Source organism: Simochromis diagramma, unplaced genomic scaffold (genome assembly GCF_900408965.1).
Source record: "Simochromis diagramma unplaced genomic scaffold, fSimDia1.1 OVJJ01000705.1, whole genome shotgun sequence".
NCBI lineage: Eukaryota > Metazoa > Chordata > Actinopteri > Cichliformes > Cichlidae > Simochromis > Simochromis diagramma.
Window position 1 is genome coordinate 3409640 of NW_024387448.1, and position 127312 is coordinate 3536951.

A 127312-nucleotide genomic window follows, 5' to 3' on the forward strand; every position below is an offset into this window, starting at 1 on the left:
ATTATATTCACCTGACAGACACTAACTGGGACTGATGGCCCGCCAGCATTTCCAACCTCCATGTAATTTGATGTTGTGTAAATCTTTGTCTCGCTGTAGGTGGGGTGCTGGCAGAGATGTCTCAAGGAAGATTAGCGGCGAGGCTGGCAGTCCCCCCGGGAGCATCACAACTGATTAAACCTACAGCTCTTATCTATCCAAGAGAACAGATCCACGATAGGCTGCTGCCCACTGGTTACTATCACCGCTCAAATGTCTAGATTAACCCACAAGAGCATCTGCAGCCTATTAGTGGGATTAAACCCATGAAGACAAGCGGCCATCCTGCTGTGAATTGGCTGAGGGCAATTAGTTCAAACCTTATTCCTAATGACTGATACTTTAATGAGCGGTGGTGACGAAAATTCTCAGATCCTTCACTTTTATGTATCCATCTAAAAAAATACTCCAAAATAGTCCCTAATAATTCTCATTTTTTAAAGCTGCTCAGGACCCTTAAACAAGTCGATGAAGCTGTGTTGTTGGAGAATTCAGTTTTACAACTCAAATCTTGCTTTATTTGACTTTTGTAGTTTTACAGTAAGATCTTTATCTACAAAATAACTGTAGTGGCCAGACGTAATAAACCCCCCAACACAATCCTTTAAAATGTATTTCAGTAAAAGAACAAAGCAAAAATAACCACAGATACACACATCTTAAAAATTGACTTAGTGGTGGTCCTCATATAAATATACTTTCCCTCATTGATGAGCAGCTAGTTTTAACTTACCCTTTTTATGCCCGTTATATACCGCTATTTATCATTGAAATGCAACCCTTCATCACTGTTAGGAGAGGGTACAAAGTCAGTGAAGAGGTGAAAAAGTGAAGAGGACTCCTTGTAGTACAATGAAATAAAATGCATGCAGCAGTGTTGTGCTTTATGTATTTTGTATTATATTTACTAAGACTTACTGTTGACAATTTATTGCAATTTTGATTATAAAATATTTGATCCATTGTCAACAAAAGCGTTACTTGATGTTGTTTGGGTAGAATTATATTGATTTTTACTGGAGGGTTTCATCACTCAAGACTTCAAAACTCTCCTACGGTCTCCATGGTTGTTCGTGTTAGCCTTACTGTTGTTTCGCTGAATTCAGGGAATAAGCGTGCCTTTTTATTTCCTGGGGTAAATGCTTTTATTCATCCATGAAAGATCACCTAGACAATAACATTCCACTTCTGCATAACTTTTGTCAGAGTCTCACAGAAGTCTTTTTTTTTTTTTTTTTTACAGGAAAAGAGTTCTTCCTTCCCGCATTCCCCAGATGCTACTCATAGGCAAGTGACTGATTGCCTGGGTTTTCCCTTTTTCCCTGTTATTAAAAACTGAACAATTTAAGAAGCCCCAACTCCTCTCAAAGGTCTTTGTTGTATATGAATGAACAATTATAATTAACAATTATATTCTCTTGCTTAGAAATCTTTTTTTTTTCTTTAATTTTCCTCTTTTGTTTCTTTAAATTTTTTGAATAATTATTAATACTGAAGCCAGTGCTTGAGTATATCTATCTGCACTTGAAAGCCAAGCGCAGAGCTTGTTTTCTCTTCGCTAACATAGATACAGGCACCCTGCCCTATGTCGATGCCATCTACCATCCTCTTATCTCTTCATCCGTTTCCCGTTTCTGACGCTTTTCTACAGTCTTAAACAGGAAGTTGTATAACCTTCTGGCCTAGTAAATTCTCTGTAGGCGTTAAAAACAGTGCATAGGCCATTGTTGTTTCTAGCTTAAACCCCACCCCCCAAAACAACCCTCAAAAAAAAAAAAAAAGCAGTGTTGTCAATCCATTTCTAGTCTGTTGCAGTTCTAAGTTTATTTTTAACCCCAGAAAACAAATGAACTCTTTGAAGCAATACAAAGGAGCACAAGTGCCATAGTTTTAAAGAAACATATTTATTGAAATTGTATAAAAATAGCTTCTAAAATAATTTACAATTCTAATTTGAAAAGATGGAAAAACAAAACAAATATCCAAGCTGCGATCATGCAGCCAGAAAAGTCTTCTCAGTCTCGCACTCACACTCACAACATTCACTCAAACAGCGCAACGAAAACCAGTTACCATCAGTAGACATTGGATGTTTACATACATTAGGATGGAAGTGCTTTTGGGACTATTTACATGTTATTTACAACACATACAAACATACACATCTGCTCTTTTCAAAATTTTTCAAGCCATAAATATGGTCACATCTCTGCTATTCTTTAAATAATGTGGGCCCTTCAGTGATGGTGGAATGAAATATATATATATATATTTGTATATATACACACACACGCGCACACATCAACAGCCGAAATTCTCTCATAAATAAATAAATAAGATCTGTGACCAAAAAAAACCAAAACCTCATTGAGCGTGAAAAAGAAGACAGCAATAATAAATATTGTTCTTATTTACAATTCTCATCCCCAGCGATTCTTTTAAGACCTGCGTGAGGCACTGTTTATAAGAAAAAAAAAAAAATTGAAGAGCAGAGGATGTTATATCTCGGTATGGTTTTGCATTGTGGTGTGCATTCAGGTGGGTTTGAATGAGCGGTTGCCTAAGCCTTGTGTTTGTATACAACACAAGAAGGAGGAGGAAGCAAAGGTTGTAGAATAGAGGTGGATGCTGTAGTAAAGAGTGAGGTAAGTCCAGTTTTTTTTATGATTTGTTTGCACAGGTTGCTGCCAGAGCTATGAGGTTGTCTGGTTGCTAATGACATTGGAGTAGTAGAAATAGTGATAGTAGTGGTTATAAATGGCATAGGCTTTACTGATCTAGGCCCACGAGAGGAAAAACAGTGACAGCAATAAACGCTATAAAGCCTTGTAGAGCGTAAGGAGCAAAAAGGCCATTGATGAAAAGCCTTTTTGCTTCACAAATTCAAGTATTTTCAGGCGCCTACCCCCCCAACAATCTCACAGAAGGCACTTTTCTTTGAGAAAACAAAAAAAACAAAAGTCAAGCTTCTCTTCACCAGCGTCTTTGCTTTTCCCTCTTTGCTGTGATCTCGAGGGAGAGAACGGTGCAACGAGAGCTTATGTAACTCTGTCCTCTTGCCATTCAGCACAACAGCCACACAGGTGTGTGTTTGCTCAAAGCAGGTGTGTCCAGAGCACGCCCTCCTGCAGACTCACGGACGTCCGGTGCCTAGATCAGCGTCCAGCGAGGATGATGTCATGACACTAATGGCTGGGAAACTCAAGTAGTTGGGGTCGTGACAGTGAAGAGGGTCTGACCCGCCAGGCCGAAACTGCCAGATGTGTGCAGTTGCATACACTTTGCTCTGGGGTGTGGGTGGCCAACGTTCCTCTCCACTCTGCTTCAAGTCTTTTGTATCAGTGCAGTCCAGTTCGGACCAGAACAGCCCAATTGTAACAGTCCGCGCCCGTATCATCGAGCCACGGCCACGGGGGTGGGTGTGAAAGCTGAGGGCTCGTGGCCGATGCTGTGCAGTCTGATTTCTGTGGTCTGGCTCTCTGTCTGCACCGAGGACGGTACTACAGAGGAGGACATGCTCTGCATCCACGAGTGGTTGAAGATGTCCTCGAAGGACGGGCGGTCGGCTGGCCGCAGAGACAGACACCATTTGATTAGCTGCTGGCATTCTGGTGAAAAGGAAGCAACATGCAATTAGTCCTGGTCAACACATGAGTAAAGTAGATGATGTGCAACGTGTGACTGAAAGGCTGGTATATGAGCTGCAACATGGGTTTACCTGATGAGATTCTTCTCCGGAAGAAGACCTGCCCCCTCATGATCTCCTCATCATGTTCAAATGGGATGTCCCCGCACACCATGTCATACAGCAGAATACCCAGGGACCAAACTGTGGCAGAGCGCCCGTGGTAGCGATGGTACTTGATCCACTCTGGAGGACTGTACACTCTTGTGCCTGTGAGACAAAAATAAAATAACAGAAACAAATTAGCTTAAAAGGTGTACTCTTTCTAAAAGAAAATTTGAAAATCTCAGAAAACCATGTGACTTATCATAACACAGTAATAGTGAAAATGAAAATATTTCTGGGGAGAGTTGAATGATAAACAAGGACTGGGGATTTGTCAGCTGAGCCTGTTTCTCAGGCTGTTATCTGGGCTCAGGTGCCAGGCAGCGTGACAGGCAGTTTTTGCGTGCGGTAACAGAGTGCACTGGAGGGAGGGGGAGCAGACATGTGACTTTGTTTACAAACTTTGAGTTGTAAAAATACCACTTCCCTCCAGTGGGGGGCAACAAAACTAAGGCAAAACCTTCCAGCATGTACTAAAAGGCGGCTGTGTGGAGTATGATTACACAAGCTGGGAATTTCTGCTGTGGTCTAAACGGGCAAAAACCTTATAACCCTAATGATGTCGATAAAAAGTATATTTAAACAAGTTAGGTGAAAAACAAAAACAATATACAGCGCACCATATACTGAGCGCAGTGAACTCACCATCAAAGTCCGTGTAAATGGTGTCCTTCAGCAGGGCTCCGGAGCCGAAATCGATGAGCTTCATCTCCCCGGTGCGGAGGTCGATGAGAATGTTCTCGTCTTTGATGTCCCGGTGCACTACGCCGCAGTTCTGGCAGTGCCGCACGGCCTCCAGCACCTGGCGGAAAAAGCTCCGCGCCAGGTCCTCCGGTAAGGCACCTTTCTCGGTGATGAAGTCGAACAAGTCCTTGACGTTCTCGGGTCTCTCCATTACGATGATGAAGCTGTCCGGCCGCTCGAACCAGTCCAGCATCTTGATAACGCCGCGGAAGCCCGTCCCGACTTTTTTCAGCAGGACGATCTCCATTGGGACCCGAGAGCCGTTAGGCTTTAGAGACAAATGACAAATACAGCATTCAATACACACGTACACGCCCTAAACCAACCCGCATGTTTGGGTATTGATAAGTAATATGTTTTTCATCTTAATTAAAAAGGCGCTAATAATAAAACTGCTTCTTACCAGCTCTCCCCACTCCGAGATTCTGTCCTTGGCTACATGTTTGACAGCGACCTGCCATGGCAAAGGAGAGACCGCGTCACACAACGTGTACAACAACCGCACATGTAATAACCATGACAAATAAATGAGCACATAAAAAACGTATTCTAATATTAAAACATGGCGTACTAACCGGAGCTCCGTCGGCTATCTTCGTTCCGGAGTAGACGGTTCCGAAGCCGCCGCTGCCCAGCACGGCGCCGACCTGATAAAGCTTCTCGAAAGGCTCCCTCTCTTTCACTGCAACACAGTATAAACATAGCCGGTAAATACCGGAGAGCAAACCCGCTTATCCGCGCTGGAAACAGCACAGTATAACGGCGCTAATATAAGAATATAAAATATTGCAACATGGCTAACATTACTGTTAATAAATGGCCGTCCTCGGCAGTTATTAAGTTAAACTAGCTGCTAGCGTGTGTAGACTGAGCCACTGCTGCAGCGCCGTCCTCCATGACAACACAGCGGGGGGAGAAAAAGGGCGTCTAACCTTGATGAACCTGGAGCTGGATTTTCGCCGGCATGTCTACAGTGGAGATGTGCGCCAGAGAATTGAGCTTGGACAGCAGCATTCCTTTAATATCCACCGCAGGTCAACGACGTGTGCCCTCCGTCTTCGTTTTTGTTTTGTTGAAAGGAGTAGTTTTATTCCGACAGTGCGTCTCTCCCGTGCTGAGCTCCGAGTCCACGTTGCAGGAACAAAAATGCGGTAGGGATCCTTTCATCCGAATAGCAGACAAAAAAAACAGTCCCTGTGGTCCAGGAAAATATAGCCAAAAACGTAGTCCCGGCAAAAGGATGAAAACCTAACGCGAGCTACGGCAGTTCCCCTGCAATGTTTTGTAAACAGTTGAGTAAAAATGCGCGATACAAAGAGATAAGGCAGGGTTCAACCTAGTGCCTCAGTCTGACACCGGCTCCTGAAAATATCTGATCGGGGGGGGGGGAGGACCCTTATATGACTATAGTAAGGAGGCGGGTACCAAATGCTGACGTCTACATTGGTCCCGCCCTCTTCCGCTCCTCTACACCAATAAAAAGCAAATACCACATGTCAATCACAGACTGAAAATAAAGCTAACCGGCCTGCCAGACACAGACGTGGCGGGAATCAAAACGCGCCAAAAAGGGAGAGACTAAAGTAATAATTATGAATTCATGTTGGAGGGAAATGCAAATCCAAGGCCAAGTGCTTGTCTCCTCCCTTCTCGGGAAACCAAACCGGGTGGGGTGAAGGGGATATAACTAGACCATTAGGAATAAGACTGAAGATAAAAGGGCGGCACTGGTGAAGCTGCATATAACATTTTGTCTACTCTCTGGCATAGCTTGATATCACCTGCAGAGCGTTTTCCTTTTTTTTTTCACTGTTTGCAGGGCACTTGCTAAGCCTGCATTTAACAAAATAAACACCCTGTTGCTGCACTGAAGCATCCAAATTGCTTCATAAAGATATTTGTGCTTATAACACACACATTTGTATGCACTCAAAGTATAGATATGACCTGAGAGCAGTTCATCAATTTGCACTTCAGTTATGCTCACCCCCTGCCAATCACCTGATTAATTTCACATTCAACACAAAGCTTTATGGCATGAAGTGAAGCCCAGGACTGCGCTTTCAGTTGACAATGCCTCTCAACTGGCTGCTGCATCAAAGAGGCGCTAGTGAGAATAGCTGCATTCCACTCATTCTTTCAAATTGGGTGGCCGTGTCTGCAGCCGTTCACAGGATGTGGGAAACTAGAGATAAATAGGCTTCCATTTACCCCCCTCCCCAGGCCCCCTCCTCTTTTTGCCCTCTCTGCTCCTCCTCTCTCCGCCTTCTTTTTCCCGCGCATGTTATTGTCTGAATGGCATGCTCCCTTTCCCCCACCCATGCTTAAGTTGCATTTTGTTTTCCTTTGAAATTTCACAGCAGATCTTAAACGGTCATGCTACTGATTTATTGCGTTTCACATGTATGTCGTGAGATGACGCATCCCAAAAGAATAAAACAGTAAGTGGTGTGTGGGTGGATGAGAAACACTGCTTTGTAGATACACTACAGTTTAAAAAAAGGTGACAGATAAAGTGCAGATGATTTACTATTTTGCAGCTTTGTTTTGTATTTAGTGGCAGAGATTCGTTTTTTGTAGTTTTTTTTTAATGCACGGGCTAGCATGCACAAAAATGTGTGCTTAATGCACCATGAAGGTCATTGAGTGCATGTAAGGGAAAAAAAGACTCAGTGGGCTACTCTCTTAAGGTATTTTCAGGTCAGTCTGGCTTAGTGGAATGACAATGAGAGAAAGCGGGGCTGTTGATACATGCATTTGGGACACCCTGGGCAAATTCCTTCAGCCCTAAAATGTTTGAAGACAATATGCAAATCAGGTGCAGAACAATGTAACCAAATGTCAATCTCATTTAAAAGGCTTCCTTCAAGTACTGGTGTGGATGAGGGCTCTGTAACCAAACATATGTACCTTCCTTCTTTCTTTAGGATCTACACCAGCCATTCTTCCTGGGTGTAGATTCCATTTGAGGACAACAGGGAGGCAAGGGGACACACACATGAAGTAGCCCCCAGTAACTGTTGACTTCATTTCCTGCATTCTTTTGTAAATTTTAGGCGCCAGTTTGCACACATTTTTCTGCATTATTTGAAAGTAGAAATGCATCGCCAGCTCAACATCTACTGGATATATGTATGGAGTGTCTGTGAGGCCTTCTGCATTGCTTTAAAAGGATTATTCTGAACCCTTTCCACATTAACATTATCCCCACTGAGTCGAAAGATGTAAGCATTATTTGCTCTGTCCTGTTTGGTTTGCTTGGCTCCAGACGTCAGAGTCAAACTGTAATGAGTTTATAATTCTGTGTGACATCAGGCTGTGTTTGTGTCTTTTGTTTGGGGAAGTATAACCTTGTCATCTGATAACATTAATGATAAATTCATTTGCTTAATTTATAACAACCCCGCCCCCAGACTTTAATAGACTTTAATAGCGGCTATGCTTCAGCAAGATTGCTCCCCATGTTCAAAACCTTCTGCACTTTACTGAAGAGATTTTGAAACGCCTAAATTCCTAAAACAGAAGCCAGTGCAAACACTGCTATCCCATTTAGTGCCACTTGAGGCAGGCTCCAAAAAGTCATAAACATAAACTTTATTTGTATAGCACAAATTAAGAAAAAAACAAAAACAAAGCAAGAACACATCGTGAAACCTTGAGATTAGCCTTTATTAGCCTTTACCATTACCAGCTTGGTTTCAGAAAACCTCATGATAATACCATTTCATCTGTAAAAGGTCATTAACATGATGGTGGCCAAAACACTAACGTGTAAGCTTCAAACCTTTCCTCTTCTTCTTTCAGATTTCATGCAATTTCTTGCATCTTGGTTATGCTTCACTTTTCCATAACACGTACACTCCCTCCCTGCACCATTTGCCTTTTATATAAAACATTTCAATTAGCATTCATGTTGCTTTTGGTATCACTGTTTTATCAAATATTTAAACCAGCATTGTGCATGCTCATGTACAGTGTACAGTCTCATTCTGCTGCAATAAAGAAATCCAGTTGTATAGAAGTCTATTGGAAAATGGCCCTTGGCTCCCTTGATCTCTGTGTTACCCTTTTCTGAGATGGTGATAGCAACTTGCTCGAACAGTTTTTCACAATGCAATGCACCAAGTGGGTAGGCCCACCTCGTATTCATTCAGATTTCATTTACACACCTTTCAGTTCCTTTATATGTTTGCATTAATCAGACTATGACCTTTTAAGGCCTTGATTTTAATGTCACTGACCAGGCTTTGTAGCTTAAATCACATTTGCCACACTTGTATTTGAATTGAACATAGCTTCAGTGTCGAAATATATGTGAATAAGTGGATAATCTATGAAACTGTTGTTAATGCGTTTATGTTCCTGCTGTAATAATGTAAGGGTAAGTGGTGTTACAGTGGCATGGGTTCTGATGGGAGTGTGCGCTTCATGCCCAGTTAGGGGCACAGGAGAAGTGTGTGAAAATGAAACGATCCAAAGCAATGAGTGCCACAGTGAAATGCCACAAGTGAGTGCATCATCTTTCTGTAGGCTGCAGATATTCCTGCCTGCATGATCAGCAATGCTCAAATGACAGCCATCTAAGCCCATCTGTCAAAAGGACAGGTTATTAGTTTGGGACCAGCTGCTCACTCCAATATCCTGACGTATTTCCCCTAAGGGGAGGGCGGCAGGTTCTCAGTGTAAAGCAGGGCATCCCGCTCTTTATGGTCGCCAAACAGAGCCACAGTGACCCGTGTGATGGGCTGGTGGGCTCAAATTTGTAGCAGGTTTTTCATTTACATCAGTGTTATTCTGCATATTGAAACTTTAGAGGCCACAGGATAAAAAAGCCACATAGCTAAAGTTGGCTTGCATAATATGTCTATGAATTACTTCCTCTTTCTAGAGAAATGAAAACCATTTCCACTGGAAAGTTTCACAACACCAATGTTTGTGTAGAATGACTGGTCATAATCAGTATGTGCATAACCCTTTGTAAATATTTGGATAAAAGGCACTTTTATTCTGAGTTTTATGAGATCGCTAAATGCTTAACGTAGCAAAACAAAAAACAAACAAACAAAAAAAACCTGAAAAGAAAACAAAACAAGACATCATATCCAGTGAAAATCTTGATACTGTGAGCTGGCTTCTTTGGGAGGGAGGTTGCCATAAAGAAAATTATTATCTCTGTTACCTTTTGGCAAACTCCTGACTTGCTACTCCACCTTCGCGCTTCCTGTAAAAGTTATGAAATGTCCGATATGACATATTTATTAAGAACACATTGCCTTTCAAGGAGATGATTCACTTTCTCCCTCACCCACATGTGTGACCTCTTTTTCACTCCTCTCAGTCTTTCTGGATTGGGGTAAAAAGTGAAACACCACTTAAGACACGTGTCCATCCATCAATCATTAACTGCTGGCCGGGCCGCCTTCTTTAGCTGAACCACAGTTCCCACCTGCTGTAAGTAGCAGGAAAATGATTACAGAAGGTCACGAGATAAAGGTCCACTAGTGGTTCCAATGAGTTAAACACTAGATTGAACTCTCCAATGTTGTTATATTCACATAAAATCCTGTGACACAAGCATGTATAATTATAAGATATACTGATTTGTATTTTATGCCTTTGCTGTCTGTGTGGAATCGAAACGGGTAATTATTGTAAATAGCTGGTTTAAGTAAAAGCATGCAGGCTTTTCCTTATGATATGCATAGTGATGACTGTGTTAATGGACATTCTCTGTAATTTTCCCCCATAATGGGTTTGATACTTCACTCACAGCCTTATCATTCATGACAGCACCTTCAGAGCTCACAATAAATGCAGAGCCCCCCAATGCAGGGATAATTGCTGTTTATATATTGTAATTGCTTTAAGCTGTGTGAGCCTATAGTGAACTCAAATAACCTCTCAGCTGTAATGATGCTAATGGAGAAAAATATAGCTTTCCTAATATCTAGCCTTTTACATATAGACATGCTTTGCTTTCATTTTCTGAGCAGAAAAAAATAATTTGTCATAATGAAGATTCCATGTGCATGAAAAAGCGTGTAACAAATGTAACAATTAACTCATGATCATCAGCTAAAATCCCCCCAAAGGATCTCAAAAAGGCATCTGTATGCTCATCACTGATAGCCGATTATCATGGGTAGGTGTGTGCTCTGTGACAGTGATTGACAAAGATGACCACGTAATTAGAGGAGGGTCGTAATACTGTCTTGCAGCTCAGCAGGAGCTTTGCTGCTCTCAGACAAACAAAGCCTGCCTGTGTCATTTATGTTGACAATGAAGCCGAATGACAATGAAGCCTGCAGGGTCCTTGTGTTCTGTTATTTATATGGGATAGTCAGGAATGAATGCTTAGTGCTGAAAGTTTGGTTCCCCTTGCTTTCCCATTTGAGCAGTCACTGATTTCAGTGCTTCATAATGTCTGGGGTGAAAGTTACAATGCCTGGCCATTGCCCTGTGCTACGACACAGGACCTGGAAGTTGCTAACCCAACCACCAAAGGTGGTGCACACTTAAACACACACAAATAAATACAACCACTGAAACATTATCTGCCATGCTTCCAAATTACCAGCAAAGTCTTTTTAGGTTCCCCCCTAAATAAGGAAAGCATGGGCATGTGTGAATGATTGTGTGTGTTTAAGGAATGAGATGGGGAGGGCAAGTTATATTTAGAGATGACTTAAAGGCAGAAAGACTAGCCTCCGGTGTGGCCTGACCTCTCCTCAGGTAGCCTCTTATCCACTGCTCTCCTCAGGTTATAAGAGGACTTGGCTAGTGGGGCTCATGGGAAAAGGCTCCAATACACATCAAAAGAAGGCCTATGTGGGAAAGCACTACAGAGTCCCATAGGTCACCACAGGTCAACTTTCATGTCAGCACAGGCCTGATTTCAGGTCAGAGGTTATTAGCATACCTGTCCTGGGCCACTCAGACTGTTCTTTAAGGAAATTATCCCCACTTGTCCCAATTAGGGGTTCTGCTACTGAAGGGTTGTTTATGATCTTTGTTGTGTTGGTTAAAGAGGAGTTGGTATAATCAGTGTGTAAAACAGGCAGGCTGCTTTTCACATTGCGAGCGGTTACAATAATAGAACTATTGTGAGGTTTAGCCTTGTTACTGTGGGCTTTCAGATCATAGGAAATAACACATGCAACTTCATCCCAGCAATTACTGCTGATAATGACATTACTGATAGAAAGGATTATATGATATCATATGACATGGCCTTACTAAAGTCCTGAAAAAATGTTCAGTAATTAGAAATAAAAATGCAGACACGTGGAGTTGTGATAGTGTAAGAAAATGGTTAAACTGGTTTTTGGTAGCTTTTATGTAAGGTGCAAACTAGAATGTTTGGCTATAACCTGCAGTAGCATTACTTTTTTTTTAACTGCTTTGGGGTTATAGGTCATGGTAAGTTATGTTATTCTTTGCTATGAGGCCAAACCAGTACTAACCAGAACCTGCTCTAAACCAGATGTAATTGTGTACAGTTGGAAACTTTACTATGAGCAAAAACATGAACCTAATATGGAACTGCAGTGGCCAGTCAGGCCCTATGTTAAAGGGCCCATCTTTAAAACATCAAAAGCCCGTTTACAGCCTGATGCACTCTGAATATTGGAGTTTGGCATGTGGCCACTATAATTTAGAGGTGTCACAGGAGCTGTAGCTGATCTACTAAGCCACACATCTGCTCCAGCTGTATAGAAAACATGGACGTAGCTTCTGGCTTTAAAAAAGGAAGTGCTTTAAACTGGAATTCTATCTGAAGACCTGATAGCTGTTGTTGAAGAAAAAGTTCCAGTCGTATAGAAGTCTATGGGAAAAAGGCTTTCTGACGTAACCTCTGTAAACACTTTCCTGTTGAGTTCTAGGCGCTTTATGGTAAAGACCCGTACAATGCTAAGGGTCTTTACCTTTGCATTGTAAGGTAAAGACCCTACAATAATAGAGTGAAAACCCCAACAATTAGACAAATCCCTATAAGAAAGCACTTAACAACAGTGGGGAGAAAAAAACCCTTTTTAACAGGAAGACATCGACAGCAGAACAAATGTCAAACATAGATAATAATAATAACTACTGATTAAATGCAAAGTAGTGTATAAACACAGAGAGTGAAAACAGATGAGTGATGAAAAAATACCTAGTACATCACGAGAAGCCCCCAGCAGTCCAACCCTATTGCAGCTGAACTAAGGGAGGGTTCAAGGTAAGCTTTACTACTTATTACTAGGCTTCATGAAAAGAAAGCCTTTTCATAGCCTTTTCATAGCCTTTTCATAGCCTCATTCATAGCCTTTTCCTTTTTTGTTTTCTTTAGGTCACGAGCAGTTGTCCAAGCATTTCACTACATATCGTACTGTGTATGACTGTGTATGTGACAAATAAAATTTGAATTTGAATTTGAATTTGAAAATTAAGGCTTATCTTAATAGTAGAGTGACTGTCCAGTTCCTCAATCCAAACTGGGAGATACTGGGAGATACACAGAAGAGTGCCCTGTAAGCTGAAGGCTCTGCCTCCCATTTTACTTTTATCTTTGGTACCACAGGTAAGCCTGCAGTATGGGAGCAAAATGCTCTATTGGGGTGATATAGTACTATAAGGTCTTAAAGATAAGCTGGGATCTGATTATTTGAGGCTATCTATGAGAGGAGAAAGATTACAAATTTGATATTGTATTTAACAGGGAGACAATGAAGAGAAGATAATATGGGGGGAATTTGCTTTCTCTGTTGGGGCCCTGTTGGTTGTTTCTGTTTGACATTAAGGACTTCTTGAAATTGCACTGCTATGCTAAAATAGCAATAACCAGCCCTCCCCCAAGATGCCTGGGTGAAGGTCTGCTGAAAACACCACTCTCAGCAATGGCCTTCCACTGGTTCTGTAATGGCTTTGAGGGTCACAGTGAGGAAATGGTGAACTGAGGGGGGCTGTGAAGCTGTGTGCTTCTGCAAGGAATGTGCTGAACCAGGAAGAAGTCTGCTAGTGTCACCTTCCCACAGAGGTTAGGGGGATCAAGGGGGTAGGGACTTGAAGGAGAGAAGAGCTGTTGTTTAGCGGGGGCAGTACGCATTCATCCACGTGGGAAACACACAGTAGTAACATATTAGACTGCTATCACACAAACAGCTCAGTGACACCGCAACCAGTCACGGCCAAAGAATTTTGGCGGCAGGGTTCTTTCAAAAAATTCCCACAGGGATGGAACAAGGAGTTTCTCCTTTGCCCTTTCTTTACGTTTGGCAATCAGCTGGTCTGTTTTCATTTCGAGAAATTAGAGACAGGTTACACTGATGCTACCTATAAATAGCCCTGTCCCAAACAACTAAGATTCCCCGACTGAGTTATGGAACGTTGAAAAAGTCCCCACAATAGTTACAGCTAATGCTGACTTATCTTTTTTTTAGCATTTATTTTCACTGATCTGTTTGGTTTCTGTATCTTGTTTCGGTGCCCTGTCGAACTTTCTCCATTTCTTTTTCACTCCCCCATCCCCTAGAGTGTCTACAGTTGATTTGCATTGTGGCTCGGAGAGTGGGGTAAGCAGCTATTGTTGTTGTGATGGTAGAGGGGTTTTCCCACCAGCTTTTCCCTCTCCTCCAACTGAATCAAAACACCTCTGTGTTGCTGCCGGTGATGTCATGGCCCAGAAACTGCTCAAAGTCCTGCTTCCCTGGGAAACCCCATATCAGGAAGTCCAGACGATTTTTTTCCCCCTCGCTCTTTGATTGTTATAGCAGAGCAGCTTGGAAGAGACTGTGAGGTTTCTGATTAGGTTCCCATCCGCTGCTGGCTGAAGAGGCCACTGTGAACCCACTGAACTCAAATGCCAAAGCGGCTTGGCTACTCATCTGCCTGTCCCCCCCCCCAATTTGCATTAAAGCAATAAAAAAAAGGATATAACACGGCTCTAAAAAAGACAGCTCTTGCCAGTATTTGTGATTTATTATTTGTGTTGCTGTTTTGTGCATTCATGCATACAGGCTTAGGCCACAAGCAGCCATGAAATACAGCTGTCGATGAGTCATCAAGTAAAAATATCCAACAGGAAAACAAGAGGGGACTATGAAACCCAAAACAAAAGGGTGCATTCAGCAGGTCTAACTGATTGGTGTTTTTGAACTAGGAAGAGCATGTTTATTGGAGGAGACTTGTTTACTGATGGTAAAGAGATATAGTTTTTACATAATCCAGATTCTAGTATAACACATTTCTGCAGGCTGTCTTTGTACAAAGCTAGAGTTTGGGCTTTGTACTACAGGGTAACTTCGGGGTTAGCCCAGTTTCACTATAGTTTCCAGTGTCACGAAAATTATTTTGTTTTTACTGTTGTCTGTTTTATACATCAACAATTTGTTCTGGAGCAGGTGATGTTTGAGATAACAAAGCAACACCATTCATAGAAGAGCTGGAGACTTTGGTGCACAGAAGAGGGCCTGTGTTTTAAAAGGTCAAAAGTTCTATTTCTCTCTGACAAGAATCAATAAAATATTTAGTTTCTTAGGCAGAATATTATTCTCCCCCATTTATGCATCAGCAATGTTATCAATTTCTTTGTTATCCATTGCTTTATATGGAGTTATAGACTGTCAAGTGTCAGTTTCTCACAATACTGTTATGGACAGTTGGGGAGCCACCTGTGAGTCAGTGTTTTCCATGGCAGTTGCTGCAACTGTTAACTACTGTGGTTTACTGTTGCAACTGGAGAACTTTGTAGGCCTTTGCCACCCATGAATAGTAACTCTTCTAACCCTGGAAACCCGCTGTGCTGTTGTCATTTTAATAACATGGTTTTTGTTGCTAACACCTATTAGCAACAAAAACATTACCAAACAAATCCCCAAAGCATCATCTTTCTTTTCATTTATTATTTTCAGGGGGAAAATGCTAACTAGCCTAGCTTGCTACTATTAGCGGTGACATCTACAAGGCCTAACTGTATGGCTCCACTTTTCTAACCCCTGCTGTGTCATTGTCAGCTGCTTTTGTGTATCTCACATTATTGCATATTCTTCCTAATGCAGGGAATGTCACTTGTTAGGGTAGTTGTTATGGTGCTATAATACCATAATTGCAGAAGTTGATAGTGCCTGTGGCAGCAACATCTCCGTCACTACCAATGTTCCCTCTAATTTTTCATGTGTCTGAGCGATCCCTTGGACCACTGTGAGCAACAGCAGATGTGTGCACTGTGGTCACGCCAGCATCGAATCCATCCATAAGTTACATGGTTAATTACCTCAACAAGATGGCGCGGCCACGTCCAGACGCCTTCCTGACCGCTCCGCTCCGACTATCCACTTTTCTTGTTTTTTACCTATTTTTTGCTCTGGTTTACATCCCAAAATCCTCTAGTCTTATAGTATACGACAGCGGATCACTTGTGAACATCGGTGCCAAGGTTGCACATCTAATCTTGGACACTTTTAAACCTGACCCTTCCTGGCCGCCAGAGATTCTACGTGGCGCGGAGAACAACAAAGGACGGGCCGCTCATCCGAGGCACAGAACAAAGAAGCGCCGGGGAAAACGCGCTGGTATTAGGAACAGACTGAGACAGCAGGCGCATTGCGCACCACTGCCCAGTATCCTACTGGCCAATGTACAATCCATGGAGAACAAGCTCGATGACCTAAGAGCAAGGGTCACCTTCCACCGTGACATAAGGGACTGCAACATTCTGTGCTTCACGGAGACATGGCTGACCCCCACCGTGCCGGACCAGGCCGTAACTCCGTCGGATTCATTCTTTGTGCTCCACGCGGACAGAACGGCAGAGTCAAACAAAACCAAAGGTGGGGGAGTGTGTTTCATGATAAACAGAAAGTGGTGTGATGCCAGGAGCATTTCTACTCTCTCCAGCGGCTGCTCGCCACATCTGGAGTTCCTGAGCATTAAGTGCCGCCCTTTCTATCTGCCCCGTGAGTTCACCTCAGTCATCGCCACGGCGGTCTACATCCCACCCCAAGCGGACACAGGTATGGCTTTGTCCGAATTACATGATGTGCTGAGCTCGCTTCAAAACAAGGACCCGGGCGCAGCCCTCATTGTAGCAGGAGACTTTAACAAAGCGAACCTCAGACAAGTCATGCCAAACTTTTACCAGCATGTCTCGTGTCCAACGAGAGGGGATCGGATTTTGGATCACTGCTACACGCCATACAAGCAGGGCTACAAAGCTGTCTCACACCCGGCTTTTGGGAAGTCTGACCACAACGCCATCTTCCTCATTCCCCAGTATAAACAAAGCATACGGAGGGAAGACGTGACCAAGAGGGAGGTAAAACGGTGGACTGCCCAATCAGAAGCTACGCTACAGGACGCACTCAACGACGTAGACTGGGACATGTTCAGAGCATGCGCAGTCGACATCAACGAGTTTACGGAAGTAGCAGTATGCTTCGTCAATATGCTAGCAGAGGAGATTATCCCCACTGCGAGAGTCACCACATTCCCAAACCAGAAACCGTGGATGGACAGATCGATCCGCACTGCAGTAAACGCCAGGACCGCCTCCTACAACGCGGGTCTCGCCACTGGCGATATGAGCGCCTACAAAGCGGCCTCATACGGCGTGCGGCGCGCGGTGAGAGATGCCAAACGCAGGTACCGGGAACGTGTGGAGTCCTGCTTCCACCAGGGCGACACACGGAGTATGTGGCACGGACTACGCACCATTACGGACTACAAAGCCAGGGACACTGCGCCGATCAACGCCGACTCTGCATTCACCAACGAGCTGAATCAGTTCTACGCCCGTTTCGAGGTTAGCCAGGCGGCTAATGCTATCTACCGCCTGACTACCGAGGACAGTGACGTCATCAGCGAGAGCCCGGTGACCAGCATCGCGGAGCATGACGTCCGAGCGGCACTGAGGAGAGTGAACACAAGGAAAGCGACGGGGCCAGACGGCATCACCGGCCGTCTGCTGCGCTGCTGTGCTGACCAGCTAGCAGGTGTGTTCACTTACATCTTCAACGAGTCCCTGGTGAAGTCTGTGGTCCCCACATGCTTCAAAAGATCCACCATCATCCCTGTGCCCAAGAACAGCAAACCCTCATCCCTGAACGATTACCGGCCAGTTGCACTGACCTCGGTAGTAATGAAGGTGTTTGAGAGGCTGCTGAAGAACATCATCTCCTCCTCCATCCCAGACACCACAGATCCGCTGCAGTTCGCCTACAGATCCAACAGATCCACAGAGGATGCCATCGCCCACGTCCTACACACCACTCTCAGCCACGTGGACAAGAAACAGGGTAACTATGTGAGAATGCTGTTTGTTGATTACAGTTCAGCGTTTAACACAATAGTGCCCTGCAGACTGTTCACAAAGCTGAGGGATCTGGGACTTAACAGCCGTCTGTGTGAGTGGGTGTTGGACTTCCTCACTGGCAGAACTCAGGTGGTGAGGGTGGGCAGGTGCTTCTCCAACAGCATCACCATCAACACAGGAGCACCTCAGGGATGTGTCCTCTCGCCACTGCTCTACTCCCTCTACACTTCAGACTGTGTGGCCACCCATGGCTCCAACACCATTGTGAAGTTTGCTGACGACACAGTGGTGTTGGGTGCCATCTCCAACAACGATGAGGCGGCCTACATGGATGAAGTGAAGAATCTGGCATCGTGGTGCCAGGACAACCACCTCCAGCTGAACGTCAGCAAGACCAAGGAGCTGGTGGTGGACTTCAGAAGGGGTCAGCACAGAGACTACAAGCCCATCATCATCAATGGAGCTCCAGTGGAGAGGGTGCAGTCCTTCAAGTATCTTGGTTTCCACATCTCCTCAGACCTGACATGGGCTGCCCACATTCAGGTCCAGACCAAAAAGGCTAGGCAGCGCCTGTATCACCTACGACAACTGAGGAAGTTCAGGGTCTCTCCAAAGATCCTCAGGATTTTCTATACAGGCGCTGTGGAGAGCATCCTCACACAGAACATGACATCGTGGTTTGGGAACAGCTGTGTGAAGGACCAAAAAGCTCTCCAGAGAGTGATCCGTACAGCAGAACGCTGCTGCAGGATTGCTCTCCCCCCGCTTCAGGACACCTACACCAGGAGATGCCGGACTAGAGCAGCGCAGATACTGAAGGACCCGTCCCATCCTGGCAACAAACTGTTCCAACTTCTGCAATCTGGTAGAAGGTTCCGCATCTTCCGGGCAAGGACAGAGAGACTCAAGAGGAGCTTCTATCCCCAAGCCATCCGTGCCCTAAACACACACCCGCCCTCTCACATCATCTATAATTGACTGAGACAGGACTCTCTTCCAGACACTCTAAACCAAGGCACAATGTACATTTCAATTCCTTTAATTTTAAATATGTTTATATTGTCTATCCTGTAAAATAGTCAGATGTCTATTCATATTAATGTACAGAATTCACCTGCTTGCTGCTACTACTGCACATTCACCCAGTGTATATACTAAATGTCTGTATATATATATATATATATATATATATATATAATGTTCTTCCTCTACACCCCCCCCCCCCAATTTTTGCACATGTCGAGGAGCGTGTCAGGCTACATTTCACTGTGTGTTATACTTGTATAACCATGCATGTGACAAATAAAGAACCTTGAACCTTAAAATAATCAAATTACAGAATTTACATTTATGTTAGACTACTTTTAATTAAGTGCTTTAGCCCACTTACAATGAAAAGTCTTGTTCATGACCTGTGTAAAAATGTTAGCACTATTGGAAGTAAAAATAACTTGAACTCCAATTTTGAAAACACAACTTTCTTTTACATATTATAAAGCTCTGACTTGTACTATGAGTCTGTGGTCTGGGAGAGAGTCCTGTAACTCTCTGTCTGCAAAATACAGTATATAATGACCAATGCTAGGCAATTAATTTTATAGTTACTTCTTCAAAAAAGTTACTGAGAACAAAGGTTTTTGCAGCTGTTTACCTAAAATGCAGCCAAGGTGTTTTCTAAACAAACATTTCACAATATTTACAGAACAATCAGCTGTTCTGCATCAAATTTGATGCCACACAAATCATTTGTGCCACTCCAAAAAACCATTTCTGTCCACTATGAGATAAAGGAGAACAACAGCCTGATACCTGCAGGCCTGACAACAGCAGATGTATCACTCCTGTAACACCTGTAACATTCAGAAGTCGCCTCATTGTTCTGACACACACAACAAAACTATTGACTACACTACACACTAACGACACAAGATTTGCGCTGAATGTCGCAAATCTCTCACATCTCAAAACACCGCCGTCACTTCTAAAACTTCCCCCTTCCTAAACAAAACTAAATGCCATGTTGCCATATCATTTTTTGATTGGTCGACATGGTACATTTTTCGACCAATAGGAAAGGCTGGGTTTTTTTTGGTTTTGGCTTTTCTCACAGGCGGAGAGTGCTTTTGAGCGTTTTCCTTATAAAACACAGTTTTTTTATATAAGATATAAACTATGATAGTATTCAGGAAGAAAACCAAAGATTGTATATAATTTTATCATAACTCCGGTTTTACGTAGCCTATCAACACAATTTAAAAACTGGTATAAAGTCCACACTTTTTCCGTTAGTCGTTCCGTCTGTCCTGCTCACATCTCCAATGGTTGTATACGTTGTCATTAACGTCACGTGGCTTCACTCCACATCAGCCACGCCACTTTGCTAGCTAAAACACCGGTGTCGGCACATGAGGACGCTGTCATAGCCTGTCAACGACGTTGATTAGCTGCGTATATACGAATGTCAATCGCATTATTGGCTGGACTATGGGATAAGGTGGCATCGTTCTAATCCCACACAGGAGCAGCCAGTCACTTACTGACTAACACTGCAAAACAGAATTATTAAAGTTTTAATTCTAATTTCAATTCAGGTTAGATTTTTGTGTGTGCGCAACGCAGATTTTTTGTGCGCAGAGACCGTGCCAGCAGTGCGCAATTGCGCACGTGCGCAGCTTAGAGGGAACATTGTTCACTACCACAACTAAGGAGGTGGAAATTTGAATAAATATTTACCAAATACTTTATTGATCTTGATGAGCAGCACCATGTGGTTTGACATGCCATACCACATAAATATACTTCTGAAAATATATTTATCATATGAGTAAATCTCAGTTTTCTGTGTGACATGTGACTGCTTATTTAATATTCAGCAGCCCTCTCGCCGAGCTGCAACCCATGTTTGCATTTAACAAAGTAAATCATGACTCTGTGGTCACATTCACATTGAAACAGTAAGGTTTGTGTCACTAGTGCTTCCTATTTTACCCCCTAATGAACTGATTTACCTTTAAATGGCTGGGGGACACAAAGCATAATTCTGCTGGCTCTGGCCTACTTTCCCTTCTGGTCCTCCCCACGTGTACGTCCTGCACATATATGCAAATATCTCTATATATGTGTGTGTGTGCGGGGTGTGGGTGGATGGTAGCGTTGAAGGAGGAAGCATGAGGAGTCATCTGGCCATGCGGTCCCCAGAGGGAAGGGAGGGAATGCAGAGAAAAAAATATCTTTGCTCCCAACCTTCTTCTCTTCCCCTCTATCTCCAGTGATTACATCTTGTCTCTGTGCCATCACAGGATGACACATACTCTGCCTTTTTCAGATCTGATACTGTTTCCCAGGGATAAACTGTAATGAAAACACCACCCACTTCATAAAATTGTAAATAAACATTCAGTGCTAATTAGTTCCGGGGTATGAAGAACATGTCCTGTCTTTTTCTTTTTGCTCTCGTAAGCACCAAAAGATCTGATATTCTGTATACACACTGTTCAGGGACTGACGATTTTGCGCCTGATGTAATTACACGAGGCAGCGCTTTTTGCGTTTGTGTTTTTCTTTGTCTTCTCTCACGTGGCCTTTGCTCTCGGCTCTCAGCCACTGACCACCCTCTTTAAGGCTGCGGTTGAGGGTCACTCTGGAAGTTAATGACAGAGGAAGCACATGGTGACACGCAAATTGCTGGTCCAGCTCAATGAGTGTATGGCAGCTGGCTGGCCGGATGAATGATAGCAGCTGCTGTCACTTTAAAAAAAAAAGTTTTTGCCTTGGTAGAAAAAAATGTCATCTGGCATTTTTAATCTGTAATCTTGTAAAAGGTGCTGCCACCATGAAAACATTGTAAAAGTAGTATGATAATTATAGTGGTGCTTTATTAGGAACTGTTTTAGTTCCAACTACACTGTGAGAAGTTTAAAGGTGATCTGTTGTCACGTTCCCAGGGTTTCTCTTTGTTGTTATTAGGTTTTGTTTTCTGTTTGGTTTTACTGCTGCTGCAGTGCTCTTAGTTTGTGATTATTTTTCATATGAAGCTTTTGATTCCTGTTTGGTTTTCATGGTCATTCTGGTATTTTGGAGCATTATTTCATGTTGCAGTTATTTGAGGTCTGGTCACACAGTGTTTATTCCTGCAGTGTTTTCCCACCTGATCCTTCCCCTGTCTTGTATTTGGTGTCTTGTTTTGCTCTGAAAGCTGTGTTTGTGTTGTGTCCCATTCTGGTTTTACTTTCTGTTCTTCCCTTCTTCACCTTGATAGTCTACCCCACCCAAACTGTCTTCACCTGTTGATTATTTTTACCTGTGTTCTGCTGCTTTGAGTAATTAGAGTACATACACACATATACACACATACACACACATAATAGCCTCATCAGCTACCTATTTGATCCACGTTGACATGATAGCATCTCACATTTGCTGCAAATGTATTAGTGGCACATTCATGACGTGACTTGTTCCAGCACATTCCAAAGTTGCTTTATTGGATTGAGATCTGGTGACTGCACAGGCAATTTGAGTACATTGAACACACTGTCATGCTTAAGAAACTACACTGAGATCATCTGAGCTTTGTGATCTGATATGTTGTTGGTGTTCCTCTCTCTTACGATATTTACACTGTGTCATAAAGGGACATGGTCACTAAAAGTACACAGATGGACTGTGGTGTTTAAGCATTGTTCAGTTGGTCCTAAGGGAACTGAAGTGTGCCAAGAAAATGTTTCCGACACCATCACACTACCACCAGCAATCTGAAGCATTGACGTAAGGCAGCAAGGATCCATGCTTTCATAGTGTTTACACCAAATTCTGACATTACTCTCTGAAATTTGCAGCAAAAATTGAGACTTATCAGACCAGGCAACATTTTTACAGTTTTCTAGTGTCCAATTTTGGTGAGCCAGTCCAACTTGTAGCCTCGGTTTCCTGTTCTTAGAGGTATTTTCTTTTGCTGCTGTTGTTAGCTTATCCTTTCTATCAGCTTGAAGCAGTTGGACAACTTTCCTCTGACCTCTAGTATGAATGAGGTATTTGAATGAGGAGAACTAGTGCTCACTGGATAGTTTCTCCTTTTGGGTCATATTTTGTAAATCTTGGAGTTGGTAGTGTGCTAAATTTCCAGTAAATCGGCAGTTTGATATTCAAAGTCACTTAATTTTCCTTTTCCAATTTACCGTTTTCCCTATTCTGATGGTTAGTTTTGAACTTCAGCAGGTTGACTCGACCATTGTCGACATGCCACGATGCCTTGAGGTGCTGTCATGTGACTCATATTTGTACTATCAATGAGTTGAATAGATGCACTCGATGAAGTGGCTGGTGAGTGTGTGTATATGGTCGTCTCAGTATTTCAAGAAGCTTTTATACTCATTTGCAGCTCCACTGTTTTATTTTTGTGCTCTAGAGTTAGCGTCACAGTTCAAATTAATGCTTTTTTAAAATCTTACCTCGGTCTTTGGTACTGTCTATTAGTTCATCCACCGCATTAGAAAAGCTGTTTTAGGTCTCTTGCAGCGCCTTTTAATCTGCTTTTCTTCAGATTTGTTACCCTTTGCATACAAAAAGGTTTCAGCAGCTGTGTGCCTGTGAGGACCATATTAGGGATATCCTCTCTCTTTGACATCACAAAGACCCAACAGTAGGAAATACAGACAGAAAACCTGGTTGAACTGGCAGGAAAACAAAGAGGCATTTTAATGACCAAGTTAGATGAACAATAACATTTAAAAACAAAATCCAAGATACAATATTTGACAGTGGAAAGGAAGAGAAATATTGAACATACAGTTTACAAAGACCTGGACAAAAGTGGTCTGTAATGGAGTGTTTAGAGGAAGTTGGGGCTTCCTAAGAATCTAGCTTACCAGCAGTTCCTCAGTTTATCCAATGACCTCATTATATAAATACTCTGGCAATGTTAGATGTCCAATATATGAGAGAATATAAGCAAAAGTGCAACAGGTCCACTTCAGTTTCTCATATTTTACAAACTCGTCATATGTTCTGTATTTAAAGTAATAAAAACAAGATGATTGACTATAGCGTTCCATCATGAACCTGTTATATTTAAGACATAATTTCAATTCCATGACCATATCAGCAGTCTGTTGTTATGTACAGTGTAAAACAGTCTATATTTTATGAGGAACGTGCACTTTGTTTTACGTCAGAGCAGCTGTTTGCTTTGGTCTTCTCCCACAGATGACCGCCTGCTATACTCACAGTGCTTCAGAATGTGGACAGGTCAAACAAAAGCTACGCAAAACCTCTGAGCCCAGGTTTTAACAACACACACGGATGTGTAACTTTCCTTTAATGTTCCTCACACACCATTGTGGATGCTTGTTTACAGGGAAGCCTACTATAAACAGCAGCCATTAATGTGAGGAAAACGTGGGAGAGGCACTGCCTGGAGTCCCAACCTTTGTTTACATTCTCCAGCCCTGACGTCAGCGGCGAGCTCAGGGCTTGGTGGATCAACAGTGGCCATACGGGAGGGTCCTGTTTACTTACCTGGGAAAATTACTGTAGCACTCTGCTACATCTTTAGCAAACAGGAGATGGGGAGGATGGAAACACAGAAGCAGGGAGAAGCGTAGAATGAGCCGATAACAAAAACACTGTGTGGAAAAAGACAGGGGTTTGAAGCCAAAGGTAAAGCTGCACGGCCTTGTTAAGCAAATACAGGCTGCCGCAGCAGGAGTCGTCACTCCAGGTAACCTGAGCCACGGGCAGACGTCAGGCATCGCACAAGAGATTTCCATTTTGAAACTCTGAGCTTAGCCCAGTTAATAACCCCTTCCTCCCCTTGGAGCTCACTGCTCGCCTGTGTATATCTCCGTTGATGCACGCAAACTGATTTCTCGACATTCACTCGCACCTTTCTCACCTTTTTCTCGGTTAATTCATTCGGATTCAAGTCAGGGAGGAGCAGTTGACACTTGCAACTTTCCCACTTTAGCTCCACCTATCCTGCAGCCCTGCAGCAGCAGCTCCATCAGTATTCATAACAAATGTGACATTTATGATTTGACTCTGAGGTATTGCCCTGGGGGCACTGTGGAAAGGCAGCTCCTGTGCTCGGTTCTCATGACAGTGGATTCCTCTTACGCAATATATGCTGACAGCTACATGCCTTTCAGTAATATTCTGGTTTAACTTTTACAGCAGGTGAGCTGTCAAGGAATGAATGCACACAGGCCGCGCCCAAGTGCTCCGCTTCTCTCTGCAAGCAATCAAAATTCATACATTTCACTTTGTGCTATTAGTCATGAATTGTCATGGTAATACTTTCCAAAGGAATCCTGTTCACGCAGGTGAGGAAAGCAGTTCTGACTTGAACTTTTGTAACACCAGTAATCTCCTGGTTGGACCTGCTCTTACAGTTTCGGGCCTCGAGGGTGATCGCCTGTCGGCTTTTGTAACTCTAGTGGGGTGAAGCAGATGACCACGATTTGACAGCTGCTGCACCAGCAATACACATAGGATCAAGACAGTTTTATGATACAAATAAAGCAATGAAGCTTGTGGTGCATTGTCAGGAATATTTCAGCTGAGACCACTATTGTTGAAAAGGGATTGCTATTTCCATCTGTGCTCATTTATATTTGGTAGCGAGTCCATGTTTTGGGATATGCATGTTTAGGAAGCATAGGTAGTGACAGCAGAGCATGGAAAAGAGTGATCAGTAACAGATATAACATTAATTAAGCCCCCGAAGTCTAAGTCATCATTAGTGACCCTAGTTCCAAACACTAAACCTGTAAGTACTTAAAAAACAAGATGTGTGTCAGAGTCATTATTTTCTTTGTCCTCTGATCTTTTCTGTTGAGATTAGTGTTGGGGCCCGTACCAATTATGATCGAGACCTTGTTGGTCTAAAGTTAGGAGCTGGGGCAATGGTGGGTTACGAATCATCTTGCCAAGATGTAGCAAGTGTGGTCAGGCTGAACCAGCTTAAAAAGTATGCCCTATATGAGATTTGCCAACTTTCTACTAAACATGAGCGCTCAATGCATTTTATACAACAAGCCTCATCCAACCATTCACACACGTTCATATAAGCACATTTTTCTACGTGTAAGTGCTTTTTGTCTTACAGTCACACACATATGAACAAATCAGGAGCAACTCTGGATTCAATGTTTTACCAAAGGACACTTGGGACACCCAAGGAATCATCATCAATAATTCTTCACAGCACAAAGAAGACTTGCTATACTCTCCACTTTATGTGAAGGTAGAAGAAATTTAGTTGAATAAAAGTTTAAAGAAAAAAGATTGGCCTATTGCTGCGACACGTTCTCACTCCTAAAGCGTAACATTTTACGCTCGGTGACAAATCGTCGGTATATTATACTTTCAGCCACCCAACACGTCCCTATATTATGAGTTCGGAAAAATGAGGAAACCTAAAAACCGATTGGAATGAATCTACACATGTACGTTTATTTTACTTAAATCGCTTAGGAAAACACTAACACGATTAAGGTGGTGGTTAATGTTAGCGATAAGGTTCGGGTTAGGCTGGAATAAACAGGTGGAATGTGTGTTGCCGTGGGAGCTTCATTCTATTCGATTTCATCCAAAATCCAGTGTCTAGCCTAGGAACGCGGAAGGTCACCTTTTGCATTCCCATGGAACGGCTCGGGACGTGACAAATCGTCCTCGGGACGAAATTGGCGGGTTATTATGCGTCGGGAGCGAGAGCCACTCACAAAAAAATGTTCCTTACTGAAAAAGTAATGCAGAAAAAGTGATTAGTTACAGTCTTACTTCTTGCACTGCCACATGCACTCATCGCACCTGCTGGTGTAATTTTTATATTTTTGTACTAAACCCTGAGCTGACTCTATAAACAGTCAACTTAGGAGACTATATAAGATACGTAATGACTCATCATCTGTAAGTAAAGTCAGAAATGGAAAAATGTTAACCACTAAAACAAAAATGTATTCCTTCTTAAACAGAGAGAACTAGATGTTCTCCATAAAGCACAAAGTCTTCATAGAAAGCTCACATTTTGTGGAACAGTGTGTCCATTTCCCAGTGTTAGAGCAATGAAACAGACATCTGTTGGTAAGACAGGCTGGAAGGTGGAAGAACATGATCCATATCGGCAAGCAGAGCACTCTGCACATGCATTTTAGGAGTGTTGCATTTAATGGATAAGATTACTTAATGAGCCAAAAATGAGCTGATGTGAAACATGGCTGGCCTGGGTAAAACATTTAGCACTGTTTCTGAGTGGCGAGCGGGAATGAAAGGAGAAGCTGAGTATGCTACTACAGAGCTACGGTTAAATTCTTACAAACGTGGGTATAAACATCAGCTGAGAGGGTGATCCCTATATAGTACAGGCTTTGCAAGGTCAACATTGTGCACATAAGGAGACAAATGCATGTATTTTGAAATTCAGTTGCGTAAAAGTCAAATGTCAGATTTTATGTAATACTCACAGAAGCAGAACTGCACACAGAGACACCCATTAAGGATGTGAGGGTAAATTATTCATGTTTCCTTCTGTGTTTGGTGATCTGGCCACTCTTAGCTAATATTTGATATATATGTGACACTTCAATGAACACTACCCCTTACTGTCTTTCCTGGATTATTAATTGTAGAGTATTTTTTAGGAGAATACCTTAAAAGGAACCTATTGTGTTTATCTACATATTGTCATTCTTGTCATACTTTCCTACGGATTCACATTTCAAAATAATCCTTATTTATTTTATACTGAGCTTGCAGCTCATCAGCTCATCCACTGCTTTTAATCTGACTGGATGCTGCAGGTAAACAGAAGATTCGGACAGAAGGTGGGTGGGGCTTCTGCGCTCACAGCCATAGTAGTATATGCGAGATACTTTCTTGGCACACTTTGGGCTCCTAAAAGTAGGTCTAATCAAGTGCTAGCTGACGAATGTAGGGCTGAACGGTCATTTAATGCAATTTAAGGCAGGCTTTGCCCCTTATGAAAGCTTTGTTTGAGAAGCTAACAAGATTGGAGGAATGACTTTGTAGAAAGACAGACAAACTGTGTCTGTATGTGTCTGAATTTTTCCTGCTCAGGCTTTCATCTGTTCCATTATCAATAAATGGTAAACAGTGATCCGAGTGGTTCAGATCACAGATGGAGAAAAAAGTTGATTTATATGTTCATTTTTTAAAAAATGAACTGGGATCTTCTGCCATCTTGTCTGACAGTATGGACAATGCTCAGATAAACTTTAAGAGCAAAAGGCTCTTAAGAAAGTGAGAGGAGAAAATGCTCTGGAAAACACATTTATGAAGGGAAAAACCAAATCAAAATTCTGTTTGCACTTAACTACAAACAGTAACTGCACAATAATTGCTGACCTCTCATTCTGAATGAATGCATTTAAGGAAAAGCAGTTTGAGTGTGGTTTCTCAAAGGTTCTCAAAGATCCGGTATCTCAGGACTGTCTTGTTGTGTTGCATAACATAAATTGTTTGACCTGTGAGGTGCTGGTGAAAACACCTTTGGGATCTCTCATGACTCATCCATAATCTCTTTGAGTAGTCTGATATAACTTTTTACTGCTGGCTGGTTTTTGTTTTAAGGGGGAAGATCGTAGAACACAAGAAGTCCCCGTTTATTACTGACAGATACAGGAAATTCTGCTGTGTGGAAACAATTTATAGTTCAGAACTAGGTTGACAGTGGGCACATTATCGAGCAGACAGAGTGAGAGTTTGTGCTGATCCAATAAATCTGCATTATGCCAGTTACATATCTTCTCTGGAGTAGCTCAATCGGGAAATGGCTTTTGCTGTTTGCAGTGAAAGTGAGCTTAATTACAGCAACAAAGGGCACTGTTTGCTTAGCGTGGAAAACACAGAGTTGAACTGCTGTTGTGCTCATAGGGAGCCTTTGCTCCACCTGATCAAGGCCCCTGAGGCAGCAAGTGTCCTTCACTAGATACTGAATCTCGTCTATCTCCAACGGTGCTCTATAGCTCAGCCTGACCCCTGACCTCCCTGTGAAGGAGGGATGTGAAAAGAACAACTCTTCTTTTGGATCAATAGATTATGAAAAAAAAGTGGATGAGAGAGGGTGGGGGGTCTTCTTCATGGAAATGAAGCATTTCTCTGGGGAAATTCCTTTTGAATTGCTTCCTGTGGGTCAGGATTCTAAATAGGTTGTGGGTCTATTAGTGATGGATCCCCTCATGATAATATGTTTTAATGAGAATAAATCCCTGAGCAAGAGACTACATTTTAGATTTTTGATAAGCAAGAGTTTAACGGGGCATTAGGCAATGTGTGACCTGTAATGACTGCTGTGGTTGTATGTGAAACTCTGGAATTTTTGTGGTAGCAACAGCACCCGTGAGCAGATATTTTTGTCTAATAGCAACAGCAAAAAACTTGATTTGTTTGACGCACTAACGACATGGACCTAGAGACCTGGACTTATTCATCTGGCAACCACCAGCTACAAGGGAAAATCTTTTATTCTTTTCAGGCTAACATTGGGATAAGTTAGTTCCTCCTCGTGCTTGCTTTGATTGCTAGCAGATTGCAGCAATCACCTGTAGCTTGCATGAAACACAGAGTTGTGCTTTACCAATGCAGCCAACACATTTTAAAAGGCACAAGGTTTTCATGTTAGGAAACTCGACGTATTCCATGTAGTCTACTGGCAACCACGTCAACCTGCTGAGTCAAGTGAGCGCAAGGAGATTTTTTAGTACAGCATGTTATACCTCTTTATGACCAATTTCACGCAACCACTCAGCAACCTGTTGGGGAATACTTTTTGCTAGTGACCAGCAGTTGCCAGGGGGAAGCTGACTGGTCTCTAGGCCTGTGTGAATGGAGCTTTAACAATCAATTTAACAGCAACTGGTAACATCCTCTCATCAGCTGACTGGAAATGAGTTTTCTCCCTCGTGACTTGCGGTTGTCAAATGGTCACCATCCGGTCTCTAAATGTATGTGACTGCGCCTTAGCACCACAGTTGTGCAGTGGTTAGAATTGTTATCGTACAGCTAAAAAGTCCTGGGTTTGAATTCACTAACTGGCTCTCACCATTTCTGGTTTGTTTGCATGCCCTCCCTGAGACTGAGTGGCTTTTTCCCAGGTACCATCTTCCTCCCTCACTTTCAAAGATGATGATGCATTTTTCCTGTAATTTGTTTGATTTTTCTCTGGCCTGCAGGAAAAGTATTGCTAAGTTAATTTATTCTAGTGATTTTAAATTGACCATTGGTATGAATGATCATCTGTCTCTCTGTGTTAGCCCTGTGATAGCCTGGTGACCCTTTTTGGGTTGGCTTATTTTATACCCTTTGACTGCTGGTATAAACTTCAGCCCTCTGTAACCTTGACTGGGATTAAGAAAAACGGATGGATGAAAAATTTTAAATGAAATTTAAATTTGTCTTTGTCTTAATTTATTTGATGTACTTTAATTGACACGTAGCATCTGAGTCCTCTGAATTTTCCTCCCTAAATTATGGCCAGTGAGACACTTGAATGTGATAAATATAGGAATAGATGCTACAGGAATTTTTCAGCTCTTATAACTGTCTGCCCTATAACAACTTGGGTCTGTAGTTCATAGAACTCTTTTTTTTTTTTTTTTTTATCAATGACTACCATCCCTTCCCTCCATAAAAGGAACTCTGTAGATGTGAGCATATGTTGATTGACAAATGCATGAATCTGCTGGTAACCAGAATCAATAAACATTTGTAGTGTTTGAAGCAGCTAATTTCAAAGTTAGTGAAACTTTGAAATGACCAACACACTAAATATAGTATAATGTGATTATTGTCAGTAGAGCTTAAAATCACGTATGCCATGGAGGAAATCTAAATCAGTTTTAATTAGTCAGAGCAAAACATCAACTTCACTACCAGTTCCTTTGTGTTAGAACTAAGCATCCACACACCACGGGACAAAGTAGAGAAAAAAGTGAAAAACACGATAACAAGAAAATGAAAGCCCATCACAAAAAGTGATGTTGTGATGATATCATAACCAGCTGCTATCTGGTTATGATATCACTTCAGCATTGAGCCTGCAGCAGAATAATGAAAACAGAAAAGTTAGTAGTTTCCAGGGGACTTCCCCATTTGGTACTTAGCCCCAGGCACAGAAAGTGTCTGTTTTCATTAAAAACAAAAAACAAAACACACACTTATTGATGTCTTTCATTTGCTTTTCATGATGCTCCAAAAATGTTCTGAGCCAGATACCAAAAGGGGGAATATTGGCCTATTAAAAATCCTCCTATTGCAGAACAGGCTTGTGATTTACAGACTCCTCCTCTTCAGCACTTACTGCTTTTTTCCGGAGATTCATTTGTTGTTCTTCTTTCTCTCCATTTTCCCCTCTATGAGAATCGTTGTGGCAGCACATGAAGGGGCAAAATTTGCGTGGAGCCACAATGGTGTCATCAAGGGCAAGTTCACTTTGACAAACTCCTCCAGTGGGCAGACAGGCCACACACAGACAACCATGCACTCTGCAGGAGGTGGCGGTGCATGAAATGAACCGTGCAAACGCACAAAGTTGGCGTGCACATTTCACACACATGCAACGACAGTGATACCTCTCATCGGCCTGTGCAGCCACAGTAGCTGACCGCGGCTGCAGGCCCAGCAGGACTGGAATGCGACCTATTGTTGCAAGGGTCCATCGAGCAACAATAGAGGTCCAGGGACAGTTAGCACCACAATACCTCCATGCTGATCTGTGCCGAAACATCAGTGCTGCTGGCTGCTTGGACGCCCTGCTGAGTGCATTTAACTGGTTGGGAATCAGGTCGCTTGTGTTACTCATCAATTAACGATGCTTTTCCAAGAATTGCTTTAATGGCAATCACATAGCAACGGCGCTGCCGCAAGAACGCCAGGAGAGCTGAGTATGTGGATCCACGGTGGGAGCTTTGTAGCTTACTTTATTAAAAAAGCAGAAAAAATTAACTTGGCACAAAAATTTATAACACACACGAACATATACAGTAATTATGGAAGCAACGCTTTATCGCCCTAATGTGCAAAATCAATGAAACATTACATATGTGCTTCCTCTCATTTTAAATTTCAGTTTCTAATCCCGGTAATGTTCTTTCAATTCCTCAGTTTAGTGGTCAGCATGTCTCAGCCAGATTCACGCTCTTTGGATTCAACAGCCAGACTGTGGGTGTGTTAGGGACAGTCGGGTAGAATGTTTAAAGATGGCTACCCATTCACAAGTGTGAGAGACACACTGCACATTTTAGACTTCCTGTTGGGTTCTTGAACACAAAATGAAACAATGATGTTTTTCTATATAAGACAAATGCTATTTAACAGCATGGACCAAATTTCCATGATAAAGAGCAGTTTTGTAAAGTTTGTGATGTCTAGAGAAATTTATTCATTTCGGACGACACTTTTTTTGGTTGCAGTGAATAGAAAGAGTAGCTTTTGAGCCGGGGTTCATCACAAATCGAAGTCTGAAGTGCTTTAAAGCTCAGAGCTGTTCTTTGGTGCTTAAGTTAGACCGATCCAGATGAATTGACTTGCTAGCAGCGGTCAATCAGTTGGAGACAGGATAAGGCAGAAACATGAAGTTTTGGTTCGTTGTGCGTCACATTAGGGAAGAAGTTATGTAGCCACTGAGTAACAATGCGGAACAGCTGCCTTCCAGTCAACAGTATCACCATCACTAGCAGGTCACTGGCTGCCCAAAAAAGCCGAGAATGAGGAAGTGACACTATATCTCCTGGAAGGGAACTGGAAAGCAGTTGTCAATGGGGATTTCTTCCGACCTAGTTTCCATTTGTTCAACAATGAAGTGAGCTATTCTGTTGTAAGGAAGTTGGCATTATTATCATGGTCAGGTGTGATAGAGACACTAATGCTGCAGCTGAATCTGCATGAGAGAGAGAACTGATATGTGCAGGTGTTATGCAAAGCCAGGAGGACAGGACAGCTTTTCATTGTTAATTTTATTAATCGCAGCTATTGGGTGCAACCAGAAAGACTGTGGATAAATAATACAAACTTGTCACTGTGAGAACTCCTGTACAGTAACTGTTGTCTAAATATGTGGTAAGGAGAGAACGTGCTTTTATGTATGACAATAAAAATGGGTGAGGCCATAAGCTACAAAACAGGCCTCTTAAAATGCACAGCTGTTTTAAAAGCAGGAACCTGAAGCACCTGCAGTATGAGAATAGTCTTCTGGGGAAAATGGGACTGAGAGTTATGTTTTTTTGTTGTAAAATTCCTACATCTGTATAGTAAACACGTGTGTAGGAGGCAGACAGACAGACAGAGATATGGAAACAGAAAGCTTGAAAATAGAGTATGAGAAATAAAGAAAAGAGAAGTGGATCGCCCTTTTACTCACACAGCTACTGTTTACAGCACTTGATTGTCCACTTAATAAAACTAAGAGGATGTGAGTCACACAGCCACGAACATGAAAACAAAGATGGTTATGCATGCGTGTACACACACGCACGCACGCACGCACGCACCACACACACACACACACACACACACACACACGCACAATTCTTTCTGTTTATGAGTCACAGTGCAAGTGTGAAAGTAAAGCGCGGGTTAACAACAAGGCAGAGCATCTAACACGTGGTGGAGGCGGCAAAACAAAGGGTCACGTGAACAGATATTTAGCCGGGGTGTGTTTGGTTTCGTGTGTGGCTTGGGTGGGGTGTGAGAAGTGGAGAAATAGGAGCAAAAAGGTGTGGCACTTTCTTTTTTCCAACTTGGATGCACCTGGATGCTGCTTTTTTTTTTCTTCAGGTCAGTGTTGTGTACTCAACATTTAATAATAGTTCACGCTCACACATACATTTTATGCTAACGTAACAATAACTCCTGCTTCCCAAACCTCATTCTCAACTTATATGTTTTTCAGCAACTTCTTTTTTTTACAACAATCATTATGGGGCAGCATGGCGGTCCTGAGTTCACTTCTACCATCAGACCGGGGTCTTTCTGTGTGGAGTTTGCATGTTTTCCCATGTTTGTGTGGGTTCTCTCCCAGTACTCCGGTTTCCTCCCACAGTCCAAAGACATACAGTGAGTTGGGTTAGGTTAATTGGTCTCTCTAAATTGCCCATAGGTGTGAATGACTGTCTATGTGTTGTTACGATTCGATGTTGTCAGTGTTTTGTTTTAGGCGTGACTGTTATGTGTTTCCTGTTTTACTTTGAAGGTCTGTCTTATCTCAGTGTGTTCCGTTTACGCTTCCTTGTCTCGTCAGTTCTGATTTGCCCCAGCTGTGTTTCCCTCCTGTTGTCCATTCCCTGATTGCTCCCTCTATGTATTTAAGCCCTGTGTTTCAGTTTGTCATGGTTGTGATTTCCCCCTGTGTTGTAAATAGGTTGTCGTATATAGATGTAAATAGTTGTCGTATATAGATGTAAATAGTTGTCGTATATAGATGTAAATAGTTGTCGTATATAGATGTAAATAGTTGTCGTATATAGATGTAAATAGTTGTCGTATATAGATGTAAATAGTTGTCGATACTTTTGTTTTTACTCGGTAGCTGTAGGCGTGAGAAGCCATTTTTCTTTGGGAACCTTTTCTCCTGTTTTTGGCTAGGGAGGCAGGTAAGACACCTGTAATTTTTGTTTGGGGTTTTCTGTGAAGGTAAGCCAGCTGCATTTCATTTCTAGAGTTTTTGTTTGTTGTTTTGGCCATGCTCACCCTGATGCCTGCTACCTTTTGGGACTCAATAAACTGACTGGCTGTTGTGAAATCCGCGGTAGCTGTTTTTTGTTGGTTTGTCCTCCTTAACAGCAGGGAGTGGGGGGGCATTTTTCCTTATTTTTATTTTCCTTATGTCGCACGCCGGTTCCCTGGGCTGGGGTGTAACAGTGTTAAACCTGTGACAGACTGGTGACCTGTCTAGGTTGTACCTTGCCTCTCGCCAAGACAGTTGGGATAGGCTCCAGCCCCCCCGCGACCCTGAAAAAGAATAAGCGGAAAAGAATGGATGGATAATCATTATTTCAAATTTAATGATTTATGTTACGGTGACTTTTTGTTGGCCCCAGATTTAGATCTCGATTTTACAGTCACACAAAAATAAGCATGCTCCTTCATACTTCTTTGTGAAAGCATGGAAAACTAGTAGCAGGATAAATTTCACTTCCATGCGCTCAGATCATCAATCTGTTATACTATTTTCTTGCACCATAATCTTATTCTTGGACTCTACCAGAGTCTACCAAAGACAGATTTGTCCCTAACAACCTAGGGTCCATTGAACACCACTCTGATGTCTGTTGACTAGATATGATAATAATGCCAGTGACCTAATCATAAGAACGATGACTGCCACAAAGCCACAAATTCTTTCTATTACTTCTTGTGTTTCTGTTTAAGCCATATGAAAACCCCAAGTACCGAGAAAAGAGGCAATTTTTCTGACCATGCACTGTTAAGTTCCTGCTAGAAGAATGATAATGATAACATTTCAGGAAGTCACTGCACCTGGCTTCCAAATAGTTCAACCCTCATAAGATGCATTCTCTTGCTCCTAAAATAGTTCAATGCAATGCTGGAGGGGCCTCAGTTAAGTAACAAGCCAAAGTATGCTATAGCATCCTCCCCTCAAAAGGCACTCCTGAACTTGTGCAAGAAGACCAAGAAGTCCTTGTACTTGTTGGATGAGCCACATTGGGAGTTGATTTACAACAGTGCTTCCTAAGGTAAACATGCATGCAGCCAAGATAATATAAAAGCTAAATTGTCCAACTCAGATGAGAGATTGCAAAACATTATGTGCTGTTTGCTGTGGCCTAAACCACACCTTTAATGAATTTAGCAAGTTTTTCAGAAGTCTTTAAGTTAGTTTTCTGCATTTTGACTAGAGTTCCTGGGTTAATTACTGCATTCATTACTGCTAACCTTTTAATAGAAGCCTATTCATATTGTATGTGGCCAATAACCTACACAAAAGGCTGCTTAATAAGCTATCAGTGTAATACCACACCAGTATCTGGCAGCAGCAAGTGTTATGGGTGTGACTCCAGGTACAGAATTGGCAGAACATTGAGTTTTGTCTGTCACACATCTGGCACGCTGACTTTACCACAGGGTACATTTGTTAGATGAGCATACTTTGATGCACCAAGATGTGAATTATTAGCCCTTTGGGTGCACAAGTAAAATACACATTCATCTGTGCACAAAACTGAAATCTTGAGCTGGAAATAACAGAAGATTAAATACTTTAATATTAAATTAAAACAACACGCACTATTAAAGGTCATTAAAAGACAACAGGTAATTCAAGACATTTATGAAGGGCAATTTATTACAGCAATATTGGTAGCTTTATTAATGTCCTTTCAAATTGCTTTTAAATGATAACATTACAAGTAAAGTCTAATATAAAATAAAAGACTCGATGTTTATTTGTCATCAGCCAGACGGACAAGGCGACACCTGACTGGACTTTTCTAATTTAAGGTATCTTTAGAAGATATTTTTAGAACTTTATAACCTGGGCCATTATTTTATAGTTTGCACCATCTGTTCAGCACATCTGCACTCTTGAACTTGTCATCTTAGCTATATAAGCCACGATAACCACAGTTTGCAAAGCTAAATATGGAGAACAATCCTTTAGCAATGAAAGGCACTTCTCCAGAATGTTTAAAAATAATTTTTGGTGTAGTTGTTGACAGTTTCACAAAAATTCATCAGGTCACATAACCAGTAATCAATGTCATCCACCTCATCAAATTCTGGGTTGGGATTTCCTACCAGTTTGATGTGCCTGGAAAACCGAAAACAGAAGGTGCTCAGAGGGCATCCAGTGCTCAAAAGCAGCAGCAAATCTATTCTGGTTTCAGGGTATAAAATACCCGAGCACCTGGTGAAGGTCTGGTGAAGGTCTCCCCTGTCTGCTTGATATTTTTTGTTCTTTCTATGCACCCTCCAAGCAGATAACTGAAGAGCCACACATTACTGTAAATTTGCCATGTTACTAAAAAATACAATGTGATTACAGTAGTGAGTTACTTTGTAATGCTTTACTACCAAAAATGTCAGTGGGTACCAGTGAATACTTTTTAATACTTCTACCTTTGCATATTTAAAAAGTGTTTGAAGTTTAGCATATAGAGAAACCCAAATGTCTTTTAAATTCTCCAAGTATGGAGAGAAGTTCTTGATGCCTCCTTACTTTAGAGCAAAATGTTCCATCCATTGTTGATTCGTAGTTATATTGGTGGTGACTGTCAGTTAGTGAGAACACACTAGTGTTTGGTATTAACAAATGCATATCATCTTATTTGGAAATGAGCCTAAATCCATGGTAGGTCTATATTTAGTTGTTAGTTGAGCAGCGTCACTGTTGATATTATGAAACATCCAAACCTACTATGGGAAATAATGCAGAAAGAGAGGGGGTTAAGCCATAAAACAGCTTCAGTGAACATGCTGGGAGCTATTTTGGCCTTATCAATGTGACTCATTTTTATTCCCTCAACAAACCGTGTAGAATGTTTCCACAGAAACAAAGGAGTGCAGCCACTCGTTCGCTACGAGAGGTCCTGGATGGGTTTGCTTTTATTCAACTCCACAACCCCCCCCCCCCCCCCCCCCCCCCGTGCTACCCCTGCGCTTTCTCACTCTCAACTGTCATGTGGCTGCCTCTTACTTGTTCCGTAGAACTGTTCTTATCTAAACCTCACACTTCCAGAGAATCCGCACCCCTGCCTCATGTTTGTAACATGTGCGTTTGTTCCTCTGCACACATGTGTATTTGTGTGTGTGTGTGTGTGGCTACACAGGAAAGCAGGCGGGAGGTTTGTGTGCTTAATATTGCACATCCTCGTGTGTTTGTTTATAATAACACAGCATACATTGCGGTGGCCTGTGGTCAGAGCAGTTTTCCTAGAAGAGCCATGCAGCCCCTGTGGTACCCCCATGTTCACGCTGGTATTGTTTTTGTTAAAATGAAAGTGATGGATACTTTTGAGACCCCTGGTGTCATTTTTTTTGATTAAGCAATAGTAGGCTACATATGTGATGCGCAAGTGTGAAAACATCCATTTAGATGCTGTATATTACTATTCAGGCCGAAGGCTTTTTCCTCTGCTTTCGCAAATAACAAGGTTATTTTGTCTTATGACTTGTGCCTTCCATAGCGGCTTTTCTTATTATGTAAACATGAACATGCATTGTATGTAGACCTTACAGGAAGCAGGGGAAACTGATATCTATATGGAATAGAAGAAACTGTATTTCCAAGGTTGTAAATGATTGTTTTTATAAGAATATCAGCTCAACAGCAAAAAGGTCATTGAGTACACCTGGTATTATTTTTCTGTCTTTCTTTCTTTCTTTTATAGGATTTTACAATTTTTTGTCTACGCAGAAAAACAAATAACAACAACAACTAATAACAGGCTAGTTTGAGTTTTTTTGTGTACATTTTATACATGCATCCATGAGCTGCTCCTTGTTTTCCAAGCTTCATAGCATTAACTCAAACCTTGAGATTTCTATGTGATATAATATAAAAGACTAAATGGTTTGGGCGGGATTAGGAAGCTAAAGCACTTTTTCATATTTTAAGTATTGTGTACTCTTGCCTGTGAAGATGTGACAGCTCAGTTCCATTTCATATCTTCAGTTTCCAGGTTCTGGTGTTGTAGACGTTGTTGGCCCAGGTTAAGGCCTGCATTATAATAATTCAGTGTAGACATTTTGACTCTTCACAACAAACAGACATGTGATAAAAGTTTCACTGATGATATCTCAGTTCTGCAAAGTGTCTGGGTAAGCCGTACCTACCAACCAGCATGTAAAATTACAGCAAACTCGTCTTAGAGGAATGCTTTCTTGTGATGACATGCCAAATGAGAATGTAGCTGTAATTCTGTGAGTGTCACAACTTTGTTCACACATGATAAAGAGAGGGCACTCTGTCTCATGCAATGCTGGTGGGGCTACAATACATTAAAAGATGCCGAAGTCATACATCCGAAAATGAGTAATGTTACTTCTGATAGCAAAAAGCTGAAACAAACCTGGTAGATCATTATCTCGGCCAGCCCACAGACTGGGCTGGCTGTCATTTAAGCTGCTTTATGCTACAGTCTGCAGCATGATCGAAATTATTGTGACTGTGTGCAATGAACTTGCAATCTCATGGCCTTTGAAATGGTTGCTTCAAAGATGGGAACTGTGTGCACAAGTCTGAATTCGTTTCTTTTTCTTATTTACGTAGGGTTTAAAGTATGCATAGAGGTACAGATATATGCGTACAACCCCACCACTATATTTGATCAAGTGTCTCTTAGAAACTTGTACCTCGACCAGAGGATTTGTAGCCCTCACCACGCTTCTGGCATAATTCCAGCTGAATATCTGACCACTCTTCTTGTCAAAACTGGTTCATTGGTTGGTTCACTGGTTTTTAAGCAAAGCAAATTAATTATAAATAAGGTTGATGTTGCGCCTTTGGGAAGATCATTCCAGACGTTAATGTTAGCTGTTTGGAAGGTTAGCTGTTCCTTCCAAAAACTGGTTTTGGAAGGAATAATGCAGTATTCCTCCCAAAACCAGTTTTTACTGTGTTTTTATCCTGTTGGAACATCCAGTTGTACCCAAGTTTCAAAAATCTAGCTGTTGAAGGATTAGGAGATAGTTTTCCTTCATCATTATTCCACTCTATTTTGGGTATACACCAGTAGCATGAACGCAAAACAACCTAGCTACAGCCACCATTCTTGACAGTTGGTATAGTGTTCTTAGGTATGAAGGTCTCAGTGTTACTCCTCCAAGCATACCTCATGTGATGTTGGCCTGATAGCTCAACCTTTGTCTTGTCTGACCATGAAAATGTTCTCCTGGAAGGATATGGCTTGTTTATGTGGCTAGCTGTGAATTTCTATTGAACTTGAAGATGCAGATTTTGGACCAGGTTTCTTGGATACACTCCCCATCTGTAGCAACTCACTTCACTGCGGACGGTGATGCTGGTGTTCCAGCAGTTTCAGGTTAATTTCATCCAAAAATTCCATCTGGCAGTCTCAAAGTCTGGAGAGCACACAAATCTGTTTGATTCATGTAGCACTTGAAAGGTCTTTCACTTGAAATCTCAGTTACCCTTCTGTAGGTGAGTTAAAGCATTTTCATTTGTCCTCAGTGGCAAATCTTATTTTTCACTCTGGTCCAAAGTGAAGGAATAGAAAGCCATCTGTAGTATAGACACAGACACACCTACACACACACACACACAATATATAGACACACAGTGGTAGAAAAACATGTGAGGAGATTCGGTCCATCTAGCTACTCCCAACCTTTCAGCTCTGGCAAAATGCTAAAAGTGATGTCAGTGCATTCCTCGGGCTTCAGGAACATTCTCCAGGCAGCACCAGTGAGCTTAAAAGGAACTTTGTAGCATGAACTCCCTACAGTCCAACTTAACATGTTTTGGGTTAACTTCACACAATGTGAAGTTGAATGTTGTGAGGCTCTAGGCTTCATTTTAGGTCGTCAGAATTGTATCGGTGTCTAACCAGCCTTGTGACTAGGGGCAAAGTTAAACACAGGTTCCCGGCTGTCCACGTGTTCTTTGTTGGAAAAGCATGGACAGTTAGAGGTATGCTGCTACAGGTCACATTCTTTCCAGGAAAGTGTAGCATCTCCAAGGCCGTGAGGCTGTTTCATTGCCATGTCTGGTTAATGTTGCTGATCTGCTCTACCTCACCCTCACTTAGGCCTCAGCGACTCCATATGCAGCTGACTCAAACACAAACACAGAGCGAGACACACACATGTAACAACACTTGGGCAATCTTCCACCAACTCAGTGACCTCCTTTTTTACTTTACAGTTGATATTCTCTCTCACATGGACACACAGGCACACTCACTGACCCCTGGCAGCTGATTCTGTGGCCCCTTCCCAGAGTTTAGTGAGGTGATGAAAACAGCTGTGGCGCTGATCTCAGTCCAGACTCAAGCCTGACCAGAATTCCTGTGAATTACAGCTGAACAATTATGATTCAATAGAAATTCCATTATCTTAACTTACTGTCAGTGCTGATTATATTGGCTTATTCTTAAGCACACAACACAACTGCAGTATTAAGAACGAAAGCTTAAACTGAATGACTGAACTTCCCGTCAAAGGGTCTCTGCTTGTTTTTTGCTCACTATCATAGTGAGACTGAAGCTAGTGTACTGGAGTGATTCAGATATGACTTTCAGCCTGACTGAGCTCCCGTACATCTACCCTTTCCCAAACAAAAAGCTTGTCAGCAGCCGAGTCTCCCAGACAACTATAAAACAACAAATGAGTTCCTGGAAAGCTCATTGCAAATGTGTCTTGTCACACTGCGTGGCATCTGCGCTTCATCACTGCTGCTGGTTCTTTTTCCAGAGTAATCCTTCCGCTGATAGAGAAACAGTCAAACAGCAAGCAGGGAAAATCTTCTGTGATGTCCTTGAGTTTGCTCCTTAGTTGTTATATGACATAATAATTGTCCATATATAGCAAATCATCAGCCAGCTGCTGTTCCTCATTATAGTAAATGCGTTGCTAGAGCAGAACAAACAGGATGCTGCTGTGTTTAATAATGTATAGAGCAGCTGGACATTTTCTTGCTGTTGGATGTAGGAGTTGTGGTGCATTGTGATTTATTGCATTTCCCTCTGCTCTACTTCTCAGTCATCTTAAGAAATTACAGTTAAAAATAGGACAATATCAATCTCATTTGCGATACGCAGCTGGAATTAGCTGAAATAGCCCATCCTCCTTCACTTGAACTTTGCAAGAATCCTGGATGCAGGGAAACAGTAGTAAGGTTGCCACACTAAATTTTTTAACTTTGTTTTGTTTTATTTACATCATTTCTTATGACTAAATGTATTATATTCTTTTTCCATTCTGCAGTAATTTAGCACAGTACAGAACAGATGACAATAGATGACATCAATAAACCCTCAGAGGCCTGGCCTAAGCCCCTCCCTGAGGAGTTCAGGCATGCTCCTCCACATCGAAAGGAGCCAGTTGTGGTGGCTCGGGCATCTGATAAGGATGCGTCCTGGCTGAGGTGTTCCAGGCATGTCCCATCGGGAGGAGGCCCCAGGGCAGACCCAGGACACGCTGGACAGATTATATCTCTCAGCTGGCATGGAAACGCCTTGGTGTTCCCCCGGAGAAGCTGGAGGAGGTGGCCAGAGAGAGGGAGTTCTGGGCTTCTCTGCTTAGGCTGCTGCCCTGGCGACCCAGCCCCAGATAAGCGAAAGAAAATTTTGACAATGTCAAATGAGCTACCCACCATGAGGGGAAAAAACCCTGTGAGTGACTAATACTGAAAAGTGAAATATATGAGACAGCTCAGTCCTCTTTTGAGAGTGTGATTTTGGAGATAATGATCCTCCACAGAGTCGGCTAACCTCTCACTGCTCTACTTTTTCACAGCTCAGTTGTCTTACTATCAGCTGTATGGATGAATGCAGCAGCCGTTACCTGACACGAACCTTTTCTGTGGTCTGTTTCCACAAGCTGTCTAAAGCGACCGAGTGGTTTTCTAATACACTCATCTGTTCACTTGCTCTCTGCCTCTCCTCATCTCCGTCTGCTCCTGCGCTCCGTCCCTAAATGACTCTGTCTTCCTCTCTTATGTCTCCATCTGTTACCATGTCTAGTGGTGTTTACTCACCTCTTCCTCTCTCTCTTCTTTTGCCATCCCCATCTGCTTGCTTGGTCCTTTTGGTATTTGAAGCATTTCTTGCCTGAGTGTTCATCCTGTTTGCTCCATTTCATCACATGGTATTAATGCGCTCCTCTGCAGAATCGACTTTTATGTATACCTGTCACTTTTAGAATGATTTTCAGATGTCTGCAAGCCTGTGTGCTTAATATTTATGGGAGAGAAGGCCCAAGACTTGGAGATGGATTGAGGTCGGTAATGCATACAACTGGAGATATTTTATAGATGTACTGCATTACAAAACCTGCATAACTGATGAGTGCATGATATTTGCCTCCTCTTCTGAGAATCACCCAAATTAACCCCTGCGCCTGCAAAACCACACAGGAACCTATTTTTTGAACACTATTGAGCACAAACACAAGTCTGTTCAGACATAACCTTCCTGTGAAACCAAATACTTAGAAAACAGCTGGTTCATTTTTAGAGGATTCCCACAGATGAATGCTTTGGGATGAATATTTTGTCTCAGGTACACCCAGTTTGCACTACAGAGGGTAGCCATGGGGCTGCAGCACGTTGCAGGATGTCTTCTGATTAGCAAATGAGTTCTGGGCTTTGGGGCCTTGGGATTATATAAGGCTGTGTCTGATGTTTTACACAACAACTTCTTATAGAAAGCCACATAAAAATTACAAATTGCATTCGCGTAAGTCTGAACAGCTGAGGGACACCTTAAATTAAACCTCATTTAAACACTCAAAATGACTCCTGATGTGATGTAGCAGCATTGCCATGGTGCCAAATGTTCCCTCACTGGTTGCTGAAAGAGGAGAGTATAGTAGTGGGCCCAGAGCCAGCATGGCAATGGTACAGCATCAGGAACCAAGGCAACAGATTCCCTGAACAGATTTAGCTCTCCGCTCAGAGGCTTTCTAAGAGTAAGTTTGGCTCGGTTTTAAGTATTAGTTGCAAATACCTTTGATTTCTGGTTTGGGGTGAAAGCCACTCTGTTAGAGGAGCCTGGGAAAGTTTTTCATTTTAGCTTCCTAATACCTGCTCATACAAAGCTAATAACAGCAAACATGACACCTGACAATTGCAATGACATTGAAGGGATGCACATCTTTCAGCTGTCTGATAAGAAGCATCACATGTATTTAAAGTGACTGTTTTATACGACTAATTTTTATCTTGTTTGTTGCAAAGTTCATACAAATGCAAACTCGCAGTCAAATTATCAACCCAACTTCCCTCCTAAAAGGGCAAATTGTTTAGCAACATGATCACACAGCAGACAAGTTCTCCAATCTAAATGACAGAAAAGGTTGCCCAAAAGTTGTTTTCTCATCTTGCACTCATATCAAGAGGACAGCGTTGTGCATCAATTGTACTTTCTGGTGTGTCAGTACTACAGTTTAGGTTTGGTTAGGTGTAGCGCCAAATGAAAACATTAAGCTGAGGTTACATAGTTGTAGTTAAAAGAAACTAACCTTGACTTTTAGGAAGTGGGGCAGCAGAGTGGTGTCAAATGTCACAGCCACAGACTTACCGTCCTTCTGGCTTTGGAACTTCTAACTGAAGGTGTAGTCAGTGTTGCGTTACTGGTTTTATGTTTCCCCTGCTGTGGGAATGTTTTCTAGAAACTACATTTTAGTGTTTTAGTACAGAGGTGTTTCACAGCCTGTTTTAGAGTCTGTGGCATGTGGTTTGTACTGGTTCATGTTAATGCTTTATTGGTCATCAAAGTTTAAATTCATTTCCAAGTAATAACTGCTTGAGTCATAACAAAGTTTAAACAATTTAAATCTATTCAATTCAATTCAATTTTATTTATATAGCGCCAAATCACAACAAGTCGCCTCAAGGCGCTTTATATTGCACAGTAGATCCTACAATAACAGATACAGAGAAAAACCCAACAATCATATGACCCCCTATGAGCAAGCACTTTGGCGACAGTGGGAAGGAAAAGGAAAAATCTGTCATGATAGTGCAAGTTGCTAAATTAATATATGTGATATGAAAACATGAAATGTATGTACAATGTCTTTTCCCCATGACACAATGTAACCCGCTTTGAATGCCAGGACTCAGAACCCTGCAAAAGCTCCTTTGCTGTCACGAACCTTTTCATAAGTGTCGCTCTTGATCAGTGTTGGTCAAGTTACTTGAAAAAAGTAATCAGTAACTAATTACCGATTACTTCCCCCAAAAAGTAATCCCGTTACTTTACTGATTACTTATTTTCAAAAGTAATTAATTACTTAGTTACTTAGTTACTTTTTAAAAACACGATTTACAACCTGAATAGGTGATAAAGTGATAGATCTTTCAGATCAATTCTACTTTTTCTACATAATCCATCATACAAAATGTAATCAAATGGAAAAGTCCCTTTTTAAAACTTTTTTTATTAGTTTTAATCTTTTAAATTTATGCATCAAGCAAAAATGTAATTATATGCAACATTCTCTGACTGGAAGAAATTTGTTTAATATTTAAACCTATTTTCTGCACATTCCAGCACATAATTTTTTTTTTTTTTTTGTGTGTTTACACTCAATCTTTCAAATAGATGCAAGTAAAACACAGCAGAAAATAAATAAAATAAAAGACTAGCGGTCCTTTTGCTCTATTTTCACCTGTAAAGCAGGAGTAGAGTAGGCGGAGGTTTACCCTGGTGCAGGTGTGCCGCAGCGGTCAGTGGAAGGATACGGCAGTTTCTCTGTGAATTTCCCATTATGTCGTAGCGCACTCGGTGCTTGCTTGGAAGTTTAGGGGTTTTTTTTCGCTGTAAAAAGAAGTTTTCTTCCCACGCACAATGGACGCTAATGTTTTTGTCACTTTTTATGGAATCAAACTCAAAGTAAGGTCAGTACTTCCACGCTTTAAACGCTGCATGCTCATACTCTCTCCAGTACTTGATATATGATCCATTGTTGATCTGCACACAGCTGTTGTCACAAACATCGCACTCGCTTATGTCACTGTCATGAGACATTCTCGCAAAAAAATCATGGTTTTAGTAACGCAGTAACGCAGCGTTCCTACGGGAAAGTAACGGTAATCTAATTATCGTTTTTGCAATAGTAATCCCTTACTTTACTCGTTACTCGAAAAAAGTAATCGGATTACAGTAACGCGTTACAAGTAAGAGCAGAGATGGGCAGTAACGCGTTACAAGTAACGCGTTACTGCCCATCTCTGCTCTTGATGGACGTCCATTGTTTTTGTATTTTGAGTCATTAAAGTTCCTACTTCAGGACAGATCCTCTTCAACTCAAAAGGAAACTTCTGACTGTGTGGTGCAGCACCAGCAGCTGCCATATTAAAAAAAGAAAAGAACAAAACTGGAAATATTACCAGAGGCATTGTATGAAGAATTTGAACACATAGCTCTAAAAATTAATCAAAACACAGAAAAGTGAAGCAACCATCAAGTGTAGGTTTGATTAACCCTAAATCTTGGAACAAATACAAGAGGTTTGTTATTCTCAGCTATGTGAAGCATCCACGCGCTGCAAAGGAGTGTAGATGAAGCTGAAATAAAGTGACAAGTAGAACAGCACAATTATCAAACCGCATCTGAACTGATGTAGTCGGGCCTACACACCAGCAAATAGTCCTTCTACTACTCCTGGCACAGAGGAGGTCTAAGGTTCTTTGCATGCTTAGCAATACTTGAAGGAAATTGTCACTTGTTGTATAATGTGCATTATACAAGTCCAAGGAGCACAAAATTGATGCTTTCAACCACACATCTTTCCATCTTGATGTTGTTGAGATTATAAAGAACTGGGATCTTCCAACTTTTTGAGCTTGTGGCAGTTGTTTGTCTTGATCAACCAGGTAAGGAAATCCCCCAAACTTGAACTGAACTAGTTGTTCAACCTTAGGTGTTCAAAAACTGGGGTAGCTCAGTTGTTGTAATACCAATTACCAACTGCCTATTATACTGCATTAACATTCTGACTGATTAAATGAGTGCAAACAAGAAAAAAAGCCATATGAAGACATTCAGGGACCTCAACAGTGGGCAATTAGTAAAGACTGCATATGAAGAAATGATGAGAAGCCAATCAATAAGTGCACCAAACCTGCCTTGTTCTAATGGCCACCATGGGTGAGTCGCCTGGTTGGACAAAAAGTCCAGTTAGATAGAAGTCTACAGGAAAATAACGCTAAAGCTATCTATGACCTCGATAAACCCTTTCCTAATGAGTTTATGGTCATGACCACTTTTCAAGTCACACTGACGCTGGGTTTGTAAATTATGGTTAAGTAATGAGTGTGCAGTGTAACTTATTTTCATGACTAGATGGCAAAAATGCTCAGCTTGAAGCTTCACCACAGGACTTCCATAATCAGTGGCTTATCTGACAGTGGCTGGTAACTATCTTTTATGTATAATCTATATTAGTTATCTCCCAAAAAGTGCCATGTCATTTTCCTAATGACATGTTAATCAACACAGGAAACCTTTAAAAACAAATAAATACGCAAACAAAATTTGATAACAATATATGTGCAGTATAGGGTGCAGTCTGATCGCACCCTGCCCATCCTCAGCTCTTCTTTGAGATGCAGTAGTAAATACAATCGACATCATGAAAATGTCAAAGCCGAAAGTTGGATGGTATTTGGTGGTAACTATCAACACTGCAGAATTTTCCTCAAAACATAGGATAAACCATCCAAGCGACTAGTGGCGTGATAAACAATGATAAACTCTGAGGAATGCACTGACTCAGAGTGGATCTGGGGGCTGAAAAATTTCAATAAAAGTGGGTTACAGAGTGAGACCAGTTCATGCAAGGTCAATATCAAAGCTGTAACTCTAGCCATATTCCCACGAGATCTATGCTTCAGCTCAGAGCTTCAAAATCTAATCACTCCTAATAGAACAGTATTGGATTCACAGTACTCTTCTCTCTCTCTTATTCTCAGTCACCTCGTATGTGTTCTGCTTCTTATTCTCCCCATCCCCCAACCCCGCCCCTTTCTTTTTTCCCCCTCCTGTATCTCATAGTCCTTGGTGGGTGTGGAGGCCTTCTTCTGGCTCTGACGAGGGATGGCTTTATCTGAGTTTTTCAGACAGCCAGTCAGTCAGCAAATCAGTTACTCTATCACTACAGACACACTCGAGCAGCCCAGCATGCCACTGACTCATCAAGCCATGCAATCAGCCATTCAGCAAGCAGGTAAGCAACACGGAGGAGGAAGTTAGTAGACCACATGTCAGCATGAGCATTGTGTATCTGTGTTCAGATACACAATGTATTCCTTTCCCCTGCCTCCCACCCTCCTTCCTAGTAATAAGCAGTTTTAGCTATTTTCCACTAAAGGAAACCCATTCCCTTTAAGCCAAATGATTGGTTTTCTTTTACTGGTGAATTTTCTTCTGCGAAGCAAAAACAGAAAGAAACTGAACTTCAGATTACTCTGAAGACCGAGCTTCTGACTCGTGGAGATTACTTGTTCATGCACTGACCTCATTAACTGAAATGTTAACTATGAGCATCCACCATTATAATCTCAGGAATACATCAGGTGCCTGCCTGTGAAGCGTTTTTGTTTCACCTGATAAGCCTGCAAAATGTCTCTTATTTTGAAAATTTACAATTTTACCCAATTGTTTAGGGCATTCTTGCATTTGACTTCCTGTCCTCCTTATCTGTTCTGACCAGGATGACGTTACTTCATTGTAAAATAGAGCCGTTTTGAACCACAGGGAGAGCCACGTCTGGGACAATTCTGGGATGCTTCTGTAACGCCATCCAGCATGTTTAGCTCCATTGGCTGTGCTGGAGCAAGAATGTGGCAAGGGTGTAGTCTTTGTAATCTTGGGCTAACAGTATGTATACATGTGACAGAAAATAAGGAAGGATCAAAGAGAGGATCAAAAACTCACTTCAGGTTTATTAATGCTTGTCTTTTTTTTCAATGAAGTTTAAGCGCATGGTTGAAAAGCAATAATATTTGGGATGTGAAATGAAAGCCAAAAATCCTGAAGCCATATAAGGAACAAATCTTCAAAATAAAGCAGGAAACAAAAGAGGGAACAGGATTAGCAAACCTACACTAGCAACAGTGAACCACAGACAAAAGAACAAAGAAGAAAAAGAAAAAAACAGGAAGTAAGAAGCAACATTAAAAAACACATAGGAAGTGATGGACTAAGAGTTATAAAGAAAAACCACAAGCATAGACAAAGCCCATGGCAACTGGATGAGTTTGTGGAAGATCAGCATGTGTACGATGCAGCAAGTGCACCATAAGATGCTCAGCATTTCTTAGGAGAGGAAAACTAGACCCCCGCTTAAAGCCCAATCCTCCAGTGTGAAAGTAAAGCAAACTCCCACATGTCGAGGAGTGACCTGTGAGTAAGCCTCTGCTAAAATGTTCCGTGTAGAAACAGTCATTCAGTCTACCAGGTCTTTGTTTAGCTGTGCTAAGTGCTAAGTGTACTTTTTTCTGCCCAGCTAGTTAGCTAAGAATTCATCCGATCAGGCCACAAGTTCACACAGACCCTAACGGTGTTGTAACACTCCGCCTCTGTGTTTCCCTGCATGGGCTACCTGACAGCAGGTTTCTGGAAACCTGTCAGAACACAGCAGGCACACACTCATAACTGAGCCACAGCTGTTTGTCTTGGACAGAAGTAGAGGAGAAGGGAGATGGAGATGTTTTCCACCTCCCCTAAGCCTGTGATTCAGCTAGAGAGCCAAAGTGGAAGGATGAGGTATTGTCTCGTGGTCAGAGAATGAACTCATCCCCCCCCACATGAAAACAGTCACAGAAAGGAGGACCGTCGAGGGGAGTGCAGGGGCGGGAGGTGGGGGGGCAGTAGGTCGGGATGATGTGGCACAAGGGGCCAGACGTGGTTTTTTTCAGACAGACTTAAAAAACCACTAGCAGTGATGGAAATGATGTGTTGCTACTTGGTCTCAAAACCACAAAAATTCTGCCTACAAAGCCTTGGCACAAACGAGACATCGGTGACTCCGGCTTAGAAATATGTCAGGCGGGCGGGGCTGCAAACAGCTGTGAAACTTGTTTTTTTTCTGTTTGGGACAGAGTCAGACACACTTTAAGGAGCAAAAACTCTTTCAAAGAGCGCAGTGATGACTCCTAGCTTTGTTGAACCACAGGGCTTATTCTTAGAACACTTTGGCCTTAATCTTCAGTTTATCAAATGAAAGAAAACAATGCGTAATAATGGACCTTTGGTGCTGTTAAAAGAGCAGGAAGAGGAGAAACCAGTGAAATGAATCAGCAATACACAACAGATGGAAATTCAGATATTTATTGCAACATGTTTGGACTGCAATGTGAAATCAGCGGCTGTCTAGGATTGTTTCCTGTACTGCTCTTGCTTTCTGTTTGAATTCATTCACAAAGTGCAGGACAGCAGAGTGTGCTTGGTGACCTTCCGTGAGATGAAGAAAGCCCAGACAGCAATTCTTGAGTTGTTTTGATCCTCTTTTAGTTTAGAGGGAAGAACAGGCCAGTGGTCGCACTGCATGGTTTAAATTTCTGCTTTTGTTGTCTGCACGGCATGGAAGTTTCTCACAATGCTGCAGTGGCGAAACCATTTACTAAACTGCACTCTGGCAGGACTTAAACCATTAAGATTTTATGTATAAAGTGAGATGAAAACCAAACAAAAACAAAACAAATGTTTCTCAGAATCGAGTTGCTGCTTTTTGCTGCAACTTTAAACATGCAACTTTCTTCTTCACAAAGTCATCACCTAGAAAGGCCAAAAATTTTAATAGTTGTTAATTGGGTCAAATGATTACTTATAAAGCATATTCTGATAACACAGGGTTGGGATTAGGGTCATCAGTGTTTGCTTGGACCTCACGTGATTCCCATGTGAAGGCTGCTTCCATATTTCGTTGCTGGCTGACAACACTCACTGTTCGCAGGAAGCCAAAATGCTGCTGTGAATGGATACATGTATGTATGTAGTAACTGTACACTAGCGAATAAAATCTTTGTTTTTATGAAGGTCTTGAAATTTTATTACAACACTACATTGCAACATTATTCTATAAATATGCTGATATACAACCCTATTACTGTTTGTTTTGTTTGTGTTGTTAGGAAATCGAAATACTGAATTAAAATGAGAAAAGTACAAAAAAATACTAACCGGCAGCACTCATCAACCAGTCACTGCAGAAGCCCATTAAAGATAGAAAGATTACATACAAGGAGTAAAGTATAAGTATATTTGACTTCATAGGTGTGCCAAATGATGTAATGTAATATTCACACTGTAAACATCACAATTTAGAGACATCAACATTTAAATTATATTATTGTTGTAAAAATCACAAAACTGCAATATTTTAGTAAGTGGTTGCTAGGAAACATAAAGATGTCAATAACTGCCGATTGAGATAACAACCTTCAAGTCCTTTGATGCACCTGTGTTGCAATTTTGGTTGTTCCACTCCTCGTGTAGGAGCTGTTTGTGCACAAAAAACAAACCAACAAACAGACAGATGTGAACGATACTAAAACCAAAGTCTTGGCAAGATGGAAACGAAAATACTTGGCAAGTTGTATGAACCTTCTTATTGCCTCTGATGAGGAGACTCAAACACGTTGACGAGCATCAAAGTTTGAATGAATGAAAAGTGGATTTGTATGTAATATGGATTAGGGAGGCAGGTCTAAGTGCTATTTATACTCTGGCACTGAGTGAACAGGGGAAACCTCTGGCCCATATTAGCTGGCTAGTGATACTCTGTGCAAATCCCAAGTAATCCTGTTGGTGTCCAGCCCTGACCTTCATTCTGCTGCTGAAACGGGAGTACATGCACATGGTTGTTAGACAAATCACTGATTTTAACCCCATAAATACACAATTGGATACTAAAACAAAAAGGTTTGTGTGGCACCAAAACAACTCGCTTTGCTGCTTAGTTGTTTATGTTTTCTATGTGTGAATGCACATGTGTATTTCACAATGAGAGAATGTAAACACAAGCCTCTTATGCCAATCAGTGGTGGATATTTGAAATGTGTTACATCATGAACGAGACACGGTGACATTTAGATAATCCAATAACAGTATGAAATCCTTTGTGATCATATTATCATTAATGTTGGAGCCAGATGGCTATAAGTGCCAGGAAGGCTGAAGGAAAAAACTGCTGTACTATCTTTCAGATGTGTTCCTGTGAGTCAAATGCTGTGTCAGTGCTGTGTTCTAGGAAGTTGCACAAAGTACTGTAATTTTCAAATGTACATACAAACATAAATACTGTATGTATGATCATTTGTTATCATCCCATCAGCTAGGACAAATCATCCTTTGCTTTGTCTCCTCTCACTGCTTCAGACTCCACGGCTCTCTTATATCACCCTGCCACTGGTGTCATTAAACTGGAATTCAGTGTCTTGTTTACACAACTTAGAGCTACCAATCTATTGTATATCATTAAATCCACTCATTTAAAAATATTACAGCAGATTACAGATGAACGTTGCGAACCTACGTTGCTAACCATTAACTGATGGCTCCTCATGTGGCTGGGGTGGCTGTAGCTTGGGAGGTAGAGCAGGTCATCTGCTAATCGGATGGTTAGGGGTTCGATCCCCTGGATCCCCCAGTCTGCATGCCAAGTATCCTTGGGCAAGATACTAACCCCAAGATGCATCCATCGGAGTATGAATGAGTGTGAATGTTAGATAGTAAGCGCTTAAAAGCATTGTGTGTTTGGGTGAATGTGGCATGATGTATAAAGTGCTTTGAGTGCTCCAGGAGAGTAGAAAAGTGCTATATAAGGATCAGTCCATTTACCATGTCATATTTGAATTCAGACTGAGACACAGTGGATGGATTTACAAAGTGAGGAGAATAATGTAAGAGTGAATAAGGGGGAACTTTGCTGCTAACTGGGTCAATCAACAGGAATTGTTCAGTGGGAGGAAAGAGTGGATTAGCCAGGCTCTGGAAAGGTTTGGCACAAGTCTGGAAGTGAGTAAGAAGGAGTGGAACAGCATTACCCAGTGAGGAAAGTGAAAGCGTGGGGAGGGTATGTACAGAAGCAGGCGGGGTCTGAGTGAGAGTGGGCAAACAGTTTCCCAGTTGAGTCTGGCTGGAGGCAACATTGAACTCCTTGGACCAGCAGGCAGGAAATAGAGCAGGAATCGGAGCAGTAGGAGAGCTTGATTATTGCTACAGGACTAAAGATGATCTGACGATCAGCCTTCAGCTACTCTCAGGTTGACCGCACTGATTCAGAAGAGGTGTGAGAAAGACACCCCAACAGGTAGTACTCCACCCACGGGCGGAGCCACATTCCGCCTCAATCTATTCTAGGTTCAAATTTTGACTATGAAATGGAAAATTCCGATTTGTCCAGGAACACATTTAGATTCACTGAGGAAAAAACAAAGAAATCAAAAAGTAAAGCATAACCTAACCTGCCCTGACCATGACACTGCAGTTCTATGCTGTCTTGTCCAAATATGGTCCAAAAAAGAAATAAACAAATACATGAACAAGGTTTTCTTCTGCTAGCAAGTTAGCCAATAACGAGCAATTAATTAAAATAGGAAGTCTGTTATCTTAATCACAAACTAGCATAAATTGAACTAACAAAGTTACAGTTCTTTTATAAATGTTTTATTTCACTTAGTAGCTATAGTGACACATGGCAGTACCTCTCAGCTAGCATTCTTTGGCATCATTGCTGTGACGCATCAGCTGTGAGCTGGGCGTTACTCCTAATGGATCATTTACTGTATGTGTATTTGTCCTGGACCCCTTGACATCAAATTTAAAAGTGTAATTTGTCAGCCTGCAGAGTGACAGTTCTGAACAGGTGTATTTCTCCCAAACCAACGTCTTTCCTTAAACAATGTAATTTTAGTACCTGAACAACACATTCTTGATGAAAATAAATAAAAGTGCAAGATTTGTCTTGAGACAAATAATACTTGGACAAACATAGGATACATCCCACTATAGCACTGCTCCTTTCTACTTCTGCGGACTTAGCTGCCAAAAAACAACGTGCATCTTGCTGTGACACCTCTGGCTTTTGTTCAGAGCAGTGTCTGACAGAGTGGGTTGAGAAAACATCCATTTTTACTGACGGGTTCAGATGCTCCAATTGTGAAATTCCTTGGATTTGAAAAGTGCTCCAGTTCTTGACTTAGATTAGATTTTCTGGGTTTTTTTCAGTGGCAGTCATGGTGATGTAATTCTGGATTTTCAAATGCAAATCTTAAGGTCCGTACGGGTACATGGTTACCAGCCTGCATCTGGGCAAAAACTGGGAATTAAAAAAAGCGACTCAGTGGAATAATTATTTTCTTTAATCATGTCTCTGACAGCCTTCTTGAGATTAATTTTTCTCTGGGAAGGTAAATGCAGAGTCAGAGTTGTTATCTTTCATATAGACTGTTTTTATCTTACATCTGGGACACTGTAAATTATATGATGGCCCTGTTATTAACTTTTACCTTATTGCAGTGTGTAGGTTTATACGTTCCTACAAATGAGTGTGTATTCAAACTGTAGAGTATTTTAAACCGACTCCACAGTAAATATTCATTTTTAAAAATCACGTGTTTCCATTTCAGAAGCATCTATATTCATTGTTTCTCTCTTCGTAACTGAAAACGAACTGACTTTGATCAAAATTTCACAGTGTGGTTTATGTCAGCTGCAAGGTGCGCTCTGGTGTAATTTTCACCTTTGCAAAAGACTTGAGAGGCCTCCAATCCATCTACTCGCAGGTAGCTGTGCTGTACGCATGCACTCCTTATTAAAATACATATAGAATTCACCAGCCTGCTCATTTAAAATGCACAGATAATGAGACATTCTGAGTGAATAGGACAGCTTTGGTACATTTAAAGTTTTAGCAGTTGCTGCACATTGGCACATCGTATGTGCATGAAGTGCTACATGCACGCGTACGTCTAGTATGTATAGAGCAATAATACAGATGCATGCTGTGGAGCCAAAGTTTAATGACTGAGTGCAGTAGGTACACCTCCCCCAGGAGGGGCTACCAAGAACATAAAGAATGTTCAATGTGCATTTTAAAACATTAAAAGCTGACTTGCTTCCTCATAATTGCTTCTCTTTTATGAGGGGAGTACATTGCGAATATGAAAATCTCAGTAGTAACATCAGGGGCTGGTATTTAGTATGTTTTATGCAGGCACAGGTGGAGCCACCGGCAATACAACACCCTCCACTATTCTTATTTCTTAATTGTGCTGCCCTGTAACTGCTATTTTATTTATAAAAACATGTCAATATGTCACATAATAATCTCCCAATTGGATAATCTGTTCTGTCAACCAGGAAAATATTCACGGTTGATGTCTCTCAATAAACTGTATGACATCCCATGACTGCTTGGTCTCATGACAATTCTTGAAATAGTCACAGAATGTGATCTGTTTGTTCTCGTATGTCGACAAAGACGGTCCGTTTTTGGTTGTGAAAGCACTTCTTTGAAACTTGTGTTGGATCGAGAAGTCCTGGTTTCAAAGCTGGGATATGGTTCTTGTTAGGTCAGAGATGCTATTTAGTGGCATTTAATGCTCATGCAAATTAAAACAGACTATTAAATTGGTAGAATTTCACTCACGCAGGTGACTTGGATTAGCTCCCAGTTGTCAGGCAAAGTGGCCAAGTGGCCATTTGAAGTCTTTGATGTATTTAAATAAGTTAGTTATAAAAATAATCTCTACTATATAATCATTATAAAGAGCAAATTTATCTATGAGCACCAAAACAGTGTTCTTTACCAGGACCCTGTTATTGTGGAGTCTTTACTGTATATTTGTGGGCTATAGAGAGCTTTGGGGTGCCCACACAGATGCTTGGAGCTCAACCCGTTTCCACTGTAAAAAGAAAAGAAAAGAATTACTACTTTGTACATTCATCATTGAGGGACTATTCAGTTAAGAATCAGAAACTTAAATATCAGCACCACTTGCAGAAAAATCAATACCAGAAGCCATGTTAGATATTTAACCTCTGAACTCCACTTCTCATGCTCTTGCTCTCTCTCCCTTGTCTTGCACGAACACACACACACACACACACACACACACACACACACACACACACACACACACACACACACACAGTAAATTAATGTCAACTCCACTAGACCCGCCCTGGGAAATATTGCCATGGTGTGCCTCACCATAATATCAGGGTTCATGTCAGGTCCAGGGTTTAAGCTGCTGAGGGTAATCCTCCTTTGACGTATTGATAGGAGTGACAGTGTATCGACGGGTGAAGGGAGGGAATGGTAAAGAGGGGGGTGGGGACCAAAGACTGAGGACAGAGTGACCAAAATCTTTTAACCAATATAAAACCGAATAATACTGTTTTTTTGGACTGTCACAAAGAAGTCCATTCATACAAATGCAACATTTGATTTAAAAAAATGCACGAACGGGGAATCTATATTGCAAAAATGCTGATACGGTATGCATTGGATGGATTTTTGGCAAATCTATTTACACAACAGAATTTTCCAAATATAAAATTAATAGTTTCAGCGGATTGTAATGAATCTATAAAAATATCATTTTACAGTGAGAAAAAGTATAAACGTCGTTTACATACCCAGCTTCTTTCCTGGTTTATTGACATTGAAAGGCAGTTGAGACATAATAAATAAATAAATATACATTAAATAAATCCCACTTCGTGGTGCTATTGGAGGTCATGCTTTCTGTCTTTCGAACATCATCTTTTTGGCTTTTTTGTCATTTTGCAGATTATGATCTTCACACTGTGTTTGACTATTTAATAGCAAGATTGTAAGAATATAAATTGTACTGTAAATTATTTACCATCAAGCTTTAAGGACAGTAGAAAAACATTACCTTTAAAGAATAAGTCATATATTGTTTGGGCAGTTTTTCTGTGGTCTTTAAAAGATAGAAAACACAAAAGCATAAACAGACTTGATGAAAAATCTCTGTTCACAGTACAAATCACATTCACAGGAGTCTTTCTCATTTCAGAGTTGGTGTATATGGGAAAAGAAAAAAGCTGCAAACTCTGACAAGTATTATGCTGTTTAAAACTATTCAAAGTGTGGAGGACAGAAGCATAAATAATAATAAAAAGGAATAAGTCATGTTGCGCCATAAGAACTGTGTAAATAAGGTCTCAGAATGTATAATAAAAGACGAGAGTAAAGAAAATGTTCCAGTGTGACCTTTATTCCAGGATAACATGTTCGGGTTGGGGGGTTTAACAAAACCGTCAGTCACTGCACAGCCTCTTTTGTTCTGAATCCCAGTGTTGACACTCGCTCCTGATAATGCCAAAGATCTCATTGGTTCTTTTTTCTATTGTAGAATATCTTTAATCAGATTTGTGCAGATGCCACGTTGGGTCATTCAGCGACACAGGCACAAGGATACTTACATATATATAAAAATAAACACCCACGCACATAATCACAAATCGCGTGTGAGTTGAGGACAATATATCTTAAGTACAGGGAACATCCTGGATCCAGCATTCAAAATATTTTGAAACAGGAAGCCAAGGTTCAAAGATCCAGTGTTGCTTTGTGATGCATTGAGATGTAGTGAGTCTACATTCTTGTGTGATAAGTGAGATACTAGGCAGACTGAAGAAATACTGCTGAATCCTTACTCTGAACATTATTTGTGAACCATAAAAAATAAAAGTCCCCATCTGGAAATGCAACTCATCTCCACTTAACAATGAACAAGACAAAAAGTGGCATCTTTATGTCAGGTAAAATTTTACTCAGGGTATTCAGCGATGGTAGTAATGCACATGCACCAAGAAGCAGATTTTCATGGATGTTTTCCTCAGCTAAGAATGGTTAGCCAGCTGTAAACAGCCTTTAACAAGATGTACCTTTACATTTATGTTTAATTCAAAAGTGAAAGGTTACAGTGCAGTAAGTATGCTCAGAAGTCAAAGGCAGATGTCTACAGCTTACCAAATGGGCTGGTGCCAAATTTAGTGTCAAAACAACATTTTCACAGTTTTGACAGGATATTAGGAGCATATTTTTCAAAATTACTGGAAGGGTTCATTAATGAAATTTGGTGAAAACATTTGTGACACTCACAGGCCACTAAACCTATTAACTGTGTCTGTGCTGTTGGTGCCTTTTAGAGCACTTTTAATGAAACTGTCTGGTGAATATTATGGCGTGGATTCATTTGTCCAAGAACTCTATGTTCCAGTTTTAATGACTGGAGCACTGGAACCTATTAGTCTCATATACTAGTAATTAGCAGGAGTATGTGTCTGTGTGTTGCACTGAACCAAGCACACAACCAACCCTGTCAGCAATAAACAATAACTCAGTTTGAAATATTTCCCCCTAAAATCCTACCAAACAAACAAAGAACGTGGAAATGACCATAATGCTAACTAACTCTTAGGCTGAAAAATGTGGAGTCCAAAACTGATGTTTGACATGACTGCAGCAGTCTTTTACATACTGACTATGCTAAACATCAGCATGCATGTGCCATTGCAAGCTTACCATCACAGTTACTACCCTGGCTTCATAAATGCAACACAGTTCAACCAAACAACTATTTGAAAACTGACCGCTCTCTCTGCTGTTGTTCACCAAGCCATGGTGTTGGGATTTGGTTCATTTTGCTAATACAACACAAACTATGTCAAAGTTACCAAAATGTACCAAAACTACCTCTCTTACTCCTGTCTGTTTGATTGGTTAAACATAATGGTGTATGTGAGTTTCAAGTTTACCAAAGTGACAACAATTATCTGCCAGACAGATGTACGGTGGCCTTTTACCAAAATGTAGATCATGAACTTTAAATAGCTTTATTTCATTCAGCTTTCACTGAAAAGAAGATCATAAAATGAAATGAATGGGGAAAATTGTGAATCAACTTTTAGCTGAATTAACCTTGAGGGATTTGATGCTATGCTGCTGCTTTCTAAATAAATCTTTTGTATCTTTTCCCAGAATCAAGGCTCCTCACATTGTCAACATAATTGCACGAGTTGCTTTGGATCAGAATATGTGCAGTGTGCTTAACCTTTGCTACATCTATAAAAGCGAGGTATTCTGATGATACAAAGAATTAATAAATTCATCCTTTTACCAGAAGTGTTTATGAAAGAAGAAATCCAGACTGCCTACACTTTGTTTTCGAAATATCACTGGCCTTGAAGTTCCTGCTTCTTGGATGTAAGATGTAAGATTCCTTGATGGATTGAATGAATGTGTGAAAGTGGCTGGATTCCCATCACAGGACAGATTTAACACATGAAAACATCATTTAGTGGATATTCGGCTAGCTGGAGAATGTACCTCTGATATGCGACATCTGGTTCGGGATTACTGAAACGACAAACACCAACCACCTTGTGGCCACAGCTTCACATAACAGTGGAGTTAGGCAACATGGTCCATTCAAATTCAATGTCCCCAAACTCCCTTGGAGTCCTTTTGAAGCTCTGACAGAACTAAAGACTTTGAGCACAGGGGGCCCCTGCCTTACATTCCCAGTGCACCTTCACTATCCATGTGGATGTGCCAGTCCTGTCCACCATTTTCTCCCATCACCCGATCCAACTCATCTTTGTTCCTCTCTTCACCTGGGAAAGACCGCAGATTAGTTGATACAATTACAGAATCGATCCTGATCCTATGACCTAGAGTGTCCCTCTCCAATTCCTATTTTTTTGGTCTCCAACCACTGTTTTCCCTATTGTTACTACAGAAAACCTAGAAAATGTATATAGAAAAATATGAAAACTGAATTGCTGCAGTCCTTTTTGCTTGTGTCCAAGTAGAACAATCAATGGTTTCAACTGACTGGTTCAAAGTTTAGTTTAGGCCATAAACTGGGAGCTTCGAGGTCCATCATCAACTTGATGTGAAAACTATTGTGAAAACCAACTATTGCAGAGGGCTTCTAATTATCAGTTAAAACAGTGATGAAGAAAAAGAAATGTATTTTTATGCTAATCAGCTATTGTTGCTATTATCTGCTGAACTGAGGCTCATTAAGCAACAATTACACTATATGTACTAATTTACATAGTTAGGGCTCATCCATAAGTGGGAAAATCCTTTCCCCCCAGTCATCACTGCTCTTTAGAAACTCCCTCTGAGACCAGCAGAGCCCCAGATAACAGGCAGAAGCAACTGGAATAATAATGAGAAATAGGCTGGGAAAAAAGAATTTCTTCACGCCTGCCTGGAGGAAAGAAATCTCACCGACACCTATGTAAATCCATTTACACACTGCAGGGTTAATTGCCTTGAGCTATAGACATGAACATCTCCTGCAGAATAACAGAAAGATGAAATGCTGGCACTTGATCTTTCCTTAATATCTCCCTCTCCACACAAATTCGTCCTGGAGTACATACATAAAATATATATATGTCTGGGAATACACGTATCCACCATCCAGTGGAACGTTTTCACCTGAGGCCAATTTAAAGATTACAGGCACTGGTCTCTCTCCATAAAATGAATTTGTGTTAATTACATTCATTTTTTATGATGGTTGGGCAGTAAACTCAATTTTGTACCTCAATGACTCTCAATAACGGCAAGCATTAGAAAAAAAGGCTTAAGACAAAATCTTAAAACCTACATGGATATTTCAAGTAGGGCTAAAGGTTTTATCTACTGAATAAAATCTCAAAGCGTTTACATTAGCATTACCTCTTACTATAGATGACACACACACTAATCCAAGCAAGTGCTTTTACAGCCCAGGTAACCCTGCTGAATCTCAGCACACTGAGTCATGGTTCTGTTCCCTGCATTACCTATTTAGAGCCAAATAAAGGACTCCCCCATGGTCATTTGGCTGAAAAAAGCATAGAACAAAAAACTGATCATGACTCATCATTGCTACATGGTAATTTGGAACAGCAACACATGTGATATTAAACTGAAATGCTGCGGCCTACAGAACCATTTTCCATCCACTTATAGGCTGCATAAAATGATAGATGACATAGTTATTGACTGTGTTATAGACCATAAACTTACACTCCCTGAGAAAAGACAGTAGATGCTTTCTAAAATATGCTTGGTTAGAAACCCAATCTCCTGAATGCTGCTTGTGTGAAAGGCAGAGAAAAATAGATGAAATCAACCAACACAGTGATGAACAGTCAGACTTTTGGTAGTGTATTATCCATTTTCACCATCACCCTCTCCTTTTTTTCCTCTTTTTAAAAAAATATAAATACCAGTATCTATTTCCACTGTAAAGTGTTCTTTGGGCTTGTGTTTTGACCTTTGCATTAATATTTAAATAGTAAAAGAAAGGTCTTCTGTGTAGCCTCCTCATTAGGATAGAGATTTGCCTGTCGGACTGTAAATTATTATTTTCATTGTCAAACGGTAATCATGCAACTGTGCACCTCAAGCAGTGTTGCGCAGTGATGCAAAAGTGATGCAACTGTTATTCTAACAAAGTACTTTCTTGAAGGAATAAATAATTAAGTAGATACTAGAGCACTTCCTGGATTCCAAACTGCTTCTATTTCAGCTGTTCTTGGGGAGGGATACAGATAGGCTAAGTCATCAAACAACTCCAAGGCACGCTATTTTCAAATAAAATTTAAAATGAGTACGGTGTCTGTTTTCCGTTTGTGCATCTCTTTTTTGGGTTTGCAATTGCTGTCTACAGCAATTACAAGGAGTTTTTTGGTGCAGCTACATAGAGGCATACAGTTCATCACCTCTCCCTCCTCTGGGCAGATCTGATCACAACCTGGTGCACCTTGTCCCTGTGTATGAGCCCTTAGTGCACAGGGAGCCACCAGCCACCCGCACAGTACAGAGATGGTTGGAGGAGAGCGAGGAGGCTCTTAAGGATTGTTTTGAGTCGACTGTGTGGGAGGTGATCTGTGATGACCACGGAGAGGACATCGACAGCCTTACTACATGCATTACTGACTATATTAATTTCTGTGTGGATAACACCGTACCTACCAACAACAAACCTTGGATTACCCCAGAAATTAAAGCTGTCCTGAAGCAGAAGAGGAGGGCCTTCAAATCCAAAGACAAAAAGGAGTTGAAAAGGGTGCAGAGAAAGTTGAGGGGACTGATAAGGAATGGGAAGGACAGCTACAGGCAGAAGATGGAGAACCAGCTTCAGCAAAATAACATTGGTGAAGTCTGGAGAGGCCTCAGAACCATCTCAGGCCACAAACATCAGAACTCTCTGCCTGGGAGGGATGTGAGGTGGGCAAATGAACATTTCTTCAACAGATTTGATTCAGCAATGAGGCAGTCTCCAACATCGACTGCAGACTTACCCATCCCCACTGTTGCTGTTCCACCTCTGACACCTCAGACACTTCACACCTCCTCTATTCACCCTGCTCACTCCTCCCCACCCCCAAAAACAGCATCCAATACACACTCAACACAAGGCTCCAGCCTGTCTCTCTCAACCACCCAGGTTAGGAGGGAACTGAGGAGGATTAATGGCAAGAAGGCAGCGGGCCCAGATGGCATCAGCTCAAGGGTCATCAGGTCCTGCGCGGACCAACTGTGTGCGGTGATCGAGCACCTCTTCAACCTGAGCCTGAGCCTGGGTAGAGTCCCACAGCTCTGGAAAACCTCCTGTGTTGTACCAGTGCCAAAGACATCACGCCCCAAGGACCTCAACAGCTACAGGCCGGTGGCTCTGACATCCCACCTGATGAAGACCCTGGAGCGGTTGGTCCTGGCTCAGCTTCGGCGCCTTGTGAGCTCATCACTGGACCCACTTCAGTTTGCCTACCAGCCTGGCATTTGAGCAGATGATGCCGTCATTCACCTCCTACATCGTTCCCTCGCGCACCTGGAGACTGCTGGGAGCACTGTGAGAATCATGTTCTTTGATTTCTCCAGTGCCTTTAAGACCATTCTTCCCTCAGTTCTGAAGGACAAGCTGGAGAACTCTGGAGTGGACCATCACCTCACTACCTGGATTTTGGACTACCTCACCGACTGACCACAGTATGTGAGGACTCAAGGCTGTGTGTCGGACAGGGTCGTCTGCAGTACGGGGGCCCCACAGGGAACGGTTCTGGCTCAGTTCCTCTTCACCATCTACACTGCAGACTTCTCCCACAACTCCACCCAGTGCTTCCTGCAGAAGTTCTCTGATGACTCTGCAATAGTCGGCCTCATCACTGATGGGGACGACAAGGAGTACAGAGGACTGACTCAAGACTTTGTGGACTGGTGCCAGCTGAACTACCTCCAGATCAACACTAGTAAAACCAAGGAGCTGGTGGTAGACTTCCGCAGGCACAAGCATCCTCCACTGCAACCACTGAGGTATGGACATCGAGGCTGTGGACAGCTACAGGTACCTTGGTGTTCATCTGAACAACAAACTGGACTGGACTCATAACTCAGACGCCGTCTACAGGAAAGGGCAGAGCAGGCTGTACCTGCTGCGGAGACTCAGGTCGTTTGGAGTGGAGGGCCCACTCCTGAAGACCTTCTATGACTCTGTGGTGGCCTCGGCCATCTTCTATGGTGTGGTCTACTGGGGCGGCAGCATCTCTGCTGGGGACAGGAAGAGACTGAACAGGCTGATCCGAAGGGCCAGCTCTGTTCTGGGATGCCCTCTGGACCCAGTGGAGGTGGTGAGTGACAGGAGAATGGTGGCTAAGCTGTCATCCCTGTTGGACAACACCTCCCACCCCATGCATGAGACTCTGACAGCACTGAGCAGCTCCTTCAGTGGGAGACTGCGGCACCCACGGTGTGGGACGGAGAGATTTCACAGGTCTTTCCTCCCCACTGCTGTCAGACTCTACAACAAAGACTTTTGCAGCTGATCAAACACACAAACCCACACATGTGCAATAAGACTGCTTTATGTGCAATTCTTGTGCAATTCTTCTTCTGACGAAGTTGTATTTTTGTATTTTCCCACACAGTTGTATATAGTATTTGTATTTATATTTTATTCTATTGTATATATTACTCTATTCTATTTTATTCTATTGTATATAGTATTTTATTTTATTCTATTGTATTTTATTGCATTCCAGTGTTTTCTAATTTCTGCTACATAACTTTGCACTTTTGCTGTAACAAAACAAATTTCCCACCTGTGGGACTAATAAAGGTCATCTTATCTTATCTTATGCCAATTTCATGCTAGTAATTCCCAGCAACCAACAGAAACCACTTGCAACCGGTCTGGGAATGCACATGTTTTCTTTAGGACCACTTTCCAGATGGTTGATAACTGCTCTCTAGGCATGTGTGACTGAGGCTTAAAAGAAGTTTGTTGAAGTTGCTCAGCAGAGTGACAGTGCAAGAAAGTCCCCTATATTTGTAACCCCGCAGTCACTACTGCACAGTTGTTGTTAGATTTACAGCACTTTTAGTGTACTATTAATACAGGCTATGCTAGCTTAATTTCAGAATGCCATTTATTGTAGACTTTGTTATGGAAAAACGTCACTATGAATGTTTCAACAACAATATTTTGTCACCCAAATACAAAATTCTTCAGATTTTGTATTCAGAAAAGCTCAATTTTGGAGTAAGTAAATGCTGGTGTAATGTGATCATAGAGCTAAAATAGAGTTCAGATTGAGCCAGCAGATATGTCGTTTTAGCCCTGTGCTATCATTTGAGGCATTCATCTACTCTGCTTAACTTCAGCACTAATTGTTCCTGTGCTAAAGGTCCTGTACAAATTACCAAGGGGAAAATGCTGAAGCTGCTGTGCATAAATACAACCTTGAAACACAAAGCTGTAGATGGGGAAAAATAAACCAAAGAGAATGTTCACAGAAAATCTGAAAATCCAACAGAAGAAAATAGAAGACCAAAGACGAGGCCCAAGAGAAACCCTTGTCCACTCCATGCTGGTACCTTGTGTTCTTATTCTGTATAGATTAAAGATGCTTCTATGTACTACAGGGAAAACATACGGGGAGGCTAATATAGCTCAAAGACTGTGCATGCTGGAGCCTACAAGGCCTGCACGGAAGCTATGCCAAGTGTGTGGGCATGCGTTTTCCGAAATCTGTTTGCATGCATGAGTGAGAGACTGTTTTTTCGGAGTATATTGGAGAGTGCGTGGGCAAGAGGTGGAAGGAAAGAGCGGAAGAGCGCACTGATAAACTGAAGAGCTGGCAAAAATGGGCAGTGATCGGGGGGAGGGCAGTGGGGGTAGTGACAGCTTGACTTTAACGGGGGCTTGCACGCTCTGTCCCCCAGTGGGCATCCAGGAGTCTCAATAAGCAAGCGCTGGTGCATGAGGGTGTATGTGTGTAAAGCCTGAGTGATGTACTTTTTTCTGTGCATCAGCTCCACAGGGGGAATACCACCTGCTAACTCCTCGTTAACTAGCAGTTGTCACGCTTATGCTAGACGTGTGTTCGTGTGTGTGTTGTTTTGCTGTCTTGGGTGCAGAGAAATATGCATGGATAAGTGTGCCCATTTCAGTATATTGAAATGATCGGCCTTCAGTGGGGAGTTATAGTATATATATATGATCAAATGGAAGGCGCGCTGGAACTCTGATGAATTCATTTAATATTCCACCCTGTAAGGCGATGTTAATGCTTCCAGTAAATACTGCGTGATATCGATCATTGCGCACTTCAGGCAAGGACTTAACTCTAGTCTTGATTCATGCTTTTAGATATGTTATAATACTGGTGGTAGTACAGCAATTTTGTCAAGATAAAATGTTTCAGGGCGCTCATCCATCATGTCTTATGACAACACAACTATCTAGTCTGTTTGCTGACAGTGGCCCATTTTTCAGGACACCATACTTCATTCTGCAGAAACCTCACAGAATGCAATTTTTCAACAGTTTCCATTCCCCTAAAATGCAATCTTTTTAATGCAGCAGAGCCATAGTCACTTATACATTAGAGACTTGAAGAGTGTCAGCTATAACCTCAGCTATGCAATAATGAACGATGACCTTCAGATGCTGTGTGGGCACTACAGGACATCTTGAGAGAATATGACCTGTGCTTTGATTTGATTGGATATGAAATCTGCATAAGCTGACAACCAGCAATCACAGCAGTGCTTTTGGATGGATTTCAGAGAGGACAGCTTTTGATTTCTGTGGGATTGCTTCCAAGGAAACCCGAGCAGTGCAAATCTTGCTGGTGTAGTCAGATTGACTTTGATAAAAGTGCTGGTGAAGGGTGTTGATGAGGGGGTGGGGATGGTATGTGGGGTGCAGGGGTGAGCTGCTATGAAGAAGAGGTGAGTAAATGAGTTAAAAAGAAAGCGAAAATGAGAGTGTGGTGATGAATGATGGAAGGCGGGCGGGGGGAAAGAAGCAGTTGGAGAAAGTATCTGGTTGAAAAAATGTGGCGGGGTGGATCGGGGGGAGTAAATAGTGTGATTGTGTGAATATGTGAGTGCATGTATGTCTTTTATGGGGGAAGGGCTATGTGCAACGGGGTGGCAGAGATGATCAGTGAAAGTGGGTGCGTGTGAGTCAAATGGGCAGGGAAGCGTTATCGATGATAATGAACAGAAGATGAAGGCAATTCATGGCTAGCTGTTCTCTAAATAGGACACTGAAGATGGAGATGTCACCAGTGCTTCTCTTTTGTCCCGTGATGCGGAAAGAACCCAGCAGACATGGACTGGGGGGTAGTATCAGGTTTTCTAAATAAAATTACAATTTTTTTCAGTGTAAAAATTTTTTTTTTTATCACAAAACGCTGCTAACAGATAGAATTCACAGCAAACCAGAGGAGCCTGTGTTTATGACAAAGCCAGAGGCTGATTAAACTGCTAATGGGAGGTGGCAGAAAATGACAGACCAGCAATGATGAGTTAGAGACGGCACGTGGAAACATCGACCTTCTGAACATTCTACTTGATGAGTCATCCAGTCATAGGATAATGATTCAGTCAAACCAACAATAAATGTCTCCAATGGCAAACAGTTGTATATGTTGAAAACATCAACATGATAATGGTAAAAACACATGCTTCATAATGGAGACCACACTAACCAGATGATGTTGTTGAAGTGTATTTTAGTTGCCTATCTAGTGGCTCGCTAAGGTAAACTTTTAAAGCAGGGGACTCGTCTTGTTAGATGGGCGTTGTAGTTTTTATGTCCATGAATCCGCAAGGATCTACTTCATTCTGCTTGGTTCAGAATGACAGAAAATTTAGTCTTTCCAGACGTCAGCTTACAGTCAGGTTGTTGCTATTGCATGGACCATTTGCAATGAACATTGCAACACATTAACTACATGTGTGCCCCAGGCAGCAGACTTCAAGCGAACTTCAATGAAGTATAACAGGAACTCACCTAGTGTCCAAAGCTGCCTGTGTCTGAGTCCCGGATAGAGTTTTCACAAGAGATCAACACAGACCAGCTGTAGTAGGCTACAGGAAATTCACTGGATTTTCTTTGGATTGTTACAAATGAGACAAAAAGAGAGCTTCTTTTTTTCAGAAAGAAGGTCAAACCTTGCATACTTTACATACATTAATCCAATTACTATATGAAGCGAGACCACTGATCATCCAACATTTGGAGGCTGCATTCGGTTTAATATAAGGGGGCAAGGTTTGCTTCCAGTTCTGCTTCAAAGCCTTCGTTTGAGAATCAAAGTTTCCTGGTTCCTGAAGACATTTTGTCCTCTGAAAGAATAACTGTAACTTTTCTTTTCTTTTACATTAGAAAATATTTCTGAGAATCCCTCTAAGAATTTCTCTTGAGAGAATACTGCGGTAAAAATTATTTTCAAATAATAAAACCAAAGAACACCTGGGCTGTTCTTTTCAAAATCCCCTACTCAAAGTTCTCTGCCACTGTCTTAAAATGTAGAAAGTTTTTTACTGAATGATACACTTTCACAGATTCTCCATGAGATTAACTGTGACATTTGTTGGGAACAGGGTGTGATGTCAGTTATTCGAATAAAATAACTGAAGACTCTTGGGTTTCACCATGTTCTCAACCTCCCACTGTTTTCCCCATCAGTTAATCTCCAAGTCTGGGTTACTTTGACATCAATGCACAAATCTCATTTTTTCTTTTTTACTTTTTAGAAATGTTTTTTTAAGACCCTTCATGCCATGCTTTTACAATGAGACACTTGAATTTTTGAGCTTTGATGAAACACATTTATTTCTGGCATTTTATTATGGTACGCAATATAATAAAAATTATTATTATTGTGTTAATAAGTGTAATTTTAACAACATGAAAGAAGCCTACATTATATTTTTCCATTGAATGATGCAGGGTTTGTGGATTCCAGCTTGCATGAAATCACTGCATGTGCGTTTCCTGCTTGTGCATATGATTTGTGGCCACGTGTGTGATAAGAGTCAGTGTAACTGAGACCTTTAAGCGCCACATGACATCTTGTGCAGGGGGATAAAACATGGGCACTGTATCTGGATCAGGTCGATTTGCATTGACTGAGCATCAGCATTAACTTAAAACTCGCCACCTGATCCACACCTTAACACCTGTGACAGTGATTGCTGGGACTTCCAACACTGCAATAAACACACAGGCAAACACAACCACTGTCGGTACGTGTGATCAGTCGGAAGATATTATATTAAGGCTGAATTAGCTGTAAGAATGAGGGAGATTATAATAACACTGAATTGATGGGGGGAAGCTGTTCTGATGGCGTGCGTTTGTGTTTGCGAAGCGCCGAGAGGCTCATCGTTGCTTCGAGAGGATACACCCACTCAGCGGTTTGTGCCGCACTCTCTCCCATCCCCAACCTTCAGCTGCGGCGGGACGATAAATCATGAGGCTAACAGAGCAAATGACTGTGTCTGCAGCGAAAAAAATGGCCTTTCATGAATATATATGGAAAGAGCATGTATTTTGTTTTAGCCAACTAGATATGATATAAGATTGATTGGTTTTATGATACTGCTGGTAGCACACCTGCTGTACGTACACACGTGCAGAGAGACAGACGTTTGACACGCATAAATTGGAGACAATGTGCGTGAAGATGACCGAGAGAGACAGTGTGAGAGACTCGAAGTCACACACTCTTACTTACAGACACACTTGCATTACTGCTCTCTTGCCACCATCATCCATCTTCCATCAGATCAGTGAAAGTGACAAATTGCTTTTTGCTCTGCTGACCGGAGGGTTAGACGGTCGCAGCGGGAGACGATCGAACCAAATAGCTGACTTCTCGAGACTGGTGCAAATCTAAAGCCCCGGTTCCCCTCCCTGTCCTTTGTTTCACTCTGAGTGCTGCGTTGGGGAATTTTTAGTAGTAGATAAAATCTAAATAGTGTTGATCTGTCTGATTTTGAGATATCTATCATTAAGATTACTACCTTTACTCTCACATATAATAAAGGGGGTGCGGGTCACAGCTACAGAAATTTATGGAAATTTTGCTAAAACATTACATGTAGATGTTACAAGGTAAATTGAAATTGTTTCTGCCTAACTGACTTGGTGCACATGCACAGGAAAGTTTTCCACTTCACAGCTTTTGCCTGATGTACAACTGACCACCTATTACTGGGGTCCTGGGTTTCAGCTGAAGTCAGTGGAGGATGCGACAGAAGATGCCTGAAGATTAAAACACGTGCTTACAGCAAGAGTTATCGTAAAAGCTATTGTCCGTTCTTATTGTGTAAAAGGGAAGAAATATGCAAATGTGCTGCAGTTTGATGAAAGGTGTCTACTTTTATCATTATTTGCATATGCAGCACGATATGTAGAGAAATGTTCATAAAGTATGTTGAAATAAAGATGTTATGACCATTAATATCTCAGCATATATTAATTTTCATGAACAATTCTTCCTCATATCATGCTGCATATGCAAATAATGATAAAAGTAGACACCTTTCATAAAACTGCTGCACATTTGTGTATTTTAATTGAGTTAAGCAAGGGAAGTTTTTATAGCTCACTGAATAGCTCAAATAATACACACAGTTTCTCCCAGAAGAACCCTGTTTGTACTTTACAGTATTGTTTGTTTTTTTATACATTTTTAAACATTTTTATTTTTATATCTGTGCAACCGACCAGCATTCTGCCAAAGGGCAAGAGTTTAAAACAAAACTGCACAAGAAATGGGCTATGATGAGCAAGTTAAAATATATACTGCCATTGTTCAGTCATAGTATAAAGTAGATGTTAAATCACACACACAAACACACTATAACATGATCATTATAATAGTATATGACCATAACTATGGACAGCAATGCAGGAAGAAGAACTAGGCGTATGCATGTTTGAAGACAGCGACTTTGGCGATGAGTGTGGGGATTTTAAATCTTTGGACTATGACTAGTGAACCTGATGTATAGGGAGAAGGAGCATAGATATATTGCCTGTGCAGGAGACCAGGTGGAAGGGAAGCAAGGCCAGAGGCTGTTATGCAGCGGTGTAGAAAGGAAGCGAAGTGCAGCAGCGGTAATCCAGAAGAATGTGAATATGTGAATATGTGAATAGTGCGGCGCTGAAGAATGCCAGATAGGATCATTAGTTTCAAGCTAGAAATCAAAGGGTGATGCTGGATGTTGCTGGTGCATATGCCCTACAGGTTGGATGTCAGTTAGAAGAGAACGAGGAATTCTGGAGTAAGTTGGAATGAGGTGGTATCAAGCGTCCCCAGGGGATGAGGGTGGTGATTAGAGTAGACTTCAATGGGGATGTAGGTGAAGGGAACAGGGATGATGAGGAGGTGTTGGTGGAAGAGTAAGAGTAAGAGTAAGAGTTACCAGATGACTGGGAAAGTTCAGCTGAAGTGGTGAAGTAAACTGCCAAGGTGTTTGGACTATCCTCTCAATGGAGAAAAAAAGACAAGGAGATTTGATGGTGGAATAAGGAAGTACGGGAAAATATTCAAAATAAAAAAGTGGCAAGGAAAAAATGGGATAGCAATGGAGATGAAGAAAGTAGACAAGAGCACTGGGGGGATAGGCATACAATAAAGATAGAGGTGGCAAAGGAAAAGGTTTATAATGAGTTTTATGTGAGGCTGGACATTAAGGAAGGCTAAAAGGATTCGTATTGATTGGCTAGGCAGAGAGATGGAGCTGGAAAGCATGTGCTGCAGGTTACGGTGGTTAGGGACAGAGATGTAGAAATGCACTAATGTGTGAAGAGACTATACTGGAAGGAGTACTTTAAAGAGATGATGGATGTGGAAAACGAGAGAGAAATGGAGGACAAACGGAGGAAAGTTAGTGAATCAGGAAGTATGACAGAAGTCAGGGCAGCTATTAAGAGGATGCATACCTGTGAAGGTCTAGGAGAGAGGCCAATGGACTTTTTAACCAGATTAGTTAATGCCATATCAAAGTGGCAGAAGTGTTCTGGTGCTGATTTTCAAGAACAAGTGGAATAAGACTGATGTGTTGCACCTTGGAAGTTAGGGAAAGTTGCTGAAGCCATGTTGAGAGAAGAGGTGCTGATCAGTATGGCTTCATGCTGTGATGTTTTTTTTGAGAGGGTCAGTGGATAAGTATAGAGAATACCAGACAACGTTGATATGATAGAGAACCAAGAAAAGAACTGCATGAGGAAGCCAGGAGAGGAATGACAGTGAGATGGTGCTGAGACGTGTGGTAGGCTTGACAGATGGGTTCAAAGTCAGGGTGGGATTACATCATGAACCTCTACTTGTTTGTGATGGTGATGGACAGGTTGACAGGTAAGGTCAGGAAGGCGTCTCCATCAACTATGACGTTTTCAGACAGCATTATGATCTGTGGTGAGAGTGGGGAGCAGGTGGAAGAGAGCCTGTAACGGTGGAGGCATGCTCTGGACAGAAGAATAAATATCAGTAGAAGTAAGACCAACTCCATGTGTATTAATGAGAGGTAGACAGGTGGAAAACATGTAGTAGTAGAGGTACTGCCAGGCAGAAGGAAAAGAGGAAGGTGACAGTAGTAAAAGATTACAATGCAGAATGTTAGTGTGACAGAAGCAGATGATAGAGATAGGACCAGATAGAGGCAGACTATTCGCTGCGTGGACACTAAAGGGAGCAGCTGAAAGAAGACACATAACACTTCCTATCAATTTATAAAATTTTACCATTAAGGCCTTTTATGTGTAATCTTTTTAGGTCACATGTTGCTTGGGCTAATACGCTAATGTTGCTAAGGCTCCAATCAGGCTGGCTTAGAGAATCTTCCTGCTTAGGAAAAATGTGTATTCCCTGACTGGTTGGCAAATGGATTGTGGAGGTTGCTGGCTGTCTCTAGGTGAAGGTGCGCCACCAAAAACCTATTGATTATTTTGTTTGAAAGCAAATTGTATTTTGCAAGGAAGATACCGACTTGTCTGCAAACACTTGCTAACTAACTAAAACTTGAAAAACTATGTAAAGTGAAAATGGGGACCACTCACCAATTTGAAGCTGCAAACAACAGCTCTCAAAAGGCTAAACTTTAACTTTAACTGTGTTGCACTCTTCATTTTCTTGTAACCACTGCAATTGCAAGGAGGTTTTTGGTGCAGCCATCAACTCTTTGCAACTAATTTCACCCAGTGAAAATACGCAGACTTGTCAATCGTTCAGGGAATATACCTTTTTGCCCTGCAACTGAGGTTGTCAGACAGTCACCAACTAGTCTTTAGGCCTGTGTGTGTTTGGGAGTTTAGCAACTGTTTTCAAAGTAGTTTTTAGTAGTTGCATGATCTTTCTAGTTTCCTGTTTTTGCCACCAGAATACAAATGCAACTGCAATGACATAACCCAAACAGATCCATTCAGTGGAGTCTGTTTAAAGACTTGCAACCATAATCAGCTTTGTTTTACTTCAAAGAGTGACAGCCTTTTTAATCTTTTTAAACTTTTGATGTTGATGACCAAACTGTTTTGTGCTGCTTTCTATGTGCTTCCCTTTTTATTCGTTTCAAGGCTTTCTATTGCAGCCCTAAGCCCAACCTTAACCATAACCTTACATTTCTAGATTCTTTCCAACCCGCTCTCATGCTTCGGAACCCGTAACATATAGACAGGTTGGGCGCCCGAAAGCGTAACATAGCGACGACTTGTCATATAGCATCGGTATGTTACATTTTGGGATGAGAACGTATTTGCTTTACCATGAAGTTTTGACATTACAGACATTTTTTTCTCTGCAAATTTTCTAACAATGAACACTACTTTATTCTTCTGTCAGTTCATTTCTTCATGTTGAAAACATACAGCTACAACTATCATTCCTTTACAATTCTCAGTTTCCTTCGTATTCTTCTCCCCTCTCCTGACACACATTTTCCTTTTCTCCTCCATCCTCTACCTGAAACAGAAGCCCATTTTCCTTTGTGCCAAGCCCTTTATTGACTGTCTCTTATTCTGTCACTCCTTTCATTTCAAATCAATCTTTTCATTATTTGAATCTAAGTTTGGTCTTTTCCCTTGATCCCCTCTTTTCCCTTTATCCAGTTTTGCTCTAAATCTCCTAAATCTCTCAATTGATTTCCCTTTTTGCTTTATCTTCTCTGCTCTCCCCATCACCTCCCACTTCTTCATTCTACATGGTAGCTTTCCCGTCTGTATTGTTTCATTGGTCCCTGAAATGACTTTCACCATGATCAATCAGAGGGTAATCTTCCCAACTGAGAGTCATTCCTTCAAGTTACTTGTACAGCAACATTTTTCCTTCCCTCCATGCTGTTCCCTTCCTCTTCTCTGTAAGCCCTCATTATTTTCATCCCGCTCTTCCTTATCCTTCACCAAGTCTGTGCTCCTTCTCGCCATCATTGCTCTTTTACACTCATCTTTCCTCTCTGACACCAACCCTTCACCTTGTAACACCATCATCATCCTCATCAACTCCCCCTACATTGCCATGACAACAACTCAAACAGTGTTGTCATGGCAGCCCTATCAACTAATTGAGGCAATTTTGACTGAGCAGCAGCTGCCGTAACCATGCTGTCCCGACCCCCTCCTCTGTTTCCTCCCCCCATCTCCATCTTCTTCTACTTCTACCCTGCCCCCACCTCCTTTTGGATTAAAAAAAAGAAAAAGAATTGCACTTTTTTTTTACACAATCAACAAAGCTAATCTTAATATTAATTACAGTTGGACAGTAACTATGAAATGAATAACATATAAAACTACATAAATGTAGCCACCAATCAATCATAGGTCTTATGACAAATGATACACCTCTTCAGATGGTTGAAAATCTTATTTATTTACTGGTACAGACGAAAGTTGCTATCGCAGCACTGGCCACTGGAAAGTAGCTTAAGAAATGATATGTATTTAATCAAGTTTTATTTATATAGCAAGAGCTAATAAAACACTTAGCTCAGTGTGCTTTCTATTGTAAGTTGAAATTCCTACAACAGTAATGAGAGAGAACCACGGCAATCAGACGATCCTCTGTGAGCAGCACCTGGCAACTGCGAGGAGAACGAACTCATTTTAAACAACAAGACACTTCCGGCTGTCATCTGTCAGGTGATGAGATGAAAGAAATAACTAAAAAGAAAACAAAGCAGGTAAAAACACAATGTGGCATTTATAACTACATGGGGAAGGGAAGAGAAGCAGTTCATCATGGGACGTCCCTCAGAAGCCTGAATCTATAGTAGCTTATCTAAAAGATAAACTTTATTAAAGTAATACTGGAAACCCAAGTGTAAAAGCAGAGACGGCATCTGCCTCGTGAACCCAAGCTGGAGGGTGGTTCCACATCTAAAACCACCCTGACACTCTGAGAGCAAAATGCAGTGCTGGGATAATCAGGTAGAGAACCTTATCTACAAGAGTCTGTTAATGAACAGTAAGTGTGACTTTTTGATCTTTTCATTTTTCTGCAGCACAAGTGGGCATTAGTCATGTCTAAATTTGTTCTGTGGCTAGTTAGGTTGCGTATAACGTCATAAAAGTGGGTGATGAGCACCTCTGAGAAATGTTGCTAATAGTGTAGCCTTCTGCTAATTGCAGCTAAAGGCTAATTCAGAAAATAGAATATGAAATATGTGCATGTGCTCATTTTGGGAGAGGCACTTATGACAGTGTCCCTCACTGTCATTATTTTGAAATTCACTTGTTTAGTTTTTAGATTACTTTATACATTTTAGTAATCTGATAACACGTGATACACTAATAACTGACATCTACTAGTAGCCAGTGTTGGGAAGGTTACTTTTAAAATGTATTCCATTACAGAATACAGATTACATGCCCCAAAATGTATTCTGTAACGTATTCCGTTACGTTACTCAATGACAGTAACGTATTCTGAATACTTTGGATTACTTAATATATTATCATGCTTTTTACAACTGCATGAATGTACTATTGCTGTGTGATTTATTACTATTACTGAAGGTCCGCGACTCCGAACTGTAGTAAAGGGACCTCTGACTAATACGGCGGGGTCCCTGTCGGCTCATAGCCAAAAAATAGCTTTACTTTGTTGTGTGGGTCAACTTTTCTTGCGAGAGACAGAGAGAGGCGTTGAAAGACTGCTCCAACGGAACTTATTGTTTTCGGAGGAAAACACGAACACGGTGTACAGTCGAGTCTTAATAGCTTACTTACAACTGGGCTCGTCAGGCACTCTTCTTGGCTGCAGTGGTTATTATTATATTTACATGCTTCCAGCTCCCGTTTTTCCTCAATGACAACTCGTACCTTTCCACTCCCCTTTTTCTCGCTCCTCGCTCACAGACCCATAACGTGTATGGCAGTCCATTCTCCCTGCAACACGGACTACACTGCCCATGATGCTACATTCTTTAGAGCTATGCTTGTAGCATTCTGCCTGTTAGCTTAGCACAACAACAACAACAACAACAACAACAACAACGAAAAGGCGCTCTCTCACCCAGGAAACACACAGTCGCAGAGAGAGAGAGAGAGCGTCGCCCTGTAACCATGGCAACCGTAACGCTGCCGCCTGGAACAACAGAACGTAGCTGTCAAACAAAACCAAACAGTCCTGACCCGCGACAAAATGAAACAGGAAAGTACCGCAGTGTAATCCATTTATTTCAACAAAGTAACTGTATTCTGAATACCACTTTTTAAAATGGTAACTGTAACGGAATACAGTTACTCATATTTTGTATTTTAAATACGTAACGGCGGTACATGTATTCCGTTACTCCCCAACACTGCTAGTAGCACATTAAACTGTGTTGTGTCTGGGTTTCTTAGCTGTTGTGAATTTGAGCTTCATCATTAAAATTTATAATACAATGCTTGAGAATCAGAAACACACAGTTCACTTCTCACTACAAGTGCCAATTAGGTTTGTGTTGTGTTGGTTAGCATAATTATGCTGTGTACTTGACTGTATTCAGAGAGACGTTTGATGAAGCACCACATTTAGGAACTGAGTCGGCATTGGCATGAAACATAGCTAGTGTTTTGGTTTGAGGAGATCATCATGGATCACAGCCTTTTTCTAACCTCACCCACATTTTTAATAGTATATATACATACATTTTCAACCCTGTTCAACAACAAAAAATGGAACTAACAAAAACTATGAAATATGTAATTACACTTGGCAGTAAGGGGAAAAAGTGTAGTTGGAAATGTTATATTCTAAAAAGTAGCTGCCTTTTCATTTTGATACAGCTTCTCACATTCTTGGCATTTTTCCTGCCAGTTTCACAAGATTTTACTGTATGTGCTATAAATAAGATGAAATGAAAGCTAAAGCTCGTATCTACTTTTGTCTTATTTCCATATTTTTCAAATGCAAATGCATAAATTAAAGATGTACAGTTGTAGGGGAACTGGGAAGCCAGACCTGACAGATGTCTCTGGATGTGTTGTGCGTCTTCAAATAATTGCAAACATTTTAAAATTTTTGCATCTCAAGTTTCAGCTGCATCAGCTGCATACACAACTGAGTAACAAACAGGAAACACTTCTATAGGCACTAAAATGATACTAAAAGCTTCTTTCCTTTAAGAATACTGACACTACACATTGGATTCATTTTCAAAACAATCTGAAACCGAAACTTTTTCCTCTTATTATCAACACTTTATCTTTCTCCCCTCTGTCTCCCTCCCCCTGCCTTCTTTCTGAAATTGTTTTGTAGGTTCCCCTTCCTCCGCTCACTCCTTGAAGATGCGCTTGAAGGTTTTCCCCTTGTAGCCACAGGGGACAACAAGCGCTGATGTTACGGGAAAAGGGTGGTGGTGGGTGAGAAGAAAGGGTGAGGTTTGCTCATCCACACAGATGCACATGCAAATTACACTGTGCAGATTTGAGTGTGGACACAGGAACGTACACACAATTCCCTGATGTGCGTTAGTGTGCAATTCAGCGTGATTGCTGAGGGGGCTTGTTGGGCCCTTAGCCCTTGGTAAGAGCTTAGACACTAAGGATGTTTTATATCCCATGGATATTTGTTTATGCAAATGTTAAGATTTATTAAAATAACCCCTCCCCCTCCTTCACATCCCAATCTGTGACAGCTTTTAGTGCTTGTATTAAATACTGACCAGTCTTGTGTAAACAGAATGAGTGTGAAGTAGTGCGTTGCTGGGAAAATATACTGTATATTCATATTTTCTATATTCAAATGAGAACTTCTTTTCAGGGTAAATTTATTGTTGCTTTGTAACATGACTGGAATTTTTCTTGTTAAATTATGAGACCCCTTCAAAGTAGAAAAACAATAAAACCTTTTCACTGAATTTGATGGAGTGAAAAGAAAAATGTTGTGTTGTGCTGTTTTAAAATTCTGTTTCTTGATTAGATTCCCATCTTAGCCAGGCAGATGATTTATATGATCTATTCATGTGAGAGTGTACATGCACCATCATATGGTGCAACCGCAACCAATGTGAAAGAACTCGGCAACAGTGCATGTTGAGTTTGTTTGTCAAACTGGAGCCTCTAAAAAGAAAAAAAAAAGGCCGGGGTGGAAGTAAACGGAGCCACGCATGTTTGTCATCTTGTTTGCACATAAACCCATTCTTAATTAATGTATGCCTGTGCATATATTGCGTGTGGGGAATTGACATTGCATACATTTGTACATTTTTCTGGGCATGCAGCAAAACAAAAAGGAGGAAAAAACGAGCAGTGCTCAGATTTGTGATCAAATGTGTGCCATACTTCTCTTGCATGCAAAGTCAAGTAACTCTCCAGGCCAATTACTAGAAGTGACTATCGTGCGTGTTGGAAAGGATACCCATGCCAGTGTGTGGTAAACATTCGGGCACGCAACACAAATGGCTGAGTGCCACAGGGTAGATTTAAAAAGCTCAGGGAGGAGGTGTCACATCAACAAGAAGTGCTGTCAATGAAGCGGGCTTTGGCAAAATGATCAAAAAACGCTCACGGTGAAAAGGGAAAACTTGCGTGCCGGGGTGCACATTGAAATTCTAATGCTATTTAGACACAGCTGACATATTTAAATGTGAACTTATCATCTTCTTCTTTGTACAATATAGATTTCCCTTAAACGAAACTAAGCAGGAGTCTTTTGAATATATGAGACTAATGCCGCTGGAGTTGGAATCGGGAGTGATGTATGTGTGAGCACGGCGTGACGGGCGGGTGGTGTTTGAGAGTCAAAGGAGAGCAGTGGTGGAGGGGTTGTGCACGGGAGCGCTCTTGCTCACCCGTCGGCTTATCTGCTTTCTACAGAGGAATTTCTTTTTACAACACTCTGTCCACGCATGATCGTACTTATCTCTTCGGCCACTTAGCTGGAAGGTACCCTATCACACACAGAGCGCGGCACAGAAGAAGCAGCAGAGCAGCTGCCTGTGACTCTCTCTGCCTTATGCTAGGATGGTCTGAACACCACCTGATAGGGTTAAGGAAGTCCCAATGTGATATAAAGACTTACTGACTGATGGGCTGAAGCAGGAAAAAAAAGACATCTGCATGCTGCTTTATTCAGCATCCAGCAGCAGTGACATCCAACTTCTTTTTACTGGGCTCTAAGAACTCATAAAAGAAGCTGGAAAGAACTGTTCATACACCGCACATGGTGTTCTTCTTTCTGCTGGGAGAGAGCTGCAAAAAGCCTTCATGTCTTTATAGGGAAAGGTGTAAAATATTATATTGTTTTTGACAACAAACATTTTAGGTATACTTTATGATGCAGTTACCTACAGGGCCTCAATGTTGAAAGTTAATGTTGAATGTAACCTGTTGGACATCCATTCATCCAGGTTCTGTGAAACACATCTTCTAAGAAGTGTCGAGGTGGCATTCAGATGCCTGAACGATCTCACCTAGCTATTTTCCATGCTGAAGAGTAGCAGCTCTAGCCTGAGTCCCTCCTGAGTGACAAAGCCCTTCACCCAGTCTACAAGCCTGAGGCCAGACACTCTGTAGAGGAAACCCATTTTCACTATTTGTGTATGTGATGTTATTCTTTCAGTTAGTACTCTCAGCCTGTGGCTGTAGGTAAAGGTGTGAATGCAGATGGACTGGTAAATAAATGGATTCGCTTACACGCTCAGTTCTCTCTTTACCACAGTGTTCGTATCATTGCTGGTGCTGCACCAGCCTGTCAGTCAGTCTCCTGCTCCACTTTTGCCTAACACTTGTGAACAATATCCCGAGATACTTGATCTCCTCCACTTGGGACAGCAACTCCTCCCTGACCCAGAATGTGCACTCCACCCTTTTCTGGTTCAGTATCATGGCTTCACATTTCCAACAATATTTACAAATGCTTCCTCTGTCCTCTAGTGCCATTTATCCATCTGAAACAGTTTAGTGTGAGTTGTCCAGTTTTAGAAGTCTAAAAAGTCTAAAGCCTAAAAAACAAATAAACAAAAATATTGAAAAGTGGCAAGTAATGTGACCCAAACCGCCCTTCAAGCCACTGGCGTGCACAGATAGAGACGAGGTGGTGCTGAAGCACTTGCCCTTTTGCCCTCAGTCCAAAAAAGTGCCCTTTTGAAAGACGTGATTTTTTTTTTTTTTTTTTTTTAAAAGCTGCGCGATTTAAAAAGGTGTGAAAATAATGGCTTGATTTGTGCCCCTTCTTCAAAGACACCCGAACCCTGTCGCTTTTTCACTGTCACCGTGTCACGTGAACACGCTTGCAGTTCATTTGTTGTGAGGCGTGTAGCAGCGGCATGACATAGGACTACTTGGAGTAGGCATAGTAGGCTAACTATAGCAACTGGGAGCCACGGCGGACAACACGGCAGCTCTTTCCCTTCCCAACCAGTCGGGTAACCCATGAATCGAGTGAAATTATTCTGTTTGCCCTCTAAGACCAACCTGCAATTGTTTTGTTGTGAAGTAGCCTGTCAGAAACTGCACATGACAAACTTTGCCAGCTTGCCCCCTCCATCCATCCATATGGATAAAAAAAAAAAAAAAAAAAAAAAAAAACACGACACATTTAAAATGTAACCTAAACCATTTAGGCAACCCCACTCTCCATCAATTCCGACCTTTTTGCATACACTATTGAAAATATCACGTTATGCTATAGGCTACATGCTGTTAGGCAGAGGGCTCTTTTGAGCCCATTTTTCGTTACAAATTTTAGGATGATCTCACGGAAATCTGTGAATAAATACAAAGTTTTCAAACTGAAGTCAGTGACGGGAAGACATCACACTTTTTAGAGATGGAACTGCAGAAAAACCTAAAACCTTGACATGATTATGAATAATAGAATTATGGACGTTTCTCCGTTTCTGTGGATTAGCCTTTCCATAACTAACGTCAACTACTGTCCTACTTTGGTAAGATTGAAATTAATGTCTTTGACTGTCTTTAGTAGGTGTCTCTGTAGCCGCTACTGGTGGACCTAAATCTTCACCACCACGTCTTTATACATACAAGCGCAAAGGGGAGTGAGCGGGTCAGCGCTCAGGGCACAGAAGCTAAGCTGGCCTCAAACACACCATTTATTTTCAGGATAAAACACAGTCAGAACCCCAAATACAAGCCAAAATCCCCGTATACAATAAAAGTAGTGTTGCAACCCGCTAAAAACCCTGCCGGCAGAAATAACTATACACCATTAAAACAAGGCTAAAACATGTTTTCCACATACTAAAACCACTCTCCCACAGTCCCATAATCCCACAGTCCAGCCACACATGGGCGAATGGTCCTTATATGAAAGAGACAGGAGAGGAACTTCTCTTCCGGTATGGTAAAACTCGTCAGCAACAGACCAGGGAGGAGGCTCCTATCGCAGACCTGTCTCCTCCTGACAGCGCGTCGCCGCACAGTCCCGCCCCACTCCACACCTGAACACGGCCTCCCTCGTCTCACCGTCAGATGCAGGCAGAGGGGCATCCCTGCCCTGTCGTGCATTGCAGCCATCGCCACCCACTGTTGCCGTTCCTGCCGTTAGGACTGGATCGCCGAACAACTCGCGGCGCCCCACAGTCAGGCAGCAGTTCGTTCCACACACGTGCGGGGTTGCACGCGTTCCTTTTTCGCCTCCTCACCCTTCGTGCGTCACTCCTCTCTCCTTTTGTCTCTGCGCTCACCATCCCCTTTAACAGGTCAACCTGGCGGCTGATAGGCCACCTTAGGGAACGCCCCCACCTCACAGGTGCCTACAATTATCTGTTTAGTCCACAGTGGGTTAAAGGAACATGGTACAACATTAACACAAATATAAATATGAGGATAAAACCATGCAGTATAAATATCAATAAACAAACATGCAATATAAATATCCCAATAAAATCATGCAAATAAAATCAACACTATGTACCAATACACAGATTGATAAAACATAAAAACACAAATTTCCGCTGTGTGACATCTCCTGTGAGAAAGTTAGAACACCGTCCAACTGTCTAAAGATGCAGTCTTTAGCCTAACTGGTTGTTACTGACTCAGCGATGCTCGCAGACATTTACGCACTGTGTTGTGACCTGATTGTGACAGAACAGTGACGTTGTTATTGGTAGTTTGAAGGGTACGGTGTTGGGGGTGGTGCATGTTAAAAGTTTTGAGAAGCACTGGTTAGACATGTTAATTTTTTTTGGTGTAACATATTGGCAACATTAACACATTAATTTGCTAAAGGAAAAATAGGCAGTTCCCAATTGCCTGTGAAAACGACCATTCTGCCCTGTTCTTGTAATGACCACAGTCAGTCTTATTCGTTCTCATACATTTTGGTCTATTTATTTACTAATTTCAGCAAGCATAATGCCTAGGAAAGAGAGGCTGAGAAAGGAGAAAATAAAAGTCAAATTGCATTTAACCTGTGCGATTTTTTTATTATACAAAGAAAAGGTTTTCCACATATGCAAAAAGTGCCCTTTCCCCCCCCTGGAGCACTTGCCCCCCAAAATGTCTGTGCACGCCACTGCTTCAAGCTATGTCTGTTTGAATGCACATTAATAATTCTATTAATGTCCTATTGTTTCTAACTAAATAATTAGCACATGTCAGTGGAAATCAAATTTCAATTTGCCGCTGACTTAATGAATGTATAGCTAAAATGCTGAATTGTATGCCTGTCGTTTCTAAAAACACACCCAGTACTGTTAACACAGTGTATAGCATATACACAAAATGTACTTATGTAGAAACAGTTGCACACAAGCAGCCAAACATTCACAGTGGAACTCCTAGTCATGAATAAGTAATGGGTGTGATAATGCAGATGGATGAGACCTTTGGAGCTCATGCAAAAGGGCCAGGGTCAGGAGGACTGTTATTTGATATTCAGCCATGGCATTTTCTCTGCTGCGCCACACACACACACACACACACACACACACACACACACACACACACACACACACACACACACACGCACACACACACACACACACACACGCACACACACACACGCGCGCGCACACACGCACACACACAAAGAAGAGTGGCCATCTGCTGAATGATTAATGCTTCGGTCTCTACCTAGAGTGGAAAGTGTGTGCCTTAAAACAGGGGGAGTGGTTGACATTATTAAACCACCTGCAAATATTCTCTCCCTGCAGAGCATGTCTTTGGTGCCTTCTATTAGAGGTGATTGAGCCTATGCTTCACTCATAAATGAATTCCTGTACTTATATATTAACTGGCCATTTTGTTAGGCGCACCTGTTCAACTGCTCGTTTATGCAAATGTCTAATCAGGCAGTAACATAACAGTACGTTAATGCATAGTAGCATGCAGCACAACTTGCTGACATTCAAACCAATCCAGGACAAAGATGATTTTAGTGACTCTGAACATGGTTGCTGGTACCAGATAGGCTTATTTGAGTTTTTCAGAAACCGCTAATTTGCTGGGAGTTTCCTTCACAAATGTCTCTAGGATTACCGAGAATGGTACGAAAAAACCTAATATTGAGCAGCAGTTCTCTTTGTGATGTCAGAGTTCAGAGGAGACTGGCTGGACTGATTCGAGCTAATAGGAGCTGCTTGTTACAATCAAGCAATGGAGAAGAGCATCTCTGCAGCTTAGTACAAACACTATTCATTATTCAAATGCACAGCCTACTTGACTGTTGCTAACCATGTCCATTCCTTTAGGATCACAGTGTACCCGTCCTGTATTTGCCCCACTCAAAATGGCTATGGATAGGTTCCTATCTTCATACTCACATGTGTGGATTATATTTTATATAACTCACTGTAGTTGTCCTAGTTTAAATTTATGTGAACAGAGAAGTGTGATGAAAATGACATCCGTGACTTCACCTCCATTAATGAAGTCAGTGAACTAGACCGTTCCTCTGGTGCCTTTTGAAGTATTATTCTAGCATTATCTGTCTATTATTATGGTTTAATAATAATAATAATCAAAGCGCTTTACAATTCCACTATTCATTCACTCTCACATTCACACACTGGTGGAGGCAAGCTACAGTTGTAGCCACAGCTGCCCTGGGGCAGACTGACAGAAGCGAGGCTGCCATATCGCGCCATCGACCCCTCTGGCCAACACCAGTAGGCGGTAGGTGAAGTGTCTTGCCCAAGGACACAATGGCCGAGACTGTCCGAGCCGGGGCTCAAACCGGCAACCTTCTAATTACAAGACGAACTGCCAACTCTTGAGCCACGATCATTTGCAGCCTAGTACAAACTGTCCAAGTAGCTTAGGCTTCAGTGAGGTGGTTGAAGTTCATGTTATGTAGCTCTTATCAGCTAGTTTATGGAGCTTAGTAACCAAGACTGCTAGCCTTAGCTTATTTCTAGCAAATACACTAACCCCCCCCCCAAAACAAACCAACAACAACATAGCATCCACCAAAACACTAATGTTGCTGTATAATCATACTTAAAGTTTCTATCTTTAATATGAAACCTGTGGTTGATATGTGATGCTGATGTTCTCCCTTGAACACCTCACAAAGTTATGATAAAACTCCCGTGTCTCCCTGAGGGGTGACGTACCTACTGGTCACATGGCCTGCATTTGGGGTTGGAAACTATGGACTCTCAAACAAATGGAGCTCTTGTTCTTATCATCAAGTATGGCTCTCCACATGAAAGACGCCTTAATTTGAACGTGAAACTAATTTTGCAGTCTGCACAAGTTTGAAATGGTCAATTTGCAAACAAACATATGCAACTAACTTCCCATAATAATGTGTTCTGGTATGTAAAAATGCCACTATTTGAATATGTGGTTGGTTTGACAACTCAATGGAATCGTTGCTGGTGTAATCCCATTTGCAAGATGATCTCTGAAAGCAGCTTTCACAAGTTTTCTCTCCCCTTTCCAATGACATCATGACACCAAGAAAAAGGATAAAGAGACTGTAAATGAAGCGTTCCGCATTTCCACATTTTACTCACCTTAATCTGCCATGCAGTGTCTGTGTGTGTGTGTGTGTGTGTGTGTGTGTGTGTGTGTGTGTGTGTGAGAGAAAGAGATACAAAAATTTCAGCTGTGCAAATACAGTATGAGCTGGCTTTGATGTGTCCAGACAAATGTTCAGCTGTTCCTTGATGCTCTCAGCGCCTCTCTGTCATAACACCTGAAACAACAAATGACCACACCAGCAGCTGCCCTGTGGCTTACCCCCTCTGGTATCTGTAATAGGACATGTGCCTGCGTTCACACACACACCTGCCAGTTGGGTCACTGATACAAAATCAGCAAAGGACCTCACAAACGCATGCAGATTAAACACTCATCAAGTGACAGTAGGCAGACTGAAAACATCCACTGAGTGTGGCGTGTAACAGGAGAAGAATATATAGCAAACGATGGAGACGGACCTTAGGTTAAACAATAACTGTTGTATTATAAGCAACGTTGAATTATTCAGGATTTAAGATGTTTGCCTTTCTGGTGCTTGAGTTGATTCATTTGATTGGTCTAACAGATTTAGCAACATTTAAGTGTATCTCACATAGCTGTGTGTGTATCTGTGTGAGTGTGTGCATGTGTGGTTTGGGAGTGCTGTGTTTACAGCAGAAGAATAGTAACCCTAAATGGCTCCTTGATACGAGCACACGCTCACACTGTTACCCAATCTGCCTCTCTGCCTCACTATATATAGGCCTACCCTATCAGGTTGCCTGAGCCAGTTAAAAATAGCTTTGCCCCATGCTTCCACACCATGTGTCTCTTTTTCCTTTCCCCCCTCACTCTCACGGACAAAAACACACTTCATCCAACCCCTCACAAACTGTTCACATCTCCTCCCTCCTCGTGTCTGATCTTCAGGTGTGAGGAGAGGGGAGCAAAAGTGTTGAGTCATTTTCGCACATGGTGTCAAGACAGTCAGGTCCAGGCACAGTCCAAAGCTGCCCACTCTCACGTGTACTTAACAACAGGAGATTCTCGGTACTCTCATTCCTGGAAACACTCAGTTTACTTTGGTTGAGAGTTGGTGCATGAAGGATGTCAGGTCAAATTAACACTCATTGGCAGGTTAAAGACTGTTTAATGTCTGATCTCAAACATGCAGACGTACAGCTCCCCTGGGTAATGTCTCGAAATGTTTTGGATAGTGCAAAAGGAGGAATGAAGTATGCTTTTCTCCACATGGAAGCAAATTAGTTCTTTTTTAAACTGTGGTTAGAAACTAGAATTGTCTCTGTGACGCTTTCTCTTGGCCTTATTAAGCCAAGCAGTATTACACAATAATCTGTAATTGAAGCCATTATAATAAGTACAGATGGAATGTTACAAAAATACATTTTATGCTTATGTTATACATATTCATAAAATATAAAATAATATAATATACATACTGTGTTGTTATATGATCGCTGCATCTTTCCTGGAAAGACACAACACATAGCAGTGATGCAGACTGCAGCACTGGTGTCTTTGTTAGTAATGTAATCTGTAAACACTGTACATTGATTAGCATGAACACAAAGCGTCCATTAAGGTGTAACTTTATCTAGCTTGGCCATAATGCTTATGAATTACCAATATAGGCATACGTCATTTTTTCCTTCTTATATGTCTGACAGTCAATTTATTATGAAGTCTTTCTTTCCTGCATTGCAGTAAAAGCATCTGTTGTTCTGTACTTACTTGGCTTTGTTCAACAGGATCATCAGTTGAAAAGACTAAAGACACCTTTGTCAGGTTAAAAAGAGAAAGGAAGAAAGGTAAAAAGCTGTTGTCTCTGGTCATTAAAAAGATCGGCCTTTATTCTAAAATTTACTTGAAAGTGAAAATAAAAATAAAGTTTTCTCCCTCAACACCTTCACCTAACAATAGCCAGCCAGCACATTTAAATGCATTTAAACCCTTTGCGGTGTAAGTACTGATCGTTGTGCTGCCGTCCCACCCTAGCATAGAAGTGCAATAAGTCTGGACTATCCAGAGGTTTGAAGTATAAAAGCAGGAATGATCAGCTGATGTACGTCAAGAAACAACTCCACTGACTTTACTCAAAGTTATCTGCAAAACACCTCATTTTCTGTCTTGATGCATGCTTACTCATGCAGGTAATGCTGTTCTGATTCTGTGGATGTAGCGTTTTCAGAGATGCTATGTCCAGAACCTCATCAACTTTCTGGCATCTCATTTTCTGTTATTTACTGACTTTCCTAGCACATAGGCATTAGCACTGAGCTGATCTCTTGTGTGCAGTATCGTGCCTCTAAACTGCTGAACACACTCTGCAGACTGTGCCCTCACAGCTTCTCTTGTCAGATAACAGCACATCTTCTTTGGTCGTTTAAGTGTCGCAGTGGATAATGAAATGAAATGGTGCTGGGGTTTTAAAAAGAGTCACACCTTAAAAATCTTATGGTTCAACTCTGCTAAGATGTTATTGTCAACATAATGATTCATTGGTGTAGAAAATATAATCCATTGCATTACAAGATTGTTGTGCATGGATGCTTCACATGCTTTGGATTTCTTCGTGACAACGGGGAATGCAGGTTTGTTTTACAGATGATGCAGTTATGACGCATTTGTGTCGAAACAAAAACCGAGAGGACGTTTGTTCCCATGACACATTCCTATATTTGATAATAGAGCCTTAAAGCAGTGTTCTAAAATTAGCATGTTGTTGACTAATATATGAAACTGGGTTAAGATGTATGAATATGGATTGAAAAATATTCCACTGGAGTTGTTGAGTACATGTTACATTCAAGCAGCACAAACTCATGTAAACACAACACTTAAAAATAACACATGGTGCATGTTGATTTAAATCTATAAATGCTCTAGATCTAGAAGCATTTGACACACACCTGACATTACATAGCAGCTATGCAAACACTTTAAGAGATTCAGTATGCTGATGGAACATTTATTAGCCACTGTAGAAAGTTTCAGGCATGAAATATGTCCCATAACTTTAAGAAACTGGTAATCAGTGGCATTGATTAGGCCTCGTTCTCAAACACTTGTGGTTAAGCACATTGACTCTTAGTAAAACTAAATGTGGCACATAAGTAAAACTGCCATAAAATTGGTCACCAGCAGGGGGTTTCCCAGGATTTTCTTTCTGCTGCAGTTACAGTCATTGCATCTTAAAACACTTCTCTTTTGCAGAGGAAAAACAATTTGATGGTTGACATCCCACTAAACATTGGATGGACATGCAGATCATGTCTATATTGGGTCCTTCGGTCAGTGACCAATTCTGGACCTCTATACGACGTCTGTACTTGGTCCTCAATTTGGGCATCCAACCATGTACAGCCTGGACGTCAATATGTCTTTTTATTTACAAATATCAACATTGTTTTGTAAGATGTCACTCCAACATCACTTAGTGCAGTGGGATATTTTCATTTATTTTAGATGAAATAAATAAAAAAGGTAATAAAAGGTAAAACGTGATTTTTCTTTTCCCGAGTTGTAAATAAGTGTGGGCAAACGCTAGACAAAGTGCTCAGGTACAGAAAAAATTCGGAGTGAATTAGGCTTTAACTAAGCAAGTGCTCAGCTAGACTCGAAAAGCACTATTAATGTACCAGTCCATTTAGCATAACAAAAGTGTGTTTTATCTGTCACATTTTCTGTATGGTGGTGGTGATGCATGATCACCAGGATGTTTGTACTTCTTGTGAAATCTACTACTTTGTTACTGTTGTTAGGCCTCAGTCACATAGGCCAGGAAACCAGTTGGCAACCTCTGTGAGTCATAGCTAGAAAATTTCAAACTGCAGCTTGCTAAACAGCCTTGCTAGCATAACTTAGCTCTCTTACAATCTCATACAAATGGTAACTTCTGAGTCCTAAACCTAAGGCTAAACCTAATAGTTAACTGAGTGGCTATGTCCTTCTTTCATATACAGTCGATTATAAAGGGTTTTTTAAAGAAAAGGTTCAGTAGCATAAATAATTCTGAGCAATTCCTTTAAGGCTAACACACTGATGTTTAGCTTGAATTAGGTGCTTGAAATAACATACAGCTTATTGTCAGTAGCTACACACCTCTGCTGACTGGAAGGAAAAGATATGGTCTTATCAAAATTGCTCCAGTCTTCACAGCTGCCTGTTTCTTCCCCATCCAAAAGACTTAAGATGAGACTAAGCCTTCACCTGCAGCCTAATGGACTACAGACCTTGACATGTGAGATGGATATGAGATATTAATAGTGTTTTGTTGCTTTACCTGTCAGCAGTTACGTTTTGACTCATCAGTTAATGTAATAAATGGCTTGGCAGTTTTTTTTTCTTTTTGCCCATCTTTGAATGTAGCTCTAGAAACTTTCACACAACTCACGTGAAAACTCTTTGCTCTAAGAGTATCGCTGATATTTATTAGAACTTCTTGTGCATTTCCACTGATTTTAATTTTGCAGCATGAAATCTTAATAGGACAACAGGAAGCAGGCAAATGGTAACAATTCTGTAGTGCGCTACAAGTCAGAGCACACACTGATGTGCTTAAAATACAGAGAATGCAGAAGTGCTATATTCAAATGAAGAACTCGGTAACCCCATTACATCACTTGTTTGTTCAACTTGAAGAGGGGAAGTGGCGCAAAAGGCGCGAGTTGTGTTTGCTATGAAATTCATCCTGTTATCCATCTTAGACAAACACACCGTGGAAGCTGAGCAGCTGTGTTTTTTATGAATGAGGTTAATGGTTGCTCGTGCTGTCATTGTCTTTGTGTGTCCACAGGAAAAACGGTCAATTGCGGACACATCCTGTGTGGAAGCTGGAGGGAAACCTGACAGCATTAAAGTCACCAACAACTTGTTGACTCAGTAGGAAGGAAGACATGCTGATAACTGAATGTGTGTTTGCTTGAGTGTGGACACCTGTGTGTCTGTGTGGGTGCACTCCCACCTGTTCATGTGTGCACCCACGCAGAGATATTGACGAACATGTAAACATGTATGTTTGCATATTCTTACAGGGAGTGCAGAATTATTAGGCAAGTTGTATTTTTGAGGAATAATTTTATTATTGAACAACAACCATGTTCTCAATGAACCCAAAAAACTCATTAATATCAAAGCTGAATGTTTTTGGAAGTAGTTTTTAGTTTGTTTTTAGTTTTAGCTATTTTAGGGGGGATATCTGTGTGTGCAGGTGACTATTACTGTGCATAATTATTAGGCAACTTAACAAAAAACAAATATATACCAATTTCAATTATTTATTTTTACCAGTGAACAATATCATGAAGTGGTTCGAACTTTGCCGCGAGCTATGACAGCGATATAAACCCCTCAGACCCCATTCAAAATGTGGGCGTTTGAGGGAGAGTTGCGGTTAGGGAGAGTTAGAGACAGTTTGGAAAAAAAAGAAATCGCCTACGACCTGCCACAGTGGAGAAACTGTTGTTTTTAAATAAAAACCAATGATGTGTCCCCTAAACACTAATCACTGTCCTTGCCTCAATGTTACAAAAGCACAACCACTGTCCACACCTCACCTCACAGTATATGATCATTTCCATTTTAGGCATTTCCAAATAATCATTTTCCATACTGCCAGCATAAATATACACAGTATACTGCCATCACTACAATATAGATGTTTTACACACTCCTTTTGTTGTTGACATTTACAGGCTGTGTGCAAAATGCCACACTCTTTAAATTCATGCCAACGAATATTTTTACGTCCAGTAGGTGTCCTGCTAGAGCAAATGAAGCTTCAAGAAGCTTCGCGTTGGAACATCTCCACATTCACAAATATACATTTCTGACATTCAAAAACAAAACAAAAACAAATCAGCGACCAATATAGCCACCTTTCTTTGCAAGGACACTCAAAAGCCTGCCATCCATGGATTCTGTCAGTGTTTTGATCTGTTCACCATCAACATTGCGTGCAGCAGCAACCACAGCCTCCCAGACACTGTTCAGAGAGGTGTACTGTTTTCCCTCCTTGTAAATCTCACATTTGATGATGGACCACAGGTTCTCAATGGGGTTCAGATCAGGTGAACAAGGTGGCCATGTCATTAGTTTTTCTTCTTTCATACCCTTTCTTGCCAGCCACGCTGTGGAGTACTTGGACGCGTGTGATGGAGCATTGTCCTGCATGAAAATCACGTTTTTCTTGAAGGATGCAGACTTCTTCCTGTACCACTGCTTGAAGAAGGTGTCTTCCAGAAACTGGCAGTAGGACTGGGAGTTGAGCTTGACTCCATCCTCGACCCGAAAAGGCCCCACAAGCTCATCTTTGATGATACCAGCCCAAACCAGTACTCCACCTCCACCTTGCTGGCGTCTGAGTCGGACTGGAGCTCTCTGCCCTTTACCAATCCAGCCACGGGCCCATCCATCTGGCCCATCAAGACTCACTCTCATTTCATCAGTCCATAAAACCTTAGAAAAACCAGTCTTGAGATATTTCTTGGCCCAGTCTTGACGTTTCAGCTTGTGTGTCTTGTCCAGTGGTGGTCGTCTTTCAGCCTTTCTTACCTTGGCCATGTCTCTGAGTATTGCACACCTTGTGCTTTTGGGCACTCCAGTGATGTTGCAGCTCTGAAATATGGCCAAACTGGTGGCAAGTGGCATCTTGGCAGCTGCACGCTTGACTTTTCTCAGTTCATGGGCAGTTATTTTGCGCCTTGGTTTTTCCACACGCTTCTTGCGACCCTGTTGACTATTTTGAATGAAACGCTTGATTGTTCGATGATCACGCTTCAGAAGCTTTGCAATTTTGAGACTGCTGCATCCCTCTGCAAGATATCTCACTATTTTTGACTTTTCTGAGCCTGTCAAGTCCTTCTTTTGACCCATTTTGCCAAAGGAAAGGACGTTGCCTAATAATTATGCACACCTGATATAGGGTGTTGATGTCATTAGACCACACCCCTTCTCATTACAGAGATGCACATCACCTAATATGCTTAATTGGTAGTAGGCTTTCGAGCCTATACAGCTTGGAGTAAGACAACATGCATGAAGAGGATGATGTGGACAAAATACTCATTTGCCTAATAATTCTGCACTCCCTGTATATCCACATCAGGAAGAGTTTGATGGGGAACTCCTGGTTTAGAGTTGGGGAAAAAACAAATCCTGCTTCCTTGTTGTGAAGCCAGTGTGTGTGCATGTGTGTGTGCGTCCACTGGGAGACTGGGAAAACGCTAAAGGAAGCTTCTAACGTGATGCTGCAAGGAGTAGAAAACAGCTTCTCATTCACAAACACTCGTGCCATGTGCATGGCACCGCAGATGCATAACCACACAGTGTGTAGAAACCAACACACCACACACATTCTACATTCACACCCACTCCCTTTAAAACCAACAAATGCTCAAATTAGCATTAGACAGCTCGTTGTTTGCAGCTGCAACATCCACCACGAATGAATCAATTTCCCCTAGACCTGACCTACAGCATATCTATTTGCTCACTCCCAGCTCATCATGTAACGGGCCCTTCCCTTTCCACTGAAATACACTGGATACAGCCTTCAGTTCCCTTATGTTATGACCTCTGTAAACATTTTCCCGATGGATTTATGAGCTCACTGTTTAGCTTCAGGTCATCCTGAATAAAACTTAATTTAGTACATTATGGTCCTTGTTAGAGGCAGAAAGAAGGGTGTGCTCATTGGCTAATGACCTGAAAAGTCTTTAGACAGTGATGGTGCAACGTTTCCTCCAGATGCTTTGTAACAATTTGTTTCTAAAAGCTTGGATGACAGCTACTGGTTGACACTTACTGAAAGCACCAAGGCCTTGTCCATGTGCATATCTCTTAGATGCTAGTGACAGAACAGCAGTAATTAGTAAAGGTCTAAACTGGTTACCAGAGATGGACTGGAGACCTGTGTACCCTGCCTCTTGCCCTAAGACAGCTGGGACAGGCTTCAGCCCCCCGGCAGCAACAGACGTGTGCAGATCAACAATGTGGAGTGCAGGAGAGAGTTCAACCATGGAGCGTTCAAAGTTTGGAAGTACTGACATTACTTTGAGTTTGATTCCGTAAAAAGACAAAAACATTAGTGTCCACTGTACACTCACGCTTAAACTTCAAATCTGAGCAAGCACTGAGCACGCTGCCACGAGAATATGAACTTCACAGAGAAACCCCGGATCCCCCCACTGACATGACCGCTGTGGCACCGGGCCAACCTCCAGCTAAACAGGTGAAAATAGATTTAAGAGCGACAGGACTCAGTGCTGCTGAATCTTTAATTTTGTTTATTTTTTGCTGTGTTTGTGTGTGGTGTGTATCTATTTGAAAGAGTGAGTGTAAACACAAAAAAAGATATTTTATTTTATATGCTGGAATATGCAGAAAATAGGTTTAAATGTTAAACAAATTTCTGTTTCATATAATTTAATTTTTGTTTATGCATTTTGCATAAAGTTAAATGATTAAACCTAATAAAACAACTTTTAAAAAGAGACTTTTTCATTTGATTCAATTTTATATGCTGGATTATGCAGAAAAAATAGAATTGGGCTAAAAGGTCTATTGCTTTATTACGTATTCAGGTTGTGTATCATGTTTTTAAAAAGTAACAAAGTAATAAAGTAACTAATTACTTTTGAAAATAAATAATCAGTGAAATAACGGGGAAAAAAAAGTGAAATAACGGAATGACTTTCTTGGAGAAGTAATCAGCAATTAGTAACTAATTACTTTCTTCAAGTAACTTGACCTGCTGGTTACTGATTTAAATGCAACCAGAAGTCATAACTGCTTCTGTATTTTGCGTTTCTGTTTCTGTTTCAGTCTTGAGATTTCTGCACTTCTGTCTTAATTCTTTCTGAAGTGGGTGAGGCTCATTTGAAAAAGGCTGACGTCACAATATTTCCCTTCACAAATCAGAGTAGCAACATTTGAATAGAAAGATCTGTGGAGTTACTTGCTTGTGTTGCCAAATCCAAACAACACAGGCACTGCTTACAAAACAGATTAGCTTTGGTGTTGACAAGTAACTAAAAAAAGAACTGAGAATATCTTTTTTTCTAAACTGAACTTGTGGTAGTTGCTGATTTTGTCTCAGATTTTGAATATTACAGGTAAGCAGTAATTATTCAAGGCCAGACTGGTGCCCCAGATGAAACCCTGTGACGTCAGCCTCGGATGACTGCAGATATCTCAGATATCATGAATTTTGGGGGGCAGACCTCAATCCTATAGGATTGAGGTCTGGCCCCCAAATTTAATGATGTTTAAGCCTCTGGAGTCAAGTAGCCATTTTTGACTACTTTTGATTTCACCTTTAAAAAAACTGTTTACCGGTACCTTGTTTGGGGTCATTCTTCTCAGCACAACTGCAAATGTCAGACTTTATGGTTATGGTTTGATATTGATTTTAAAAAAAAAAATCAGAGTAGGAAATAATTTTATTTTTGAATTTACTATGATGACCACAAACATGTTTAAATCATTTTTATAATTTAAAATGCAAATAAAAAGCATGTAAAAATTTTGCAAACAAAGTTATATACAACTATTTATATTAAAATGTTACACCTGTCCAGCTGGTGACAATGATTACATTGTAGTTTGTCTTTCGTGGCTTGGCCTGCATCTGTGACATCCAAAAAACCCAAAACAAAAACCGATTTCACTGTATACAGACTATATTCTCCAAACACGCTAAATGACACAAATCTCTCAAATGTCAGAAAATCACTGTTGATGTCGCTGTTCTTTCTTTTGCCATCACTCACACAACTATCCCCTTTTCCTCAGCAAACAAATGCAATGTGCTGCCAGATAATGTGTGGATTGCTGGCATTTAAAAGCCTGTACGTTTTCACTTTGATATGTATCTGTACTTTTTTTTTGAGTAAAACATGACTGTATATTTACTCAGATGTTGAAAGTCAAACCTGTATGGATTGATTTACAGCACAGGTTACCTTTCAAATGCCCCCCAGTGATGGTAATTTCACAGTCTAAGAATGCAAGCTTGTCATTTTTCATATCCTCCCTTGTGACCTGGTCCATGAACTAAATGTGATCAGTGATTTGTGGCAAGTCCCGACATTTGATTTTCACCTAGGTGTAAACCAGGCCCTTCTATGTATTTATATATCTTAAGTTAATAATCTGTGGTATGAGATCCACTCAGTAGGGTTGTCCTGTTCAGACTGCTTCAGACAATCTCTGACCCTTTTCCTGTAGACATTACCCGGATCTTGTTTCAGATGCTCCGAGGAGAGAAAACACACTCATGTCAGTCAATACTGACAACGTCATCATCCTATCAGCAGAAGGAAATTGGAAAGAAAAGTGTGTAAGTTGTAGTTGGCCTCACAACCGTTTGTGACTTTTGTAGCTTGCAGTGCTCCTTGGCAGAGATTTTATTTCATTCTTTACTCATCCTGGTTCCTATATGCTTGTAATTGGCAATTTTTTCAACAACAGGTGAATGTCACACTGATCTGGTAAAACAAGTAGGAAAAAAGATCCTGCAACAAGAACTCGACTTTACCACAATGCACCAAAATCACCAACAATTCTGCTGAAGAAGGAGGTCATTTGGACTGTAATACTGGAAACAGAGAGAAAATGAATGATCTGTGCAGGTAACTCTCAAATCAAGAACTCAGGCTGATCAATCCATGCTTTGAACCTTGAAGCTCAATATTTAAGCTTTCAGAGTCACAATCCTCTTTCACTGATACATTCTGTCTCTAGATTGAAGTGGCATGTGTTGTAATGTGTCATCTAAATGCAACATATCTGAGATATTATCCAGCGATGTGATAGGAGTGCATGATCTGGTGTACAAGGAGTAAATTGTTAAACAGCTGTTTCCTACAGTGTTCCGGAGTCATGCTGCACCTCAGGACAGGAAGCTGGTGGATATTGAGCTTTGCAGCAGGAGATGTGTGGGCAGAGCAGCACAGAGTACACAGAAACAAATACCCATTACTAATAAAAGAATACTTTGATTTGCTTGTGTAAATAGCAGCAAAAGCATTTGAGAAGAAACAGAAAGGATCTCAACAGACTTCTGTCACATCCTGCTTTTCCTACTGAAGCGGCGTCTCGGATGTTTGCTGCTGCAGCTTCTCGGCTAAAAAGGAAGTGGGGAGCTGTAGGGCAACAGGCAAGGAGAGGAAGAACGATGCAGCTCTGTTTAAACAGCTACTGCAAGATGTAACCTGGAGGGCAGGACGGTGCTTCAGCCGCAGCAAGATCACATATGCAGCTAATGCAACTTAAAAGGCGGATAAGGAAAAGCTTTTTGAAAGCATATCTATACAGAAAAAGGAAATGGTTTATGAATAATTTGTCACCCTGAGGGACCGATAGCAGGAGAGGACAGGAGGCGATCGGTGGAGCCTCCTGTCAGAATACTAGAGATGGAAAAAAGCATCCCACAGAGAGAGAGAGAGAGAGAGAGAGCAAACAGTTCACACAGTCACACAGAATGAGCCACGCACAGAAGGTATAGCATGCATTCTGCACCGTATAGAGAAGAATAGCACAGCATGACGCACAAAGTGTGCACATTGCGTTTTTGCTTTCATGTCTTTGTCTGAGAGATAAATGAAAGAGAGACACAAATGCACAAAATATACATGCATAAATATTTCTTTCTTTGTGAGGACATGACGTCTCCCTGTACCAATCAAACCTATGCTCGGATAAATGTTTCTCTTTTGATCTTTCTATAGAAAAGCAGTAAGTATCTCACCTAGAAGCGAACACATGCACTTGGACCCTTTTCACCACCAGCACTAAATGTTTGCAAGAAACAGAGGATTATTTTGAAGAAACACTAACAGACAACAGGCCCTTCAAACAGAGTTCTGTTCAACAGTCCTTTTTGGACCAAAAACAGGAATACCACTAAGAGCTCAGGCAGTCATTGAGTTTTTTGTGGCATATATATAGCTATGCCTGACAGACATAGGGCTGTGGTCTCAGTCAGCAGCAGCACAGCATCTCCTCCTCTTATCATCGACACCTGTTCATCCGGCGTGCTTGAAACTTGTTAAGTGTATGCCTGTGACAGAAGAGACATGCACAAGTGTTTTTAATCTTTGGAAACATTTTTAATTTGCAGAAAGACTTAATAACTGGGAAAGACCCAGGGTATATAAATTAAAGGTACGGCGTTCAAAAACTGCTGTTAACTGTCGTCTAATTCAAGTGTACAGTTCTACCTATAGTATGCTCTGTAAGACACACACCTGGCAGCTTTTCATTTATAGTGAGTTTGCTGCTTAACTCAGCTGTCAATATGCTGGGTGTCTGTTGTCTGATATATATTTACTCTGGAGCAAGCTGTCAAACAGTGCGGTACGAGTCAGTGAAACTCACTTCCATCTGATGACAGCGATGCTGAGGTGAGTTGCGGAGGATTTCCCAAGTACCAATATGGTCACAGTCAGTAATTGTGACCATACGGTAATACATAAATTGGTAATAAATAAACATGTTTATGCACTTTTTTGAGTGTTATTGCCCCGACCTCAGTTCAGGAGATGAAGCTTGAGGATACAGTGCAAATGAGAGAGGAGAGAGACAGATAGTACTGAAGGAGGAAAACATAATGATATATTGTGGTCATGTATTTATTTTGAAAGAGTTCTCTATGATCTTAAAATTAAAGATAACTTAAAAGGCGTTATACATATATAGCTGGTCTCTAAACACATAAATAATACGAGATTAGGCATAAAGACAATCTTTGCCACTGTATTAAAGATGGCAAGACAACATGGTGGCTTCCTCGTGTAGTTTTAATGAATTATTTTAATGAATTATTTCCAGGTTTATGCATTAATGAACCTAAATGTGTTAATAGCTCTGGCTGGCATTTTTAAGCCCAATTCAGAAGCTCTAAAACTAAATTGCAACCCAAAAACCACCCTCTATCTTTGGGTGAGGATTGAGGAAAATGTTCTTACTTTCACTGCTAAGGTCAAAAACTGAAACTGGTCTTCACAAAGATAAATGCAAAACGACATCCAGTTTTCATAGTCTGTCAGTCAAACAGAGGAACAGGATGGGGGTCAGAAATGGCAGTAATGATCCTGCTATGAATAAACCAGTTGGAGGAAGTAGAGCTCCCATTAGGCTTCCCTCCTTAGGCTATTAATAACCAGAAAGCTAATGCCTGTCCTGCAATCAATACACACACCCACTAGGACATGGTTAAAGACAAACTGTGATGTTTGATCTATTAGCACTGCTCAGCTGGTTGAAAGGAGAAGGAATTGGGACTCTTATGGCTGCTGTTATGTTTTAAATGATAATATTAGAGATATAATTTGTCATTTTTGCTTCTTTTTGTAATAAGAGATCTGATCAGTGTGTTAAAAATAACAGCAGATGTATTTTTGTCATCTCTGGGGTACAAGGCTTAAAGGAGCTGAATAAATTATAACTATAAAGAGAGCAAATGCCATGTTCTCAACAATCATTATGATTGGCAACTTCAATATAACTTTAGTTGTAGAAGTACTGCATTTATTGGCAGTAAAATGAAGCATTGTGTTTCTTCAGGCATTATACCTCAGTCGTATTGGCTGTTAGGCACCAGCCATTTGGACTATATTTGGCAATGAGTTCATTGTTTTGTAGCTGTTTTCTGTTGAGGCTACTGTATTTTTTATTTTTTGGTGCTAATTTCAGTTGGGTTTTATGTTTATGTCTGTGTTTTAATGGGATTAGCTCTCTCAGAAGAAATCCTGTCATTGTGCAGATTCTTTCAGAGTGGCATCAAACAGCAAAGCCTCTTACACCGAACATTAACAACCGTTTGCTACAAATGATCTCCTCTTTGATGTAATTTTAATTGAACTATTATGTGGGTCGTACTGTGACTTATTTTTTACAGAAAAGTAAGCAAAAGTGAGCCCGAGCTCATTTCAAACACTTTATACTGTGTGTGCAATTAACACCAAATTCTATAAAATCAGATGTTTGTAGTGACTGTCCTGTGAGCACAGCTAAGAAAAACAGGCTGTCCTCTTGATTTAAAAAACAAAACAAAAAAAATGTCATGCTTGACTGTCAGTGTGTACAGGGGGGATTAAAAATATTCATGGGAAATGAATGTGGTGTGTTGGCAAAACAGGTAGTTGTGAATCTGAAGTGTTGTCTGAGCCTTCACCTGTTCTACTTGCCTGTTTTATTGAGCCAGTTTGGATGCCACCTCTCAATCATCAAGGCTGTCCTTGTGTAAGTGCTGAAGGAGTTATTAAAATTTCTACATCAGCCTTGTTGGCTGTTACGACCCCCTCTGCTAGGCGTCAGGGAGGGAGTAACATACACGAGCCCCCCAACACAAAACTGAGTAAAGCAAAAGGTTTTAATTAAAAACTTTAAACTTTTAAACTTTAAAAGATGGTTAGTAAGAGGAGACTTATCTGTTATGAGGATAATTCACAGAAGCTCGTCTCCTAGCTCTGTTTCCATACAAAACAAGGCAGTGGCAGCTAGCCACGAACGTTGGTCTCCCATCATTCTCCCATCAAAGACTGGAGGTTTATCTATAATGCACATGCACAAACAAGCAGAAAAAGCTGCTGGAGTATCACCTTGATAGGCTCCAAGTGCTATTATGAACATGTCCAAGAAATGGAAACATGCTACAGTTTTCAATGGGATCCAAGGCAAGCGGAGCATCCGGTGAGATTAGCCAAATGAGGGCCACAAGATGGCAATTTATTTAAAAGATGGATGCAAACAGGTCAGAAGCTTTACAATAGAATGCTGTATGAGATGAAAAGATAGAGATCATTTTCACAGCACATTTCCATTAACAACAAAAAGAAGCATATCAATGATATTCCATGATTTGTTGACCAACTACAGTATTTCATGTCTCTGTCACAGACTAGTTTCACATAACTGCAAAATATCATTTCCAAAACTTTGTCCAAAGCATTTTGTAATTTGGATTGTCTCGCTCACCAATTCTTCCAGGCTGAGGTTGTTAGTTTGCTAATAGTTTGTAGACTTACTCAGTAAATGTGCCACTCTTAAGTCTGCCAGGATGCAAAGTGGACCTTCACTCCACAGCCTCCACTAAAGTTCCAGGTGACTGTTGTCATTTCCTTTCTACATATTACATACAGAGAGACCCACAACAACACTGAAGAGACACAAAACTATCACAAAGAGATGTAAAGCAACCACAAAAAGATTCAAAACAACATGTAAAACAAACACAGAGATATAAAACAACTACAAAGATAGACACAAACAACCACAAAGAAATGCAAAGCAACTGAAAACAGATGCAAGATAACTACAAAGAGGTAAAACAGAGCTACAAAGCAGCCATAGCAAGTGAACAAAATGAAATCAATATAAGAATGAAATTCTATATATTTGTCAGTTACCAGGATTCATGGAGTTGATCAGTTCATTAGCTTTGGTCTAAAACAGGAGCTTTAAATTGTGGCTTTCTCACCCAGGACGAGTGAAGATTATCCCAAAAATATCCAGCTAGTGGGAAATGAAAGCTGAGTGCACATCACCAGTCAAATCCATCAAACTGATCAGCAGAGGTTTGATTCACAGTGCAGTCTCACTCAGTTGAAATCAACAAGATTGTGGGCTGACCTGCTTATAGATATAATGGCTTGTCAGACATAAGGATGAGCCAGAGGTTGATGGATCAATACGAAGCTATAGTGCCAAAATTTTTAATCAAGGGAAAGATACGTTTCTGTGTGTCCACAGCTACAGTGCCTGGTGTAAGAATTGTAAAGGATAAGTCTAGGATCACATAGATGTGAATTTGTGTAGACAAATGGAGCTTTTAGCTCCCAGAAGCAAGAGGGTGAGAACCACAGGATACGTCTATCCATCCATTCATCCAGCACTAATCTATTACTTGTCACAATGTCTTCCAGCCCTGCATACTCCTATACAACAAAGACCTGCAATGAAGAAGCAGGATCCTTCTTAGATAACAACACTAAGAAATAGTGTAATTTGTATTAATGTAAATAGTTGTATGCAAATTGCATCCCCATCTTCAGTCTTTTATTTTTGCAGACAAAAAACAGCTCAGCCCACAAAAGTGAGCTTATTAGTGTGATACCTTTCAGATAATATTCAGTGCTTCAAAGCTGTTTGATAGTGAGATAGTGCCTGTCACCAGCTCAGTGTGTGTGTGTGTGTGTGTGTGTGTGTGCATCCAAAGAGTACGTCCATTATCAGCCCACAGCTGAAGCACACATTTAGAGAGAAGAGGAAGAGAGAGGATGATGAGGCTTGTGAACTTAAAGGCTGTACATTTCTCAGCTACTATAAAAAGGACAGAAACACAGATATATATATATATATATATATATATATATATATATATATATATATATATATATATATATATATATATATATTAGGGGTGCAACGATACACAAAATTCACGGTTCGGTTCGGTTCGATACTTTGGTGTCACGGTTCGATATTTTTTCGATACAAAAAAATGTTCATGCATTTTTAATTTGTCATTTATTAAAATTATAAATATATATTTTAACTCAAAAGTACAGTTTTTAAATTTAACCCTAACCCTTGTGCGTGTTTTTTATTTTGACAGCGAATGCTGCGGACCACTTATGTGCAGCCCTGGTTATTTAGCTCATCATATTGCAGCCACAGAAATTCTTTTGTCCATGAAACCATAAAGCTGCACTTTCTTTTTGCCTTATAGTCTGATTTGTCATAACTTCTCCGTTTTGTGGTAAGCTTTTCTTTGGCTGTCACTTCTTCACCCTGACCTGTCTTATTTGGCTCAGCAGAACTGAAATGCTTTTACACGCTCACTCACATAAGCTCAGCGATTCTCTGCGCGATCAACCTCTCACATGTTTAAGCTTGCTGCGGGAGATTTCACTTGTCATGTTTGCATAGTAAGCTAACGATTAATAAGACGATGTCAGAGGAATTGGTGCACAAATTATCATCACTCACAGATCAGTGCTGTCGCTCTCTATACACAGTTCGCACGATTGCAAAGTGAAAGCAAAAAAACAAGCGCAAATTCAAACGCGACTTCAATATGTCACATATTGACAGTGGCTCACCGATGCCAATGACATAATTACCCAGCTACATTTCTGAAAGAATGCAAAAGCATTGACATATATTTTTCCTACAATAGCCCGACGGGCAGGGAAGAGATAGATTTTGGTAGCCCGACTGGAAAAAATCGCTAGCTCCGGGACGTCGGGCTAGCGATATTGCAAGCCCTGTATCTGATTGAGGAATCACTCATCTTTGGAAAAGAGAGTTTATTACAGAGAAATGGCTCTTTCCAAAATAAAAGCTATACTATCCGCTTCTTCTGGGCTATATTCTCAGCAGCATAAGGAGAATCATGTGCTAACAGCTGTCTAAATGACTCGGCTAAAGTTAGTAGCATGCTTGTTGTTTTTGTCTTTGCACTAGGATGATGTCGGCGTAAATGTGCAGTCATATTCGTTGTGTTCCCACTAGTGCTTTCAGGTTAATCTCGTTGAAATGACCTTAACGCCACAACACGGCAAATCTCCGTTAACGAGCTACCGCCGATCGCTCCGTGCATGGGCTAGACGGCAAACACGTTAACGAGCTAACTGCGCTAACACACTAGTTCACACCAATGTAATTGAGCATTGCATGGCACATCCAACATACTGTTTTACTTTAGTCCATGACTCGCTTACCTTCAGGGTCATACGTCACATGAAAACCAAAATAATTCCAAACGCCAGATCTGAATGTTGTAAGTAGAGCTTAACTTCTGTCTCGCTAGCTTGCCCTGTGCTCTTCCTTCTGACGATGCTGTCTGTGTTGAGCGCTCAGTGGATCTGCGCGCGACAGTGCAGCCTAGGCGGAGTAGTCGAACACAGATTCACTGAGCGCTCAACACAGACAGCATCGTCAGAAGGAAAATTGATAAAATAAATTACAAATGTTGTATTGTTCGATACATATGCGTACCGAACCGAAAGCACTGTATCGAACGGTTCAATATCGATACGAATATCGTTGCACCCCTAATATATATATATATATATATATATATATATATATATATATATATATAATTTTTTTTTTAAACTAAGCGTATAAAGAAAAATAGAAGCACTCTCCTAATGCTTACAGCATAAGGCTCCTTTAAATGATTAATGTGAGAATCACTTGCACAAAAACAGAGCATTATCACCTTCCAATGTCCTTGGCCCATCAAGCCAAATGGCTGCTCTTGGGGCTCTAAGTGTTAAAATGTGCAAACTTGATGAAATTACTTGTGTGCTGGAATAAAATCACAAGGAAGTATTGTAGTATATTTGTATTTGTATGGGTAGCAAATTTCACAAGTTGTGTTCATAAAGAAAAAATTGTTCTGTTTAACCAATCGCACTTCAACTGAAGTTTGAATATGAGATTGTGTAAGTGGGGGAAAGTTATGTTATTTTAGTTTAATTTAATACACTCTCTTACACAATCTCCCTCCCTTCTGCTGTTGCTTTTAGACTGGAACATAAAGAGAACAGCAAAAGCGGCTATAAAATTGATTTTTAATAGGTCTTAGTTCATTACATTTGTCTGGGTGAGGCATGGGCGTGATGGATGCCAGAGGCAGTTTAATAGAACAGCCGTCACACCTGATGTTCTCTGGCCAGTAGAGAAGAGCTTTTGGCGCTATGTCACACTCACATGCAGGGGATTCAGAAAATATTCAGATCCCTTCACATGGGGATGAAACAAATTAAATTCCGCTGCTCGCACTTGGTCCCAAATCAGTGAAGAGGAAGATTGAAGAACTGGAAACCACAATGGGGTTCAGTTCATTTTAGTCCAGTTCCCTGTTCAGACAGTATAGACAGTCAGTGTGAGAGCCCACATGTTATACTTTTTAATAGGAAGACTGATAAAAAATAAAAATAAAAATAAATCAAAGTCAGAGGCTTATATCAGAAGCTTAAAGCTCCTCCAGCCCTGCTGAAGCTGAAGGACGATGACAGTTCAATGAAAAAATGAAGTTAAACCCTGTAACAATAACCCTGTAATTATAACACAGTACTCTTGAACTTAATTGATGGTGAACCTTTGGAATGAGGTTGCGCTGTTGAAGACATCCACTGGGTTGGTCAGATGGTTCTATGAAAAGAGAAAATGAGGAAAAACTATAAAAATAACTACCTTCATTTTACAGAATGACTGGTTTGATGCAAAGGGTTTACTGTACTTGCTTGTGTATACAATATATTAGTCAGAGTTGTCATACAGAATTTTATCTAATTCTTTAAAAGTAATGAAATATGTGAACTTTATGTCTTAAACCTACAATACCAAATAACAGAATCGTAAGAATTAATTTTTGCCTGGTTGCATAAAACCAAATGATGGTAACTAGCTACTGTTATCACAGATTTGCTCTGTTCGAGGTCGTGATATTATCTTTGTGAAGTTGGCAGAAAAGGGACAGTTTTCATGCTCAACATAAAGGGCAAATATCACAATACAGCAACACGTTGTAATCAATTTGCAGTCTCAGTCTCATCCTCAGTCCTTGGTGTCCTTTTTTGTTGTTCTTCAGCTGATCATCCTTAACACATTATTTATTTATTTATTGTATATTGACTGCTCTTCAAAAATTACACACACCACTACAGGCTTTGATAATGCCTCCTCGTGCAAACTGTTTGATTGTAGTTTTCAGCAGGATTATTGTTGATGCATGAAGTAATTTTCTTTTTCATTCTTCCAAGAACTGGTTAAATGATTAAGATGCAAATATGTAAAGTACAGTACACATAAACCCATGCAACACCAACACCAACACCCAAGTCCTTTTTGTCATCCAAAATCTTTATGTTTGCATGAAGTCAAATCAAACTTTTCATATCCATTAACTAGTGAGATTTAACTCCTACTGCCTTCCTACTTTTGGGGTGCTTAATCAGGGTTTTGCCTGGTTTAGTTTAGAGCCTCTCAAAACATTTTGTGTGGTGAAGTAATGTTCCTAAGACACAACCTCAGTCTTATAGTTGATAAAGTGGTAGAAAATGTGTAGAGTATGTTCTCGAGCCTCTCACATCCTTGAAGTTACTCAGGATCTTAGCTCGGTCTTTCAATCATTCTCAACCACCAGCGCTCGTGTCCCATTTTGACCTCCAGGCTTCCAGGCGATACTTGTCACAGATGTTCATGTACAGTATTGGGTCATATGGTTTTTGTGTCCCATGTATGCCCTCTTGCTAACATTTTGCACCCTGCTGTTTTGTGCTGGATTGTCTCAGGGGTATATATGCACAGGCTGCACCTGGGGTCTTGCCTGGTGTGGTAGATCCCAGCCTCTATGGACCTTTTGCTTGGAGTTTGTTGCTGTGCTGCCATTATTAGTGCATCTGTCCTATGTTTTAGTCCAGCTTTGTCCAGCTGCTTTGTCCAGCTGCTGGTAGGATTTCAGGAAGTCAGCCACAATCTGCTGGTGGTACATCCGTGCAAGGATTTATCCTTCGATGACTATTCCTTCTCCTCCTTGGTTTTCTTCTTTCTTCAGGTTTCTGCTGCATGAGGAATTCACTAAGGACATGATAAGTTGTGGGCATCTTCCTGATTTACTCATGGATCTTTGTTGTCTCATCCTGGATAGTGCTTCTTACAATTACTAGTCCTCAGCGTCCATTGGACATTGTAACTAGTTGAAATCCTCCATGCATAATAAGGAGGTTCCTTGTCTTGATGTCAGTGGCCTTTATCTTCTCCTTTGGCCAGCATTATCCCAACAGAGGAATCTGATAACCAGCAAGGCGTAGGTGTTGATTGTTAAGATAATAGTAAATGGACTGGTTCTTATATAGTGCTTTTCTACTCTAAGCACTCAAAGCGCTTTACACAACTTGTTCATTCACTCAATTCACACACATTCGCACAAGCACTTTTTCTTAGCTGTTACTAAGTGCTTCCTATCTAACGTTCACACATGCATTCATATTCCGATGGATGCATCGGAGAGAAACATGGGGTTAGCGTCTTGCCCAAGGATATTTGGCATGCAGACTGGAGCAGACTGGGATCGAACCACCAACCTTCCGGTTAGTAGGTGACCTGCTCTACAGCCACCCCATATTATGTTCTTCCGAATTAGCTGTCTCCATAGGACTTTCCTTACCGTCTGCAGGTATTTGGTGGTTGTGGCTTTCCTAGCAGCCTCTTCCTGATTTCCATTTGTCTGTGGGATTCCCAGGTACTTGTAGCTGTCCTCAGTGTCTGCAATGTTGCCTTCTCCTAGTACAAACCCTAAGTTCTGACTGTCTTCCCTCTCTCTGTTGCCATGTGACTACAGTTTTCCAGTTCGAATGACATTCTGATGTCACTGATGTAGGCCCCAATGGTGTGAATCAGTGAATCAATACCTTGTTAACTCCTGGCATACAGCTTACTGTGATCCAGGTAATTCATCAGCAGGTGGTTAAGGATTGCTCAGTTCCGTAGTGTCATGGTTGCGGCTGTGTGCAGGCAGGATGAGGACCCAAACGCAAGCTCACAGAGGCAGGAATGAACTCAAAACACAGCTTTATTGCTGGAGAGAAAAACCATACAAACTAAACTGGAAACTATAACATATTACACGGAGAAACACACGGCCATGAATGAGGGAGAACGCGACACAGAACTGAGGGAGACGCAGACATAAATACACAGAGGGTTAACGAGGGAAGTGGGAGCACACGGGGAACACAGGTGACACTGATAATCATAATAAGACATGGCAGGAGTAAATGCAACACTGACGGGAGACTGTCAAAGTAAAGCAGGAAGTACACAGAGGTTCAGACAGGAGGAGAGAGAGCACGGGGAGAGCACGGACATAACGGGCTGGGGAAAACATGGAATAAAACACAAGGAGGGGAAACGAGGGCTCACAGATACACAGAGGGGCACACAGGGGGTAATCAAATAAGGAACATCTTAACAGAACAACCTAGAAACCATGGCATAAATAAAGAACAAAACACAAAACACACAAAAACTAAGAATGCTGGGCCAACATGGCCCAGGATCATGACACGTAGTCGGTATCCGATCATCTTGTTGATGATCAGACTGAAGGGGTTCAGCCCTGTGCAGAACAGCAGTGGGAACAGAGCATCTCCCTGGTAAATCTCACATTCAATGGTGTCTTGTGCTATTGGCTTGAAGTTGGCCTCTGCTGTTGCCTGCCACATCTCCAATGAATTTCTGTGGAAGGCTCTTGGGTTCCTGTTGCTCTTTTATAGTTCTAGGCATTTCAGGATGTGAAGGAACAAGTAATAGGCTTTATTGTAGTCAATCCAGGCATGTACAAGTTGCTCAGTCTAGTCTTATAGTCCCAAGCGACTGCTCTGTCTATCAGTAACTGATGTTTTGTCCCTCTGGTGTTTCTGGCAATTCCTTTCTGTGCAACACTCATCTGTTGAACCATGTGCCTGTTCATCTTAGCCACTATGATGCCTGACAGTAGCTTCTATGTGGTGCTGAGGCAGGTTATTAGCCAGTAACTGGATGGAACCTTTGGTCTTCAGTTAGCCATTCCGAGTGTGTCTTGTCCATTAGCAACTGGTTCATTAGGTTTAAATCATCTTAGGGACTGGTGCTGTTCAACTCACAACGAATGTCTGCCACTGTGACCATTATTGGATCCTGTTCATGGAAGATGTTATGCTCTGCTCTTAGCTCTGCTAGCCATTGAGCATCGTTGTTCTGGGTTGTGTCTTTCTCCCACATTTTCTTCCTGTATTGCTCCAATCGCAGTGGGGATTGTCCATGCATTCACATCTTCTAGTAGACCTTCAGAGGGTAGTTCATGTAGTCTTGGTAATTGGCCATGGAGGGTCCAGGTTTCCAACTTAGCCATGGTCCTATCCCTCAGGTCAGCTGCAAAACACTGATTATTCCTGAGACTTGGTACCCAAACTGCCAGGAATGATGATATCTCTCCCGTGACCTGATGTCCTGGCTCCCCCTTGCCATAACATTTGTGTTGTACCTCGTCGATCTCCAGTTGTGACAGCAGTTGCTTCTTCCAAATGTCAAATACTGAACTACTAGTTGTTTTGCCAGTCTAGATATCGGATGTTGAAGATTCCAATGGGTCCGACATAGGGATGGGTACCTGTATCCGGTGCCATCATGGCACCGGTTCTGACATAAACGGTAGCAACCAGACCGAAAAGCAGCGCACATTTCGGTGCTTTTTTTTCCTGAGATGTTATACACTTTGGATTCTAGCCAATCATTTTACCTTTCCAATGATAGTAGGCGGGCCCAGGTACGTACGTTTTTTTAGAGCAGAGCTACAGCCAAGAGTGATACCATATATGCCCTATAACTGCAGAAAAGGCTAACATTGTTATCTTTTGACAAAAAAAACCAGCTAAACATGAGAGTTTTTGGACAAAGTTTGTGTTCTCCATTCTTTAAGCACTTGTTCGAGCACCGTTTAAACACCGGCACCGTTTCAAAAGTACTGGTTTGGCACCGGTATCGGATAAAACCTAAACGATAGCCATCCCTAGTCCGACATCCTCTTCATGTAATCCCTTCCACTTGGATTACTTGCATAGTAACATTCCAATATTCCAACATTCCACGAGGTAAAATCTTCCTTTGCCTACTTGTGCCTACTTCTTCCAGTAGCCCACTTGTCATCAGTGTGTCCTTGTTCCTCAACACTGGACTTGGAACTAGTTCATCCAGGCGACATTTGCACTGGTATGGCTTCAGCTTCTCTTTTTTGCTCATATCTGAGGTAGACTTAGCTAGCATTGGGGGCCTAGCCTGGGGAACCTAACTGGATACAGACACCTGTTCGGGAGTGTATCATTCATTTTAAGTCAGTATTTTTTTCCTTAATGATTTATTATTTGATATATATTTTAGTTGCATGTTACACAAAATTATCAGTTCATGTTTATGAGGGTGAAGAATCTTTTTATCTTTTTCTTAGAGTGCACATAAATCAACCTTCAAAGATGGTTGATTTATGTGCACTGCTGATTAATGGACCAGCTTGCAGTTACTATTTTTAAATATTACTTTATTTTTCTCTTCATCTTTTTATTCTTTATTGTTTACTTTTTATTCCTTAATAAAAACTGGAATATAATTTATAATAGCTATTTATAGTAAATCTCTTGTTTCTTGTTATTAAAGTGTATAGAAATATATTGGAGAAAGGGCTGCTCACTATCTGGTCCCAACCTTTATACAAAAGTTATAGTTCTTTAAAAAAAATGCCAAGATGTGGAATTGTCTTTTGACGCCAAAAGGAACATTAATTTTAAAATAGGTTTAAAAGGTTTAAATTTCCTTTATGGAATAATTTACTAAAAAACAGACAAACTATTATATAAAGAAAAGCATAGGCTACACATAGAAATGTATTAGGACTCTTCCTAATGCCTTTAGGGCTTTTTAAAAATCTTCCTAATGACCATGGTACCAGTGAAAATCAATAATTAGTGCACAGAAAAGCATCATTACCCCTTTTCAGAATTCCATTGTGGATTCATCTGTTCCCATGCTGGGAATTGTAGGTGGGAAAAAACTAAATTTTCCAAGGTAATATCTCTGTTTGCATATCGATGATAACGTAATTAGCCCAGAAACATTCGTTCACATTAAAATGTATTTTGCATACATACTGTAACATCATTATCATGTGTAAATCTATTTCTATGACAAATCCCCTGTGGTTTCTGTCAGCCATCATCGGCAGTAATACCCACACAAGCTCTCAGTGACCACATATCCTTGCCTACGGCACCCTTCAGTCGCATCCCTCCATTCTGTTTCATCCTTTATTTAAAGACTTCCTTCCATGGTACTGCTCCTCTGTTCAGTGCTACATGCCGTACTCCCCAGCGACTGCCTATTACAGTGGGAAGCATCCTCTGTTTCCCCTCCCTGCGGAGCATGCACTGGGTATGGGTGTGTCTCTAAAGCACTGCTGGTGCTATGACCTTCAGCTGAGTTGTATCTAAAGTCCTTGTGCACTCTCTCAGTCATATTCACTGTCATCCAACTGCCCACAATCTACAGCTCTTTCCTGTTCTCTCCAAATGTTCAGAGCTCTTCTTCCTTCTGGCAACACCACCCCCACAATTTACAGCTTACCTCCACCCTTACCCATCACTTATTTGCACTTCTTTGATTCTTGCAGAGCCACAGCCTCCTCCCTTAATCGCTTTTTTCATCCTCTATTACTCCATCTGCATTGACCCTTCTGATTTTATTAAGCTGTCTTATACTCACACTCACCTTCCTTTAACCTCTTTGCCTGTTCCTACCTTTTCCCACCCAAATCCTCAACATTGCACTCCCATAAACCTCCTCCAATTAGCCAAGAAACACACACATTCTAACCCATTTACATAAGTCCCAAGCTGCCAGCCTACACAAATCATCACATCACTTCTGAGTGTTTTTGTTATCTGTTTCAAGTGCAGGACATCAGCTGGATGCTGGATGTTTAACATACTCATCAGAATAATGTATGATCTGCGAAGAAAAAAATCATTCCTTTGTGTTTTGTTCTTGTTATTCTACATTCCATCCTTTCTGAAGCAGCCATTACAGGAGCTTTTAAAGTTTATCTGTGGCTAGCTGTCTTTAAAGAAATGTAACCAATATTTGTGACTTTTTATGCTGGTTTTTTAGTGTTTGAAGGATGAAAATGTCATTCAGACAATGAATGTAAGACAGTAACTGTACAGCCTGTACTCAGATGAATTAATTCATTTGTTTTCTTGCCATATACTCAGTCTTTACTCCTCATGCATTATTTATTCAAAAGGACACAAGACTATCTTGCATGACCTCTGCAGCCTCCAGGGAGCCCAGGGCATGCTGGGAGCATCCTGTAATCATGGACAGTGTTTCAGCTGATCTTTCTCACTTGGACTGGTGTGTTAACTGGTCCTATCAACCAGTTGCACGTGCACAGAGCCCCCATGTCTTCTCTGACCATTTCAGCTTAAACAAGTCACCAACATGCCCGTGTTTCTTAAATACTGCACATGCATCTCGGTCACAATTGTTATCATCACGTGTGCAGTGTATGGTGAGTACTGCTGTGCACAGCCAAGCCTAGTGTCACAAAATCAATTTTTTCCATGCCATGCAGGGAAGGATCAGCACACGTGTGTGTGAGACTGTGCCCTCACAGTCAAGTCATCTCATGATAATAATATTATTCATAAGTGAAAAGAGGAAATCATGCAGCAATCATGTGATAGCAGACGAGATAATGATTTTTTCCAGACCTCAAATGGGAGCAAGCATGTGGTTTGGACTGGTTGTATGAAATTTAAAAAATGAGATAAATGAGTGAAGGATTCATTATAACAGTACGGATGCCAACTCTGTTAGTGAAGTGTGTCTTCCCATGAGGTAAGACAAAATGAAAATGTTTGTGTGTCAAAAAACTGGACGTTAATTAGAGTTTGTGTGTTGTGGGAGGCTGTGGGTAATGGCCACAAAGAAAGTTTTAAAACACATTATATAAAACTATGACAGTGTAGAAACCCTTGTTGCAGCCCTGTCAGATGGTAAAACATGCTCACTTTTTCTTATGGTTTTCTGTCTTTTAGCTTCTCAGCTAGTGTCAGTTTTTTTCTCTTGTTTAAACAATTAACAAATTAGTCACTAGGAACATCCCAAGACAAGATTCACCCCTATTTCCTCAAGGCTCAGGATGTTTTCAGGGATTGTCTGCTACATCACATGAAGTTGGAGACAGTGCACTAGGATTTGCAAAGTGGGGTTTTGCTAGAGATAGCTTGCAGTTGGTCCATGTAATAGGCAAGGTAGCATTAGCTATTATAGTTTAAAAAAAAAAAAAACTATTCAAGGTCATTTTAATGCATGAAACTGAAGGAAGTTCCTTCAGTAAATTGAAGGCTCTACTAAATGTCTTGCTTCGACTTTGGTCTTGTGATGTTTGGCCAGAAGACCTTCAAACCCAGACTATTGAGCTACCCAATGCAGACACTGCTGTTTAACTTTTTCTTTCTCTTCACTTTTTATTTACTTATTTTTCTCTTCATAAAGCATTTCTGTTAGTCTCCATGTGTGCTGGGAACCAGTCCTTTTTGAGAACAGTCATTAAGGAACTGCTTAGCTAACATTAGCTGCCATTGCTCATTGCTAACGTTATAAGGAAGCCGTAGAAGCATTAAGGCAGGGTGCCTGGATCTTAATATCAGACTGAAATAACTGGAGATAAGTAACTGAATTTCAGGAGCGGGACCACGCCTCCAAACATGCTTCCTCTGGTTCTCATCTATATATGTTCCCCCAGTTCTACTAGCTGTTCCCTCCCTTCCCTTTTCAATTCTTTAACTTCTTCGCTTCTATTTAGTACATGGGGATCTGCCAGGCCTGGGAGCTGCCGCCAGTCCCCTTTGAGGCCTTCCCCAAAAAGCAGCTCAATTCATGTCCGAGCCTTTCACCTTTGTTTACTAAAACACTGTCAAACCTAAAATAAGGACGTGGGTCCAGCGAGTGAAACTGAGAGAGTCAAGGAAGAACTTTATGTTCCAGTTATTTCACCAACTGGCAGAATGGTTTATTAGATTTGAGATTTTAAAATTTAGTACAATGAATAGTTAACTTTCACTCCACATGGGAAATATATGCCCATAAACTGAAAAATAAACAGAAAAATGAACTTGCCAGAGAATTGCTGCATGGGTATGCTGTAAACTGGCATCAGCTAATTTTGCATATTAATAATCATGTGTGAAATAAATACAAAGGGAAAAAGGAGGGTACGGAGTCAAAATCTAAAATCTATTGTTAACAACAAGAGAATATTATATAGTTATGTGAGCAAAACATGCCTGTTCCAGTATGTCAATACCAGTGCATGATGGATTGCCTGAGGCTCGATGCTTACAACAGCAGCAAATAAACTAGAAATGATAGTGAATGTGTGTGCAAGCCATCTCCAGTACTTTTGCAGCATGACTGATTACGCAGGAGAGAGGCTGTGCTGACGTCAGAGTGTGTTGCACAAGCAACTTTTTTCCCTAGAGCATCCTTCCTCCATTCATGCCCCTTATTCTCTGCAGTGAGGACGCAAACGGCTGGGGATCAGAGTATGTGAATCACTGCTAAAGGCTATCAGGATAGTATGCCATAACCCAGAAAAAAAGGAGTAAGGGAGAGACACATAGTTGTGAATCTGTTGGCTTTGAAAGGCAGTGATGACGCAGATACCCCCTCCCTTGCCTCTAGTTCAAGCTGAACGTGCTTGCAATTCATATCCAAGGCTCTGCATGTTTCATAACGTCCTCTGCAGTGGAGGAATAAGACAAGTATAGGAAAGGAGATGGGGAGAAAAATATGAATTCAGAAACTGCTAGAATCACTGGCTCTTTATTTGTATTTTACACAAATACTGTAATTATAAAAATGATCTTCTTGTCACCTATTTAACCTCTGTGCAATGCGTCTTACTCCCAAAGGATGTAAATGCAGAAACACTGTAATTTCAGCATATAGATACCAGCTGATATTCCCACTAACACTGGATTCCTCAAAGTGTCTAATAACCTCATTAATAAATCACTACAAGCTGACATTGACGTGTAGCATCAAGGTCACTGAGTTTGTCCCCTGTAGATGAGCCTCCTGCTCAGCAAGCACCCACCCAAACAAGACCACACCCAACTCTGGAATGATCCCTGCTATATTGTACCCCTCACCCAGTTCTCAGGCATTCTACGTGGGCAGAGAGAGATGCATGGAATCAGGGCGGAGATGGAGATAAGCTCAGTGGCTGCAAGGCTTTGTATCCTACCTGCAGTGACATCATAGCCCGCAACACAATTCTCTCCCAGTAATAGTGCTGTAACTGACACTTGGCGGATATACTAGACATACAGTGTTTCAGAATTCCCAGGTCCGATTGTACTGAGGAATTCTGTTTTCTTTATTGTTATTTGGATGTTTCCATATGACAGTGACATTTACCCTCAGTGTACTGCAGGTAAATAATAACTTAATAAATAAATATAAAATACAAATCAATAATAATAAAATAACAATAAAAATGAAGATATTTATGTTCAGTAATTTATGTTATGTTCACTAATAACAGCATAAATTCAAAACAAGTGGCCCAGTATGGATTTGTTGATATTTTGAGCCATGTCTGTTCCACCGTATGGTAATGCTGAATGAATTGTATCATATCCTGTTAGGTGGTTGCATTTCATTGTACATGACCTCAGTGTAACACTACTCAGCTATTGGCTTGAACAAAAATCTGCATTGTCAGATTTTTGTTTTGGATACTCAATTTAGAAACAAAACAAACCAAACTTCCTGTTTTATTTAAATATTACTTCCCACAGCCTTATTCTTATTCTCAGGTGTAGCTTAGGATGTTGCTGTGCCCAATTAACCACTTGTACCCTCACTCACCCTTTCTAATAGCTAATACAAAGACTGTGTTTATTCTCTGAAATAAGTTGCTAAAGCCAGATTCACTCTGACTATCCACTGGCCCCTGGCAGCTTCCAGTTAGGGGGAAAGGGAAAGGAAAATTGTGCATTCTATGGTTGGCTGACATGTGGTTGTCAACTAAATGGAAGCCTTTTCCTTTTGCCTTTACCACCTCTGTCTTTGCTGTACACCTCACTTCCTCCCTCTGGCTGACTTTCTTCATTTTCCTAACTATTCCACTTTTTCTTTGTCACTCTTGTCCGTTGGATAGTTTTCTGTGCTAACTCATTCCACCACTAAGTCTCCTTGTCTTCTTTCCTTTGTCCCAAGGATGCACCAAATGCTTGGCAGTTCCTGTCAACAGTCATCTGGTAAGTCTTCTCTGCCATCCACAGTCTGTCTCAACTCCTCCCTCAAGTCTGTGCAAAATCCAGACATTTCCATCTTTTCCTCTTCATTGCCTCTTCACCTCTTTTTCCTTCACCTACATGTCCATTGGGGTTGATTCAGCTCACCACTCTCATCCCGTGGGGACACTCTCTACTACTTCATCCAACTTACTCCAGAATTCCTCTGTCTCTTCTCTTTTAGTTGGCTTCTTAATGCCGCTAGAGTTTTGTGGTGGCACAGACCATTAGTAAATCTGGCACAAGATGCCTTAGTAAGGCATTGGACTACCATCATATACCCACAGAAATGCTTAAGTGCACCATGGCATTCATTCTCTGTCTCTGACGTGTTACTGGAAATCACTTCCAAGTTTGAAATGTTTCATCACATAATAACGGTGATCACTTGGAAGAACTTTATTTTGATTTCCAGTTATACTTCCTTTTAAGGGGACAAGTGGACTGATGACCTCCCTTTCCCACACACTATCAGAGGGCTAAAGGTTGTTGTTTTGCCTTTAACTTATCACCCATCTTATTGCATATGTCATCATGAAAATAATAACTTATTCAATTAGAGATTACTTTAATTATATTTTTCCTAATATGTTAGCTTCCAATAGTAGTAGAAGTAAGTAGGCAAAAGAAAGGCACATGCTGGAAACAGCAGCCCCGTGGGTCACCGGTTTGACCTCTGAACTTTAACCCTTGGTCCTGAGCTGCCTGTGGCCATGCTCATCTCTCCTCATGGGGCACTTAAGTAATTTTCTTAATTTGGTTCTAAGGGAGATAATAAGGATTTAATCATGGGTTAGCCTCTCCCCCGTGGACAGTTCCTTACACATGTGTTCGTGCTGACACACATATACATTGACAGGTCCTGGTCTCAGAAGACCGTGTGAATAGAGGCACAAGACCACCAGGTCTGGAATTCACTGATTATCTGCAGATTTCCCCAGAGAGTTCATGGATCAGGAATGTCTTCAGTGTTTCTATTTTTAACAGAGATAATACCTAAACAGAAATGTAATTGTTGCTTCTGTGTCAGTCCTTAAAAGGACACAATTCCTTTCATGTGTGTGGACATGAGATGTAGTGTTTTCTTGGTGGGAATTTTCTGTAGCTTGGTAATTTCTGTTTGGAATAAACACAACTGAGTGGATGTGGATAAAAAAAAAAGTGAGATGCCAGCAACGATTTAAAGTCCTACCCATCTGATTTTGCACATCTTGCGGGGCTTATCCCGATTTTGCTGAGATTAATACATTGCAGCAATGATTTATGACCACCAAACACTAAAAAACAACAAGAATACCAAAAAAGTCACAACAAAATTCAGTCTGAAGGGGTCAAACGGGACAGAATGTATTTACTTCCAGTCTTCATCAGTTCAGTCTCACTGAACCTTGACCTACAAAATAATAAGACCCACCCACCTTCCAGCCTGTTTGAGATACAGGGTAGAGTTGACCTCTATTTCAGACAACCATGATAGTTTATAGCCTTTCATGCTAAACTACTACAAAAGACATTATGGGGAATGTTGCGTGGCTGGCTGTCAAAGCCAGGAGAGGGCAGAGGGGAACATAAATAAAGTGACTCAGTTGTTGTGCTCATTCTGTTATTGCTTTTGAGTCTAGACATGTTTTCTCGTGTGTGTGTGTGTGTGTGTGTGTGTGTGTGTGTGTGTGTGTGTGTGTTCCCCAAACAGGGGACTGTTATGCACAAACATACCTGCACAGCAAAATCTCCAGTGTTAAATTAACACTAGAGAGTGTCTATATGGGTCCACACCTCTGAGTGTTAAATTAACACTTTTGACAGTGTTATATGTTTAAAAGTAACCTAGTCAGTTTTGAAGATTAACAATGGCTAACACTGAGCAGTGCTGATTTTCTAACACTGGAATATTTCTAACATTTGAGTTATTTTCCAGTGTTAGAAAATCAGCACTGCTCAGTGTTAGCCATTGTTAATCTTCAAAACGGACTAGGTTACTTTTAAACATATAACACTGTCAAAAGTGTTAATTTAACACTCAACAGTGTTGTATTTAACACTCAGAGGTGTGGACCCATATAGACACTCTCCAGTGTTAATTTAACACTGGAGATTTTGCTGTGTGGGAGTGATGACAAAGAATGCATATGTGTTCTTAATAACACATTTATTTGAAAACTGGATTTAGTCCGAAGGCCACTTTAACCCTCTGGGGTCCAGGGTATAATTGGCCGTTTTTGACTACTTTTGATTTTACCTCTATATTTCACCTTTAAAATGTGTTTTTCTTGCCTTGTTTGGTATCATTATTTTCAGCACAACCTCAAATATCTGGAATTTGAGTTATTTTTTCATTTTGGCATACTATATTAGCACAGTTGATCTAAATTCAGACAAAAAATTCAAAATCCGAGTAGAAAAAAGTTATATTTTTTTACTGTAAAACCCACAAACATGTTTAACGAATCATTTTCATAACTTGAAATGCAAATAGAAATTATACATTTCTAAAAATTATGCACAAGTTTTGCAAACAACAAAGTTATATGGTACTATTTACCTAAAAATGCAGCCAAGGCCTCAGGCTTTTTTTATATAACCATTTAAATCTATTTACAGAACAGTCAGGTGTGCTGCATCAAATAAGAAGGCGCACAAATTATTTGTGCCAGTCCAAAAAATCTAGTTTGTGTTCAGTATAAGACAGAGGAGAATACCAAAGGCCTAAACACTGCAGGTCTGACAACAGGAGGTGTATCAGTCCAGTTTTCAATGTGGGAACAGCGTTTACACTGGAATCTGCCTTTGACGGCTTTTTTAGAGCAAATATGAAATTCAGCAGTATAACTGACACACAATACAAAACAATAACTACACAACACACTAACTATAGCCTCCAAACACGCTAAACGTCACTAATGTCTCACATATAAAAACTCTCTCTCTCTCTCTGTCTTTCGCTCGCCTGCTTTCCGTTGTGGGTGTCACTCCTAAAAACAACCAAATGTCACATGTTGCCTTATCATTTTTTTGATTGGCTGACATGGTAAACTCTAACACCAATAGGGAAGGGGTATTTTTTGTTATTCTTTTTTCACTCGCAAAGGGAGAGTGTGTGCTAGCGCTGTCTGTAGAAAACGCCGTTTTTACCATTCTTCCCGCTGTAAACACCACTGTTTTGTTCAGAAAAAAACATCGCGTGTATTTTTTATCATACCTCTGGTTTTACGTGGCCCATCGACACAATTCAAAAACTGGTATGTAGTTTGAAGTCCGCACTTTCGACCCAAGTTGAAATGGAGACTCTGACATGCTGCATCTTGTAGCTCTGTCGTCTTAAATTGGTCATGTGATTTTGACCCGCCGGCACGTCCGGCGAACCCCAGAGGGTTAATTAGCAGCTCTCCACTTGTTTGTGGAGAGGTGCCGTTATATGCACCACTTATACAGTACACACCAGCCAAAACAATTTGTGTTTCAGTTTTAGTCAAATTGTCAGATTTCCTGTTCTGGTAGTTAGCACCAAGTAGCAGATATATGTAGCAGTACATAGCACCCACACAGCTTGCTAGCCAACCTAACTAGATTACTTACCATGCCAATTGTTTTTCTTGATATGGTCACTTCTGACACCAAGACCAATCATGCTGGTGTCCATACTGCTAATATTGTGACATTAAAATGTAGATTCTAAAACCAATGGATGGCACTTGCCATCATTTACATACAGTCTATGTCTCTGTCTATGTTCCAGTGGCTGCTCATGCAGGGTTTTCACCATCATAGGTAGTTTTGGCCTTGAAGTGGGAGGATTCTGTTAAAACAACACGAAAATAGATGCAGTATCTAATGTCACTAATGCAATGCCTTTGAAATCCTCTTCAGCATACAATGTGTGCAGGAAGTGTAATCTGAAACCACATTACTGCTCAGTTAAGGCAGCTATCAGCATGTCTTTACACTTCACACAGTTGCTTCTGTTTTCCTTTATATCCCCTCATTATTTTGCTAATTCTTTCTTATGCAGGTCAAACTCAGTAAAAGATCTTAGAAATGCACACACAATCATGTATTCCAACGACATATTTAACATGCAAAGATTTGGATTTACATAAGTGTCGACGCATACATACACTGACACCTTTCACTGCGGGCAAGCACCACCCCCTGCTTGGCTTTCCCCATCATTCTCTCCCCTTCTCTAGCTGCAATCTGATTGGCTGTTGCATGGGTGAGGCTCACTGCAGAGGCAGAAACCAAGGGGAGGGGGGCTTCCCCCGCTTAGCACGACTCATACACACAAAACCAACCACCTACACACGCGCACTCATACACACATACAGGGAATCCCTCCTTTTCTCATTTGAGCATACGTCCCGTTTTTGGTTACAGAGTGCTGGTAAATTATTCACGTCAAGCGCAGGTTTTAAAGTGCTGCCCAGCAGATAGGATGAGGTGGTTTGGGGTATCTCTGCACTCCATGTGGTTTTTGAGAGCTTCACCTCATTTTACCTTTGCCAATAGGAGACTGGGATTTGTTACCTATCAAAAGTGAGATTCCCACCACTGTGTTATTAATAGGGATGTCTCAGGTTTTGGGCTGATGGTAACACTTAGTTATGCCTTCACAGGGTAAGAGGATCCACAGTGCGGTACAGCTGTCGAGTGCATACGTTTTATGTCACATTTTACTACTGATGTATGTGCATGTCTGTGTTTTTGTGTGATGGCACGAGGGAGCCCCCAGCGGATCGAGAGAGGCTCATCCTGTAGTGTTTCTGATTCATCTGTTTTTGGGTGTGTACCTGTTACTTTGTTCAGTGTGTGTGCGTTACGGGGAATATACAATGCTGATTTCATTTTCTTTTTTGCGTATTTGTGAAACTTAAATGTTTCAGATCATCAAATGAATCTGACAAAATACTAACAGCATATCATAAAAAGATTTAAAAACTGCATTTTGTAGTCACTCAGATTATATTTGCCTAATATTCTGAAACATGTAAGTGTGACGAATATGCAAAACCATAAGAAATCAGAAAGGTGGTAGCACTGTACTCATAGGGGTTTCATTTATATATTGTGAGCGGTGAAAGAATGAAAGTCTTGGGCACTCTGATCAAATAACGTAGCTCAAGGTCACTGAGGTTTCTGTCACAGTGGCATTGTATTAGAAAGACACAGAGGACAAAACACACATGATGAGATGATCTCCTTTACTATTTTGGAAATATCTGGAGCAGGAGCCAATGACATCCCCATGTAAATCATGTGACACCACATGCAAAATCCCATGCAGTAACCTAATAACTGTTCATCATATTTTTTTTAATACTCTGATTTATTTTGGTCTTGCTAGCAAAGTACTAAAGTGAATATGTGAAATTTGCTGTTCCTGCACTTGAAGGCCAGGGATGGGGCAGAGTTACTAATAATAACTGAGCTGTAATATGAATAGAGACATCCTTATACGGAGAAGAGCCACAGAGGTAGGGAGCTGTTGCGTTATCTCATGCCCAACGGTCACGGATGACATCAGTGTCAAGCTGACCCTCCACTAAAAAGGCCTGGACTCTTTCCCTCACTCTGTTTGTACATATAGCCACCCCTCTGCACGCATGCTATGTATGCTGCTCTACGTCACTTCCAAAAGGTCTGACTGTCAGCAGCTCTGGGAGAGTCACAAGACAGGCTGGGTGCCTGGGTAGGATCAGTGTGGCTCAGCTAGCTCTGTGTGGCACCATAAAGAGCCCACAGCATGACTTTACCGCAAATGTTACTGTAGGAATGCAAGGAATGATGGAGAGCAGTGTGAGTGACTCGTGGATCCTGTCAGCTCTGATAAGATCATATGAGACACGCTGGCTCCGAGTTTCTTGTTTTAAGTCTGATGATAACAATTATATGTGTGTTCTTATCAGCTGACAGTGACCAGGTCATTAATTAGATATGTACAACGATCAGCCGATAACTTTGCTGCTATTTTAGGGAGAAAGTTTGTTCTATAATGTAGCTGGTCACGGTTACATTTTAGTGGGTTGACAGACCTCAAATATATATAATCAGTTTTTTGAAACAGACACAGGATAAAGCAGGCAATGTTACAAAAATCTAATTCAGAGAACAAAAATAATGATCAGTGCATTCTCGGCACAAGTGCCTTGATGTATTGATAATCTGGTCGATAACAGCTGTGACATGCAGTTCGGCTGTTGCATAAAACTGTTAACATGACTTGGCATTCACACTAGCAGCTGACAGCTGGTCAGGTTCTATATTTAGGTACGTTAAGCTAGATTTTAAAGACAGTATGCTCACATCAACGGGGTTAACATGATAACTTTTTAGCTGTTAGGTTTTATTTTAATATTTGCTAATTAATTTTATACACAAAGTTGTCTAACTGATATTTCCTTAACTTTACTGTAAAACACCAAAGCACCATCCATCCCTCCATTTTCTTCCATTTATCAAGGAGCAGGTCTGGAGAGCAACAACCTAAGAAGAGGAGCTAGACCTATTTATCTTCTACCACTTCTTCTAGCTTAACCAGAGGCATACCAAGGCTTTTCCAGGCTAGCCGAGAGACACAATCTCTCTTGGGTCTATGCCGGGGGATACTCCTGGTAGTATATTTTTGGTAGTTTTTGAGATGTTGAAGTTGGCACTGAATGATCAAAGACTTGCTGAACAGAGGGAGGGAGGGTTTCTGTTTATGTGTTATGTTGTTGTGACTAACATATGTGCATGCCAAGTGTGGCATGCATGTAAAAGATATATCAATTATGCATGTTTGCTTTGTATACACTTGAGATTGCTCATTGTGGTTCACTGCTTTTGGGACTATAATGGAGCATTTTGCATACGATAGCATTTTAAAGAGGTTTTTCTTACCCCATTATACTGAACCTACATAACAAACTTAGAAAGGAAAGAGCATTAGTCTTCTGAGGAAGTATGTGACTGATATACATTTTGATTAAAAGACAAGGCAACCGAATTTTTGGTAGGAAGCACAGTCAAAATGCTATTTAGTTTGATGTAAAGTATCGAAAGAGGAACAAAGGATCCCGGCATTCATTTATCAAATGGTAGGAACATTTTTTTGAGACTGAGTAACCATGCAGGTCATAAAATAACAGTTTAGAATAATACTGTTATTTTCATTTGTGTTGTCTGTTAAACATATTAGTTGCATTATTGGCGAGGATGGAGGCTGTGTACATGAAAGCACATTTACCTGTTCAGTGTTACCATGACTACCTGGCTGTTTCATCAATCCCTCACTTGGAAAATTATCTGTTTGTTTTTATTCACGTCAACAGGCCATCGTGTGTTTTTGTATGTATGCAAACTCAATCAACAAGAACAAACAAATTTGAAGCAAATTACCAATAAACATCAAATGAATGCATGGCTGATTTGTCCTGGAATAGCAAATGCCACTGCGGGGTTATTTAGATCGCTGAGTATTCTTTGCATTGAGTTATTTGTGTTTAGTATCCAGTTTGAGTCAAACCTCATCATGTCTTCATTTGCATGATCAACTGTCTTTCCACTTCAGCACTGATGTTTTCAATTTATGTCTTCCCCTCCATCTACTGTCCCAAATCTCCTTGATCATCCATATTCCTCTTTCTTTCTTCTGTTGTTTCTAATATCAAGCTGGAAATCAACAAACCAACTAAAACCATGTTAGAACATCAAAATAGTCAGCAGTGAGTCTGATGCCTGTCCTTCAGTCATAGAAACTACTGTACATTAGAGAAATATTGCTCATTAATACTTATAAAAATGCAAATAATATTAAATCATTATTAAATGACTCAGGTTTATTCAAGAAAAGCACAGGGCTTAGGTAAAATATAACAATGGCTAAAAAATGGTGGGGATGACAACATACTGCCAACACAAAAACCATCTGTTTAAGATACATTTGTTTTGAATGTTATGAAAAAAATCATGTCCGTGTACTTGAAGAAACAGATTACACTTTTATCAATATTTCACATTGCACACTTAAATATCTATTAAAGTCTTGAATCTTCGATATTGGTCTAAAATTTGTACAGCTCATCAAACCATCCATCCATTTTCTTCCCCTTATCACAGTGGTGATGGGGGCAGCAGCCTGATCCAGTTTATCCAGGGGAACTCTGAGGCATTCCCAGGCCAGCTGAGAGATATAATCTCTCCAGCTTGTCCTGGGTCTATGCCAGGGCCTCTTTCTGGACAGAAGGTGCCCAGAAGGTGGTTTGGCACCTCAACTAGTTCCTTTCGATGTGTAGGAGTAGTGGCTCTACTCTCAACCCCTTCGGAATCACTGAAGTTGTCATCGTATCTCTAAGGGACAGGCTAGCTTCCCTTCAAAGATATTGTCAAATACTCACTGTATTTGAAACCTCATTGTTGTCACCATCCACAGCTCATAACCATAGGTGAACACAGGGATGTAGATCAGCCAATGTATTGACAGCTTTGCTTTTATTCTCGGCTCTCTCTTCACCACAGTGGCTTTAACCTGTATTCTTATCCTCAGTTTGTACTAAGATGTTCAGTTGTGTGCAAGTCTATAGGAAAATGTCCCTCAGCACCTTTACTCTGTGGCCTTGTATAGACTAAGATCCATACTAAGGTTATTTTGACACACAACAAAACCTATTCACATGTTTCTCTAAATAATCCATCAAAACGCAAACTTTCTAGGTTTAGGTTCATCAGTGACAAGTTAAAGGGACAAGTTAAAAAGTAACTAAAGTCCCATTAGTTAATGAGGCAATAAAGGATAATCATATGTCTTTGGTAGCCGCTGGTTTTCAATCACAAGGCCTGTAATAATAACCGAAGAAATTTCAATGTGACCTACTGTGGGAAGAGAACAAGAAAAAGCCTTGACATATTGCTGGATCAGCAGTTGGTGATACAACTCCACAAAACCTACAAGAAACAACTCAGACCTTTCAGATGTGCACATGGCAAGTGGTGATAGGAAACAGGCCGATGGCAATTTGTAATTTACAAGTATGTCCAATTTCAACATGCTGAGAATGGCATATTGCAACAGACTGTTGCTGCTGAATGGGTATTTTGTATATGTGTTCTTATACAGCTGAGCAATTTCATCCCGAGGGTCAGGTCACGTGTGGTCAGTGACGGGCTGATTCAAGGGACACCTTTGTTCATTGAATTATGTTACCATGCTTGACTCATACAAACATAACCACATGAGGAGCGACTCGTGTCAGGAGTGACTAAGCTGCCAATGAAAAAAAGAAAAATAAAAGAAGCAATTTGCAACCTGTCAGTGTTTCTTTCAAACCCCATGGCTGTCAGCATTTCTTAGTCTTCTTTGTTCTTCAAGTATTTCTTCACAGCTTTGAGGTGTGTTTGGATTTATTATGTGAGCCCAATGCACACGAGAGGGTGGAGCATCTTCTCTTTGGTCCATGCGGACCAAGTATGAGACCAAAGATCCTTAATATGAAGGCGGAAATGGAGCTAGGTCAGGTAATTTCAGGTTTACCTCTGGGTTCTAAGGTAAGAAGGTGGTTCACTTCTTACAGAAGTACATTTCCATGGTAACTTAGACTGCATAACCAGTTTATGTTCAAGAAGAAATTATCACACACAAAATCTTATTTACAGGTCATTTTGTTCTTTGAAAGACAACGTTACCATTCACAGGTGATCACATAAACCCTGGTGCTCAGGTAGTGTGTTTTAAGGTTCTAAGGTTCTGCTTTTTCCTTATCAACAAATACAACTGTATTTGAAAATGTATATTTGTTATTTGGTTTTTACCTGTTCGCTACAAGAACTTTTAAAGCCAGCTAATTTTTCTATCACACTTAATACAAAAATATTTTCTCTCTAAATAGAACAGAAACTTGTTCAGATGACATGGTTTTTTGGGTTTTTTTTTTTTTTTTGAAAAAGCTGCAATCAATATTCTGCTGTAAAACTATAGTTTTATTACAAGTAAAGAATGGATCTGCAATCCACCTGAATGTGACCACTCCTCATTTGCATTCTCAAACAGGCTTTTCGTATGCCTATTTCAGCAGGAAGACAGACAGTCACCAAAATATTTTACAAAAAATATGAGCTTTATATTATTATTATTATGCTTAAAAATCATCTATTATATACAGAAGTGATTATTACAATGTCCAAAACAAATCTCTCTCTCTCTCTTTCTGTATATATATATATATATATATATATATATATATATATATATATATATATATATATTAGGGGTGCAACGATATTCGTATCGATATTGAACCGTTCGATACAGTGCTTTCGGTTCGGTACGCATATGTATCGAACAATACAACATTTGTAATTTATTTTATCAATTTTCCTTCTGACGATGCTGTCTGTGTTGAGCGCTCAGTGAATCTGTGTTCGACTACTCCGCCTAGGCTGCACTGTCGAGCGCAGATCCACTGAGCGCTCAACACAGACAGCATAGTCAGAAGGAAGAGCGCAGGGCAAGCTAGCGAGACAGAAGTTAAGCTCTACTTGCAACATTCAGATCTGGCGTTTGGAATTATTTTGGTTTTCATGTGACGTATGACCCTGAAGGTAAGCGAGTCATGGACTAAAGTAAAACAGTATGTTGGATGTGCCATGCAATGCTCAATTACATTGGTGTGAACTAGTGTGTTAGCGCAGTTAGCTCGTTAACGTGTTTGCCGTCTAGCCCCATGCACGGAGCGATCGGCGGTAGCTCGTTAACGGAGATTTGCCGTGTTGTGGCGTTAAGGTCATTTCAACGAGATTAACCTGAAAGCACTAGTGGGAACACAACGAATATGACTGCACATTTACGCCGACATCATCCTAGTGCAAAGACAAAAACAACAAGCATGCTACTAACTTTAGCCGAGTCATTTAGACAGCTGTTAGCACATGATTCTCCTTATGCTGCTGAGAATATAGCCCAGAAGAAGCGGATAGTATAGCTTTTATTTTGGAAAGAGCCATTTCTCTGTAATAAACTCTCTTTTCCAAAGATGAGTGATTCCTCAATCAGATACAGGGCTTGCAATATCGCTAGCCCGACGTCCCGGAGCTAGCGATTTTTTCAGTCGGGCTACCAAAATCTATCTCTTCCCTGCCCGTCGGGCTATTGTAGGAAAAATATATGTCAATGCTTTTGCATTCTTTCAGAAATGTAGCTGGGTAATTATGTCATTGGCATCGGTGAGCCACTGTCAATATGTGACATATTGAAGTCGCGTTTGAATTTGCGCTTGTTTTTTTGCTTTCACTTTGCAATCGTGCGAACTGTGTATAGAGAGTGACAGCACTGATCTGTGAGTGATGATAATTTGTGCACCAATTCCTCTGACATCGTCTTATTAATCGTTAGCTTACTATGCAAACATGACAAGTGAAATCTCCCGCAGCAAGCTTAAACATGTGAGAGGTTGATCGCGCAGAGAATCGCTGAGCTTATGTGAGTGAGCGTGTAAAAGCATTTCAGTTCTGCTGAGCCAAATAAGACAGGTCAGGGTGAAGAAGTGACAGCCAAAGAAAAGCTTACCACAAAACGGAGAAGTTATGACAAATCAGACTATAAGGCAAAAAGAAAGTGCAGCTTTATGGTTTCATGGACAAAAGAATTTCTGTGGCTGCAATATGATGAGCTAAATAACCAGGGCTGCACATAAGTGGTCCGCAGGTGCGCATTCGCTGTCAAAATAAAAAACACGCACAAGGGTTAGGGTTAAATTTAAAAACTGTACTTTTGAGTTAAAATATATATTTATAATTTTAATAAATGACAAATTAAAAATGCATGAACATTTTTTTGTATCGAAAAAATATCGAACCGTGACACCAAAGTATCGAACCGAACCGAACCGTGAATTTTGTGTATCGTTGCACCCCTAATATATATATATATAGATATAGATATATATAAAAAAAACCACCCAGCACCCCCCTGCGGGCGGTTTTTATCCTTCAAGCTCGGGTCCTCTACCAGAGGCCTGGGAGCTTGAGGGTCCTGCGCAGTATCTTAGCTGTTCCCAGGACTGCGCTCTTCTGGACAGAGATCTCCGATGTTGTTCCCGGGATCTGCTGGAGCCACTCGCCTAGCTTGGGAGTCACCGCACCTAGTGCTCCGATTACCACGGGGACCACTGTTACCTTCACCCTCCACATCCTCTCGAGCTCTTCTCTGAGCCCTTGGTATTTCTCCAGCTTCTCGTGTTCCTTCTTCCTGATATTGCTGTCATTCGGAACCGCTACATCGATCACTACGGCCGTCTTCTTCTGTTTGTCTACCACCACTATGTCCGGTTGGTTAGCCACCACCATTTTGTCCGTCTGTATCTGGAAGTCCCACAGGATCTTAGCTCGGTCATTCTCCACCACCCTTGGGGGCATCTCCCATTTTGACCTTGGGACTTCCAGGTTATACTCGGCACAGATGTTCCTGTACACTATGCCGGCCACTTGGTTATGGCGTTCCATGTATGCCTTGCCTGCTAGCATCTTGCACCCTGCTGTTATGTGCTGGATTGTCTCTGGGGCATCTTTACACAGCCTGCACCTGGGGTCTTGCCTGGTGTGATAGACCCCAGCCTCTATGGATCTTGTACTCAGAGCTTGTTCTTGTGCTGCCATGATTAGTGCCTCTGTGCTGTCTTTCAGTCCAGCTTTGTCCAGCCACTGGTAGGATTTCTGGATATCAGCCACCTCCTCTATCTGCCGGTGGTACATACCGTGCAGGGGCCTGTCCTTCCATGATGGTTCCTCGTCTCCCTCCTCTTTCTTGGGTTTCTGCTGCCTGAGGTATTCACTGAGCACTCGGTCAGTTGGGGCCATCTTCCCAATGTATTCTTGGATGTTCGTTGTCTCATCCTGGACTGTGGTGCTGACACTCACCAGTCCCCGGCCCCCTTCCTTCCGCTTAGCGTACAACCTCAGGGTGCTGGACTTGGGGTGAAACCCTCCATGCATGGTAAGGAGCTTTCTTGTCTTTATGTCAGTGGCTTCTATCTCCTCCTTTGGCCAGCCTATTACCCCAGCAGGGTACCTGATCACGGGCAGGGCATACGTGTTGATGGCCCGGATCTTGTTCTTACCATTCAGCTGACTCCTCAGGACTTGCCTGACCCTCTGCAGGTACTTGGTGGTTGCAGCCTTTCTAGCGGCCT

At 41.2% G+C, this 127312-nt stretch overlaps 1 protein-coding gene and 4 long non-coding RNA genes across 5 annotated transcripts; 2 read left to right on the top strand and 3 right to left on the bottom strand.

The window, feature by feature from the left end:
- Nucleotides 1–1924: 1924 nt before the first annotated feature.
- Nucleotides 1925–5932, bottom strand: pim1 (Pim-1 proto-oncogene, serine/threonine kinase). Its single transcript, XM_040013859.1, has 6 exons — nucleotides 5506–5932; nucleotides 5149–5255; nucleotides 4977–5027; nucleotides 4475–4841; nucleotides 3758–3934; nucleotides 1925–3647 (listed from the first exon to the last, which is right to left on the bottom strand). Exons 1-6 carry the CDS (start codon nucleotides 5585–5587, stop codon nucleotides 3433–3435), a joined length of 999 nt encoding a protein of 332 aa, XP_039869793.1. The 5' UTR covers nucleotides 5588–5932; the 3' UTR covers nucleotides 1925–3432.
- Nucleotides 5933–26095: 20163 nt separating this feature from the next.
- Nucleotides 26096–43632, bottom strand: LOC120722751. The gene is made up of 3 exons (XR_005693581.1): nucleotides 43622–43632; nucleotides 37308–37310; nucleotides 26096–26278 (listed from the first exon to the last, which is right to left on the bottom strand). It is a non-coding gene; the product is annotated as an uncharacterized LOC120722751 (long non-coding RNA).
- LOC120722750 lies at nucleotides 30550–89335 on the top strand. The gene is made up of 3 exons (XR_005693580.1): nucleotides 30550–33653; nucleotides 47576–47747; nucleotides 89039–89335. It is a non-coding gene; the product is annotated as an uncharacterized LOC120722750 (long non-coding RNA).
- Nucleotides 89336–93713: 4378 nt separating this feature from the next.
- Nucleotides 93714–96727, top strand: LOC120722795. The gene is made up of 2 exons (XR_005693597.1): nucleotides 93714–94582; nucleotides 94714–96727. It is a non-coding gene; the product is annotated as an uncharacterized LOC120722795 (long non-coding RNA).
- Nucleotides 95317–105341, bottom strand: LOC120722796. The gene is made up of 3 exons (XR_005693598.1): nucleotides 105212–105341; nucleotides 103895–103896; nucleotides 95317–95327 (listed from the first exon to the last, which is right to left on the bottom strand). It is a non-coding gene; the product is annotated as an uncharacterized LOC120722796 (long non-coding RNA).
- Between the last annotated feature and the right edge of the window lie 21971 nt (nucleotides 105342–127312).

Coding starts and splice junctions, on each gene's coding strand:
- pim1 (XM_040013859.1), bottom strand. CDS start 5,587: ATGCTGCTGTCCAAGCTCAATTCTCTGGCGCACATCTCCACTGTAGAC. Junction 5,028..5,148: donor AGATAGCCGACGGAGCTCCG/GTTAGTACGCCA, acceptor TTGCCATGGCAG/GTCGCTGTCAAACATGTAGC. Junction 3,648..3,757: donor CCGGAGAAGAATCTCATCAG/GTAAACCCATGT, acceptor CCTTTTCACCAG/AATGCCAGCAGCTAATCAAA.